At 36.2% G+C, this 144,179-nt stretch overlaps 1 protein-coding gene across 1 annotated transcript; it reads right to left on the reverse strand.

The window, feature by feature from the left end:
• Positions 1 to 18,097: 18,097 nt before the first annotated feature.
• On the reverse strand, positions 18,098 to 96,434 carry FGF10 (fibroblast growth factor 10). Its single transcript, XM_007195558.3, has 3 exons — positions 96,008 to 96,434; positions 22,520 to 22,623; positions 18,098 to 18,295 (listed from the first exon to the last, which is right to left on the reverse strand). The coding sequence occupies exons 1-3, from the start codon at positions 96,336 to 96,338 to the stop codon at positions 18,098 to 18,100; spliced, it is 633 nt and encodes a 210-aa protein (XP_007195620.2). The 5' UTR covers positions 96,339 to 96,434.
• Between the last annotated feature and the right edge of the window lie 47,745 nt (positions 96,435 to 144,179).

Consider the following 144,179-nt stretch of genomic DNA (forward strand, 5'->3'; position numbering starts at 1 on the left):
AAAAGGATTCACAGTGTGTGTGTGTCTATGCACACGGGCACAACTTGTTAGAGTTAAGCACAGAGATTTGAAGTTTTTTTTGTTGTTGTTGTTTTTTTTCACACACACACACTATATTTTATTTTTACAAGAGATAAATAGACTGACACCAGGCATTGTACATAGAAGTTTTATAAGTAATAAATATATATGTTTCAACATAAAATCATGTGACAATAGAAATATCTCCAAGCCTCTATTTTCTAATGATTCTTACCACATAAGAAATATATTTACTTAAAAAGCTTTACTTTTCAAGCTCATTGATAAAACTTTACTTTGAAGAGATTTAAAAAAAATTTTTTTTTCAGAAACTACATGCTAGTTTACCATGTCAGATTGGATTGCACTGTCCTTGTTTTTAACCTTTTGAGGAAGCTAAAGCTTGTTCAAGAGTAGAAGTGCAAGTTCTATTTTCTAGTTTTTTGTGATTCTATTAGTAATGTTATCTTTTTTTAAAATAATTAATTAATTAATTAATTTTTGGCTGTGTTGGGTCTTCGTTTCTGTGCGAGGGCTTTCTCTAGTTGCGGCGAGCGGGGGCCCCTCTTCATCGCGGTGCGCGGGCCTCTCACTATCGCGGCCTCTCCTGTTGCGGAGCACAGGCTCCAGACGCGCAGGCTCAGTAGTTGTGGCTCACAGGCCCAGTTGCTCCACGGCATGTGGGATCTTCCCAGACCAGGGCTCGAACCCGTGTCCCCTGCATTGGCAGGCGGATTCTCAACCACTGCGCCACCAGGGAAGCCCAGTAATGTTATGTTTATTCTGAAAATTTTGTAGAAATCTTTTAAAACCATTTGTCCATCTTGTTAGAGTTAGTTTAATTAAAACTAGATAATATAACCTGTAAATCTAATTAATTGGCCACATGTAAATTCCACAGTATGCTAATATTTTAAAAGCAAATACATCACTGTCCACCTTCCTTCTCTGAGGGCACCTCACCTTGTAAGTGCTCATGGCCATTGGACAAAGGGCCTATGGGAGGTCAACAGTGTCTGTGTATGTTAGGTATTAGGAAAGCTTTGTTTCCGTTTTACTTTTTCATTTAAAAGATATAATATGCAACACACAGATCATTTTGTGGCTTGTATGCCCACTTTCTAGAGCCTATGAATTAATCTAGTGACTGTCAATGGAGGGTAGGGAGATGAAGAATCACCAAAGAAACTTTTTCACAATCAACATGTACATACTATTTCTCCACTACCCCTGGTGAGGATCGTGATACTAGATTCTAATGGCCTTTTACCCATATATAAAGAAAAAGAAAGTTCCATAAATGTAAAGACAACTGGCTGTCCAGAACTGAAGGTTATAAACGACAGTAATTCCCCCAGAAGAGTATTCTTTTTTTGTGTTTCTTCAATTCCGTTTTTTTCTTCTCCCACTTCTTAAATCATAGGCTTTCAAAAAAAACCTTGTAAAATTTTGTGTGGGCTATAATTCCAATACGTGAGAAGAAATATCCATATGAAAAGAGTTGGGAGAAATAATACCAGAAAAATGAAAGTGCTAGGTCATAGAATTATGAATTTCATTTTTTATGAACTTTTTGTTATTACTTTAAAGCCAGGCTGCCAAGGTCTGATCCCCTCCATCACTTAATTTCTCAGGGCCTCTGTTTCACTATCTCTAAAACAAATGTTTTGAACTAGTTGATCTCTAAGGTATTCCTATGTTAACATTATGTAAGTTGTATGTGTCTGAAAAATTTAGGGGGCAAACTAATTTTTCACTTGAAACAAATACTGGTAAAATAAAACCTTTTAGGTGTTCTTCTCAGAGTTCAAATGATTTTGTATTTATTGAGCATTTTCCATAATCCAGAAGCTGTGCTAGGAGCTTTACATGTATTGTTTCCAATCTTTATAGCAATATTCAAGAAAAAAATTACAATCCCTCTTTTATTATAATTCATAGCTGACACTGAATTCAGCTAATAAATGACTGAGCTGGGATTTGAATGTACGTATGGCAGACTCTAATGTTTGTATTCTCTCTACTACATTGAGATTGTTGAGGCTAGTTCTTTAATAGACCTGTGAAATAGATTATGAAAACCTGTGTATTCTCTTGCTTTATCTTGGGTGTGTATGTTGCCGGGGGGGGCAATAATGAGAAAAGGCAAAAAATGATAATGATTTTCATCATTGTATAGTATACTCCTATATTACTGAAAGGAATGGAAGATCGTTCTTTCTCAAACTTGGCCACTAAGTTTGGTTTTAGGCTGACCTGCATAACAAGTAACATGAAAAATATTTTCTACAGGTGTTTTTTATTTTCCTGTATCTTTGTAAACTATTGTGTATGTGTGTGTACACTATCATATATATTTATTCTTGAATGTAATTCCAGATAGGTGGCAACAAGTCTGTTGCATATTTCATGCTCATTTAAAAAGAAATCTTACAAGATTTCCATGTATTATGGAAAGATCGACATCTGTCCCCTATTTAATTAGGTCCATCCTGGTTATGTTAAATGTGTTCTAGCCTCCGTTAAGAAAATTCTCTAAACATACATGAAGAAGAACCTTGTTAAAAATGAATTGTCAGCAAGAAACAGGAGAGATTTAAGCAAAGAAATTCCGAGGAAAGCTTAACAGAGAAATATCTCAAACCTGAATGCTTTGACTGAATAAAATAATAACCCTTCCCCTTCACCTCTCATGACTAATCCACACCAAAATGCAAATGTAACTTGAAACCAATTGTTTTGGAGGCTTCAGAAGTTTGGTTAATTTTTCCTTCCTGTTACTTTTCACTTTGAAACACCTTTTGGCTTCTGGGATCTGACTGGAGCCAGGAGGGGAAATGCCAAAATTCTATGGGGAAGGCTTGTTCTTAGGGTAATTTAGACCTAACTTGAGGAAGTCAACTCTTGCTAAAAATTTTATGTTAAAAAACTCTGAAATTTCCAGTGGGTTGAACAAATGCAAAAATTGCAGATAATAAAACAAAATTTAGATAATAATGCAAAAGTAAGGAATTGTCAGACACTTCATGGGGGTGAAGGGTGGAGTTTAAGCTTTAGATCTTGAAGCTTGGGCTCTCCCCTTTGTTTTACCATTAATTCAGTTATTGTTTTCAAACTTTTCCTCTAAATTTCCCTACCTTAAATATATGCAGCAGTAAGAGCTCTTCATGCCCAATCATTAGGGATATACAAGCCTTATAAGGGTGTGCAAATACTTTTTTTTCATTCACTCAGCAAATATTTGCTTGCCATCTACATGCCAGGACCTAGTCTAAGTTCTGGGTATATAACAGTGGAAAAACAAGAATCTGGCCTATGTACCTTAAATTCCAGTGGGGATTAAACAAATAAATATATGTTAGATTGTATTAAGTGCCATGCAGAAAAATGAATCTATGTACAAAAATATTTTATATAGAGTGGTTGGGAAAGGTCTTTCTGAAAAGTGACCTTTAAGCAGAGACCTGATGGAAATGAGTGAGTGAGCCATGTAGATACCCTAGGGGAAGCGTCCCACAAAGTAGGACTAGAAAGTCTGAAAGTCCTATGTGCTTATGGGTTTGAGAAGCTGTGAGAACAATGTGCTGGGGAGGAGTGAACATGGAGGAGAATGGTAAATGACATGTTCAGGGTATGAGCAGGAAAGAGATACTCAATTTTGAGTCTAGAGTACATGCTTATACAGAAAAGAAGCAGTAACCAGCACAGTCACTGAAATTGTTGCTGTTCTCCTGTGATTTAGGAGCACAATTGAAAGCGCTCTGCTACTTGAGTTTAGAATTTCAGTCTTTCCTTCACCGAATTTGTTAGGACAATTGGCAGGAATGTAATTTAAAAGGAGGAAACCTAAATACACAAGAAGAGGTAGAAAGCTTGTTTGAACAAGAGGAGGAGACAATTGGAAAAAATTAATTCCCCCCTAATTAAGCTATGAATTTTCAACAATTGAATCAAAATCCCAAAATGATGCTTCCAATTCCTCTTTTTCCTCTCTTCCCTTCCCTAACCTCCCTCCCTTGCCCCTCCTCACTTTCTATTTCCTCCCCTTCCAAAAGGTTACATGCTGTATGATTACATTATATAGCATTCTTGAAATGACAGAATTATAGAAATAGAGAACAGATCAGTGGTTGCCAGTTGTTAAGGAAGGGGTGTAGATGAGGAAAAGTGGGCGTGGCTATAAAAGGGCAAGATGAGGGATGTATATGGCAATAAAAATGTTCTCTCATATTGACTCTTTTAATTCCAGTATCCTGGTTGTGATATTTGTCCTATAGTTTTACAAGATACTACTATTTGGGAAAATTAGGTAAAGGGACACAGGATCTGTGTGTATTATTTTTTTACAACAGCATGTGAACCTACAAGTATCTGAAAATAAAAGTTTACAAATTTAAAATAATGAGCATCGTGATGCTGGAGGACAACCGACACTCTTCCCCTAGCATCTTTCTGTTAAGGCTGCTCTGACACCAAATCTTCTACAGCATGTTTATCCCTTGGTGCAGTAAAGCAACATTATCCATAATTTAAATTCACTGGTACTCTCTTAGGCAAGCAAACTGTGATGTACCCAGTTGAGAGTAGGAAAACCACCCGGAAGAGCCAAAATAGTTTTCAGAGGAGCAAGATAATCTGAAAATTCATATAGAAAAGGGCCACAAGGTACCTTGGAACATTTTTGATGAAGAAGTTAAATAGATCTCTCTTTTCCCCCCTGTTTGCCAAGAGACCAGCAGAACATGAGATTTTCCATTTCACCAACTCTTCTTCAATACTTAGTGCTATCAGAATTTCGAATTTTTCCTAATTTGATGGGTGTGAAGTGGTCTCTTTTTGTTTTATTTTCTTAGAAATTTTTAGGAGTTCTTGATATATTCTGTGTACTAGTCCTTCTCAATATTATGTGCTGCACATGTTTCTCAATCTGAAAACTTGAGATTATGTGAAATAGTTTCTATACTATAGATTTTATCTTGTTTAAAATTTTGTTAAAACTTGCCTGAAACTATCTGGCATTATAAACCTTTAATTATTACAACTGTGTGTTGCAGCTGTAGGAATAGACAAAAATTTTAACAGAGAAAACTAATCAAGAAATATACCCACACTTTGAATTTGATTTATGAGTAAAATGGCTGTATGTCCCAGTTTGCATGGGACTATCCCTGGGACTTATGCCTGTTGTCCAAGCATAATTATTAATAATGCACTTTTCAGTTTCAAACACCTTTTGGTTTAGATGAAAAATATATACAGTCATCCTATATATATGAGAGAGGTGGACCTAGAAGTAAATAGAGATATCATTGGCTATCCATATTGAAGAGAATAAAATTTTATCCCTATTCAACACTAACAAAAATACATTCCATATGAATTGAAAATATAAATATGAAAGAAATCTTCATAACTTTTAGAAATAATTATGAGAAAAGCTTTACAACATTAAGATGGGGAAGAATTTCTTTAAAATGACATGAAATCACAAACCACATTAAAATAAAAAAAATTATCTTTTGGAGAAACTTTGGAGAGCAACTTGACAATGTGTGCAGAAATTCAAAGATGCTCAAACCCATCTCTAGATACACAATGAAGAGACCTTTTGACCTTGTACACCAAGGGACGTGTATGAGACATTTACTGCATCAGTGGTCATAAAAATTTAGAAACAACCTGTATGTGCAACAGTTTGAGGATGGATAAATAAATTGTGGTATTTTCATAAAATGGAATGCCATGTAGCAATGAAAACAAATGTACCAAGTAAAAATTTGCACAAAATTGTATAGGAGGAGTATCTTTGCCTTTCCTCTCCTAATTGACTCGGTCACTTGTTTTCTACATCTGCATCCCAAGGTTGCTGAAGACAAATGTGCACATCTCATCAAAGATTATTTTTGTGAAAGTGAGAAAAGAGGGACATTTTATACTTTTATATTTTAAGATTTATTAGCAAACTCAGAATTAAAAAAAAAAAAACCTGTGTATAGCATGTTGTATTTTAGCCACCCAGTTATATCTTAGATATAACAAAGAACAAGATCTTCAAAAAAATTCAAGGGTGCATATTAGAACTTAAAACACTTCCAAAATTTTTAGCCTATCCTATGTTAAACTCATTAAGTAATATAAAAATATAGTAGTTCATGTAATATTTTAGAGCCTCCATAAAAGAAACATTGCACATATAAGGTGATTTAAATATGTACTAAGTTTTCTTGGATCAAACTGTTAGTTGTACCCCGTGACTACGTGTAAGACTTGCTTTAATCTAAGTTTATTTTTACATCAAAAGTCTTGTAATCCCTGTATCTATTTCTGACCTTTGGTTATTGAAATATTTCCTCTAATCCATTAAATGAATAAATCCATTAAAATAATATTTACCCTTGTCTCATGGAGGGTTGGGTATTTCCACTGGGCTTGAGGAGTGTTTCTATTTTTCATCTTTGGTTTCACTACTGGCCACTGTAACTTTACGTCTGTGTTAAAACTGGCTAAAGGAATTTCTGTCCTGAAGCAAATCATTTGCTTCCTGAAATTGGCAATTTGATGTTGAGGAACCAATCCAAGGAACTCCAAGGTCTGGGTCATAAATAGTATCTAAGGTGAAGAGGAATGGTGGTCTTGTTCTTTGTCAGCCCTAATTTTCTTCTTCATCTCTGAGCAGAATATCTGTCTCATATATCCCCTTATTCCTCCTTTTGCCTCTTTTCATGCCTCACAGATGATAGAGTACTTAATGGGAGGGTGTTGGGGCAGGGATGATGGCAATGAGGTTTTTAGTAGAATAATTAAGGACCTATTCCCTTCTACTTCATATTTCAATGAGAATTGGGTTATATTGCTGATACTATGAGTTGTCCTATTTGAGACCTATTTGAATAATTTATTTAAACATGTCTTTCATAGAAATACCATACTTTGCATTTTATTCTGTATTTCTTCAGAGGCATTCAGGGTGTGCTCATCACAATATAAACTGACAAATACCAACATGCTAAATAACAGTGTGGAGTGCCCTTTGACTTGTGAGAAGCGCTGTACCTCATTTCTTTGACTGGCTTTTGCTGTGTGGTAATTGTCAGGGAAACATCTGGTTACTGTCACATATTTTAGTATCCGATCTCATTGCATGACATTTTGTTCTGTGACATTTAGTTCCCACTTGGGACTTGGAACTGGAAACCTAAAATTAAGTTTCATTTCCAACATAATAATAGGGAATTGTCCTGGTTAATGATGTTTGAGGTTCCCAGTGATGGAATTTCAACATAGCACATTGGAAAAAATAATAGTAAATTGTTATCTGTGATTTTCTTTAGAAAACTACAAATACTTAGACAGGTCCCAGAAGCTGTTTGGAGGGGCTACTCTGGAACTTTTCTTAGTCTTGAGAATATTATCCTTTGCTTTTTAGACTCATGATAAATAGAAACAAACTCTCTTACGGTGAAGTTCATATACCTACATATCTCTCATTTACCCTTTACTTGGACATTTTTTATTCCTGTAAGGAAACATTTAGGAATATTCAATTTGAAATGTTTGAGTATACTTTTCTAGCTTAGGTTTTCCACAACAGAATTGTGTCTATCATGCATTCTCTCTGCTGGTTCTTTCATAAAATAAAAAGGAAAGATTTTAGACAAATTTCCATTTTGCCTCTGCTTGATTTTGGCCATTAGCTTAGTGTCCATGTGCCTCTAGTTCATATCCTGGACTAAATGGGAAACCCATTCTTACTTTCCTATGCTGTTGGCTCAAGCGAGTCCTAACAACTGCTGCTTCCCTCATCAATTTGTTCCTAGGAAGTGTTGTGTGTCCTTAGGTTTCTCTATTGGACTTATTAAACTCACATGTTATTTAAGTTAAAACTGATGCAACCATCATTCAGAAGAAGGGGTAGCTGGTTTGTTACAGTTTTGTTGAATAGTCTCCACCTTAAAAACAAACAAACTGCACTTATAGGATGTTTTAGATCTAGTTCCAGAGGAAACAGACTCTGTGATGGAGATTTGCATGTAGGAAGTTTATTGGAGAGTGCTCTTGGGACATCTTTGAGGGGTGAAGGAAGCAGGGTTAGGCAGAGGAAAAAAAGTTGATCTGGGATGAAGTCTCAACAAATGTTTCAGCTGGTCCCACAGGGCTGACCCCCATTGAATTACTGGTAATTGAGCAAGAGGACAAGGGTTTTATACGTGACAGTGAGCTGTCATTGGATGTGGCGGCCATAGAGGAGGGGCGTGCAACTTACTTTCAGCATCCGGGGAATGAGTGCCCAGGTCCTGAGAAGGGTATCTGGGAAGTGCACCACCTGATAACTAGGCAGGATTCTAAAAGCTGAATTGTTGTCTTGGAAACAAAGATGATAGGCATATTTCCCCTCATTTCCCAATTTATTTACAAACATATTAAGAATTTAGCAGGAGGTAGGTGGCTGCACAGTGCAGAATACGCAAGATATTTTTATCTGTTTTGTGTGTGTGTGTGTGTGTGTGTGTATGCGTGCGCTCCCTGTTCCCTGTGTGTTTAACAGCTATCACTTTCACTTTCTATGAAAATGAGGCTTTGTTGGGGGGAAAAAAGCTGAAATATTGCTAAACCATTGCTATATTAAGACATATATAACTTTTCTAGAAACTATCATGCTTATGGTGTGTACCCTTAGTTTCAAGTGAATATTTTAAAACATCAGTCCCTCTTGGTTCTTAAACCAAACTTCCCACAGACAGTGTCATCTCCATAACTGAAGTAAGAAAGCTATGTCCATTTGTAAGTTATCTTGGCCTCCTTCGTTCTGATGCCTCAGAAAGCCCATCTTTCCAGGGGAGAAAATTGAGGTTCAAAACCAAAGTACCTCCTCATGAGCTTGCCTAGGACCCAGTAATCCACAGTGCTGAGAAGCATGATTTTAACATACATTGATGGTGTAGTCAATGGTCAGAAAAATGTTTCCTGGGAAGAAAGAAATAATACACAAACTGAGCCTGAAATCTGTGTAATGAAGTAATCTCTTGAGTGAATGTGGAGATTTTGAAGGTGACTCAGACATTATTTTAACACATTAGGAAAATTTTTATAAATATTTACCATCGACCAGCAAGAGGGCAGAAAATCAACATGTACTGAGTACTTACTGCTTGCCGGTCATTATACAAGACAGTTAACTAATATAGTAACATTCAATCCTTACTACTGTTGCAAGTGTTATGAATTATTATCCAAGCTTTTTGTTCATTCATTTTTTAAAAATTTATTTATTTATTTTTGGCTGTTTTGGGTCTTCGTTTCTGTGCGAGGGCTTTCTCTAGTTGCGGCGAGCGGGGGCCACTCTTCATCGCGGTGCGCGGGCCTCTTACTATCGTGGTCTCTCTTGTTGCGGAGCACAGGCTCCAGATGTGCAGGCTCAGTAGTTGTGGCTCACAGGCCCAGTTGCTCCACGGCATGTGGGATCTTCCCAGACCAGGGCTTGAACCCGTGTCCCCTGCATTGGCAGGCAGATTCTCAACCACTGCGCCACCAGGGAAGCCCTGTTCATTCATTTTTATCTTAAAAGAGGTAACTATTCTATGTTTGCACTGCTAAAAAGTGGCAGAGCCAGGATTGAAAAAATAGTCTCTCTGATTGAAAAGTACATGCCATTCCTCCCAAAAGAGTATCTATAAAGAGAAACGTGTCATTTAAAATAAAACACCTTCATTATCCTTAGAATTACATTTCTGAAAAGAATTGATAAAAAAATTGGGTTGTAAATGGTGTGGATCTGATTTTTAAAATTAATTTTTATTTTTTATTTTGGTAGAGTGCCCATATAATAGAGAGAAGAGTAATTTTGGAATCAGGAGATCTGCATTCATTTCCTGGCAGTGAGCTCTGGGAAAGAAAATGAACTTCAACTTTATCACTTACAAAATTAGGGTGTAAAAGTAGGATGTAAAAGTAGAATTTCAACTAATTTACTGCATTTCATACTGGAGACAAATCTGAACAAATCAGAACTATGTTGTGTCCCAGAACCAATCTGTGATGTTTTGAATGTCAGGTACTCCTGTGGTTACATGAAACATTGGTTTAGCATTGGGTTATCCCAGAGTGATTTTATCTCTGTAGCAGACATCTATTTTTTTGAAGGCCTGTTAGCTTTTTGCTTGTTTATTGTACAAAAGAAGATGGAAGTTCAGATGGTAAAGAAAGGAGGATAAAACACTGAACACTGTAGAAATCCTGGATATTATTGGCTTCGCCAGTAAATGATCAGAGAAGGAGAAATAATTGAGGAAAGAAGGGTTGGCAAATGTGACTATAGTTACAAAATGTCCTTGTAGTTTTTTGGTACATAACACGAGCATTCCATTGTTTTATACATCATTGGTTCTGGATGGATTTACTAAAATTTTTGGAGAGGGCACCCGTTTTACCCACCCATCTTGTAGTTGCACACAGTAGGATGACAGGAACCTATTCAGTCATGTATTTGGATTCAAAAGTTGACTCTGCAGTTCTACTGGGAAGATTAAGATTTAAAAAATGGAAGCTAGGGTTATAAATTAGTGTGTGTCCAGGTAACTACCTCTGGTGTAAACTGCTATATATGGGATGAAACGGAAAGTCACTTGGATCAAAACATGCTTGGAAGGAGGTAAGAGCTGGGTAAGAGAACAGCTGATTTCTAAGGTGAAGAATATTATTAATAAAAATATAGTCTCCTAATGTTCTACTCTGAAGTGAGCGATATTTATTTATATATATAAATTTTGATATATTAGCCAATTCCATTTAACAGTCATGTCTCCTTTATAGTCTAATTCCAAATATTTTTGAAATAAATATAATTATTTAGATGTTAACTCATAAAAATTGTTATAAATTACCAGGAATTAATGGAGGCTACCATAAATACGTTTATATTTGTATGTACTAGTTTGATTTTGTTTTTTGTTGTTTCTCTAGTTAACAGAGAAGGTCAACGTTTAAAATTATAAGAACTCCCAATAGAATATCTATTCATCACTAAATTTTCAGGCCTACATAGAACTCATCTAAATTGCATATTGAGACTTAAGTCAGATGTAGTTATTTGATTTCTGTCATTTTTGGGGTCATTGAGAAAACTATAAAATAAATTTTTGTAGAAAAGTGTGACATGATTCTGGGTATATTACAAAAATCTATGGGTTGATTAAGTAAAGATTTATTAAGCAAAACTGTATATTGGATTTTGTGGTGACATGGCTTAGGAGTTTGTTGAGATTGCTTGATATGAAGGTTACAATACAAACAATTCTGTTGTATTGACAAGAAAGCCTTATGGTTCCAGATGTGCCAGAGCACCTCGTAAACTTGAGTTCTAAGGGTCTTAAGTTACAGACTCTGTATTAGTTTTCTACTAATTAATTCTACTATTAGCTACCGTAACAAAGTACCACCATCTGGTTGTATTAAGCAACAGAATTTCATTGTCTCACTGTGCTGAAGGCTAGAAGTCTGAAATCAAGGTCTTGGCAGAATTGATTCCTTCTGAGCGCTATGAGGGGGAATAGCTTCTAGTGACTTGCTGGCAATCATTGGTGTTTCTTGGCTTGTGGACTCATCACCCCAATCTCTGCTTTCATGTTCATATGGTGTTCTCCCTGTGTGCATGTCTGTGTTCAAGTTTCCTGTTTTTATTAGGACATCGGTCATATTGGGTTAGATGTTCACCCTAGTCTAGTTTGACCTCATCTCAACTAATCACATCTGCAAGGACCCTATTTCCTAATAAGGCCACATTCTAAGATCCTGGGACGTCAAACCTTACTAGGGCCTATGTTTAAATTTTGTTTTAATTTTTTCCCAGTAGTAGGAATGAATAACTTAAATGATTTGGAACCATTAATTTTATCACTAGGGAATATTCATAAGCATGGAGAAAATATAACTTAAAAAAAACCCATAGGAGTGTGCAACAATAATTTCAGGTACTCAATATTGTCTCCAACAATCTCTACTAATATTACTGTGGAGTCTATACTCATTTGATACAGCTGAAGTAGGTATTAGTTTAAATAAAGCCTATATTTTTCTTGTGAGTCTAATAAGGAAATAGATTTGACATAGCTATTTAATGTCACCTGGAGTCAAAAATTAGAAAGAAAGATAAATTCTTGCAGTTGAAATATGGTGATTTGACTATTTCTTAGGAGATCTTGGAGGATGGAATGCAGAACTCTCCTAGGGTAAGATGAGGAGGAAGGATCACAGATACTGACTTTAAAATACTAGTTTTTTTTTTTTAAGAACGTGTTTTTTTTTAAATTTATTTAGTTTATTTATTATTTTTGGCTGCGTTGGGTCTTCGTTGCTTTCTCTGGTTGCGGCAAGCGAGGGCTACTCCTCGCCGCAGTGCGCAGGACTCTCATTGCGGTGGCCTCTCTTGCTGCGGAGCACGGGCTCCAGGCGCGCGGGCTTCAGTAGTTGTGGCTCGCGGGCTCTAGAGCGCAGGCTCAGTAGTTGTGGTGCACGGGCCTGGTTGCTCCGCGGCATGTGGGATCTTCCCGGACCAGGGCTTGAACCCATGTCCCCTGAACTGGCAGGCGGATTCCTAACCACTGCGCCACCAGGGAAGTCCCAAAAATACTAGTATTTTAAAAAAAATACTACTTAGTTTCATTTGTTTCCTACATGAGGGTAAGCTTGCATTGTAAAATGCATTTTACATCCAATTTTCAATTTATCAGGAAAACAAGTAAGATGTTGTTTGTATCTTTACTTATTTGCAATACCATTTGTCAGTGTTTCTCTCTCATTTTTCTCAGTTGGAAAGCTCCCTAATAAACAGATATTTTTAATATCATTTTTATAGATATTGGCTTAAATATTATTGTTTAACATATTGATAGTGTCATGGAAAAAAATGGCAATTGAAAAGTCTTTTAAATACCAGGTGTTTAAATACCAGATGTTAAAATATTTTTAATGTTGAATTGATAACCCTTAACCCAAATGCCTCCTGTAACCATAAGAAGTAGTCTTTTTTTGATTTATAATACCTCACGAAACACTGATTTTAATTTACTGCTCCTTGAAAGACCTCTCTGAGAATATTTGTATTGTCAGCAGCTTAAATTGACCACAGAAATGATCACTAAATAATTTCAAAAATTGTGAGATTATTTAGGCATTTAAGATGTGTATAAAGTAATTAAAACCAAACTTTAGGAGGGTTAGGGCCTTACCATAGTTGGTTATTCTACAACTGGGGTCACTGCCTAAGTTGTACGAAGGCCTATGCTCAATTTACAGTTGTAATGAGGAACATGGGATGTCTTGATTCTTCATTTGCTGTTCTCATCTCTAGAGGATGCAATTGCCTATATTAAAACATGAACATAGGCTCTTTTGTGGAGGATAATAAAAACATGTAAGGTAATACATGCCACATGCATAGATGGTTGGCATATGGCTTTTCTCTTTGAGTATGGAATTGTTGCCCTTAGCTGCTATCATGGGACAGCCACATGGAAATGTTCATTATTAGTCACTTAGGAATGAGACCAGTTCCTTTGATCTCATTAGTCTGATCATGATTATTCCATTTTAACATGGTGTTTTGTAAAGGTGCTTTCAGTAGATTATTCACTTGCAAGGGCATTTTGTGTTTTATTATTTTCTAATCATCCGAAGAAAAGAGATATTGATGTTATAAAGCTTTTTTTCTCTCATACTGAATATATACAAGACATAGTGAGAGGCATAGAGCACATTTTCACTTTTTCTTTTATATTTCACAATTTTAAAAAAAAAATGGCATTTGAGTTTCAGATTTTTCTCTTCACGTTGATATATTTGAAAATACTAGTACATACTCTTATAAAGAAATACTTATAATGTCATGTTGTGATATAGACTGATATTTAGTATGAGAACCACCTTCTGATTCAGTGCAAACTTGCATTCATCTCAATGACCAGTTTGCAGAATTATAGTGAGCGTGCCTATATTCAGGGCCCTGTTTTTGGCTTTAATACAAAACAAAATGAATACAATCTCTCCCTTTTAAAAAATGCCTTTAAAAATCTTGATCTCTCTGATTTGAAGAAAAAGATGACGCCTAATTAGAATTAGCAAAAAATGCAAGATTGTCAGTAGTCTCATTTATATAGATGTAGCTAAGAACTGTTTTTGTTTTTACACCTGCCCCGCACCGCCCTTTCCTTGGTACACTGTTATTCACCAGTTCGAGTGGTATGGGCTGCCAAAATCCCCACGGTGTAGCTCTGGATCATGTAACTGAAGCTTGGCCAACCATAGTGCCCATATGCCTTGTCCTGCTGTTTCCTCTGAAAGTTGGTATCTTATCCAAACTTGGCCAATAAGAGGCATACCTTGGATGTTTCCGTTTTGGAATCTTGAGAAAAGGAGGTATGAGGTTTTGGGCTTTGGAGTTGGAAGAAATGAATTGGAGGCAAGCGGTAGCCAAGCAAATAAAGCCAATCAGAGGTAAGAGTGCCGGAGAGGAAGAGGATTTTAGTTGCTTCATGTCTCAGTTCTGGTGGAACCCAGAATTGCCCTTTTCCTTCCAGTATCTTTCCAAAATGCGCCTCTTTTTTTCTTACAGCTTAATTTAAGTTTAAAAAGTCCTGTCTAGTGAAATAGACAAGAATCCTTAATCAACAGGATACTTGTTTGCATGTGAATGTGTTACTTCTAATGCTCTAGATATCTTCTCTTAAATATTTCATGGCTTCCTACAAATATCTTTATTTAAACAAAGTTTGGATCAGCTAAAACATTCCCTGATAAGGCAAAGGTAATTTTAATTTTTGCTGAATAATCATAAAACCTGAATTAAGAAACATCCAAATTATTAGAACTGTGCATATTAATGATGATCTATTTAAATAGTGTCCACAACCTTGCTTGGACCCTGGACCCAACTTGCATTATTATGTATTTTTTTCTCTCTACTTTTCAAATCAAACTCATTGGCTTGCTCTGTCCCCTTGAAATCAGATTTTGCAGCCTCCTGGCTTTCCTCCAAAAGTCTTTCATTGTTTCACAAGCCATCCTTGTTTTTAATTCATCCTTCTTTATCCACTGTGCAAACTAGGTGGACCTGAATACTTAAGGAAAAATTGAAAGCATTTGTTTGTTATTAGAGTACGGATAGCTGACTCACACATGTAAAACATTAAAGAAACCTTACAAATGTTTGAGTGATTTTTTTTCTGTTGTTGTTTGGGCCTGTGGGGCATTTAACCACATCCTGCCAAGCACACAACACATGAGCTTCTCTCTTTATTACCAGGTATAGTTTTAGGCTAATAAAACAAACAAGGCCAATATTTTCATTTTCTTTTCCCAGCATTTTTATTGATTCATTTAAATGTAACATACTATACACTGTTCAGCCTTTTGGGAGGTAGGAGGAGGGAGGGAATCTATATCTTTATGAGGAGTCTCCTGGAAATCAACACTCAGATGGGCAAACATTTGTGGCTGACGCACCTTGACACTGTAGCCAAGGGTCACACTTCCTACAGAGACAGAAGTCCCAAAATCATGATTTTCTTTTTAAACATATGACATTTAGGACTGGAGCTGCTTTTCCTTCAGTAGCACAATCCAGCTGCAAAGAGGACCAGAATTCTATCCCAATACCAAGCAAAGATGCCATTTTTAAATGTGGAGAATCTCATTACTCCTTACCAAATGGTTTCTGTCTTTCTCTCTGTCAATGTGTGTGTTTTGGGGGTGAGTCAGGGGAGAGGTGAAGGAAATGTTTTCTATTTTTGGCTTCTGCAAGCTTTGATACATTTTGCTAGAAGCTGTTTTACTGTTTTGAGTACTATAATGATGACTGTTTACACATAGTCTCTTGGTAATCTAAATGGCTATGTGAAATACGAATCCAGTTTGTGCCCTATTTGCTGTTACCATGGTCATCTAATACTGTATTTGTCTCACCAAACATTTAATTTTGGTTGTGGGTGGTCCATGTTCATGTGTCAGGTGCAATTATTATTTTAAAATAAAACATTAAAGATAATCTAGTTCTCATAGGAATGCATTACATTATAGCTCTCAGACTCAGTTACCAATTAAATTTTAACATACAGATTCCAACCACAAAATTAAACATTTTTAGAATCCCATTTGTCAAAAAGCAAGTTGGAAGCCAAGTACCATAAAATGCAACTTTAGCCATAAGGCAAAACACTCTGCCTCAAATGCATTTCCTTTGAAATCCCAACTTTTTAAGGAATGAGAAAAATATGACCTTTTATGGGATTACTTTATGGGAAAGTTTCTTAATAAAGCTAATTCTTAAATAACAGATTAACTGGAAGTGCTGGTTAAGCATTGACACAATTAAGTTATTAGAGAGGATCACAAAACACCAGCCTTTCTAGAGGTTAAACTTTAGTAAAAAGACACATTTAGTGAGTCTTTCCTTTGTACCAAAATACTGTGTCCAAACAATAAAAATAAACAGACCTTTTCAAAACAAGAAATATGAAGATAAAACTGCAGCATCAATATAATCTTATAGTTATCACTTAAAGTATTTAGAGCAAATAGTATTTTTCTACACTTTTAAAAATCACTACAGACACTGCAAATAAGGCTTATGTATTTATTTAGTGGAATACTATGTGACGATGACTGGTACTCTCTTATGTACTGTTTTCTATACCTGCTCTAACAAAGTGAATTTCAGTAAGGTTACATTATGGAACCTTCCAAAGCTCTTTAAATTTACAGAAAATAAGTTTTATTGGGTTTTGTAAAGACTAGATCATACAGCTTGAACAGCTTGAACAGGTTTCAGTATATGGTTACACATATACCAGAATATATTTGCTCAGTTTAAGCCCCTTGGAGGGTTGCACTTCATACCAAATTCTTTGATAGTTCCTTTGGGGGAGATTCACTATGTGAGACTTATAAAGTGTTCTTATATATGCAGACAGCCTCTTCATCACTTACCACTGTGACATATGGCCAAAAAATCATTAGTAAATAATGAGGCTAGGCTACTAAAATGTATGTAACAATTAATTTTCCTTCTTTTAATATCTTGGAGACCCACTGATGTATTGAAAGAGAAGAATTTGGCCTTCTGGTCTATTTCTTAGGAAAGGAAGCCTTAGGAGTGATGTATGCTTTTAAATGATGGCAAACATCTCTCACTCAAGCCATGCCATAGCACTGTCATATTTATTGTTGATGGTTCTTATGGCAGAAGTGCAGATTAAGTCAACTGATAGCACATGGGGCACTCACACTTTTTCCCCGATTTTATCTCTTACTCTTGAAGTGTTTGCCAAGTTTTAAAAACACTTTGCCATGAACATGCATGTGGTGTGCTAAAGAAAAAGAAAAGGTAAATCAGAGGGCAGCTGATGAGGATACTCTTTAAAACCCCAAAAGATATTTAACATCCTATTAAATAAATAACTTAGAAAGAAATAGAAAGGGATGAAGGCAGAATGCACAAGCATACCATACTATTTGTTTTGTTAGAACAGTTTTACACTACCATGTTTATATTTTTTAATCCTATCCAATTCTTCCATGATGCCACGCCCAAAGCTCCTTTGGTTGTGCATATGATATGACCCAAGTGCTTTCCAGTAAATGCTTGCGTGTCTTACTGCTCATTGAATCATTAGGCTTGAATGAGCAATGAAAGTCTTTGACATGAGTTCGTATTCCATAAATAACTTTCCCGAAGATCATTCAACAGACTGTTCCTTGTCCTTTAAGTTCTGTCTCAGAGGTTAAAAACAAAAACATAAACAAAAACTTAACCCAAAAACTCAGCCACAATATTATTCACTTAGGAATAACTTCCATCCCATTTGATCTGCTTATATCTCAATTACAAAGCAGGACACAGAACTAATTAAGAGAACATCATATGTCAGCAGAGAGTACAAAAACCTTCCAAAGCCTTCCTTTCTTTCAACCAAGCAGATACTTGCACTGTGTCTTTTCCTTCTGAGCTACTATCTTCACGAAGAATACCAACTATGCCTGGTAAAAGAGCCTTTGGTTATACTGCATCCACAAACATTGCCTTCCTCTATGAGTGTACCACCATTGGAAGAAAATGAGCTGAGGTGTTTTTCCTTCGTGTTTTCTGTCCTCTCCTGGGAGCTCCTTTTCCATTCAATGCCACATACATTTGCCTCCCATTGTGCTGCCAGTTAAAGGATGCATAGGTATTGTATCCGTTTTCCTCAATCCTCTCCTTCAGCTTACAGTCATTGTTAAATTCTTTCTGCAAGGGAAAAACAAAATCTTTTATTCCTATGGTGATGATACTTGATTCTATTCCACACAAACCATCCAGAGAACTCCAGTTCCTGGGCTTTATTTACTGTTGCCATTTGTACATAAGTTGTGCACTTGATACAAAACGTCAACAACAGAAGAGTAAAACTCATAAAGACAAAACAGATTCTACATTAGAAGGCATGTGATTTATTTTAATCTGTCATCATAACCACATATTGGGGCCCTTTTAAAAAGCTGATGGGCTTTGAACATGACATGTTTAAGTGCCTAGAATGATTATTAAGAAGCAAGCATTCCAGTAACAATATTTGTGATGAGCCAATGATAAAGAATGTTGTTATAATCCTTTTTTTCAGACTAATAACTGGGATTCCATGGGAAAAACAGAATTACAGGAAAAAAGTGGGCTTATCAAGTTTGCAAATGTTATCTACCAATAAATCCACAATAAATACACACACGTTGATAAGAAAGCAGATCTTAAAGCAAAACCATAATAGCTCTAGATAACCAAGAGGCCCTGGGAGTGAGGGATGTCCCTCTCTTCCAAATACCAGATTTCTCAATTTTGTAAATTATTTACAATTTTCCGTAACTTGGAATTTTGACCAGTTTTACTCTGAGGTTTAGGAATAGTTGAACAGTAGGACATGAGAGAACCTTGCTTTGTGAATTTCCATGTCAAAGAAACTATAAATCTGGTGACTAGCACTGCTTATATTGTATAAGCCTGAAGACTTGGATCCTGGGAAATTCCACTTTACAGACAGTCCTTTGGCTTTGTTTCAAGTGGCCAAGTTTTTTAAGGGGATCTTTTGTGACAAAGATTGATAACTCATTCATTTTAGAAATCCAGATTCTCACTCTGGAGTTAATAACAAAGAGGAGATACCTCACTAATCTCAAAACTCTGACTTCAGAAATATCCCTTTCCCCTTATACCCAAACTAAAGCAGTTAAAAAGCTAAGGAATTGGGGCTTTTGCCCTTCTGGGTCTATCTTCTCTATGCAAACCAAGGGCATTGTAGGCATCTTTCAGCTGAAACTTCTACTAGGCAGTTCAGTTTTTCTCACCTCAGCACTTTTGGAAATTTTGACTAAATTCCCAATTCCTGAACGTGTGTATATTTAAATATCCAGGTTTCTGCAGGCTAGATCCTAATTTTGAACATTATCACAACTGTAATGAGCAGGTATATTTTATGTTAATGTTACCAGTTTAAGCTTTGTTTTCTGGAATTTATTTATCTTCTGTGCTTCTCTTCTATAAAGAATATTTAAATGTAATGTTCAAGTAACGACTTATTTGGTTGAAAGTAAGAAGAAAAGGTAAATTGTTTAAGGTAATGATTTTAAAATAAAAATTACGCCTTAGAGAAGATTTGAATCCTTAATTTGAGTTTATTTTTTTCTATTTATTCATCCTAGTCTGTCTAAAACTGTATGGTTTTCAAAGCAGAGAGGGTTTTATTTACATGAATAATTGTATTTTTTCAATAAAGAAGGTGTATTTTAGAGACTACAGAAGGATTGAGGTTATTTTAGCTGATTTTATATTTGAAAGGGAGCTATGTATAAAAAAGGTAGGAATGGATGCTAAATTATTTTTCCTCCCGAAAATTAATTTATAGAACAATGTTTCTGAAAGTGAATTACACCTGTATCAGACTCCTCATCTCAGGTGTTTTGAATATTTAGACCATTGGTCAAATTTTTGTATCAGAATCTCTGGAGGAGACCTAGGAATCTATTGTTTACAGCATTTAGGTGAATCATAAATATTAAAGTTAAAAAAAAATCTAGGCTAGAGCAAGATCTCAAAAGTAAGGTTTTGGTAGTTTAGAAAAAGGTTTTGGATTTCCTCAGGATACCAGGGAAATTTCTTCGGTTTTTAAACCATGCCCTACAAGGGCTTGTCCTCTATACTTCAGTTTTATAATCTATTTACTTAATTCCATCTGTCAGAAGAAAACTCAGAACTCAGTATACAATAGTATACAATAGACACATTGCTCAGAGGGTGAATAGTGAAAATATAAGAGAGAGAAGTTTCCCAAAAGGGAATCAAAGAAAATATTCAAGAGAATAGAATATATAGCGTTGGTTTAATCAGTCCCTCTGGGTTTTTGCCTAATTGCTATTTTCAAGAAGGCTATGGAATCAATGGAAATTATCTGAAAAAAAAAATAGGAATTACAAGAGTTGTCAACTGATACACAGAATATATAGGATGTGTACTCATGAATTTTTTTTTTTTTGGTATACCCTTTAAATGCAAAGTTCCTAGTCCTATTCTGCTCTAAATAGGACACTGAATTTGAGTAGATTTTTAATTTAATTTTGAACAAGCCATACTTTTTTACTCTTCCTGGTGGTAATGCAAAATTACAATAACAGTACACTATGGTTAGAGAATGAGCTTCTTTCTGAGACAGGCTGAAAGTGGAGTGCATCGGCTACGATGGGCTGAGCTACTTGGAAAGGTAGTTAGGTTAATGCATTGCGCTATTGCGTGCTGAAGAAATCATGTGGGACAAGGCAAACCCTGTCCTCTTGAAGTCCACAGTGTACTGGGAGAAGACAGTCAACAACCAACACATTATTGAGAGAAATATCTGATAAATGCCATTGTAGATCATTAAAATGGTATGATGTGATAGAAAGAAACTGAGCATCTACATAAGAAATAGAGAGAGAATGAAATAATTCATAGGCCTTAGAGCTCAAGAAGAAGAATAGGCACAGTGTGTGAGCTATGTTGGGATAGAAGAAAAAAGTGGGGGAATGGAAGGAAAAGTATTAAATATTTTTATGACAGTTCATTTGAGAGCTATCCATTTTCCCTTGATGTCACCTTTTTAAAGAAATATACTTTATCAATTAAAAATTATTTCAATATTTTATTGCAATTAAAACTTTTACATTTTCTCTCTCAATCTAAATTTTTATTAGGTTTTAATTTAAAGCATTGGTTTTGACTATGCATCAGTATCTCTTCAAAGAATATGTGCCTGGACCTCTTACTCAGTAATTCTTATATAAGAATTAGGGAGGGAAGGGACCTCAGCATGTTTATTGAAAAGAAAAACAAAAAAATGTCTCTAAAGTGGTTATGCTGTGAACTCCCAAATGGAACCACTTTTTAAAATGGTCCATTACTCTTCTAGGCTCATTAGTAGGGCTACCTATAATGGAAAAATTTAACTAAAAATTTTCTGACCCCTTCACCCAAAAAGCATTTATCCTAGTCAAAGAGGCTCACCCAAGGTATGCCTGACTCCCCAATTATAAGTGGATCTGATATGAATGAAATACAAGGCTATTGTATGTCCAGACCAATGATGGAATCAATTTCCAGTGACTCTCAAATTGTGGGTACCATACCAGGAGCATTAGGGAAACCTGGGACCTTGTTAGAAATGCAAAGTCTTACAGATTTGACTGAATCAGAAAATCTGGGAGTGTGTTTTAACAAATCCACTGAGTGATTCTGACACTTACTTAAGTTTGAAAGCTGCTTGCCCTAGGCAGGCACTGCAATCATCCTTATATAATCAACACAATAAGTTTATTTACACATTTTAAAGTGATATTCCCTGATACTTGCTATGGAACACAGGGATGTATGTACTCAAAGCGCTGGCTGGGTACCAGCTCCGTAACTGAATTAATCATTATTGTTTAGGTAAATAAAATTCTGGAGTTGATTGAACAGCACAGAAGATGTGGAATTTCCTGACGTGCCTCCCCATTTCAGATTTTAACGGAATACAAAACACCCATGCCCTCGTTTTATCTTCAGCTATAACACATACACACAGAGTATGTGGTTTTCTACTCAATCCAAGATCTTTGTTTTCAATGATCCTTCCCCAAGTTGTCTGCAGCAACCATGACAATCTGACCAGGTGCTTCCGTGAGAGTCTGACTGGTTAGCTCAGAGCATTCAGAATATTAGCATTCAGAGCACTGACTGATGAATGCCAGCAGCAGACTGCGTGGTAGACTAATGGGTGAACAACAGAGGAGATTACAGAGTTGGAAGAGCTGCCTTGCCAGCCCTTGAAACGCTGGTGACCAGCCCTCTGTGGTTCTATTTACTAGCAATAGAATGATAACAAAACAATTTAATATCTGGGGGAAACATTGCAAAACTGTGGTAATAATTTACTGAAGTGGATTTTTCAAATAAAAGCAGAATACTTACTGAGCCATAGAGTTTCCCCTTCTTGTTCATGGCTAAATAATAGTTGCTGTTAATGGCTTTGACGGCAACAACTCCAATTTCCACTGAAGTTATCTCCAAGATACCTAAAACATACAATTTAAAAAGGCTAAACTTAAAGAGTCACATAAATTTAGTTGAAAGAAAGAAAAATCAGAAGAAATTATTGTTTATTTTTTGATGCCTCCAAAATCAAAAATTAAAATAATGGGGGGGGGGAAAAACCCAGCCTTTTCCACTGTGCCTAAAAACACAGCAACAATATGGAAAAAAATAGTAAGTCTTTAAATGAATTCCCTTGCATTTTACTCTGTGCATATAGGGGAAAATATTGTCTTAATTAAAATGCTTCCTTTGCTAACTCTGCGTTTTCAACCCCATAAATATTGAAACAGCTCTGCTCATCTTAGCCTAGGTTTCACAAAAACTTATCAGAGCACACATCTGTACTATGGTATTAAATTAAACCTATAGCATATGTCAATAATATGTCAGATTTACTTCAACCTGTAAAAACAGTGGTAAACTGTTTCTTCTTTGTAGGACTCTTAGATAAACTAAATCTCTTGGCTACATTTAAATTTATAAATTTTTTTTTGGCAAATGTGTTGACATTCTGAAATACGGAGAGACTAATCCCAATATACACATTGTCTTTAAAATAGCAGAATCACTACTCTGGGTTGGGAGAAAATCCGTTAGTAATTTTTAAAGTTTTAGTTTCTTGTTTCCTAGAAGGAATGAAAAACTAAGGGAATTGGGAACAGATAGACAAGAGATCTTTTCCCCTAATAGACAAGTTTTGGCTGGTGAATCTAAGGATAATTTTCTCTGAAAAGTTTGTAGGTAAACTATCTACTTAAAATGCCCACCTAGTTTAGGTTAAGGAGACCTCAGATCCTAAACCTACTTCTTATTTTTAAACCCTTGGGAAAGCTTTCTCAGGGCAGAGAAGCAGCACTGTGGTTAGCAAAGGTCTCTGAATCCAAACTGAATTTGAATCCTGGCTTTGCATTTAGTAGTGAATGACCACAGAAGTCACTGAACTGCTTATGTCTCAATTTCATTTGCAAAATGAGCAGCATATTAGTATCTCCCTTATAGTTTTGTGATGATTAAATGAGATAGTACATATAAAATAATTAGAAATTGCCTAGAGCTTACTGCCTCCTTAATTATTATGAGAGGAAAGTTTTCCTCCAACAGTTACAGAGTTTGAAGCTTCTTCAACAAACTGTGTAAATCCTGAACAGAACATACAAATTCCCACTGGCTTAGCCCATAAAATCTGAAAGCCAATATACGTTATCATTTATCCTGTACTTACTATCGTAAAAAACACCATCCTAAATGTGGTCCACAAATTATGTTTATACTCTCCCTAGAGGGAAAGAGTGTCTTGTTCTTAAGACATGGACACCTTCTTTCCTTTCTTCACAGGTTGACAAGCCATGTCATGGCCAATAGAAATGCTTTCATGCCCCCAAAGCAAAGCTGACATCACTAGAGAGACTTGTGCCAGAACTACATGCCATAGAACATTCTGTTCTTATATCCTACAGCAAGCCTGTGACCTAACACAGCATACCTCCTCATTAATAGAGTGAGACAGATCTCATTTGGCAAGCTTAAACAAGGAAAGATTGTGAAGAGTGAGGGAGACAGTATCTGTATTTTTTTTGTTTTGTTTTATTGGAGTATAGTTGATTTACAATGTTGTGTTAGTTTCAGGTATATAGCAAAGTGATTCAATTATATGTATGTCTGTGTGTCTGTGTCTGTGTATATGTTCTTTTTCAGATTCTTTTCAGTTATAGGTTATTACAAGATATTGAATCAGTATCTGTACTTTAAACATCCCTTTTCCTTATACTGGTAGTTGCCCTCAAGGTACAAACACATACACACATTTATTTGCACATTTTAAAAAGTACTTTCTTGTACTTTATTTCTTTAATTCTCGTAACAGTCATCTAAGGAGGTATGATTATTCTCAATTACAGATGAAAAAATGGATGATACTGAGATTTTGTAACTCACAAGGTGATAAAGTGACATAGGTCTGTAATGAGGGACCCAACACCTAAGCCTCTCACTTTCAGACTATTTTGCTCTCCATCTCTGACTATTTTGCCTCTCCATCATATCTCCCGCTTCCTTCCCATTTACACAAAGGAATTCTGCTAGAAAACCAACTGACATAATGACTCATCGAGATAATAGTCTTTAACAAACTAATATGCTTTTCCTCCCAAGGATCTGGCAGGCCACAGAGGATGATGCCTGAGTCTCAGAGAAGGAAATCTAATATACTTTATTTATGTCACAAGCAGAGGATATAGAACAAGGTAGTGATAAGAATCTGGGGCAATATATTTAGGCTGCTATTTGCTTTGCCTGCCAAAAAGGCAAGTAAGTACTATCAGTAAATTATAAGGTGTTCCCTATGTATGCTTTTGTAACTGGAAATTGTTAGAATGAAAAAGGTGGATTTCAGCAAAGAATTAAAGATTTTTGAATGTGAACGAGAAGTAGTGGGATTAAGCTATAGTAACAGACTGAGTTGGCAGAAGCAAAAATGTTCTGGTGTAATAAATATTACCGAATCTTTGATTGATTATTTCTGAGAGTGTGCTGCACATGGTAGATCATATTTATGCTCAGAAACCCTTGGGTTTCTTTCTGCCTTGCACAAAATAGGAACACAATATTCAAAGAATTCATCAGTCAATTAACCATTTTTCTTACTCTGCAATCAGTTAAAGCTAGCTTGTAAAGGTTCAGTATGCTTCAAAATAGAAAGAGGAAGACCTGGATGATTTAAGTCCTTTTGAGTCCTGAAGATGAACTTTTGGATACACCATACGTCAGTAAGTCATAATTTGATAATCTCGTGGGTAATGGACAATGACATGTCTTTACTGTAAATATCTGTGAATGTGTGACTTTCTAAGGAACTCAAGTCTAAAGGACTTGCCTATTTTTTCATGAAGAATCTCTCCCATATTCTCTGTTCTTCAGTGAAGATGATCAAGTTTGCCTATAAAAGTATTTTTGGAAAGTATGTTTGACAGTTGTTGGATTAATAACTTATAGTTCTATGGGTGTATAATTTGATGCAAAATTGAATGCCAACTGAAGCAAAGCCTGCCAAGGGAAAGTGAGGAACAAGGCAGGAAGTTGTCAGAAGTAAGGTTGGGGAGTTGTCAGTCTCAAGTTATCAACCATCTTCTACAGACTCTAAGGATTTTGGCAAATATGAAATATTTTATCTAAAAATATATAACTTTTAAAAGAACATATTAGAAAAAGCCAATTTTCAAAGCAAATTCCTTTAATAATAGCAATATATTAAGTTTATTTTGAATTATATTTGAAATCTTAAATAATAAAGTTTGATAATCAATATAACAAAAGTGATTGTGACAAAAATCAGCTCCTGTTAATTGGCAAATTCTACCTAATGAGGTAGCATCACCATAGTAATGGGGAGGATTTTGCAAACTGATGAACTCCAAATGGAAATAACCTAGACATCACAATTTTCATGTAAATCAGTTTTTCTTTTAACTTTAGGGCAAGAGTTATGTTTTGATGAACCACTGAGTTGTCAGTCTGAGGACGTAGCCATTCAAAAGCATTTTTCTCAGTTTATGCCTCTCATCCTTCTCCAGAAGAGAAGCATCTGACCTGTTTTCTCTCCAGCAATTACATTTGACCAAGACTACTCTTTTTGGGCTATGATAATAAACAAGCTATTGGCCTAGATGGTAACTTTCTCCTTAAATACCTTTTCATGGATATAACAGGAGAAAGAAAGTAAAAGTCATTTAAGAAAATGGATATATACAGGGGGGAAGTTAGATGTAAAAAATAAATGCAAAATCCCATTATCCTCTCCTAGATAAGTAGAATATGAATATATAAATAAATCCTGGAGATTATTTGAGTAAATTAATTCTGCTAGCATGTACCTAGCACCAATGTGCAGGGCTTGTGTTAGCTCTCACGATGGAGGATGAAAAAACAAACGAGACACCATCTTTACCTTCAAGGAGTTTTAAAACTGGGTAGGATAAAGACAGGAATAATTTAAGTAATTACAGCACAAAGAAAATATATTAAGTGCTCTATTAGAAATAAAATATGTTGCCATGGCTTTAAGTAGTAAAGAAGTCGTCCTGAAGAAGGTGGTTGGTATTTGAGGTGAAACTTTCAGGGGGTAGGATTTTAATAGGTGGGAATTGAAAAGTCGAGGGGAACATTTTAGGTAGAGAAAAGTGAAAGAGTAATGAAAGGCATGGAGGAGGGGAAAGAGCTCAGTATGTGCCCGAGCCACCGTTGGCTCTCCCCACCGATTGCACTTTGTGGGGAACACTCAGTAAAAGTAAGAGTTCTGCTTCATTGAGTAGCAGTGATGCTCTCCCAGGTGAGAAATGTACTTTTTTTTTTTTAATTAATTAATTTATTTATTTATTTGGCTGCATTGGGTCTTCGTTGCTGTGCACGGGCTTTCTCTAGTTGTGGCGAGCAGGGGCTACTCTTCATTGCAGTGCGCGGGCTTCTCATTGCAGTGGCTTCTCTTGTTGCGGAGCATGGAGTCCAGGTGCGCAGGCTTCAGTAGTTGTGGCTCGTGGGCTCTAGAGCTCAGGCTCAGTAGTTGTGGCGCACGGGCTTAGTTGCTCCGTGGCATGTGGGATCTTCCCGGACCAGGGCTGGAACCCGTGTCCCCTGCATTGGCAGGCGGATTCTTAACCACTGTGCCACCAGGGAAGTCCTAAGGAATATACTTTTCAAAAAATTTATTGTGAAACTTGGAAGCAGCTCAATAAATGTCAGAGCCTTATGAATTCAGAATCAGTCACATCTTACTTTTATCTAAACATTTTAACTCAAAATAGATATTAATGCTATATATAGTTTGATAGTTTTAGTCAATGTGCTGAAACATATCATGACTAGTATAAGATGATACACAAATCCTGTCCTCTCTAAGTCTCTTTCTTCCCCATGAATTGTTCAGTGGCCTGAATAGTTCTATTATATACTAATATAGAAAGACCTACGGAGTGCCTTGGCTTGTTGTCATATTTACACCGTATACCTCCGAGATTCTGTGACCATACCCAATAGTGAGGGGCTAAATGGCTCCAAATATGGTATTCAGTTTAGAATCACTGTGGGTCTATCTCCTTAACTGTGTATCTTTCTCAAAGAACTGTAGTAATCATAGTGGTCTTTTTAAGAAAATTATTAGAACAGTGCATAGTTCATAATATGTGCTCAATGTTTTTATTCAATGAACAAATGAATCGTAAGTGGTCAGTCCAATGACTGGCTGAGGAAAGAAAAACTGGGTATTCATTAAATAATTTTTTTTTCTTTTGATGGTAATCATCTTTGTAAAATCTTGAGATGAATTAGCAATTCCACATCCAAATAAAATGAAATTAAAGTTAGAGGAAATGCCAAAATGTGTGCTTCAAATGAAAAGTTGGTGAATTATAAAATATAAATGCTTATTATTCCTTTTAGGTAAATTATAACAAAGGCAATGATAAGGATTGTTTTACCTATTTAAATACTTTTCTCCAAAGTACTATTCTATTCTCAAAGTACTAAACTATTCTAGCAAACACTTGATTTTTAGATTTCAAAAGTATTTTAGAGAAGTATACCTTTTAGTCCACACAAAGGGATTCACTTCCATACAGACTAATTTTCTAGGTAGCTAAAGTGTTTCAGCTCTCAGACTTTATTTATTAAAAAAAAAAATAACTTGGCTCCTAAATCTTCAAGTTCACTCATTTCCTTGTTCATATATGGAGATTACTAGTCACAAGTTTGTTTTTCTTGATGACATTAGCACTGATGGCTTTCTCTGCTGTGAAAGTACATTGCTCTCATGAGCTTCTACATTAAATTGCTAAATTAATATGTGATCTTGTTAAAATTGAATGAAAAATATGAGCAAGGTTTGGAGATTTTCTTTTCTGAGTACAGGACATGAGGCTTTATGTAGAAACCTTAGTATTTCTTTTTGATAGGCTCTCAGTTATATTCTGGAGAGTGGATATCTACACAAGTGTAATGTTAAAATTCTGGGGTAAACATAAAATATATAGCTTTAAGTCTAGAACAAACTGCATTTGTTTCATTATAGACATAAGATTAGATATTTTTATGTCTATGATGAAACACATGTAATTTTTCTTATGTAGTGAAAATTATAACAGCTAATTCACAAATAACTTAATGGAGCATAATTTTGCTTTATAAACACTAGTGTTGAAAAAATTATACAGAAATTATTTCAGCGGTAGTTCATTTACACCCTGGAATTTGTTGACAACTTGATTCCACTCATGGTTCTTGAGCATAAAATGCTACTTTAGATCTAGAAAGTCCAACAGATTCTAGGTCTGTATGATCATGTCCAGAAAAAATACACAGAGGTTTTAAATAGCTAAATAATTGTCATCATATTAATTAGAAATATTTCAAATAATGTTTTCACCTCTCTTTAATGTGAAACAGAGCTAAATTAAGTGAAGCCTCAACACATTATGTGAACTGTTGAACTCCCACACAGCACAAAGGACTTTCCTGAACACTGTGCTAAGAGACTCAGTCAAACTTTACCCTGGTTTCCAACCTCACTAGGCTGTGTCCCTAAAGGTGTCGCCAGCCACCATGCTTAAGAAAATGCAATGCTGCCAAACTGAATTGTTCCAGCCCCCCTTGCCAAACTATTTTCAGTAATTCTCCATTCCACTCCCTTCTGTAATGTTCCATTTCCACATAGCCACTAGTCTCTTTTTTTTGTCCCCCCTTTATCACTTCCCCATAATCCCTTTTTGTTCCCTCTCTGTTCTCCCTTAAAAACTTCAGTCATCTTTGTCTTAGTTGGAGTTGAGCTCAGTTAATACTCTAGTCTCTCTCCCTTACTGCAGTAGTCTAAATAAAATCTGTCTTGTAACCTTTAACAAGCGTCTGGTGCTGGATTTTTTTATTTGTTAGTTGGTTGGTTTGACAGTTATGTGAGATTAAAAAAAAATCTCACAAGGATTATGAAGTAGAAAACTGTCACCAAAGTCAGGGATAGCATGTGCAAGCAAAATAGTTCACAACTGGTAAGTGTAAAAGGGAAGAAAAGTATGGTTTTTTGAAAACTGGGAGAGGAAAGCACCTAGCTGAAAGGTAACAGAACTATGTTAGTATCTCTTAGCTTAAGGGTCCACATGCTTTACACTTGTTTGGGATTGCATATTTGCTTGGAGACCCTAGCTTAACTGTATTGAAAGAATGTCAAAATGTACCTGAGTAATTGCTGTATATTGAGAGTAACTGGAACAACAGCAACATTTGTGATATTAATTTTTATCTAGTATCAGCTACTTATTTTCCCATCTCATTTCTCTCCATATACACCCCCTTCTCCCTCTCCATCCTATCCTCTCTCTGTCTCTGCCTCTGTCTCTCTTACACACACACACACACACACACACACAAACACAATAGGCAGCTAATAACCACACACATAAACACACACACATTTTTTAAAGGAAATAGCAAAGTCACGTTTCATGTGATGAAATTAATAGAGGAGACACTTAGGTGTAAATGAGAGGGAAATATTGGAAGCTCTACAAAGCAGAATAACTTGGCTTAATAGCTCTGCTTCTTAACTAGCTGTGTGACCTTGGATAAGTCAAGACTCAGAGTCTTGGTTTCCTCATTTGCAAGTTGGGGCTAACTGCCTACAGCTCATAGGATTGCGTAGAGTCTCAGACAGTGGATATTGAATAGATATTTACTGTCTGCTGAGTCAGAATGGTGTCAAGTTTACCAGTCTTCTACACCAGTGGTTCTAAAACTTGATCATGCACCAGAATCATCTGGAAGGCTTGTTTAAACAGATTGCTTGGATTTTTGATTTGGTAAACCTGGGGTAGGGCCAGAGAATTTAAATTTCTAGCAATTTCCTAGGCAGTGCTGATTCTGCTGGTCCAAGGACCACACAGTGTTCTATACACTACATTCAGAGACAGAGCAGGCCTTTGATATAAAAAAGCATTGACAGAAACATGTGCAAAGAAGCAAAACCACAAACTGGAATAGATGCAAATAATGGTAGCAACTTAACATCAAAGTAAAATTGTTAAAGAATGTGGAAAGAAGTACTGGGTTTTTCTTTTGCTTGTTTTTGATAGGTGTGGGATTCAACATATGCATAACTGAGATAATGTGGATTTGGAATTCGTGTACAAGTATAGTACATTGTTGTCTATAGTCAGTTTTTTGAAGACTTGCAATAAGATTATTATCAGAATCTTTATTTTCTTCTCCTCAATAAGGGTGTGGAAATGCTGGTGGAAATGTAAGTGCCTTCAGCTACCCCTAAAGGAGTATTTTATAGGCATTCTCATAGGGCTAATTGTGTTGACACTCTAAGAATTAAATGACTGTATGGCTCCCTTAAAATTATGCCGATGGCCAAGAAATTGCTACAGATCTGTAGGGATTCACTTGATCTTCCATCCTCTAGAATAATCTCACTACCTTTAAAGGGAAGATTCCAGAGTGGGCTAATCATTGATCTAGATCTGGTCCACCTTGTACTATTATAGACTCTGGCTGCCTTTTCAGCATAATGCAATAGAGCTATTTAGTTTTTCTATCAGCCACAGTTCTTTCAGATATCCTTGACATTCATTTAGAATTGCAGACAGAAACAGGACCTACATTAGCAGAAAATCTTTACCATCCCTATATAAGGAGATATATCTTTGGCAATTTGCTACAGTACAAAATGACCTTTTACATTCTCACCTGGTACTTCAAGTCATAGGATAAGCTCAGTGACTAGCTTGGTCTTATTGATGAGTATGGTGGCAAATTCTAAAACATTTCTCAATTTAAGGCTATATTTTAATTGACCAATATTGTATGTAATTTAACCATTGTCATTGACCTAACATTAAAAGTATCAGAAGCAACACAATCTAGAGACTTTATTCCCTAGTTATAAATAAATTTTAAAGTGTGTTAGAGATTCATCTCATTATTGTATTTTTATTACAAATGAAATGTGACTCTGAGATCTTCCACGGTGATCATTAGTCAATAAATATTTGCAGATGGCCATCTAATGTGGCTCTTCATGACACTGTACTAGATCAATAGATTTAGTAAACTTAGTATTTTCTAAGTTTTTTTCCTCACTAGCAGAGATTTTTTGGTTGTTCATTTAACTTTATTGCGCTGTGTCAGGACATAGACAATTACTAATATTGTAACAGTGCTGTGTTTTCAGACATTACTTCTGTGTTCTCAGGGTAGATTCACAATGAGACATAAATTACATGTTTCTAAGAATAAGAATTTATTTGAAATTCTTGAGAATTTTCCATAGTAAGTACTGATATAAATTAAATTTGAAAAATGAGAAAAAATTGTAAGCCAATTTTGCATGAAATAAAGACCTAGAAAAGCTGTGTGACTCTGGAGATAGGAACCCTCACTCTACTTCCAACTAACAGTAATCCTGGAAAAAGAACACTGGAAATACTTACATGTTTGAGTCGTTTGCTGTGACCCAAGATAATTGACATTGGATCCCATTTTACAATGGAATAAATGGTGGAAAATATCATAAAACAGAAAGAGAGGCTGAAGATACACTCAGAAAAGCCCAGCACGATGCATTTGAATGGTAGGTAATAAGGCCATAATAAGGCAGAGAGTAAATATGGAAAATATTTCTTCTTGAAAGGTAAAGTTATTTCTGTGTCAGAAAATATATTCACATATAAAGTTTTATAAAGCTATTTTTTCCCCCCATTTCCTTTAGTAAACAAGTTCTTCAAAAAATTCTAAAATGTTAGAATTCCTGATTTCTTGCCTGGGCATCCAGCCACACCCCACTTTGGCCCTACTCTTATTATGTCTCCTGTATTTCACATTTGGGGAAGAAGCCTGAGGGAATCCTTATGTGGTTTATGTCTCCTCACTGAGCATTGGAGGGAAGGAAATTTTCTTTCTTTCTTTCTTTCTTTCTGCTATTCTGTGTAGAAAGGTTGGTCTAAATATCAACCATGTGAAAATAAGGGACAATCACTGCAATCTTATTGCTGCTGGAAAAATCTACAGACAATGCAAAATAATACTAGAAATGTGTTATGTACTAGAAAAAGCCAACCAACTCTCTAAATTAGATCTATCAAGATAAGGAGGCTTTGGTAAGCATATCAATTGTGATAGTCCTCTTCCCCACCCCCCAAAATGAGTCATCATAGATTATTTTGAGAAATATTCTTGGTTCAAACAAAACTTCTGATCAGTCTAATTTAAAGCACAGATTTTAAAGCCTCAAAATCAACTAAAATTACAAAATAAGAAAACTTCATGTCATTTATTTTAGTGAGAAAAGTTCAGGTCATTTAAGGCTTAAGAAAAAGCTGGGTCTTAGCAAACTGTAGAGTCAGAGAAGAGCTTGATGAAATCTAGAGATTGTCTGGTTTATCTCTTTCCCTTCTGTAATAGATGACACCAGGGGACCTAGGGATATCCAGGGACTTATCCAAGCACCTCTAAAAGATTACTTAGAGCCTGAAATAAATAGTTAGTACATGTTCTTTCTACTACAACATGAGCCTCCTATAAACATTTAAAAACTGTTGGCAGCCAGGCAAAAGTTTTCTATCTACTTAATGTTTTATAGGCTAATTTATCTTGCTCGTTACACAGAAACAATTCATTCTAGTTGAGCTTGACCACTGTATATTTTATTTATAAAGGAAGAAAAAATTTAAAAGCCAACATAAAGGGTTAGAGGAATTATTTCATGACATATTTTGCTAAATGATCACCAAGTCAATATATTTACTCTAAAGTTATTCTTATAAAATGTCTATAACATTTACTAAAGTTTTAATGAATTTCTTTAATACAACTAAATGTAATATAGAATATCTTTTCTCCTCAGTTTAACGAAAAGGAGAAAATGGGTCAGTAGAGCACATCTTTTTTTTTTTTTGAATTTCTGAATTTTATTTATTTTTTATACAGCAGGTTCTTATTAGTTATCTATTTTATACATATTAGTGTATATATGTCAGTCCCAATCTCCCAATTCATCCCACAGTAGAGCACATCTTGATGTTGGATTTCTAATAAGAAAAAGTCTTACTTGATGCATTGAAGTGTTCACAATGTTAACTAAGCATGAACAGCCCTGAGTAGTTTAAAATACTTAATGTAGAACATATTTTAGAGTTCAAGCTCAAGGCTCACTTTGAACATGTATTTTGTAAATTTATAAAGCTTTTAGCACGATATGGAATGGTATATAATTAGTTTCTTTACTCTTTCAAAGATTCTTCCCATAGTTACTTGGGTAGTGGATAATTATAATACTAAGATATATAAACACAACTATTTAGTAAGTGTATTTTTATTTGATTATGCACAAAGACAGTTTACCTATTTATATATCCTTGTCAAATTGAAACATTTGTTCATTTGCCATACATAGAATTATATATTGCAATAAGGAATTCTGACTTGTGCTGAAAAGGCGAAGTTTAATCAAGATACTCAGGGAAGGTCATAGCTCTCTGGACATTGACCAAAAGGATGTCCTTTTTTGGTCAAACACCAAGGTAGAAGTGATTTTGTCTCCAAAGTTCATGAAAATGCCCTGCCATTTGCCACACAACTGGCAAAGAAAACAGATCTCTTAGGTTGGAAATAGAAGACAGCATCACACATTCATTTCTAGTCACTAGTAAAGCACACAGTCAGTATTTTGCAGAATACACTGGAGGGAATACTTTCATAGAAATTAATATAAGGGATTTTCCTGGTACTTAAAAAGAGTATTTTGAGACAGCATAAAAATTAAAATTAAAACTTAGTGTAAAAGTCAGACACAACATGGGAAAAGCAACATTGGGCTAGGAAGAGATGTTTTAAGAACAGATGTGCCTTAACCACGGGTAGCAGAAGAGTATTACTCCTTTAGTGAGATGCAACTGATGATTGATATTAGAACCCAACGTATATCCTTTATTATTCTTTGTAATTATACATGGGAAATGAAATATTATGTATGGTTTTCTAACTCTCACTGACTACTTTTGTTGTTTCACTGTCTTGAGTTGACAACCTATAAAGAAATTACTAGACAGGATGAATTCTACCTGACACATGATTTATCTTTTCCCATGGTTGACAAAGACCAGGAATTATCATAATATAACATCTTATTTAAAAATCAGTGCTTAAATTGGTTTAAAATAGTATACTTTTGAGAAAGAACACACACCCTTTAAGAAAAAACACAATCTATTTGACCCAAGTTTGAAAGTGAAAACTGATGGATAAGAGAACATTATATGTAGGTGCTGGTTCCAAATAATCAACAGGACCATATAAGAGAGCTTTAAAAACTGCTGAGAGGCAAATAAGTAGAGTAATATATAATGTGTGTGTGTACAATATATATGTATTTCAGACAAGTGTTATTTCATACTCATCTTGATGCAAGTCTTAGTAAACTGTTATGAATAAAACATGCTGAACATTCAGCATTTGAGAGTAGAAAATAGATTATAACTACTATGTACTTGAGTTCTCATGCATATAAGACATGCTTTCTGGTATCCAGATTACAGGGGAAAAAACAGAGAGAGGAAACCAAAAACTAAAAGTTAACAGAGAAGAACCACAGAATTAAAATTATTCTACCGACTTGATTTTATATATCTTGCATTAAAATACATATCCAAACCATGCTAATTGCAAATGGCTCACTGTATTCAATTAAATTTTATTCAAAATTATTGAAATCTTTAAAAATTTGGAAAAAGTATTCAAAGAAAAGTTATGTTAAACTTCTTTGTAGTATACTTCAGTTCAGCTGGATAAAACTCCATATATTATATTTTGAAGAACTGTTTCCACTTACGTTTATTTGTCAAAATCTGAAAGCATTTCCCCTAAAAGAAAAACTCTCAATATTATTTAATTCATATTCATTTAATATTATTTAATTCATATTCATTTAATATTATTTAACTCAATTGCAAGAAAGTATTTGAATTGATTTGCTCAATTCTGACTCGCTTGTTTTGTCAAATAATTATTAAATTCAACTGAAATAAAATAACTAATTTATAAAATTTATGGTGAGTAAAATTTTAGTGCATGGATATAAGGTAGAGAAAAACAGAAGCTGAAAAGGACAATACAAATTTGAAAATAATTTATCAAATTGTCATCAGATTGGCAAAACACATTTAGGTAAAGTGGTTGGTTGGTTTTTTAGCAAGTCAGGTTAATAAATTACTGGAAACATCTATAAAGAAGAATGAGCAACATTCAACAGTTTCATACCATTCAATTTCTATTGTAAATGTTTCTTCTCCCACTAATTCTAGTAGGTCAGAAAAAAATTGTGATTGTAATACAATTGGATTTAGTACAAACGTTGACATATTTCAGTGTATATTATTCTTGGGTAAAATTCAAAGTAAACCTTGTTTATTTGTTTTCATATAAGAATCTTTACAAATAGATGTCAAATATAGTGTCATAGTTTAAGAAGGGTATATATTTGATGCCTCCATATTTTACCAAAACAGACTCAGAAATTCAAGACCCATGAGATGACATACATTTCATAGTTACTGTTATTAAATAGATAGATGAATAGAAACATGTACATCTATCTTACATGAACAAACCAGTGAGAAAAACAATTTTTTAAATTTCAAAAAACTAAAACAAAAATAGACATTCTCTTAAAAAGCTTGAAAAGTTTGATTAAACTATGGCAGAACATGGAAATGGAACTCAGGGTTAGAACTCTCAAGAAATTTTTACTTATGGATAAGTTACAGCTGTCATGTAGCTGAACTTATTTCTTTATGCATTTTGATACAAGGACTAGGCATATTTTTATGTCAAGGAGAAGTTCAGTATGTAGATGAGAACTATGGTGAAGAAAGAGGAGAGTGCCTTTGGCTGGAGGTAGGAAGAGCCTCAAGTTGCCCTTAGTTTATTGAAAGCATGACTCTTCTATTTCTCCAAATGGGCCACATCTGTGCTGTCAGCACCTAGCCCATAGCAGGTACCAAACATATAATCATGGAACAAATTAGTAATTCATCTGAAGGAACTCATGTGCAAAGTACCAGTATTTTCCTCTGGAAAGAGGAAAGGAAAGCTCTTCTCCATTGGCAGGTATTTGAGTGTGCCAACTCTACCCAGATTACTCAGTGGGGTAAAATCAAAAGCCAGTTCATCTTCACCTTCCATGGCAGGAATATAGAGGAACATACCACCCTCTGCACCCCCCATCCTGTCCCAATTTATCTTCTAACCTCAAACATTATTTTATGGATGTACATTCAACTCGAAGTAAAGCACAGGTATCTTGAGGGACTGATTATCAAATGCGACCCTATGAAAATCACATTGACAAATATTTGATGCTTTCTGTGTATGAAAGCCACCTACTGAGCATAAAACGAACCACTGTGACATGTGTGTTATAGGAAGAGAAAGAATAAAATGGAGCCCCAAGCCTAAATTATTCTGCTCAGTCTTTTCCTACTAAATTCTACTCGCTTCAACCACAGCAAAAGCCAAGAACCACTCTGTTCCCTTTCCTTTCATAGGTGTACAAGCATGGGAACCTGTTTTAAAAGGTTTAAAAAAGAAGTCTCCTAACCACAAAGTCCAGTATCTCAGTCCACAACCTGGATGTTTTTTGCCTCAGAAACTTAGTCAAGGATGTTAAGGTAATGAGGTCTGCTGCAAATGTCCAAATATAAACAATTGCTTGCTGACTCTAAAACCCTGAGTGTTTTCATCTTGAGTGCTTAACAGCTTTCTGACGTGGTGGGAGATCCTATCTTTATTCTTCTAGCCAACAAAAAGCCTTCTCATCCCTCTTTGCCTTCTCAGTCAACACTTTAACTCTGGAGGTTTGACAAAGTCTTTATGTGGAAAGTTAAAAGCTACTGAGAAGAGTACAACCATTTCACGCCCTTCCTCTTTCATCATCATCAGCTCCTCTTTTTATTGTTTCTCTAACATGCCAGTTGACAAAAACAGCCGCTAATAATTATGTTTGCAGTACTAGGCTATGTGATCTAATTGCACAGACTTGTGCCACATGTCTTGTCCAGTTACACAAACTTGATTTCCAGAAAGACAGCTCCAGAGACACTTTCTTAGCTGTCTTCCCACTCACAAACTTCAAGGGATGTGCACACTATACTGTTAAATGGCTGTACCTGAAAACTGTTTTCATGTTTTTTTCTTTCACCTTCATTCAACCCCTCCAAGAATACTGACGTTTCTGTAGAGTGAGCAGTGTACTACTCTTTGGAATCTGATAGTTTTCTTTTTTAATTGCCCTTGCTAGCTAACTACTTTGTAAGGTAATCACATGAAAAGTCAGAGATATTTTTGACCTTTAAATTGAAGCAAAATATCAACACACTAACTTTTTTGGTAGACAAGATTTTCTGGCAAATTTAATACAGGCAGAAAAAATATATAATAAGTTACTTGCTTTGCAAGATACTTTTTCAGATTCTTTACATTTCCCTTATTCCTTACTATAACCTGAAAATCTCACTATGTTAATAATTTTAAAAATATAAGGAAAAAGCCATATAAGGAAAATTATCTCAAGTAGATTTCTACCCAGAATAACTTATTTGAAGAACTGATATTATTGATGAAGATTTTGCTCTTACTGTTGGCAAATAAGTGCACCAGATTGATTTCTTATGACTTGGACCAAGTCTAGTTTTCATTGTTTGTTGAAGCAGATCTTTTCCTAATTGGCTGACATATTTTGATCATAGGCTTTTAGCTTGACATCACTGTCTTCTACTTCGACACCACTGATCTAAACCAGCACCCATTCCACAGGATAATCCAAATGAAAAATATCACAAAATGAGCATGTATCCAATATCAGAAACATTTGCTTTGACATTTATGGCTCAGACCTTCTAAGTAGTTCTGGCATGGTCTAAACTAGACCATCTAGTTTCCAACACAAAACAGCTGGTTTAGGTGGCAAAATCTTGTCAAGTTAAAGCACCCAACCCTTAAGAATGAATAATTGGCAAGATCTTGTTCCAATTCATCTTTCGTCTCTACTGAATCTGGACAAATGACTGTAAATTTGTGCCAAATTCCTCTTCCTAAAATGGGCAGCCTGGCTTCCCACGGAGACATAGAGTTTCAGAGCATTAGTGTCCCCAGGGTATCTGTCAGTACAAAGCTGGTCTAGGATAAGCCACGTTAATAGCAGTTTCCTCTTGTCATTCTTAAGCTGTCTTTTTATATTTATGAGCTCATCCATATGAGTTAAATGTTTCACATTTTTTTTTTGCTACTTCAATATTTATCTGATACTTATTCAAAAGCTGTAAGTTTTTTCATCCTTTAGTAAATAGCATTTCAACATTTCCCAAAGTATTGGATTTTCAAAAGAAAGTTGGCTAAAAGAGCATTATAAACAAGGTGCAAGGAGACACTGGTAGTTGATACTTCTCTTTCTCAACATATGGCTTATGTTACAACTGAGCAGGTTCCCAGCTTTTATCTCTGGGAGCTGTGAAGTTGACTGCTTATAGGTCTCATTGTCTAATTAATCCTTACTTAAAATTCACCTAAGTAAGTCTAACATGGATAGGAAGTTGGTTTCTGTTACTTGTTCCACCTTTCACCCTACCACACATCTGGGAAATATTCAGTTTAAGATCAGGTCCAAGCCTTTTGGCATTAACTACCTCAAAACATTAAGATATCACCAGCAATTTGCCTCTGCATCAGAAAATTAAAAGCATATTTGAGATATAAACATGAGTATGCCACTAATATTACTGGCAATAATTGAGAGCTGTTCTTTTATTATAATGTAAAAAAAAGAATATTCTCAGATAAAATAAGTAAATTAAGTCCAAATGGTAATATTAACCTCCTAAAATAACTGCATATATGCTTTTATATGAATGCTAAAAAATAGTTTATTAAATGCTACTGTTTTTCTTTATTGTTGTACTGTTAATGGTAGAGAAAACATATCTTATACAAATAGTATATAATTGGTTTATCCCTTAGGAAAATCAAAATTACAATTTAAGTTGTTTAAATTATAGATTATGGATTACTAGCTCAGTTGATCAGACATCATTCTTTTCCTAAGATTATTTCCTTTTTAGTTTAAAATGGGAAAGTCAAAACCTACTTAGACCTTTTACTTTAGACTCTGCTCCAATCTTAGCAGCTGTGTTTTGTATTTATACTCTTGATAATTAAAGTGAGCTTGTGGGTAACTCATTATAAACAATTATGATGTAAAATTATGACAGTGGATTAGGACATCATTTATACACTGCAGCTAAAGGTAAGAGGAGAGATGGGTAAATCAGGACTCTGAAAAATTTATTCGGGAGCTAGATTTAAATTTCTTTGTGAAGCTAGAAATTGAGCAAGATTAGATATTCCTTCAGGGAGATGAACTCCGTGCTTTGTGACCACCTAGAAGGGTGGGATAGGGAGGGTGGGAGGGAGACGCAAGAGGGAGGAGATATGGAGATATATGTATATGTATAGCTGATTCACTTTGTTATAAAGCAGAAACTAACACACCATTGTGAAGCAATTATACTCCAATAAAGATGTTAAAAAAAAAGTAGATACTCCTTAAAAAATTTATGCTCTTATTTTTGGAGCATTTTTGTTGCTGGGGTCACTCCACCAAAACTTTGCTTCACATTTTTTTATCCTGGACCTTTGCTCAAAAACTGGAGCTCTGTCTAAGAAACTGCTTGTATTATATCCATCAACATTCAAATGCTTATGCCTAACTAATTTTATGTGATTTTAGTTTTTATTAAATAATTGCATTGACAAGTTAGAGAAAGAGAAAAGGAAGAGGAAATTGAAAATGTGGCTCTTTGTGCCTTTAATTGGAGATTCAGAAATTCTTCTCATGCGATTTCCATGTCTGGCTCAATGTTTTCTAAAAAGGCATTGATATTTAAAGCATTCTTTAAAAGGTCATTTTGAAGACATGTGAACAAGTTGTACTGAGGGTGTTATATGTGCAATTAGGGTTCATTTTTCTGTAAAGCCTTTCCAGCTTCTTAGATGAATAAGGATCTGCCAGCTCAGTTTTCATTGCCTTCTGTATCTTTTGGTCTGGCATAATGTTGATCTCATTTTGCATGCAAAAAACATATGGGGGTTGAGAATTAAAAGCAGTTACCAGCCAAGCTATTATAACACACATAACTAAAGACCACCAAGAGCAGAAATCATGCTAGCATCATGCTAAAAGGAATATGAAACAGTACCATGAATATTATGATTACTTAATACTTAGTGATTGGTTGATATTTACATGTGGACACTTATGGGACTGGAGCTAGAGACATCTATGCTGTGCTTTTTGTTTTTGTTTTTGTTTTTTTTTGATGTGGGCCATTTTTAAAGTCTTTATTGAATTTGTTACAGTATTGCTTCTGTTTTACATTTTGGCCCTTTTGGCCCCGAGGCATGTGGGAGCCTAGATCCCCGACCAGGGATCGAACCCATACCCCCTGCATTGGAAGGTGAAATCTTAACCGCTGGACTGCCAGGGACGTCCCTATGCTGTGTTCTGACAGTAATACAACTGAGTATAAGTAAGTGAAGGAAAAAAAAGACAAATGCCTCCGTTGCTATCTCCTCCCTCTCAGGAAAAAACTAACAATATTAAACCCATCATCTGTAAAGCACAAGTATGAACTCCATTTACCATGAATACTACAGAGATTTGTTTAGCATCTTGTTAAAATCTTTTTACTCTTGGTAGGGAGTCTGTTGGTAGTAGTTCCAGCTTTGGCTTGGCAAACTGTGAGCTGTATGAATTTGAAAGGGGCAGTTAACCTCTCAGAGTCTCCTTCCTCATCTGTAAAATAAGGAGGTTGCCCCAGAGGTGATTATCAAAGCCTTTTCCAGCTTTACAATTCTATAATCTATGAACAAGAGCCAACATTACAATTTAGGATTTGGCACCTGATTTTATACTATGCTAGTGCCATGGAACTGCTTATTTCATTAATCTCACATGTTGAATTTCTCTGTGTAACCTGGTTTGACTTTGTTGTTTTTCCTTTAAAGGAACTAAGCATACTATCCCTTTGGCAACTGTGGGTAATTATAAGAATTTTTAATCATACTTGGGAAATACATGCAGTGCCTAGTGGTGCACATGTCCTACTGCCCTCTAGTGGGTGAAACCATATCTTCCCTAGATTACCTACAAGACTGGCTAAGATAGAGCTGCTCAAGCTTTATTCAAATCACCTGAGGTGGGGTCCCAGTTTCTGCAACTCCCAAGTAATTTCACTGCTGCCGGTCTTAGGACTACACTTTGAGTAGCAAGAATTTAAGTGACTAGTGTTCTTTGGCACAAACTTGGTTGAAGTAAGGAAGGAAGCATATTCAGCATGGGCTAAGAAGTATGTTTCTAGCTAGTAGAAGAGGAAGGAGGAGGAGAAAAAGGAGGAGGAAAGAGAAGGGCAGGAGGATAAGAAGAAAAGAGGAGGAGGAGGAGGAAATCAATCCACCAGACTGAAAGGGCTCCTGTGGCAAAGCCACATTCCTCTTGCTCACTAGCCATCTCTAGGAAGTTTCTAAGTCTTAATACGACAGTATATGCGTTTGGACTTACATAGTCTCCTTCTAATATTTTATTATATTTTCGTTAATTAACAGATAGGCCTGCAAAATAATTAGAACTAGTTGAACTTGTCAGGATTTTATGACTCTATAATTATGTAAAAACACACATTAAAGCCAATCTAGATAGAAAATATTCACCATATTTGTGTAACTTATTACATAAGTAGGCTGTATTGATGAAACAATGAGTACATATGGCCAGATGCACTGAACTCTTGCATAGTGGGATTTCTTTCCAGAAAGCAGTGGTCTAAGTTTAGCAGCAAAAAACTATCTATCTATGTTCAAAGCACCGTCCTAGGTACTAAGGGTATAGAGCTGAACAAGGAGGACAACAGTGGTCATGAGTTCATTTCACAGAAGGGAAGAGAGAAAATGAACATATAACTATGATAAAAGTTAAAACTTATAGCTCCAATTTATAGGTATCCCTATGTACTTGACCCTATGCTTAGAACACTGTGGTCATTAACATTGATGGCTGCATTATATGTCCCATTATGTACATAAGGAAGCTAAAATTGAAAGAGCTCAGCGTTAAGGTCCAAACTCTTATATGACATCAAATGTGCAGGCTCTTAAGCACTAAATGATGTTGCATTTCATTGGTTTTCAAAATGTTAACTAACCAACGCCCTCTGTGTGATTTGATTTCCATATTCTCAACAGCTGCCTCTTTAGTCTGTTAGCAATGGAAGGAGATAATGCTGAGGCTGCCAGTTTGAATAATAAAAGACGTGTGTTGGATCCCACTATCTCTGTGTTTGTATTCTATGTGTTGGGCATGTTATTGTAGGAAGAGGGAGGAGCTGGCAGGAGGAGGGAAGGCAGAGCCTGACACTCTCATCTGTATTTTAGATCTGGTTTCCTACTCCATCAGAGCTTTCCTTCTCTTACACCAAGTCTTCTGGCCCTCGCTCTTTTTTTTTTTTTTCAGAAACAAATGGTCACCTGGTGCAAAGGTGATTCTCATCTCTCTTGCTCCTACAACTAGGAAGGACAACACTTCTGTTCAATAATAGTAAATGTTACTTCCAATTTTTCTTACCAGTATTCCGCTTTCAGTAAACCTCAGTTACTTGTAACTTTGTGATGCCCTAAATCATTTTTCTCAATGAGGATATAAATGCCTTATCACTTTAGTCTTTGCATCTTCTCCCGTTTTACCTTATTATCCCTGCATTCTAGAGTGAGAATCTATTTGAAAAATACTGCTTTCACTGGCCCTTTCCTCAAGTGTGTTTGGAATATTTTTAGGCCACCTCTACAAAAATTTCTTGAAACCCAAAAAGAACATAAGTTTTCTCCCAATTCACTAAAAAGAAATGCCTGTCACTGCCTCACCCCAACTACAGAGGGGAATATGGCCACTTCATACAAGAAGAACTGAATTCAGAAATGCTTTAGAAGCTTATCAATACACATGTTATTAGAAGTCATATTAAAGAATGTCAATCATTTGGATTAGGCAGAATGACAGAATGGTTAAATGAATTACTTGGCTTTATACAACTGGTGGTTAGCCCAGCTGAAATTCCAATGCAAGTTTTTTCAATCCCAGCCAAATGTTCTTTCCACTAGCTCTAGAAAAAAGGTGCTCTGCAAGGTAGTTACCATCTGAGGTGGTAATGTCTGGCAAACAGGAGTGCTGATGCCTGGTATTGCTTAGTTGGTTGGAAAATAAAGATACTGGTCATAAACCCAGGGAAAGCTCAGTGGAAATTGATCATAAATGCTGGGGAGTAAATCATAACTGACCATGAGAAAAATCCCCATAAAAAGACCTTTTCTTTCTCTCTCCTAATCATTCTCACTTGCACATTCCCCCTGTTAATGCTGTAAGATTTTTAATAATATAATATTGTATTTGGTTTAATTTAATCCCTTCCACATAGTGCCAGACTCAGAATTTAACTTCAACGTAAAGAATGGTGAATAATAGCACGGGGATAAGTTAAAAATCTAAATACCTTGTATTTTTCTAACCATAAGTTATAAGAACTTATGCCTACAGGTGGGAATATGTAGATCACAACATGACAAGGATATTCATAACAATGGTCACTCACCAGGAGACACTCATGCATCTTAATGATGAGAGAAGATGACCTACTCCACTTTCCCTTAAGCAAGTGCTATTTGATTGGAAAAGTCTCCAGATTTCTTTTTTGTATCAAGAAATGTTGATAATTTTGATAATTGAAAAGCTTCCATTTTGGCTCTGTCTCCAATCCTGTTCATATCTAGTGTTCTACTTAGTACATATCTTAGTATATAATAAAAACTCTCTTTTTATATTAAGGACACTTTATCAAAATAAAAGAATATTTAAACGAAAGTCTTCTTGGGAATTCTACTGGGAAGAAACATTTAGATTTTATGATCCCAAAGCTACAGGCCACATACAACTTTTGGCATGCTAAATTTATTCAGTGATTTACATCTTGAACATCGTTAATGGAGATCAATGAAGTTCTATTTAGGTCACTATTTTAATTCATTTTGTAATACAAGCTAATCATAGAAAACAAGTCCTCTATACAAATTCACATCGTAGTTAAGTTATATGCTTAGACTTTTCTTGTATGTTTAGCTTTAATTTACTGTTTTCTTCCCTATTGACTATACATATCAGAAGAGTACAAGTTGTGAAAATGGAAAAAAAATTCTGTAAACAAACTCTAGAGAATATTCTATATTACATATGCATACCCATTTTAAGAACTCATATAACTATTCATATTCTTGAATATTAAAGGCATCAGAATATAATTAATGAATGTTAATAATGATAATGACTTCAACACCAAAGGTGACCCTCAAACATCCTTAGAACCTATATTCTTCATTACTTGATTCAAACTGAGAAAAAGGTCTACTTTTAATGAGATAAAATACTACCATTACTACCACTACTATTGTAAAACAATTTCTCCAATCCTAAAAATGGCTCTAGGAACCAGTGGTTATACTTGTGAAAGTTATTAAATATTCTAAACAGGTAAACCCATGCTGTATTAATAATTCCAATTTATTTTGCCAAAAAGCATACCTCTGACACTGAAATATGATATAGTACAAAGAAACCTACCATTGAATCCTAAATAAACTACTAATTAGTTGATTTCAATAGCACAGTATAGGAAGATGCCATTATGATCAAGTGAGATTTATCCAGCAATTCAAATATAGTTTGATATTAGGTAAACTACACCCATTGACAGAACTAGTATTTAACATTAACCAAGAAGTTCAGGTCAATGCAATACAGCAAAATTAGACAAAGATTAGAAGAATATGTATTGAAAAGAGTAAGCAACACAGTTATTACCTTTGAGTGATAGGATTAGCTACCTTAAATGGCAAAATAATCTACTGAAAACCTTAATAGTTCCTTACTTTGGACAATTATAGGATATTTAAAATTAATAGCTTTTAAAAAATATGCCAACCACTATTAGAAAAGAAAATGAAAATAATCCCCTTGTAAAATCATGAGAAAAAAAGCAAGAAATAATCATAAGAGAAATATGCAGCACTTATAAGAAGAAACATAAAATTTTGAGAGATATAGAAGAAAGATGAGTATAAAGAGATAAAATATTGTAAACATTTCAGTTTTTCATTTATTATGTGCTTAATACAATTTCAATCACAATTTCAACATTTTAATTTGGCAAAGTGGTCTTATACTTCATTAGGAAAAATAAATAGTTAAAAATAGTCAAATTTTCCTTTAAGATATGTAATTTTGATAACATTTTACTTTCAGATAATAAAATATATTTTATAGATACAATAATTTAATCAATGTGAGAAAAGTACAGTGAGATTGATGGATGGAATAAATGGCTCAGACACTAATTATCCTATGTATAAAAATTTCCTCCAAGCAGAGGATGAGTGGACTTCCATTCAGAAACTTGACATGACCTTTTGACACTCTTCTATTTGCTCAAGAAGATGTCAGTTCTACCCTAACTCTTCAAATTGTTAATACTTGTTCTGCCCTCAGCTGGCTGCATTCATTAGTGGCCCCCCTGAGGTTGAATATTCTTGAATTTATGCCTACTCAATATCTTTCAAAAGCTTGTATAAGAGTAACAGTAATTATGAGGGATATGCAATACATTCTTAGGAATATTTTTAAAACTATACTTGAATTAAACTCATCAGAAAACTAAAGCCATGGGCTTGAAAATAGCAGGTTAATACAATGGAATTTTTAGTGTTGTTCTGTTTGTTATAAAGATATAGTAAAAAATATATTTCACCATAGTACATAGTGTTCTTCTTTATGGTTTCACTGGGCAGAAAATTTGTGATTTTTTAAAAATTTGTGATTTTTAAGAGCATTAGCTTTTTATATCTGTGAATTCTGAATCCCATAACACACTAAACTTGCCTTTTCTCCCTAACTTTTTGAAAACCTAAGGGGCACTATTTATGGCCTATTCTTTGCATAGGTATAACATTTGAAGGCAGAAAATTTGTGTTAACTCATTCTTGACTCTATCTACAATTTCAATTATTATTTTTTCTTTGCTTCATTTTACTTATTTTGCCTTTGTTTTATCCTTTATATGTTTTCTTAAGTAATTTGGAACTAGACATAGTGTAAATAAATGATAAATAATAACAGTATGTCAAATATAGTTTACAATTAAGATAGCATAAAAATTAGAAATAGAGTCACTATAGGGTGCTGGATAATTACCTATTTGGGCAAAAAGGGGAGTTATTGGATCCTTTTCTCAAGTCAATAATAAACTCCAAGTTAATGAAAACATTACCTATGAAAAACAATACCATAATATGATCAGAAGTAAAAATATAAGGAAGTAGTCTAATCTCAGGGTATGAAAAACATAAAACACATTGACAAACTGTCAAAGTGAAAATTATGGATTTGAATATTAAAAAAGTTAATGATTCTGTACATCAAAATACATAATAAAAAGAAAAGGTTTTAAAAAAGAGAATATTCTCTACCACAAATTTGACAAGGGAACTAACCTAAGTCTTTAAGAGCTCACAAAAATTGATAAAAAAATGGTAAACTAAAACTCGAGAAAATTGAGCAAATAATATAAATATATAATTCAAAAGAAGAAAAATACAGGTTTTAAGCATATAAAATATTTAGTCCTCTAGTTAGTAAAATAAATCCAGGTTAAAACAAGGTAAAATATTTTGCTTATCAAATTAGCTAAGATGAAAAAAATATAATAGCCAGTGTTGGTATTGGTTTGGTGAATTGCCGATAGGCCTGTAAACTGGAACATTTTTAAAGCAATTAAGCACTTGCTAGAATAGCCTTCAAACTGTTATGACCTTAACCAAATAATTTCAATTTTAGAAATCTATGCCGAAGAAATGGTTACAATTGCCAAAACCAGATTTATGTATTAAATGTACATTGAAATTATTATGTAATACTGACAAAACAATCTAAAGTCCAACTAAAAGTGTTAGATAAATCATTCTTCTAACTTATGATTACATATTTTATTTCCACTAGCAATCATAGAAAATGCCAGAAACATGTTAGAAATAACATTATTTAATGATCTGAGGAATTGCTAATAATGTAAGCTTTAAACATGGTACTGTATGATCACAATTCCATAAAAATGACAATTCGACATATATAGTTATATATCAGAAAGGAGGAAGATAATCTAAAATAACAGTGATTATTTCTGAGTGTTGGCTTTATTGGTGATTTTTATTTTTCTTTATAATCTTCTGTATTTTCTACAACCAGTATTTAGAACCTTTTTCCCTTTTTCCCAAGCATAGAATTGACTTTTGGAAAAGATGACTTAACAAAGTTGAGTGATACTAAAAGAAACAGAAATTATGAAGTTCCATGTAGACCTTGTAGAGTCCCTGCAGTGACAGGACCTCCTGTCTGTCATTTAGAGGAGATAAATGCTATATCTCCATAGGAAGGTGGGGCACAGATAATTCAGATTGACAAAAGCATCTGTCCAGCATGCTTAGCTTCCTAAGGCTTTGATGTGTTTAAAAGATCAGCAAAGCTTTCCCTTTGCCTTCCCTCACTACAGCACAAGTTCAAAGAAACATTTATTATGAAGAGGCTAAATTGTAACAGAAGCTTCTCTCTAGCTTTGAATTACAATGTAAAGTTTATCTATAACTTTATATCAGAAATGCCCCAACAGCTGAGTTAAAGTACTCTATTAATTTTCATTAGTGGTTTGTGATTTATATGTTCTGTTTCAAGTATCAAAGACAAATAATAGAGACATTTTATTGTTCTTCAGTGAGGAATGCAAGAAGATAACATAGAGAATTAATGTAGAAAAGCAAGCTACATTTAGGTTGAGATTGTCTAACCATCTACTTAATAATAAATTTAAAGCATGTTAAGAATGTCAATTAGAATTTGGATAGCTGTTCATGTAAAGCCAAATCAATGAATCTAATTTCCTGTTCTTTTAGGGCCAAATATATTTAATTTTAAAAAGCCCCTTTCTGTTTACTATTTTCCTTTCTAAAAGTGACCAAAGAAAACAATGAATATGATTTAAATATGGTATTTTTGAAAATTTCCAAAATATCTAAAGTCTCAAAACAGAGATTAAAATCCAAGCACAAAGGACATTTTAAAAATCTGATTATTTTTATTTGAAGCCTGTACATCTAAGGTTCTAAATGTTGTAAAGTGATGGTTGGAATAGATAAATCATTTTAGAATTCAGTAATACAAGTAAATGTAGATTAACCCACCCCTCAAATATGTTACACATAATTTAAGTAGGGTTTAACTTCTAAATGTACAAGTGATTCTGCCCTTAAAATATATTGAAGAAATGTGAGGTTGGGGAAAATAGAAAAACAAAACACAAAATAAAAATTTAGTATAAAGCATTCTATTATGGAAATTATCTTTTTTTTTTTTTATACAAATGGCTTGTGCTCTGCTCTAGCAAGAGAATTTTCCATGTCGTGTATTTGCAAATTATCTAAAATGCAGTGATAACCTCCTATCAACACTCTATATGTGAAACTGTAACCTATTCGGCCCATGCTGATAAATTCCACTTATTTCTTCCTTTTTCACTTTGAAATTCTTTGAAAGGTGTCCTCTTATCTGAAAGGTCTCCTCTGGCCATTTGACCCCTATCTTTAATATCTTGCTTTCTGCTCTTTGTTCTTCAGCGCCTCACTTTTGACTGCATTCTCCCCCTCTTACAGACTCCTTATTATTTTGAACAAAGGATACCACTTCAGGCCATCTGCCCCCATTCTTTTTACACTCCTATCAACACCCACCTTTTGCCTCTGAAGACTCAGGTCTCCACTCTTACACACCTCTTTAAAATAAGGTACAACCTTGCTCATTTCCCTCAACTTTACAGGTCTTTCTCCACTATTTGGTTAAGAGGACAGAAAATGGTAAAAAATAAGAATTCATGGGAGACTGGGAGTGAGAGATTTTAGAATGCAGTCATATCTTTGCCCCACTAACCAATTGCTGGTCTTGCCAAAGTGACCATGAAATTTTCCACTTCACACACATCTACCACTTTGGACAATTAAGGAGGAGTGGCAATAAAGATGAGAAGGATATATTAAAAATGACATTAGCAGTTGAGACCAAAAGAGTAGGTGCAGGGAAAAAGCAGAACTATGCACCAACACAGAACTGGAAGGTGAAATGAGAGTGGCCCAAAGAACAGGAGTGACATGCCTTAGATTTGCTTCTTTTCCAATTTCCTCAAGGATTGCCTGAGAGTTATAAACTTGAGTGAGAGTCATTAACCTTTGAAATCTACCCTCTACCCATACAGTTCTCAGCTCTTAGGTTTTTGGTAATCCCCTTTAACTCTTTAAAAAAACACACCCCACTGACATAATATTAAAATGTTATGAAACAGTAAAATATTGAAAGTTTAAGAGCATGGCATATACAGGCATTAAGACAAGGAGTGTTAACCCCAGGACACAGTTAAATGTTTCTTTATCATGATGGCTATAGGTATTATCTTTTGTCAAAGAGATAGTTTTTCTTTTCATTATTCCAATAATAGTAATATATAGATTGCTAGCCTGTAGTGTTCACTTTATCACTGGAGAGTGTTACCAAACATGAAGTTCATTTGGGCTCCAATGGAATAGCTGTCCTATTTCTAGGATTTTGGATCTACCACCCTGAATAAATTCAGAAATACAGAAAAGAAAATAGAATTAGGATTTTATGTATTCTCCCTTACCCAAAAGGGAAAAAAAAAGACATGGAAGTCAAAGGTAGAATCAGCCCAGGAAGAAGAAAATGCACTTCTCTATATAAATCCTAGAAGTTAACATGAGAACCATCCAAATGGGTTTACACGATGATCTGAAATATATCTTCTATCTAATACGAGAAAAATTTCTTCTAATCAGTTCTTCCTTTGTTCTTATTTTCAGCATCTCTGGGGTCTGTCTGATCTATAAGGTTCCAGAGTAAAAGGTTGCACATGAGTTCTAGGTGAAATAAATGGCAGTAAATGTTTGTTAATATAATAACTATTACAGTATAATGTTTTATAATAGAATTTACTTTTTTCCTATTTATATTATACAGATTCATTGAACATGTGTTCTTGGAAATTTAATATATGTAGTAAATACTGGGCTAGATAAAAATTGGTTGGATTTAGCTTTTAAGGAATTCTTAGAAAGAAGAATTAAAAAAATAGAACTACATCACTCAATTCTACTTCATTAGGTTATGGATCTGATTTACTGAATAAGTGAAAGACCAACAACATAGTCCATTATTTTACATATGCAGGTAGGTATATGAATTATAGATAGATAATCTCAGCTACTCATCATTAGAAAACAATGGCACAACATTTATCAGAGTTTACAAGTAAGTGAGTTATTTTAAGACTCAAGACATTGGACGAAACAATGCAAGTTCTATAATGTCTACATTATAGACCACCCCCACTATAAGGGAGTCATCTTGGAAGGGATTTTACACCATTATTTGAAGACCTAAATCAACTAGGGAACCGTTAGTGTTGCTCAGTACAGTCAGCAGCATGGAGGATCAGTTCCAGGAACTGTTGTAGATACTGGAATCTGTGGATGATCAAGTCACATAGTTGGCCCTGACAGTTGGTTGGAGCTGACTGTCCTGCTATTATAGGACCCAAATGTAAGAACAGAAACATTTGTGAATATGAGCTGTAGTGACTGGGGGGAAATCATGGGACAGTGGATTGAGCACAGAATTTAAAACCAGATAGACCTGTCTGCCTTCTATTATTATTTGGGGGTGATATTAAACAACCCTACTTCATAGGGTTTATATAAGAGAATAAATTATTTAATGCATGGAAAGTGTTCAACAAATAATGGATATTCTTATTTCTATATTCTAACTGATCCAGCAGGCTTTGCAAAAATACCTTTGGTGATGACGAAGGCAGAGCTGGGAAGGCAGCATTGTCTCACATAAGCTTTAAAAACTAGGCACGTATTCCTTAATAACCCCATTATACCTTTAATATTTGTGAATTTAATCCTATTTGGAAGTTAGTGAACTTATACTTTCAGTGGATACCACCTCTTGTTAGTTATTCCTTAGTTAACTGTCTCCTCTATAAAGTTATATTATTTTAGTCTTAAATTTGATATTCATAAGCGTCACAGACAAATCAATGACCACTTGTGAAGTACCACATATGTATTATTTACTACAGGATACAAGGAAGTGGAAGTCACACTCTAGCATCTAGATCTTACTTTTAATTAAGCCACTCAAATTCACTGAACCCTGTATTAGGCACATTCTATCAAGGGGCAAAAGAATGTTTGAAAAGTTAATAAATATTAGATACAGATGTCCATATGTAATATATATGATGCCAAGTAAATTGCATAAAGAAGAACTTCAACAGGATTTCAAGAGAACAAGGATTTTGGATTAGGAAGGTTATAGAAGGTTTTATGGGAAAAACAGAATCCATTATTCAGAGTATTTACTGACTGCCAGCTTTAGGTCAAGCACTCTAGTAAAACACAGGCAGAAGGAGGGAGGCAAGGGACCCTTACGGTAAAGGAAATGAAAATATGATGACATTCTTTATAACCTCGCCCATGTTAAAGTTCATCTACATTTTAAACAAATCAATTACATACTTTGAGATATTTCAAGAATTTTAGGTTGGGGAATGTTTCTCCTTAGAGGAGTTCAGTGATGTCTGCAGACTGAATGACGTCACTCTTTACTCTCCAAGAGTGAAAATGCTGCTGCGTGCAGACAGATCAAGGCAAGGCTATGACCAAGGAATCATAGAGGTGGAAAGATATAAATCCAGACATAGGGCCAAGAGGACAAGCTAAGTTGGATGGTCAGAAATCTGGACAGAGAGCAAAGGGACATCTAAAGAGAACAGTGAGAGAGGTGAGCATGACAGCGCAGAACAGGTATCAGCTGTGAGGCTGAGGGCAGCTGCTTTCTCAGCCTAAGTCCTTCAATGCATTCCACTGTCATAGTCCAGTTTTGAGGCTTAACCCAACTTCATCCCTGCGTGGTGATAAATTCAGGTAGATAATGACACCATGTGTAATTAAAGACTAACCATTAGCAGAATAGCATTTGGAAAAATTGTACTTCACACTAGGTTTGCTATAAAACCAAAGGATATATGATTTGAAATTGTTTTAAATATTAAATGAATGGTTTTTGTTTCCTAAATTTAAAACATTGTAAAAATGACAGATTTAAGCTGAGTGATATCTTGAGTAAAAGTTCATTTTTTTCTTTTTAGCAAAATTAGGGTTTTATAGTTTTGTTTTGTTTTTTAAACAACTCCCTGACTGATTTCTTCCTGGGACAAATATTTTATATTTTCAATACTTAGGATTCAGACATTACAAATTTTCTTTTAAGATGACTTTCTTTGAAACATTTGCTAATAATAACAGTAAGTTTCAGCATTGTTCTAATTTTATGGTATGTGCTGGGTCAGTGGTTTTTAGGGGTCAGTAGAGGAAAGGAAGTGTTTGGACTTTCAAAGGATTTCATTTGAAAAATAACTTTTTGAATTTGGATAAAAGCACTCATATATTCCTAGTAACTTTCCGGATTCAGGCTACAGTAGTATATACAATTATTTGTTGGCTTCTTTTCATATTGTATATGGACCTCCCTCCAATCTGCATGCCTAAAGGATCTCAGTTATTATGATCAATGGTCCCCTTGCTCATTGTCTGTAACCTGAATAAGCATCGTATCTAATGAATATATACTATTTCTCAATAATTGTGGAAATTTTGTAGTGATACAATTGATTTTAAAGCATTTTGTTGTGATGAAATTTATTTTAAAGCATACCTACTAGCCTTCCATCATTAGGTAGTTATAAGATTTCATATGGGAGTCTAAAAATATCTTAACCTTAAACAGAGTCTGCAAATGTTAAAAGGTTGTGAATTACAGTATATTATTTGATTATAGAAAAATAATAAATGATAGAATGAGAAAATTTGATTTGAGAATACTTTTGGGAAAAATAAGCAAAGTTAAACTGAACTAAGATTATAGTGCCTGAGAATATCAGATTTCAACCAGATTTTTTTTAGTCTTCTGTTTATAAGAATATTAATACATTAAAATTTTGCATTATCAAAAAATTTTGCATTATCTTTGAACTTCTGCTCATCTTAGCTCAAGCAAATGACCATTACCATCATCAATGTCTGCCCCAGTACAGGATCATTCTCTACAGTATGTCTGGGTATTGCTAATCTTCAAACATTCCTTTGACCTCAAGCTTTTCTCCTATTTTTCTCCATTTTTTTCTCCCCTTCTCAGCAAAGCATAAGTTGTCTACATATACCCGTTTTTCACTTTTCATTCTCTTCCTCAGCTCAGTGAAACTGGGCTTCATCTTGGCACCCTTTCATCAGGCACCAACAAATTCCATGCTGCTAAGTTCTGGTGGTCTCTTCTAGTCTTACCCCAACTCCCGTGGCATTTGAAATCACTGTTCTTCCACACTTCTAGAAACAATTTTCACACTTGCCTTCTGAGAATTCGCTCTTTGGATTGTTCTCCTATCTCTTTGGTACTCTTTCTAAGTCATTCTTCTATCCTCTCCCCTTGCTCTACTGAATATGGAGATAATTGGGTTGACTTTGGACTCAGACCCAGCCAGGTATTCTACGCTGTCTCCACAAGGATCTCTCAGTTTCATGACTTTAAATTCCATACATATGATGATGATACCCAAACATACATCTCCAGCCCTGACTTCTTTCCTAAACTCATAAACCTCTAACTACTTGCCAGCTGCTCTTAAATTTTAATAGTGATCTTAATATCTCCAAAATTAAACAACTGATTTTTCCTCCCAAAGCTGTTCCTTGCCCCCGCAGATTTCTTCATCTCAGTACAAAGCAATATCCTTCACTCTTTCTCTCATCTCTTCACCTCCCACCCCCATTTACTGTCAAACATAAAGATTTGTTTGTTCTGCCTCCAAATTGTGTCTGGACCCTACTACTTCTCTACAGCTCTGTTGTTAGTGCAATCCAAAGCACTAACATTTTTTTCTACCAGCATAATGCTTTCATTTTCCCTCCAACTATCTCTTGTCCACAAATAAAGTGATTAAAAAAAAAAACAAAACATAAATCCCATGATGTCATTCATATATATTAATTCCTTCATTGGCTTCCTATTAAGTTAGAATAATTGTCAGACTCCCGAGTATGGGCCTCGGGAACCACAATCTGCTTTTTAAACTTCTCCCACCATTCTCTCCTTCACACACCATTCTCCAGCCCCTCTGGCTTTCTCTCTCTTTCTTGAAAATATTGATTTCATTCTTCAGGACTCTTGCACTTGTGTCCTCTGCCTGAGCTTTATTTCCCCTGATGTTGACATGGCTGACTCTATCCCATCATTCAGGTTTCAGTACAAGTATCATTTCCTCATAGATAAATACTTTTATATAAAGAATCTATCTTAAAGTAGCTCCATCCTGAATTTCTGCAGTGACAGAAATGTTTGATAATCTGTGTTGTCCAATATGTAATTACTGAGCACTTAACATGGGGCTGGTGATAATCAGAAACTGAAAAATTTAATTTTCATTAATTAAATTAATCTAAATTAAAATAGCTACTTGTGGTTAGCAGCCACCGTATTGATTAGTGCAGTTCTAGCACAGCACTTCATTCTATTTTTTAAAAATATAATTTAAAATCATAGTATCATTTTAAAATTTGTTGATATACTTTTGAAAAAATATTTTTCTTCTCTACAGTATAAGCTTCATAGAATAGGAACATTTTTGTCTGTTTGCTTCTATGTACTCAGAACCCAGAAGAGAGCCTAGCACATAGTAGGTACTCAATAAATATTTGCAGAAAAAATAGATAAATGAATGAATGGATGTACCCATCCCCTCTGTTTCTGGCTGAAGTCAGGCTGGTGTTGTAGTATCTTTAGTTCAGACTATTGATAATAGTTTCCTCCCTGGATGACCTCATCCTACTTCTGCCTCACTCAAATCTCTCCTTCATGTCACTAAGTGATGATTTTGAGTTACTTCTGTGATCAAGTGACACACTCCTCCTTAAAACACTTTGGTGTAGGTCACTATCATGAGCATCCCTAAATGATATGGTGACTTCTGCATAGATGGCTCTCCCCACCTCTCATCTTACACTCAAGCAATACTGAGGTACTAGCAGTTTTCACACATCTTAGGCTGGTGGGAACAACCCTTCCTCTTCATGTTTGGCAAATCCTCATGTATCCTTCAAAAACCCAAAGAAATGTTTTGTATGATGATTCACCCACAGCAAATCTTCCTTCTCTTGCTGAGGATAGCCCCTTTGTGTGTGTACATTTAATACCTTATTCATACTTTGATGGCCACATGAATATATTGTACTTGGTTTCAGGGACTGTGGTTTACTTTTATAACCTTAGCACAGAGCAAAATTCTAGATGTAGCACTTAGTAAGTGCTCCGTTGATAACTGTTAATTAAATTCAGCTCATGTCCTTATAGCAGGGTTCCATTGTACTGATGGATGGGACCCAGTGGGTCTGGCTCAAGGCTTTTATTTTTCCTACAGAAAAGTAATTATTTTCTTCCATTTTTACTACATAGAACAATTGTTTTTAGTGTCTGAGTAATATGATTTTTATTTATGTTGGGGCCATATTATATTGTTATTGAATTTAGAAGGTAAATATAGGAGTCCTCCATACAACCATTCTGCAATATGTCATTTTTCTTAAGACTGTCAGATTTTGGTGTAAAATGTGTATAGAACCTGTCAAAGTGAAAATATTTTACAACTATGAGGATAGTTAGAAGATCTCAAGGATTCTACTTGCCTTCTAGCTATACCATGGATGAGGTGGTTAGTAAGGCATAGCTAGTCTTGCAACATTTCTTTAAGGAAATGTGTGAACTATTCCAAAGAGTTGTGCATTTAAAGGCGGGCCAGCAGTGAGCTATTAAAAATGTAATTTTCTTATATGAAACCACTGATGATAGTAGGATGAAATATTCTATAAGTATTAAACAAAGCTAATGCTAATAAAACGTACTAATGGAATAATCCTACCACAACAGGAGCAGAACTAGAGACAGAAAAAAGGACACTGTTTTATTCTAGCCGGGCTGCTAACAAAACACTACAGACCAGATGGCATATAAACAGCAGAAATTTGTTGCTCACAGTTCTGGAAGCTGTATATCTGAGATCCGGGTGCTAGTGTGGTCGGATGAGGGCCCTCTTTTCAGGTCACAAACTTCTCATGTCCTAACAGCGCACAAGGAGCTAGGGAGTTTCTTAGGATCTCTTCTATAAGAGCACTAATCACATTTATGAGGGTGCCGCCCTCATGACCCAGTCACCTCCCAAAGACCCCACCTACTAATACCATCACCTTAGGGGCTTAGGATTTCAACATATGAATTTTGAGGAGATACATTCAGATCATAGCAAGCACTTAACATGGGATCTGTACTTCATAATAATTCTGACACTAACTATGCATATTTGTTTTTGCCCTATCCTCTAAATTGTAAAGAAAATTCAGCACAAATTTCTATCACTCCAGTCCCAGATAAGGCGGAACCTGTCATCCTTCCTGTTATCTCTGGAGGTTATTAGGAGTAGGTTGCAGATTTAGTAAATAAAAATACAGAATGCGTAATTAAATTTGAATTTCAGATAAACAATGAATGCTTTTTTTAGTGTACACATATCCCATGCAATATTTAAGACCCATTACCTATGGCTCTAAATTCTTGTTTGCACTAAACTCTCAATCTTATGTGCCCACTAAAAGTTCAACCACACTTTCCATGAATCTTCTCTTCTTTATGCTCACACTGCTTGTGTGAGCTGTTTCACACTGTGAAACAGGGCTTCTTTTCTGTAATGTTCCTCTAAACTCATTCAAGGCCTTTGTGTATATAGTGGGCTTCACTTAACATTTACATTTGAAACTAGGGAGAGGATACAGGTCATAGCGGTTTAAATAATTTAAGATTAAATAAAAGATGTGTTTATTTTCTAGCATACTTTAATCACACTCCCTACCCCCTTCCTACTTTTTACTATGACCAGTTGCTCACTACCCACTTGTCTCCTATTTTGTTTCACCTCCTCTTTTTTTTTTTTTTAATTTTTTAAAATGTTATTTATTTATTTTTGGCTGTGTTGGGTCTTCGTTTCTGTGCGTGGGCTTTCTCTAGTTGCGGCAAGTGGGGGCCACTCTTCATCGCGGTGCGCGGGCCTCTCACTGTCGTGGCCTCTCTTGTTGCGGAGCACAGGCTCCAGACGCGCAGGCTCAGTAATTGTGGCTCACGGGCCCAGTTGCTCCGCGGCATGTGGGATCTTCCCAGACCAGGGCTCGAACCCGTGTTTCCTGCATTAGCAGGCAGATTCTCAACCACTGCGCCCCCAGGGAAGCCCTCACCTCCTCTTTAATTTCTTCAGCTTTCTCTCCTGTCTTGCTACTCAGCCCAGTAGCGGTTTCTAAGTTCACATGCAATGCAATTTCGCCATCTTATCTTCTTCACCATCACTTTATAGGTCACTTCTTCATGGCCTTAATTTTTTAACAAATAGCAGTTCTTCCCTAAGAGCTACCATACACACACACACACACACACACACACACAAACACACACACGCACCTTTGGCAAAAATCACTTTATTTCCCTTGCTGGAATGTAGTCTCTTTATTTTGAAATCAAATTAGACTTGGCCTAGGTGTATATGTCATACCAGTTTGACTCATACTAGGTTTTGAAAATAGTTTAATATTCTAATTTTACTCTGGTTAAATATCTTGAGAAAAAACTGAAAAGCTGTTTGGGAATATGTGTTGGTAACTTTAAAAATTTGAATACTCTTTGACCTAAAAAGTTGGCTTCTACGAAATCATTTGAAGACAGTGAAGCTGAGTGGCTAAGAGCATCGTGTTTTGAATCATACGGACAATCCTTGTTTTGTCATCTACTAGCTATGGAAAATCTAAGTCATGTTTATCTGAGAGATTGGGATAACAAGAATATTAAACTAATAAGATTGTTTTGAATGTTTTAACTATTGACATATATATTTCCTAAATATATATCTAATAAATATATATTATATGTAAATGGGTAAACTATGATATAGATATGTCAGAATCTTATAGGAGTCTTAAACTAATATTTATGAATATTTTTAATAATATGAAAAAGTGTCCAAGAAGAAACAAAGTTATAACCAGGATAAAATATAGTATGTACAGTATGATATCCACTAGGAATATCTGCATAATATAGAATTATATAATCATAGATACAGAGAAAGGAATGAAAGGAAATTGACCAAAATAAAACAGCAGTCACCTCTGGGTAGTGAAATTATGAGGAATTATTATTTTAATAACTCCTTATCTTATATATTTCTAACAATGGACATGCAATAATAATAGCAATAAGAAAATCATATATGTGTATATATAAACATATGCATAACACATACATATGTAACATGAGTATATATAATATATATGCTCTTAAATTATATATAAGAAATATATTCAGTTTAAAATCATCAATAATAATTTTTGAAAGAAGATTATTTTTATTCTATCCATGGTTCATTACTTGAAAAAAAAATCAGTATGTTTAGCAAATAGCTTATTAAATAACTATAGTAATTCTTGGTTTTGATTCATGCTTTAGATGGCAATGCAGTTATATATATATATTTTTTTAGGAGAATGTTTTTAGTAGCTTACATGTTGAGAAAACTTGTTTATATTTGCATCATTAGGTAGCTTAGAAAATAATGCTAAATGAAAACTGTTATATGTATTACATTGCCCCTAAGAATTTTAAAAGTACCTAAGTAAATATTGAAATTAATATTGAAAATTAATCTTCTCAGGTCAGATTGCTTACTCTGGTTGTTAAATTAATAAAAAATAAGCTAATTCAATTTAGCCCATGTTGAAATTTGAATTCTCTTGGATTTTAAGTACTCCTATTCTATCTTGAGAGAAGATAATCCATATATGAGTTTCTTATTTACTGACTCCAAATACACTAATCAGCTGCACAAGGCATGCTTTAAAGACATGACAGTGTCTATGAATATTCTTACATAAAAGACTGGCTTAAATTATCATCCAATGATAGACAGATTAGATAGAGAGATAGAGAGATGGATAACAGATAAAATGAGTTAGGGATTTGTTCTTATATTTGTAATGCTTAGAGTCTATGCTCAATGAAAGATAGTCTCTGATTTATTCCATTTGATACGATCTAACTTGTTTGTAAAGTTAAGTGGTTTTCCAAGTATTTAAAAACAAAAATCTTTTAAGAATTGAGACCTATAGTTAAAATTTGAATTAGAGAATCACAAATACCGTGTGCACTTAATTAAACAGACATACACGCTACAATGTGTGCTTCCCTTCTGAAAACCAGAAGTATGTAATTTCCAGGCCAGCTCATCGTTGGAATCTCATCTTCTCGAGGAAAGATGGCTTCCAGGTTACCACTGGCTAAATTTCTATACCATTTCTATTGATATTTTGCTACTACCAATAGTTTGGTATTTTGCAGATACTAGACTGAATCGTGTAAATTTCCATTTTTTTACATAAGATTTGGAAGAATATAGTCAATAATACGTGATTCAACCTAACAATCTGTGCCAAAAGATGCACAATGGGTGTATTGCTTTCTTCAAATTAAAAGACACACACCATTCACACACATACATAATCTAGAGTTAAATATTTATTGATTTATGTCTTTTTTTTTTTTTTTTTTACTTTAAGGTGTGAATTTTCCAATAACTAGGAAACTGTGTTTTAATATTAATTCAGTGGTAAAAATTTAGAAGCTAGTGGATATTTGTAGAATCAATCAATTATTTTATTATTACTGATGCCATCTCAGGCTAAGGAGGGCCAGAACTTATAGTCCACGTAAGAGGAGCACATTTGGGGTACACTGACATGCGGGAGGGTAACTGTCATTCAGCCCTGGCCACAACATCGGGCTTGATGAACAAAAAGAACACCATGCTACTGACCCACTTAGCAGGTGAAGGCTTTGGCTTTTAGGAGCTTTTCTGAAGTTTCTGATGCACAAGTGCAGGATGTGTTGGAATCTACTGTCGGAACTCAAGGGTTCAGTAAAAGAACTACCTATATACAATGCAAAACCTGCCACAGAGGAAACTCATGCCTGACACTCCATGCCCCTATGCAGCAACAATGCAGAGGTGGCATGGCCCTTACCTGGGCCAGGGTACAAGCCAGGCTCTTTGGTTTTGGAAACAAAGTATCAACTGTAGGAACTCTACCTGACTCCTACCAAGCTCCTATCAGAACTTTGATTGAGATAACTGATTTTTGAAATCGGTAGTCTGAAGTCCAGGAGTATCTATCAAGGTATTCTAAGACCCATCCCTGCATTAATTCAGATCACCAGGAGTATATGATTTGGACATTACCCAGGAAAGTTCTAGGTTCTGTAATTATGGGAACCTAGGCCAGTTGATTCCTCTGTGACTCCTTTTCCTCATCCGTAAAATAGGGATATTAATAGTATCTAACACAAGGATTTTTCTCAGGTTCAAATGAGTTAATGTATAGTATGTGCTCAATAAATGCTTGCATAAGTTGTTACTATTAAAAATAAATTCTCAAACTTCTTACTTAGGCTTGTTACAAGAATGGATAAGAGAAACTTTCTTAGCAAAAATGTTTTGGAGTTAAAAAAATTTACCCTTAATATGACATAGTGCCATGTGTAGGTAGAATGAAACTGCATAACTCAGTGTTTTCATTTTTCTCATGGAGATAATACTAACTCACCTCCTAGAGATCTTGTGATGATTATAAATTAGATTATGTGGATACAGTATCTAGAACAGTGTCTGGTCAATAGTCTTTTCTCGGTTAACATTAGTTTCCATATCTGTAATCCATCCTCCCTCTTCAGTATCCACAAAAGAATCCAATGCCAAGAAATATTTTTATTGTCCAGATGACCTCTCTGTTATTGTTGTTGTGGTAGTGGTTGTTCGTTTTTGCTCTGTTCATTTTACTTTGGCTTTTTGTTGAGAACTATGTGCTTTGTTCTGTGTTTTCTTTTTTCTTTACATTTTAATAAGTTTAGAGCTAAATGTTATGCTCAATAGCAAGCCCAAACATAGTTTCTAATAAAACTATTGCAACTAAGCCCTTTTTATATAATCCCTATATATTCTTATTTCCTTATTTTAATGGTTTTGTTTTGCATTTGTATTTTATTTTAAATTGCTTTGAATCCTTTGGCAATTAGGTAGAAATAATAAAAGAAATCCTGAGGGTACTTTTCAAATATCATAATGAGAGCTTCTCAGATACCTTCTAAATTGGAAGATTCTGTTCGTAAAATTGGATGTATCTGGAAAATTTTTCTTTGGCAGAAGAAGCTGAGGGGTAAGGAATTTGTGGAGGCTCTACAATCTCATCCTATTAGCTTTAGGATTAAGTGAACTGTCTTCTAAGTCATCATTGGGGGAGGAAACTCAGTAATTTATCATGAAGAAAAAGGCTCTTATTTTCCTTGCTAGAATGCAGCTAAGCTTGAAAGGGTACTTTTCAAGTTTATCCAGCTAACTCATATGTTTCCATTTCTAAAATGAAATGAAATTGTAACAAATGCACTTATTCCATAAATAATTTGAGGATTTTTCCCTCTATCTTTGTCTCTCATACTAGAGCAGTACAACTAAGTAATAAAATAAAGAATAAAATAAGATGGTGAATAACAAGCTATAACTCTCTGGGATTCTTTTCTTAGTTTAGGTGGATTAGAGTATGTTGGATCTACCTTACTTATTAAATGTTAGAAAGTTCCCTTTTCTTAGGGGAATACAAAAAAAAAAAAAAGAAAGAAAGAAAGAAAGAAACAGACTGCTTAACAAAGAACATACAAGATTCTTAAATTGCATCTCTAGTAACATTTAAATCTTCAAGTAAAACTCGTAATGGGTGATGTGTTAAATGTCTGTGTTCTCAGTTCTTACATGTTTTTGTCTAGCATGCATGTTACCTTAATATTGTAATGAATGGCATTTCTCAGAATGGCTGAGGAAGGTACACTTTTAATTAGAAGTGCTTATTAAATATAAATTTCATATAATCTGTACTATATTATATTTAATATATCTTCCCTGACTCCAACTACCTCACACTAAAGTGCAATTACATTGACTTTTATAAGTCAAATAATTAATTTGCTCTTAAGTCTAATTGTATCTGAAGACCTTAAGAGCCCTCAAATTCTGTTCATTGTCCTTGCAGAGCTGTAAACATCACCTAATGGATGGATGTATCTAAACTTTTCATTCCTTTCAGAAGGTATCCAAGTAGACCCCGGTCTTCATATAATATTAAAATCTCTAACAGTGGTAGTATGTTTGGTTATAGCACCAGGTTGTGTATGGGGATCTGTTGCATTAGAAAAGTTATATGCAGCTGGTGTTTTAATACTAAATCTGTGATGGATAAAACCCAGGGCTACTGGTTTGGCTACTGCCTGCCCTGAGTCACACTATCTCCTCTCCAAAACACATGTAACACATTAACAATCTGATAATTAGTGCACATTCCTGCCTGCTCCTTAAAACCTCACTCCCAGATGCAGCTTTGGTCGGATCTTGTTTTTATTAGCTTTCATGATTCACTACTGTTGTAATACTAGTTCCCTTTTCCATTCATTAGGCTTTCTATCTGGCTAGGCAGTGTTGATGTAAACTCAGGTCTTAAAAAGGCAATGACTTCATCTTCTTTGCATGTACCCAGTCTCCAAATTATGTGTCCATATAGTGTGGAACTATGGTCTGTCTCAATGGCATGAAAAGGAAAATAGGACTTACAAGAACATTTATTTCACTTGTATTTAGAGTTGGAAAAATGGTGTAGGGAAGGAGACAATTGATTCAAGAAGAACAGCCATTGTCTACTGGACTCTTCAGCATGTGTAAAGCCTCATCCTACCAAAACACTCTCATGTATGTGGCCCCAACCTAATATTACAAATGATCTTCTATGGGGGCATTTATAGAAAAGTCAAAGTATATTCCCTTTCTACATGAGATAATAATGTATTTGTTGTAGACATAATAAAAGATTGAACAGAAAGAGAAAACAACTTACAAGGATCTGACATGAATAGAATCAAGTAAAACAGGAAACTTGCTGAGGACTCAAAAGTGTGGGATATTCTGGTATATATTTACAATCAACATTAAAGTGGTACCATTTACTAAGAAAGAGAGAACTAACAAGCATCTCAGATTCCTGAGCTCAAAACAAAGAATGACTTATTAGGTATTAGTGCACAAAGGTATCAAAAACAAGGAGAGTCCAATGGCCCATATTTTTCTGCAATACTTTAGCAACACTAAAATGATAACAGTAAGTACAACATAGCATAGACGAGAAAACTTCTTATATATGACTCCATGTGGCTATTTTGAGATTAGGGTGTGCTTATATTTAAAGCATCATGATTCTGTTTTCCTAATCTGAATTTTATAAGTAGGATAAATTGAGATAAATTATCTTAAGTGGTACTTTGGGCCAAATATGCAAAGCACATCATTGCTTCTCCCAGGAGGCTTGAACCACTAATGCTTTAACAAGGGATTGCTGATCATACAACTCTCAGCCAGAAAAGAGTGGGAGGTGAAGCTGTTACAATCTCCCTTAGGAAATCAATGATTGGAATCTAAGGATTTAATTTCATCTCCATTCCCTAACTTTTACCAACTCCTTTCTGGCTCAGAGTCCATAGGTCAGCCAACGGGACAATAAAGAATATTTTTTGCCAACTTCATTTTAACAAATTTGAGAATCAAAATCAATTAGATAGATGACCATCAGCAAGTCAGCTGAGATTGGCTAACTTCTGCCACTGCAAAGGAATGTTTCTCATGGGCAACATCTAGGTAAGAGGTCTCACCGTCTATTATCAACAAAAAGTTGAGTATGTTTCAGTTTATTGAAAAATCAACTCTCTTTGTCCCCTTTGGGGGAGAGAATTAGACCCAAATTCAACTCAGATTTAAGTCTAAAGTAATTTTATTAGCTGATCTACCTAACACTTTATTACACTATGCATTCAGTGTTGTAAACATGATTTTTGGCAATCTCTTACTTTAGCTCAAGAACTGAGTTGGAAAACACTGGACAACATTTGGATAATGACAATCTCATCTTGTCTTCTTTGGAGAGTAATAATGTAAACAAAATGAGCTTTTCACTGGCAGCCAAATGCAGTGGAGCTTGTGTCTGTTCCTTTTCTAATATCAATGTCTCAGGGATATTTTCTGAGCATGTTTCTGGAGACAGAAATGTTCCATGTCTTTATTCAGTAAGGGGATCTTGTACGGCATTATCAACTGTTTCTCAGTCAGACTCTTCTAGTGAAAAGAATTTCTCAAGAAAATCATTAATATATCTGCTATTTTAAAAAGCAGTTCTAAAGTTTTCTGATACTTTAATGGAGGGAGTGTCCATGAAAAGGTGTCCAGGATGGTTTTAGTTGTTAGGAAGGGCAAGAGAGCCTTATCAAACTGATGCAATATTACTCAACTGCTACTCTGAAGAAGCAAGAATGAGGTGAGAGAGAAAAGAATTACACACTTCAGACTAACCGGGTGACCTTATAACCCTTTCCCTGCAATATACTTTGCTTTCAGAAATCTAATGTTTCACTTCTTCCTGCTCCAAGTGCCAAAACTTTTAGAAAAAGGATTGTTACAAAGAAAAAAATGTATGTGCGTGTAGGTGAGGGATGCCATTTAGATCACTAACACTTATCTGTAATTTCCTAAGATTTTATGAAAAAACAAACATTCTGATGCAATTTGGAAACATGATGAGTTATTTTGGCTGGACAACAACAAATCTCTTGAGTTGGAGTAATTGGATGTTAGACCTGAAAGGGGCTATAGACGTAATCTACTTCAACCTCCTCATTTTACAGCTGAGGAAACCTGAACCTCAAAAGACCAAGTAATTGCATAGTCACACAGTGCGCCAGTGCTGGGATAGGGCAAAAACTTCTACATCTTGTCATCTGTGTGTGTTTCTTTTCTCACTAGTTTACAGATGTAAAAATTGATCTATATGTGAATTCTAACAGTGAACTTGATATCAGAGAAGTGGATGAAATTAAAAATTTCCAGTTGCAATTCTGTTTAAAGCGTACCAGGTAATACAGATCAAGTCATTTAACCATCTAACAGCCCTATGAGAGAGATACTATTAGTATCCTGTTTTACTGAAAGATAACAGGCACCTGAGGTTCAGTAACGTGCCTGAGGTCACATACCTCATTAAGGTGAAGCCAGGATTCAAACTCAACATCAAATCCAGTGTCCTTGCTCTTAATCTTATGGTATTTCACCTCTCTTTATAAGGTGTTTAAGTAGCTTAATGACAAAGATGCCAATTTGGGACAAAATTCTCCTGCTTTCTCAACATCTTGGTGAATATAGGTTTCTTTTTATAGCTAAATACAGTCTCTTTTTCCTCACAAGCTACCCAATTTTTTTTTTCTGCCATGGAGGTTCTTAGGAAGACCTGTAGGAATTATATATTTCCCTCTATTGCCTTCAGAACTTATCATACCCACCAAATTATAAGATAATGAAACAGGCCATGCAAGGAAAAGTGGAACTGGTGTACCCCAGAGTCTGAGTGACTTCAAAAACAGGAGGCTTGATGGAAGACAATTGTATTTCCAGGTCAAATTAGACTATTGGGTCCCCAGGTTTTCTTTGTTTGTTTGTTTGTTTTTTTACCCTTCCTTTGTTTAAGAACTGAAAGAGTGTTACAGATAAGAGGATTGTGACTCATTGAGAATTAGGAAGCTTCTACATGGCAGAAATTCCAATAGATAAGGCAGAACATACTCAAGGGAGAAGATCTTTAACTTATGCTTGTTGGCTAACTTCTTTATAAAACTCCTGCAGGTAAGGAAGGCTCTCAGCACTACACTATGTACTTTCAAGTTTTGGGTCAACACTGGAATTCTTTCCCTGTGGTGCAGTGGACTGCTGTCCTGGGGCACATAATCTTAAATTAACAACTGTTCCTTGAGATAGAGAGTTTATATTCAAGGTTTTGATCCTCTTGGCTCTTCATTATTTGGCTTAATAAAGCATACATTAAGCAAACAGAAAGGCTATTTGAGTCAGAAGCTCTGAAAAACAAAAGGACATTATAGAACACAGACAGCTAGCTGCTTTCTTGCTCTGTTAATAAAGGACTCCGTCCAGATTGTTTATTTAGTGAGCACAGAGTGTCAACTGATGTGAATTGTCCTGGAAACTTTCAGATGTAATTAACCTCAGTAGCCTCATAATGCAGTTTCACCTATAATCCACAGCCCAGTCTGTACCCCAGAAGAATCTCACAGCTAACTCACCCCAGGATTGCAACATTTCATGAAGAATTTGTGATTAAAGCCAGACATATAGACAGTAAGAAACCATGTGGTGCATATTATCTCCACACATCAATTTTAATGGTACATGCTCTACCCATGACAACACTAAAAGTTAGTACATTGTATCTTAAATTGATGTATCTATTTTTAAAGCCATGAAAAATGGAAATTATATAATTAATAGATTTAGCTCCCCAAAATAGAAAATTTCAGAATGATATTCTCCAAGAGCAACTCTGTTTTTGCATACATTTGTTTTTCGTGTGATGCAATACACACAACCCCAAATGTCCAAACCTCAGTGTGCACAAAGGCTCAAGCCTTTCACCAGTTGATTATATGCAGTCTTATTATACCCCAATGAGAGACTCCTACTAAGATTTGAAATCTTGTAAAGGTCGGGGTGGGGGGCGTGGTACCATCTTACACTGCTTTTGAACCATCCACAGTACCTTGCAGAGTGCTTATATCTAGTTTATGTGCTAGTAGAGTCTTGAGATTTTCTCCCTGCTATTAGGTATGCTCTGAACCTGCACATTTTTACATAAAGGATCTTGCAAGGAAAAATTATATTGAAATACATTGGCAAGATAGTATTAAAAATCAGATGCATATTCAAACACAATGACATATGATATTCTGGATCTCCTAGGGAAAATAATCCTTAATTATTCTACGTGGCATTGTGCAGCTTTCCAAGGAAATCACAAAACCTTCCACATTACCTGGGAGAGGGGAATTCCATATTAGATAAGCCTCTTTTGGGCCAGTCCTGCAGACTGAATCAAAGCGAGGGTGTTGTTCATTGGACTTTTCAGTAGAGACCTATCCAACAGCACATGTAATCATTTGCATATGGCAGATACTCTTTAATCGTTGGTTACTTTGCCCCTTGGTTCCCAAGGTAGCTTGTGCTGGCTAAGTAATGGTGGTCTAATTTGACTAGACTGGAAAACCTAACTCCATCTTGAAAATTTGTGATCTGTGTTTAAACCTGTGATTGTTTAGAAAGTGCCACCTTCCTGGACTGAATCCCCTTCTTGGAATACCTGCACCCTTCTATGAACCCTAAGAATTTCCCCTTTCAAATCATCCCAATCCTCACAGTCCTGAAAACCACAAAAAGGCTTTGCATTGACAAGTGTTCATTTGATGCTTTGGCTCATAGTGACATATAAAACTTCATGGGATGATGTTTGTCAAGACACATTTGGAGAATTTTGAAGTCCAAATGTTACAATTCATTGTTCCACTATAAAATGACATTATCTTAATCACATAAGGATCATCTTTAAAACAGATTCCATATAATTGTTTAAAATTCTCCATCAAGAAGTTTTGAAGGGTAAGACATTTAGTGTGTTGATTGAACTTTCCTACTTAACCTTACATTTGAGTTTCTCTAATGGCTCTTGACATGCCCATTTAGCTTTGCCTGCCAATCTCCCACACTCTCTTCCCTGTGGCAACCATTCATTCTCCTACAAGCGTCTATCCTTGATCCCTGAGCATACTTGGCCACATTTCTCATTTAGGCCATGGCCACCACCTTGAGTTCCTTGCCATCTCAGACACTTGTCTAGATCGCATATTTCCTTCAAAGAGCACCTCTCAAGTGTCTGCCTCTATGGCTTCTTCATGCCTGCCTCTCTATTGATTTTATATACCGTTCCTTTTGTACTCAGTAATTAGGAATTTTTATAGGTACTTATTACATTACCAACTTCAATCTTATAAACTAGATTGAAGACTTAAGCTTGGGGGCTGGAATATTATGCCTGTTTATGTTATGCCTGCAATCATTATTATCACTGCCATTAAAAGTAGCAAGACACCTCTAGCAACCCTATCACCAATTGACTGATTGTCAAAGAATATTAAGGGTATGACTTTCTCTGGAAAATATACTATCTTAATGATATTTCAAGATTTGGGTCTTCTAAGGAGGCCTGGCGCTGATGAAAACATAGGTGAATTCCTAATTCTTTTCTAGTTTAAACTTCCAACTTTTTCTGAATAAATGTCCTCCTAGTTATCTCAGTGGCCCAGTATAGAACACAAACCCAAGTGCCCTGAAATATCTATATTAAAAGGTATTCTATGGACTTACGAGCAATAATAAAAATTTTAAATGGAAAGACTTGCCTTGCAGAGGCAACTCTGTGTCAAGATTATTCTTCAGTGTTGAAATCTTGATTGGAATGATGACAATCAGAGTTTGCTAGTTCAGCTAAAAACAGCTTCTGCTGTCCCACAGAAGCTCTATGGGCCTTCTTAGCTTGTAGTTTATTGCTTTCTGAGTTCAAAATTTTTTTTTAATTTGGAGAAATAACAGCTGAGATTTTTCAGACACTCACAAGAGACTTCTATTTTAATACTGAGGCATTTGAAGGCCACTCAAGGGGTCCACCCAACCCTATCCTCCCCAGAGGCAGTGTCATAGATTTGAGAATCTGACAGTCTCCAAGAACTACTGGGTGCATGGAGATGACCCATAGTGTTAATTAGGAGAGTAAAGCTTGGTGCATCACTCTGAAAACCCAATGAAGAGTAAGAGTTCCACTCCAGATGACTGTTCATCAAATAAGAATTTGGAAGGGGTCAAAGCATCTGGAATTATCTCTCCAGATAATAGCTCTGTTTAGGAGCTGAGCCAGGGAGGAGAGAGAAGTCTGTCTTGCATAGTCTGGCAAGACTTAGAAATGTTGGGCTTCTACAGATTCTTTGTGCCTTACAAACTCATTATTATGTAGCACTTAATAAATCTGCATTTGATATTTTCTGTAAGTTTACTTGAAAATTTTCACTGATTTTGGTTTGTCTGCTCAGCAGTTTTGTAATTTCCATTTCCGAAGCACCTAGATACAATTTCTCATTCCCTTTCATCTGCATTTGCAAAAAGTGTCTCAAATATACCTACACACAAAGCCACCTCCTACCACTCTCTCAGTTGCTCCCTTTACCAGAAAGGTGATCTGTATTTATTTTGTCCAAACAAATCCTATGCTTTTATACCTTCTGCTTCCATTTATTTTAGGTCCCTTGAGAAGGCTATAATCTCTAAAAAATCTTACTAAATCAGGTAACGCACATAGAAGAAGGACAGTATTCCATAGTGGTTGGATTCATGCAGATCCGGCTTGACATCATGGCTCTGCTACTCATTGTCCTCATCAATTTTCACAAGTGATCCTTTAATTCTTCTGAAAAATGGGAAAATATCAACTGTTCCATGTATTTTTTTATAGAATTAACCTAGACATATGTAGAGTTCCTGTAACCCAGCATACAGCATAGCAGCTCTTCTTATATTTCCTCATATTTGATAACACTAATATTATTCACAGTAGCCGATCCTGTAAACTTTTTGTCATATCCTCTGTCCTACGTAGAGATATCAGAGTATCAATGGATGCTATGTGCTAGAGGCTAAATATTGATAATAAGTAAGGCATTTTTAATTTTCCTAAATATGACGAATTGTTTCAATCCTATCTGCCCTTATATGTGCTATTCTCCCTCTATTTACAATGCTCCTAATATCTTGGAGATATTCTATATATGCTTTATCCTCTGCTGAAGAGTTTCTCCCTGGAGAAACTTGAATTGACATTACTCATTTCTGAGTGTTCCCGCCCAAAACGCTCTGAGGCAAAGTTAACTCTTCCCTCTTTTTGTGCCTCCACTGCACTGTTCTTTTGCACTAACTGTATTATATGATTATGTGTTTATGTGTCTATCCCTGGTTCTAGACTGTGAGTTCCATGTGGGAGACAGCAGTGACTAATTTTGTTGTCCCCAAAATATTTCACAGGACTTGGAATGTAATAGGTAGTCAATAAATGTTTGTTGAATAATGAATGTATTCCTGAATAAGTGTGCTCTGTGACTTTTCCAATTGTCCATGACAATATTAATTTTCCTGGACTTCATTTTGGGGAAAAACAACAGATGAATATAATTTACCTAAAAATTACATGTTATAAAAAAACATGTAATTTTGTTTCACTTGCCTCAGATCTCTAAATGCCCATCATTTAATGCACTATTAATACAGTTTTAACTTGCAATACAAAAGATAATGGCTCTTCAAGTGAAAACTTGCATTAAAATAACTGGTGTATCTCAGTTAAACATAATTCTCATTTAATAGCTAATTGTGAATGTCATCAGGACACTTAGATAAGTAGAAGTAATGAAATGGGTATTTAACCTTTCATAAGGATGTAAATTATTACTTACAGTGAACCAGCAAGACTTAGCCGTTAGGCATTCTTGAAATCAATAGCAAGTTAAAAAATATAGATTGGAAGCTTTTTAAGACATCTCAAATAAAGCTTGACCACTCTAAATTTTCTGTGAGAACCTTGGACCAAGCACGTTTCACAGAGCTTGGACTTTCACACCAATGATCTTATACACCCAAGGAACACCAAAAAAAGATGTTTGTTGAAAAGTGAAAAATGAACATAAAGGGTTTGTGACTTTCCAATGAGGTTATTGACAATATCTTTCCAATGAGGTTATTGACAGTATCTTTCTTCATTGATTAATGAGACCCTCTTTACAATATGAAGGAAGTAATTTTTGGCAACCTGGTATTCGTTCTTTATAATTAGAAAATTTATTATTAACTTAGAAGGTACAGTGTCACTGACTACATATTCACTTGAAATCACTCATAATTTATATACACTTGTGGTCTATGGGAAATCTTAATTATTCTTTTTGCTTTCATTAGTTATTTTCTAGGTCACCCCAGATAAATTTTTCCTTTGTAGTTTGTCTCTTCAGCTCTTTCATATGCCCCCACTTACACAAGTAAGATAGCCCTGGATCACATAGTAATGAGGCAACAAATTAGCAACTGGTAATAAACACAACTTCTTTATATTTGAATTGAGTTGTAGAATTCACAATACATGTCAGAAACTGATAGCTTCAGAGAGTACTGCAAAAAGGAAAGAACACTTCAGGGCTCAGATCTTGGCTATAGACTGAGAACTTGGGCTTTGGAGGCTAAGAGACTTCCAAACTCATCTGAGTTACATCTTCTTCTTTTGTAGTTTAAACTTTTAAGAAAAAAAAAAAACTTTTTGAAGAAAAAATAGTTTACTGTGACTCTTTCCAAAATAAAGATGGAAAATTGTGATGGGAAGCTAAAAGCTTTAGAAGTATTAAGGGAAGGTACTAGATTATATCCTCTGTGAGTGGACAGGCACTCATTAACAAAAGATGACAACGCAACAATCCTATGAATATTAATAGAAAGATACACATCTTATATTTGGGGAATTTCATGATATCTAACAGTAATTGAATACAGTTATTCTCCAGATAGGATCAGATTGTCAGTCTCCCAGCCCATGGACTATGGCAATGACAATTTCTGGTTGTCACAAGTGGGAGAGGACTGTTACTAGCGTCCAATGGGAAGAGGTCATGGGTACTGCTAAACATCCTACAACTCATCGGGCAGCCTAGCACAGCAAAGAATTATCCCACCCAAAATGTCAGAAGTGCTGTGGCTAGGAAACCCTATTCCAGGAGAAATATAATAGTACAGTGGAAAGATTATTAATTAGTAACCAAAGGAAGAGAATTCTAGCTTAAGTGCAATATGATTAGTTTTTTCACATATATAATGAAGATATTACCACCTACCCTGCCTAATTCAAAGAGCTATTGTGAAAACCAAATAAGATTATATATATGAAAGAGTCCTGTAAAACAAATAAAGTATCTGAATGAATTCAGCCACAGTATAACTCCTTTTGATTCAAGGAAATCAAGATAGAAATGTGGCAAAATAATCTTTGTGGATGGTCTCCTGTGGATGGTTTTTACAATGAAAATGTAAAGGTGCAGGATACAAAACCAACATACAAAAATCAGTTGCATTTCTATACACTATCAACCAACTATCTGAAAAAGAAATAAAATGATCCCATTAACAATAGTATCAAAAACAATAAAATGCTTAAGAATAAATTTAACCAAGGAGATGATAGACCTGTACACTGACAATGATAAAACATTAATGAAAGAATTGAAGACACAAATAAATGGAAAATGTAAAGATTTTTAGGTAGGTCATTATAAAGATATTAAGTAGGTTGCTCAGTTATCTCTCATGCTCACTGAGAAACCAAGACATAATGAGCTAAAATTAGAGAACCAGAGCTTTAAGATAAATTTTTAATATACATCCAGATATTATATCCAAACACTAGAATTGGCTATTAATGAGTGTCATAGATTCTCCGATTATGATGATTATTGTCAAATACCAGTATGGGCTTGATATGTCTAAAATGACATAGAGTGGGTTTTGTGGAGGGAGAGTGGAGGTGATGTAAATGGCCTCTGAAAGCTTCTTCCATACCTCCAACCTTCACTCAGACTTTATACCCCAAGATTAGCTGTCAGCAGGCTCTAGCAGATTGTCCTGTAGGATTCCAGACATTGCCACATTAAGGAGCTCTTCAATCAATTGCCTCCTTTTCGACTCTTCATGCTCCTTTCCTGGTGGTCAATCCAGTTCTCAAATTATTGGCCAAAAGAAAAAGCTTTCTTCTTGTTATTGTCTTCCTTTCTTCATAAATCATGATTCTGTAATGTTATTTTAAAAATACATTTGGAAGGAAACTCAAAACCTTCTTTTTGCACCTCCCCCTTCTTGCTCCATGAAATTCCCACTCCTCTGAGCCATGACTAACATGTACAGCATGCTTGCAATGAAAATTGTTTTTTCCCCCTAAATGTCCTAACTCCAGATTTTTATTCTTATGACTCTAAGCCTTGATTAAGACATATGTTAAAAGTAAAACTCTGTTTCATCCTAGGAAGTTTTCATCCCATTCCTAGGTTCTTTCCTTTGTCACTAGGTACTTGATAGGAAGGTCTAACCTAACTAAACGTTGCAGATAATTTCAGCATGGAGAACCACAAACAGATAATGCTATTAAAGTGGAAAAATACACAAGGTTAGAAGGGGGAAATTAACTACAGACATAATTAGCCAAAAATGTGTGGGTTGTGTGTATCTGGGCAATAAGAGAGAACATTTGACTGTTCCTCCAAAGTACAGAAATAAATGAGAAATGTTAAAAATAATATAGCTTGGGCATAATTGCCCACAGTTGGACAATTTCTGGATGCAAAGAATCAATATAAAGTCTTTCCCTCCCTCCTCTTACTATTATAGCAATCATCTTTGATTTGATCCTTTTGAAAACTGCTCTTCTATCACTATGGCCATAATATTTCCAGATTTTAGCCAATCTACTGTAAAAGTTCACTCTCACACCTCTGTAACAATTATTTCCTATTTTGTACTACTTTATTTTTTTTATCCCTCCCCCTAATGGAAGCCAATTAGGATAATGAGGGCAAAAGGTTATATATACATCTGGTTCCCCCATTTAACATCTTGGTTTATCTTTTATGCTTTGTTGAGAACAATAGAGAGAAGTGGGCAGAAACACCTCCTTGTATATATTTTCAATGCCCCCCCCCAAAAAAAGGATTCTACATTTTGTACATATGTGACATCTGAAATAACTCAGACATGGCAACATTAAGGAAATCATTGCTTCTTAGTTTCATGTTTAATTGTCAGAGCCAGGAAAGAAGGAGGTGAAGAAAGAAGGCAGGACTTGCATGGGCTGACACTCTTTGAGGGACCGAGCTGGAGCAGGCATGGCTTTCGTTATATTTAAGTGAATTAGTCTGTTTCCTTTAAACAGGAGAGATTAACAAGCCACCAAGGGCCTGCTGTGGGATTTTGACACTTTTAGTGGCTTGTGACATATGATTTGTGAATATCAATTCACCTTCAAAAGCAGAAAGCAAATCTGCCATTAGCATGAGGTATGTCAAAAGGTGATTTTAGGTTAGTTTGGTTGCAGTTCATTAGGATAAGATGAGAAAATAAGTATTTTATTTGATTCACTATTTGGATCATTTTTAAGTTCTCCTTTGAGCTTAAAAAATGGCTACATGTATATGTAGGAGTTTAATATGGATGACTTTCTTTGATAAGGAGAATACTTCAAGTCTTGAACTTGGAAACTATTGAGACATTAAGTAAAAGGGAAAAGATCAGCAATTCCAAGTAAACTTGTCTTAATATTTTGCTTTCTTAGTGAAAGAGTATGTCTTTGGGCAGTTTGGCATCCAGACAACTATTTCCCAAACTGCAAGAAAACAGAATAAATATTTTCTTTTCATATGTGATTAGATTAAAAGTATCATCTTTGATATTAAATGAATGATATAAAGAATTTTAAGCTGAAAGAATTGGTAGAAAAATGAACTCATACTATAAAATTTATTTTTGAAACATTTCCAGTTTGTCATTCTTTAAAAAGGTTACTACTGGAAAGGTTCATATATTTTTTGATCTGTTTCTTATTTTAGTCATTGTGAAGACAAAAGTGATCGGGGCCAGATTTTTTCAGCTGCAGGTACAAATCTGTAGATGGCAAGAAGAGATATTCTTTGGTCTTTATGTAGACAAAGTTGAGTCAAGAAGCATAGAATACTATATAAGGCTCCTCCAGCTATAAAATTTAATTTGCTGTTGTACCACAATGCTGTTTGCCTCTGCTTGACTAAAGGATTTCAAATTGCACTAGTTACAGGTTGTATCTTATTGAAGGGTGCAGTATTATGGTGTTTAAGTATATGTGCACTATAGCCGCTCTACTATGGTTCAAATCCTAGTTCCACCACTTATTAAGTATAATACTTCAGTGAAGTTACTCAGTCTCTTAGTGGCTTCAGATTTTCCCATCTGTAAATTGGGATGACACTAGTATCCACACCCTAGGGTTGCTTGAAGATTAAATGAGTACACGTGTGAAGTATTTAAGACTAGGTATTCAGTATCATTAGCTGTTATTATTATTTTATCTCATTCTAAAAACAGCTGAAACAATATCTAAAACCATGACACTTGATATCAGTAGTTGAGAATAGTCACCCAGTTTGCATCAGTCATTCAATGCTGACTAATAAAATCCCTGTTACCTTAAAAACAAAACAAAACAAAACAAAAACCCCTTTACCTGTTTATTCAATGGATTCTGCTGATGTCCAAAATGATTTTTTTTAAAAAGCACAACAATGTCGCATGAAGAACCCGTATGTTAATTAAAACTGAACTGCCTCACAACATTTTCCATGATCAACATAGAAAAACAAAAAATTTTTATGTAGTCAGTCTAAGAGATTTTAGAATATTACTGAATGCTTCATTTATTTTTAATGTAAAATAAGAATGAAATTAATAATAAATTTATTCCAAGTTCTAATTTTTCTTTCTAGTATCCAGCTCTGCTCCATCAAAAAATTTCACTGTTACTAGTTGAAAACATTGTTAGTTCAATTAAAGTGTTAGTCACTGAATAAGGACATGGGACGGTAAGAAGGTCTAGAACAAGGAGCTTTTATTCTATAATCATTGTCACCAAAAAAGAAAATAATATGGCAATTGATGGTGAATAAAATCAGCAGTGTTCAATTTCAGATTCTTTAATAGTTGAAATAATTTGATGCCTTCTTTGGAGCACAAAACATTAGGGCAAAAACGCCTTGGGCCAGTTGCTTCATATAGCACGACAGGATATAACAAATAATTTCAAACCCCAGGAAGTCTTTTTGGATTGTGAAAAGCCCAACCACACTAGTTTAGGTTGCTCAGTACGATAATCATCTCAGACTAAAAAATTATGGCCAGTGTCAGTGGTTATTCACTGCTAAGTTCAGCTGAACATATTCTGATTAATCTTATTAAATGATTTTGAAGCCTTCAATACAAAGAAAAAAAAATACACGGAGGAAAAAAAAGATGCCTCCAAGGTGTGCTAAGTGTTTTCAATTTTATTAACATTTCCAGATCCATATTCCCTGTGACTTAGCAGTAGACATTCCATTTACATTCCATATGGACTGTAAATCTGGTCCAAGGTGTCTTTTGTAAGTATAAAGAAATGTCACTGACACCTGGAGGAAACCTATAGTTTGCATACTCTGGAACATCCAAGGTGGACATAGTCACAGCTTTTACTGTAGTGCCAGTCTCAGTCATATGAAGAGAGGGTCATACACAGGAACTGAAACAAAGGTACTTTCCACAGATGAAAGAAAAAATTCCTCATGATAAAGAGAAATTCCTCTCAATAACGCATAAGACATTAAGGAGCTGTGTAAGTTTGAAAGATCGTTCCCAAGGAAACTATAGAATCTCACCAATATTCCTTTTTCACTTTTTCAGCTTTGGAAGCTGTACTACAAACTCAAGTGATTACTTTGAAGGCTAGGTTTCTGCCAACACTCTTAGGATTAGAGGCGCTTATGAACGAATTCCTGTGGCTTAAAAAAAAAAAAAAAAAACAAGTGAGAAGGATCCCTGAATCTCTAAAAGTTTTTTTAAGCAATTGTCATTTGGTGTAGCACCCCCAGCTCTTCCTCATATATAGCAGTGGCAGAGTATTCTGACATGGTGAGTACACAGCCAGTTTTAGACGGGTACTGTCTCTTCTTGCCCATCACCCCAGATGTAGCCTACACACAACTCATACACTTACTGTAGTGAGCTGAAAACTGACTAATCTCAGATTTATCAGAAAATCTTCCGCCAACCAAGGGGTGTTTAACTTTAGCATATGTCTTAACTTTAAAAATTACTTTCTCTTTACAGAATATACTATCACTTTCTTCTTTCACAGAATATGTGCAAAAATGGAATATGTCCATGAAATTCATTCTGCCAAATTTTTCAGATTAGCCCAAACTCAAAACACCTTTGGCCTTTCATTCCTCACCCCTACACTTAACTTAGTGCCACCCTTAATTTTATTGTTTCTTAGAGGTTCATTGGCATTAAGAATTGCTTGGGGTGTTTAATAAAGTTCAAATTCCTGTGTGTCCCCTCTTAACCGTCTCCTCTTCCCTTGTGCAATACTTCTGGAATAGGACTCCTAATGTGCATTTTGAGCAAGCACCTGGTTCGTTCTCATCATGTGGTCCATAGGCCCAACTTTGAAAACTACCTAGCATTACCTATTATTATTAGCTGTTTCAAATCTGGCCTCTCCTTTTGCTTCAAATCTCTTTTCTAGTGACTTAATGAAAGGAATCTTATTTTAATTAAGAGAAATGGGTAGGGGACTTCCCTGGTGGTCCAGTGGTAAATAATCCGCCTTACAATGCAGGGGTCGTGGGTTCGATCCCTGGTCAGGGAACTAAGATCCCACATGCAGCGGGGCAACTAAGCCCGAGCGCCACAACTAGGGAGCCCAAGTGCCTCAACAAGAGAGGCTGCGTGCCACAATCTACAGAGCCCATGCGCCCTGGAGCCTGCATGCCACAACTAGAGAGAGAAAACCCACACGCCACAACTAGAGAGAAGCCCATGCGCCACAACAAAAGATCCCACGTGCCGCAATGAAAGATCCCACATGCCTCAGTGAAGATCCCATGTGCCGCAACTAAGACCAGACGCAGCCAAAAAATAAAATAAATAAATAAATAAATAAGCAAATAAATAGATCTTTAAAGAAAAGAAAAAGAGAAATGGGTAGGGGCTGGATCTCAAACCATAACTCGCAACTGTCTCTCTGTCCATTCTACTGCTAAGAAAGTTTCAGAAGCCTGCTGTAGATCTGTATGTACCTATATTATTTGCCTGGTTTCAGAGACTATAAGTACCACCAGGGCTGGTAGGATTGATCCTTCCCGTTAGCATGCTCACTGTGCTTGAGAAAGTCCTGGATCAGATCTTATACCCAGTTTCCATGCACCAGAGCCCTATTCCTAATTGCACTCACCTTCCCCATTTCACCACCATTACTTCTCTTCTCAAAATTACTGTAACCCCAGCACTCAGTTAACAATGAGTGTTAAGGATAAAAAGGAGTACGCTCCATAACACTCTAAATTAGGAGATGCCACTGTCAGCCTCAGCTTGGAAAAAGCCCCATTACCCTAAGACATGACAATAAAACATTTATTTATTGTCTACCACTTCATAGCTTCTATTACTGTGAGAGAAATTAATTTTCTGGAAGAGGAGATGCCAGTTTTAGAATCCTGCTTTTCCAGGCCTTACCTTAAAATTTCAAGATACAGAAACAGTCATGATAATAAACTTTAGGAGAGTTATACTAGTACGGAAACATTTTGAGATGTGAGAGGCTTAAACATGGGATGTTGCATGAATTCTATCCATAGTGAAAGAGGATAGATGATGCAGGGTATAGTTTCAATGAGAGCACAAGTATAGTAACTTCAACATATTTAAACATGAAATATTTCAGAAAGTACCACTTGCTTACATTTTAATTATCCATTTATAAAATAGATCTTTTATCATCCTTAACTGTAAGTTGGAAAGGTTCCCATGGTTTAGCATGCATCTTCAGGACAGTGGCTCTTGGACCAGTGAAGAGGAAGAGAACAAATATTCTTTAATCCACATTGAATTCACAACCCAATGGAAAAACAGACCACCTTTATAGCTAGGTTCTATGTCAGACAATCAGAGCTCCTCCTTTGGTCTTGTAGTGCCCAGCAGTCAAAGTACTAGGTGCAAATAAACTATATTTTTAGAACAATGTTTTACAGATATATAGTCATTTAAACTTGTCATCAATTTAGATTCAACTAAAATATGGGGTTCCATTATGAGCCTAGTACTTTTCTAGATATTTTTAGATAAATTATTTTAATCTTCATTGGTCAGATGAAGAATCAGAAGCTCTGAGACCTATCTCAGTCACACAAGTAGTAAGTGGTGGATCAAGTGTTAGAACTTAAATCTATTTGATTTAAGAAATCAAGAAAGCACTAAGAACGCTTAGTGCTTTCTATTATAAGATACTGTTTTTGTCAAATCGCCATTAATTTGGCCACATAAATCTGTCATAGGTTACCGTATTATTTTCCTAGGGCTTCTGTAACAAATTAACACAAAGTTGGTGGCTTAAAACAACAGAAAGTTATTCTCTCACAGTTCTGGGAGCCAGAAATCCATTACCAGTTTCCTCGGGCTAAAATCAAGATGTTGGTGGAGTCATATTCCCTCTGAAGGCTCTCTCAGAGAGAAACTCTTCCTTGCCTCTTCAAGGAAGGCACATTTCTTGAGGCACATTTCTTGGCTCATGGCCTTTCCTCTATCTTCATAGGCAACGGTACGGTATCTTCAGATCTCTCTCTGCTTCCATCATCAAATCACCCTCTACCTTCTGTGTGTATGTCAAATCTCCCTTTGCTTCTATTTTATGAAGACATTTGTGATGGTATTTAGGGCTCACTTGGATAATCCAGGATAATCTCAATCTCTTCATCTCAAGATTTTTAACCTAATCATATCTGCAAAACTTTACTACATAAGATAACATTCACACATTTCAGTGATTAGGACCTGATATCTTTGTTTTTGTTTGTTTGTTTTTTAAATTTTTATTTTATATTAGAGTATAGTTGATTAACAATGTGTTAGTTTCAGGTGTACAACAAAGTGATTCAGTTATACATTTTCATGTATCTATTCTTTTTCAGATTCTTTTCCCAATTAGGTAGTTACACAATACTGAGCAGAGTTCCCTGTGCTATACAGTAGGTCCTTCTTGGTTATCCATTTTAAATATAGCAGTGTGTACATGTCAATCCCAAACTCCCTAACTATCCCTCCCCCCACCCCCTTCCTCCTGGTATCCATAAGTTTGTTCTCTAAGTCTGTGAGTCTGTTTCTGTTTTATAAATAAGTTCATTTGTATCTTTTTTTTTTTTTTTAGATTCTGCATATAAGTGATATCATACGATATTTCTCTTTCTCTGTCTGACTTACTTCATTCAGTATGACAGTCTCTAGAGGACCAGATATCTTTGAATGGTCATTATTCAGCATACTACAGTCCACCTTCTGGACCGCCAAAATTTATATCCGTTCCATACATAAAGTATATTCACTCCACCCCAACATCCCCCCAAATTTCCACACATCATAGCATGAATTTCAGTCCAAAATCTCATTTAAATATCATGAGCTCAAAAACCCCAAGTCTCATCACCTAACCTAAATTAAGTATGGGTGGAACTCTAGGTATGATCCATATTGGGGCAAAAGTCCTCTATATCTCTGGATCTGTAAAACTTGAAAATAAAGTTATCTATTCCCAAAATACAACAGTGGGAAAGGCATAGTACTAGTGTTACAGATATTCCCATTACAAAAAAGGGAAAGGGAAAAATGAAGGAAGAAAAGGGTCACCAGTCCCAACTAATTTCAAAAGCCAGCAGGACAAATTCCATTAGGTTTCAAGACTTGGGATTAGTCCTTTGTGGCTGGAGGGTCCTGCTTCTGCATCTGTGGTTCTGCCTTCTCTGCCCAAGGCTCTGCCCTCACCGCGACCCCTCCTTTTCTTGAAAGCTAGTATGTATTTGCAGCTGAATGGTTTTGTCAGCCTGTTTCCTGCTTGTAGAATTTGGGGAGTCTGACGGTTTTCCTTCATTTTGTCCTATCTCAGTTTCTTTCAGTCCAAGCAGGCAGTGTTTCTGCTGATATAACGTTCTCAAAAACTTTGTGGGTCTCCTGTGTATATCACAGGCATTCATGTCAGTAGACAAGATGGTGCTCCCCAGATCTTTGATAATTTCTATTTCTGGCTTCTGTTGAGGTGGCTGAGGGAACCCATCAGTCACATGCACTAGCATAAGCTGTTCAGTCACACCGTTGGCCTTTTCTTTAGAGCATACTTTCCGAATAGTGAATCTTTTAATTTAGTATCTTGTGCAGTCTGGATAAGTTGAGAAATTCCCAATCAAATGTTGGTTCCATTTTACTTAACAGTTCTTTCTTCACTTTATCTCTTTCCTCTCATGTTTTACTGTAAGCAGCAAGAAGAAACCAGACTTCACCTTCAACACTTTCCTTAGAAACTTCCTCATTTAAATTTCCAAGTTCACCACTTACTGCTTTCCACACAACTATAAGATACAGTTCACCTAAGTATCTGCCACTGTATAACATGAATTTCCTTTCCTCCAGTTTCTAATAACGTGCTCCCTATTTCCCCTGTCTCTCATCAGCAGCATTTTTAATATTTCTATTTCTACCAACATTCTCTCTATGAAGATATGGGTATTCTCTAAGATGACACAGGCTTTCTCTACTGTGCTCTTCACTTCCTTCTGAGCCTCACCAAAGGGCCTTTAATATCTATATTTCTCCCAAACGTACATTTAAGGCAATCTAGGCTTTTTCTATCATGTGCTCCAAAATACTTCCAGCCCATACTCATTACCTAGTTCCAAAGTCATTTCCACAGTTTTAGGTATATGCTACAGCAGCACCCCACTCTGAGGTATCAAAATCTGTGCTGGTTTCCTGCGTCTGCTGTAACAAATTATCACAAATTTGGTGTCTTAAAACAATAGAAATTTATTCCTTCACAGTTCTGGAGGCTGGAAGCCTAATATTAGTTTCACTGGGCCCAATTCAAGGTATCAGTAGGGCCAAGCTCCCTCCGTGGGCTCTAGGGAGAAAATCTGTTTTTCTCCTCTTCCAGCTTCTACAGCCACATTCCTTGGCTCTTGCCTCCTTCATTTGTCTTCACAGCCAGAGCTTTGTATCTTTATGTCTCTCTTTGTCTGCTTCCATCATCAAAGTGTCTTCTGCTATCTAATCTCCCTGTGTGTCTAATCTCCCTGTCTCTCTTTTATAATAAGAACAAGTGATAGCATTTAGGACTGACCTTGATAATGCAGGATAATTTCCTCATCTCAAGATCCTTAACTTTATTACATCTGCAAAAATTTTATCATATAAATGTAACATTCACATACTCTGGGGATTAGGACCTGATATCTTTGGGTGACTGTTTTTCAGCATACTATAGTTATTATCTCCTAAAATAGGTATGCTCCTAGAATCTAGTCCTTAACCTTGGAAACGATTGAACAAAAATATTTTAATAATTGTATTTGGTTTAATATACTCATTTCATAGATTAAGTTTCTGAGGCCAAGATAAAGTAAATGGTGTGCCTGATTGCACAGCAAATGTTTTGACACAGCCAAGACTATGAACCATATCTCTTTACTCCCACTCTTTTGCAGTATGTTCTTCTCTAAATGAATCACCAAGAATTGCTCATTTCTTAATTGTCACCAAATTACCCCAGAACCCAAATACAACTCTGAAGCTATAAAGAACTATCCCACAGTCAGCATCAATTTTAAAAGAGAGTAAATTCATCATGTATCTCTACTGAACAGTCAGTAGTAACCTGAGGCAAATTGGAGAAATATGGGAAACAACCCATTTCAAGGATTACACAAACTTTCATTCGGAAGTTAGTATGAATGCAAGTATTTAGCATTTAGTTAAGTAATGAGGCCTGATTTATTTTTCTAAGTTCTCAGAATTGTAGAACTTAGAACTCAACGGAATTTTAAAAGATAATTTACTTCAACCGCATTTTTCAGGTGGGTAATATGTTAATCACACTTTCCAGACCAGGTGACGAGACCAAGGAAAGTCTTAAGTGTCTTGGCTCAAGGACACGCGGTTAAAAAGAGAAATTTATCTAATAAACATATAGAGAGGACCCATTATATTCCAGACAGTATATTAAGGGCTGGCAGGCAAAGGTCAGTGTGACGCATACAGTGCTCACCCCCAACAAGCTTTCTGTGTGTGAGGAAACTAGGTGGGTAAAGTAATCACGTGTGAGATTGTGTTAAAATACTAGATACTGAGTGTTGGGTTCTCTGGAGACAATAGAGCGGTCAGGAAGGTTTCCTAGAGATGACATCTAACTGGGACCTGAAAGAAAGGGGACAAGGGGCAGGAACATCACTCCAGCTGGACCTAGGAGTGTGTGCAAAGGCTGCATGTGAAGGAACAAGGTATGTTCGGGAGCTAAAATCAACTCAGTATGTCTATGATGGGGAGTACAGTAAGAAAGGAGGTGGGGGTGAGCGCTTAGGAGGAGCAAATTCTGAGGGCTTTACATGACATGCAAAGAGATGAAGTTATTATTCTGAGGGTACTGGGAAGAAACTGAAGTATTTCATAGAGAACGGGCTTGTGTCGATTTGTGCCTTACACAAATCAGAATGGCTAAGACTAGGGTGATTTTGTAATGCGGTACTTTGAGAGTGAATAGGGTGCTACTGATAACATGCCAGAACAAGAGGCACATCTGAGACTGCTCCGGGCAAACCAGGACGGAAGGTCACCCTAGCCAAGGCTGTCCTAGGTTTGAATCCTGCCTCACTTACGGTAACTATATAACTTCAGTCCGGCACCATAACTTTTAGACTCAATCTTCTCATCTAAAGATAGTATGGGGGTAACAGTGACTCTTTTACCCATTTCACAGAATTTTTCTGAGGTCCAACTGATGAAAACATTAGAATTCTTTATAAACTATAAAATAAAGTAAGGTGGTATATGATATCGCTTTTCTGTTTAATTTTTTATTATCTTATGACTTAGGGGTCTTTTCAGAAAATGGGATAATTAAAAACAACACAGTAGTCACAGCATAAAACAGTAATAAGAGCTAACATTTTTGAGCTCTTAAAATGTGACAGACCCTATATTGAGAAATTTACATTTGTAAATTTACAAACTCATCCTTCTAACAGTGATGAGGTAGGTGATATTATTATCCTCACTTAACAGTTGCACAGATCAAGTCCCTGGGAGTCGTTTGTCCAAGGCCACACAACTATGCAGTTTTAGAACCCAGATTCTACATCAAGAAGTTTGTCTGCAAAGCTCATGGTCTTAATAGTGGGTGCAGTTGCATATATGCTGTCAGCAGCCTACTCCCTTGAAAGACTTAAGTATACTCTTTCGCAAGAAAAAGAGCTGTAGTCGATTTTTTTTTTTCCTAATCACCTAAACCAAGTAAATCTGAGACAATTTAGAACGGCAATGACAAGAAAAAATATACAAGTGGAGCAAGTAATATTGATGCCTCAATAGTTCCCTTTGGGAATCTGCTGTGAAATTGTAAAACCCCTTCCCAGTGATATGTGTAAGTTAAGAACTTCTGCAGGAGGAGCTATTTTAAAATTTTAAGTAGTGATCATTTAGCAAATCAGGAATGCTAAAGATGATGCCATTTGGTATAGATCACAGGAACTACTTTTTCATGTCCCTAGTATGAAAGTAGTCCTGGGTTTTTTTGTCAGATCAAGCTACAGTTTTCATATTTTTAGGTTATGTCAATTATACTATAATTTATACCCTTTTCAAGTATCTCTCTGCCTTCTCTTTTTTCTTTACTTCAAAAAGTAAAACAAATATATAATCGAGAAGGCCGATTTTAAATGCAAACTATATAAGTGTAATATTTTAGCGGGGAACTTAAGTCCTCAAATCTAAGTATATTTACATACTTCCCTCTCACATGATGGTACATTCTAGTGTATTTTGCTTTGTATTTCATAAGATACCCACCAATTTGTAAATTCTGCTCCACCCCAGTGGCCTGCCTGTTGTTTCCTGAAAACTTCATGTAAGGTTCTGTGCCTTCTTTTAGAATATTCTTACTCCTTTCTTCTTATCTATCTGGAGTCCCTTATCCTCAGTGTGATACTCCCCTTGTCATTCATCCCTCCCTCAGTTACAGGTTGCTGTTTACTTAAATTCCATCCTGCTTCTTTGGAATTTAGTATAAACTGCCTTATATTACCTTCCAGCCGCCTGGGAAGATCTGTCTCTACCTCTAGATTGCAAACCCTTTGAGGGTATGGGCCAAAAAGTTCACAGTCATGGGATGAGAAACAAGAAGTTTAACTACAGAATATCCTGAAAGCTGAGCACCTGTGATAATTCTGGTTCAAAACCATATCATAACTTGAAATATAAGATTTATTTTGAAATATTTAAAAATTGAGTCACTTTTATTTTTTCCTTTAATGCAGTAATCTGTCTTCTTCTAATCTTCATGGTTACCTGTTTTGTCCTTATTTTTTTGTTGTTGTTGTTGTTTTTCTTCTTTTGTTCTATTTTATTTTTGTGTCCTTGAACACATTTGTTACCTTCTATTCTTTATTTTTAGTTCTTCACTCTCTCCTCGTCTTCAGTTTTCAAATGTCTGCTACTAGTCTCTTAATGAACCAGACCTCTGTGCTTCCCCCAAACTGCAGAACATTATGGATACTACAATTCCAAATCTTAAATTATTTCAGATATTCTAATATTTCTGTTTTTTAAAAATGTCAAGTGCATTCCTCATTCCTTCTTCTTTTTTCTAATATTTATAGTTTCCACTTCATCAAGTAATCTGCTGGTTGCTTTCTTGATAATTTCCCTTGAAAAAAGAGAAGCATCACATTTACTTTTCCTTTATATAATACCCATTTGATGAGGGCACCATTAAGCTACTACAAACACTAACTTCAACTTCTCCAAACTTCTCACCAAACCCCAGGCTCAGTGTGCCTTTTCTGTACTTCTTGGAGGAGGCACCAAACTCTCCCCATGCTGTTCCCTTCCTCCTACCTCCCATCTTCAGAAGGCTTCTCTAGCCTAGAATAGTTCCCAATTGTTTTCTGTTAGAGTACCCTGCTTGTTTTCCATACAGTTACCCCAATTTTTCATCACATATCTCTTTATTTGTTTGTTTGTTTTGATATTGTCTGTAGAGTGAAGCTCTGAGAGAGCAAAACCAGCATCTTTGTTCAGCATGTATTTAAGTGTCAGACAGTATCTGACACAAAGCAGGCACTTAATATATTTCTGTTGAATGAATAAATGATCTCGTTTAATCTCTACCATGTAGAAAAGAGATAGGTATTGTTAATATCCTTGTTTTACTGATGACAACTTGCCCAAGTGATACACTATTGTCTGGCAGTTTGGAGCCTCAAATGCACCCACTTCTGTGTCTACAAAGCTTACTTTTGATCCAGGCCCATAATTGTAATCACTTTTAATCAAAGCCCACACTTTTAACCCCTCTACCCTTCTGCCTCTTTAGCAGGAACTCAGATTTAGCCTTCCTTACTCTGATACCGTGGCTGCGATTACTTCTGTGGGATTCCTTTTAGATCACAGGTTCTCATTTCAGTTAATTTAACATCCAGTTGAATGCCAGGGATTGGGTTATATTTCCCTCACACCTTTCTTGTCATGTCAGCCCTTTTGCAGCGCTACTCATTAGCTTGATCTCCTTCCTGAGAGTTCAAAACCCTTGTCTTCATCACTCCAGCAAAGCATCTCCTCCTCCTTTCACAGTCTATGTCTAAATGCTCTATGGCCTCTTCTGCTTTTCCTCTGGCTTCTAACATTCTAATTATATGTTCTTTACCATCTCTCTTGCTTCAGCTTTAAAGCATTTATGTAGTTTCATTCTCCAACTTCTTATACCAGAATCTGATTAATATCCCTAGCACTTTTTCTCTTCATCTTTGTGGAATCACATCCTTCTATAGAGACATTCCGAAAAATGCCCTAGAAATCTGGCTTACTACATTGCTAACTACTGTTATTAATAACATTATAAATATATCTCACTTCAGACCATAAATAGTATAAAAATTAGTGTCATGTTTCCTCATGTTGCAGAATATTAATTTTTCTTTTAATAATTCTATCAATAAATCAAAGCTATCCCTATAGATAGATGGAAATCCATCTGTCTATATCTGTATCGATCTATCTATATAATTTGAAACAAACTGTAAAAAGAAGTTGGCTTTTAATTATTATTAGAGTAACAAACCAATCTAACATACGTAAATAGTCAGATTCTGCATATAATAAAAATAAATCTAATTCAGCCATCAGTGCCAAAAGGTTCTTTCTTGAGAGAAGTATGTGAATACACATATGCTATGAATTTAAATTTTAACTCCTGTCAGTGTCTCAATGTTTTCTAATAAAACTATGTGCATTTCTATATTTGGTCAGCCTGAAATACACATGCATGTACGTTTTACATTTTTCCCCTTTGATAACCAGTATTAAAATGAGAACATTCGTTTCATTTTAAAGAGCTACAGTTGGCAGGGGTGTACAGAGAAGCTTTATAATCTAAGTGAGGTTCTGGAAGTTGGAAATATTAAAGACCTCCAAATTAGTGTTCATCTTTTTGAAGTAAATGATGACTTCAAAAAGAAGCAAAATAATTATGTGATTTCCTAAATCATCTTCACTTTCTTCCTCTTATAGGAGTCCAGACAAATGCAAAAAGATCAGAAAATTGACATAGTAATTAGTAAGTGTTGCATATACTGAAACAACTTTTAGAAGAAAGGTGAAATGAATGTGTAGGGAGAGTTACTGGGAACAGAATATTTAACCTGAAGGGAAAATGCAGATTGATGATTTAGTAACTAGACAATCAGCATCCATTCTCAGAAGATGCTTATTCGTGGTTTGCCCACTTCACTAAAGGCAAAGCTTTAAGAAATTGGCCTAAGTGCTGGGATAATGGGACTTCATTGGAGATTCAAAATGAGAAGAGGCACCTGATGGAAGAGGCACCTGATGGAGTATGTTGAATTTGCATTGCTGAAGACTTTTTTGCATAGAAAATAAACTCCATGTTTTGGTTGCTGATGTGCCCAAGTGATACATCCAAAAACAGCTAGGCTACTGGTTCTAAATGTAACGTGGGATGCTAAGGCATGATAATGGATGACTTTCCCTTGCTTCAGAGGTATGTAAGGGGTTTAGACATGAGGGAAAAGGAAAAAAGAAAAAAAAGAAAAGAAAAGGAGGAGAAAATAATGAAGTGGTGAAGGGGTGATAAAATATCAGGGATTCACAGTGCCTCAGATGGCTGATATTTCAGATGTATAACTGCCTCAAGATAGAACTATTAGAAAGCAGTTGATGGGTCTTGAATTGTAGATTCTATGAACATGTCAAGTTATCCTCAAACAGGGGCAGTGCCTCAAAAAAGGTTAAGGATGAACTAACACATATGTTTATCAGTAAAACATGTTAACCTAAGGTCCTTGAAAGAAAATAATAATGATGATAGAAAATAATAATTATTATGGAAAAATGCCTGTTTAAAAGAATTCTTAATTTTGCAGTTAGGATTAATTAATTAGAATTATTAAAGTTAATAATATTTTTAAAGTTCTTAATTTTGCTCTTTAGAATTAAGTTCCAGTTAACCCCCACTATTCATAATTAAGTTATCATTGTAGTGAAATTATTAGGTTATACTTAGTTGACAGTTACGTGAAGTTGGGGATATATTGACTTAATATTTTCCCTCATCTATTATGGTTAATTAAATGATTCATTAATATCTTAATGTCATTGCTCATTGTAGGAAGCATGCCAAACATTTGAAACTTCCTCATTAATGATAACACACATACTGACAGATTAGATATAGGTAAAGGTAGACAGGTTTAGGCTGAAGAATTATTAGGTGAAGTATAAAATGAGGCAATACTTTACTGCCAGCACCATGAATCTATCACATGGTAATTGGATGCACGTGTTAGCAGCAGTAAAACGTCACTGTCCAGTGGTCCACCTTACATGGGAATCTACTCTGAGTGTCATCTTTGATTTATTGTTCCAATTAGGACATAGCGTTCAAAGAAAGAATACAACTGACCTGATTTAAAAGCAAGGAAATCTTTAAGGCCATTATTTTGTGGGTGACCCAGCTCCCTTTTAGATATCTTGAAATTTTCTATTTGTGCAAAATCTGTACTAAATAAATACTTGGTTTTAAACTAATTCTGTAAAACATTGACACATTTTATTCATTAATTCGGTACCAGAGTGTCGCTGGTGGCTTCCCAAGATGCAGGTATATTTTCTTACACTAATTTTAAAGGCATGTTTCTAGGTTATCACTTGTTATACCGACTGACCAGCACAGGTAGAGGTAATAGGCACTGAAAAAACAAGTCCCAATTATGAAAAGTAAATATTTTTAATCTGCAAAACCAAGTAACAAACACCATTTGTCAAATGGCAAAGGTAAATGATCTTAAAACATTGCAATATATCAATACATGAAAAATTAAGATACTTCTGCATAAAAAGCTTGAGACAAAATGAGTTTCATTACTCTGCTAGATTGTAATAAAACTGTATTAAAATTAACATAAATCTTATGCCCAATTTTACTGGAAAATTAAAGGACAACTTTAATTTCTGGGAGGGAAATGCTAATGTTTTACTTACACTAAGCAAACATCAACTATTAATGCTGACAAATGTTGGAACAGTAATACTAAAAATGTCATCTGAATTACTCTTCATTGCAAAGTTCACAGAATTAATGTTAAGATAGATTAAAATCACTTTGAACTAATACGCATGTATTATTCTTCCTTCTGAAGCATAATAAAGACATATCATTTGTACTGCAATTTTGGATAAGTGTACAGACATTTAAGGCTTAGGAAAGATGGAGATGTTCATAGGCAGCCCATAAATGTGAGGAACATTAGCTCCATTTCAAATGAGCCGTCAACTTTTTTCCAACATTTTGGCTTGTGGAAAGTCAGACGTTTGGATAATAAATGGGGTTTGCCTCTGAACATTAAGGTAATTGTGTAGGAATTTAAAGTGCTCATTCAGGTTCTACCATAAGTTCATTAAAAAATGAAGAAATGACTGGAGTAATAAGGCTTTTTGCTCTAAACTGGGTAGTAAAAATGTAGAGGAAAAATGCATGCAGTGGAGTTTCCTTCATTGTATAAGGCACAATTCTTCTTCTTTTAAGTTCTGTGCTTAAACATCATTTTGAAAACACCTGCTTTTAAAGAATAGTACATGCCTTTCGGTAATAGATTACTAAAATACTCAAGACCTAGAGATTGGTGTCTCTGAATTCTCATACTCCGGTATTTGGCATGTGATTTCTGCCAACTGTTTTCTTGAGTTTCTTCTAGTAGATGGTTATAAATCAGGTTTATAAAGAGGAAACTCTCTGTAATTGTGCATTTTTAATGGATTTATGATAAATCCATCAAAGTGGAGGGTCCATATGGTAGGAATGCAGTAAAGGTAACAGGACAGTGTCATGTAAACATTAAATAGTGCCTTCCACCTTCATAAATCCTCGATCCTCATGATTAAATGCTGCCAGTTATAAATTATGCAACCAAACTCTAGAAACAACCACAACTTACATGAGACACCAGTGGAAGCCATAAGTTGTATATAGGTTTTCTTCCCAGAAAACTGTTGTATATTTATTAGGAGATAATATTCAAGTCCTTATTTTCCTCAAAAATGATTTTCTTATTTAACTTCCTAAAATAAGCTCTAGTCCTGATTAAAAAGTAATAATGTAAACCTTATTTACAAGACAATAATCAGTCATTTCTATGTGGTGAAATACCTTTTTGATTTGCGGAGTCATTTTAAAGCTTTAGGTCTCTAAGATTTGCTCCTTTTAGAGTCATACATCAGAAGTTTCTTCAACAGCCCAATTTCACACTTGTACTTACAATCAAATTGTTTTATTACATGTGGGAACAATTAAACATTTGGCCCTCAGCTGTAAACAATTACTATATACAACGATATTCATGGATTTTTCTTAGTCATGTATTCCTACTGCCTTCTGTGAGATGGATGTATGTGTACATTGTGTGTCCATGAGCAGTTATATTCTCAAATATAATATCAAAAGAGAGATTTCACCTAGAGAATGTACTAACATTGTCTGATACCATGTAGACACCTGCAGTGATAACTTTAACATACTCACTCTGTTCCACTGTCATTTTACTGCTCTTCCAATTTCCTTCTGATGAACAGTTGGTGTGCATAGCAAAAAGCAATTAAGGATCTGGATAATTTGTTTTTTAGAGTTTTGTGGTGTCTACTTCTGATATATTGACATCAATGTTGTCAGTAGTAGCGAGGTAGAAGAAATAAGTAATGATAAAACCAAATCGACTTGGGCTTGAATCTGGCTCTGTCAATTTCTAGTTGAATGACCTTGGGTAATTTACTTTTTTTTAGGGTTAGTTTTCATATTTGAAAAATGTGGATAGTCCTATCTAAATCACAGAACTATTATGAGTGTTAAATGAGGTATATATTTAAAGAAATAGGGCACATACTGCATACTCAGTGCACACTGATTTCTCTAATGTCTCACATACTCCTTTCCTGAAAAGACTCATAAGCACTGTGGCTTTCCATTTTGAGAATACCTATCCTTGGCTCTCTCAAGTTTAGGGATACAGTTTCTTTTCACTAGACTCCCCTTTTCTATAAGTGACAATCAGGGGAGTAGCCCACAGCTGTTTTACTCACATGGACAGAAATAAGTCCACCGGTCCCAGTTGCAAGGGTACCTAACAGCTGTATCCAGCCTTTCTAGTAGGCCAGAACTGGAGCCGAGTGGTAACGTTTCAAGGGCAAAGCTCTAGATGTAAAGAATGATATAACAAACCTAAATGAGCCTGAGCATATCTAGTGACAGATACGCCACAGCTATTCTAAATTATTCAAGCTTTCTCAGACTTCTAGCAGGAGAAACATAATTCATCACTGTTCCCTTTATTCTACTCTCATGTAATGGCAAAGGAGCAAACAAAAAATACCCCACCCCTAAAAATTTATAATAATCACTCAAAATGGAGAAGAGTTTCTCTAGCACAGGTAATATTTTTAGAACCGTCCAATTTCTGGGAACCAACTTTGGAGGTAGAAGTTAAAAATGATTTTTTAGTGCTCATGGGTGATTTCCTTACTTCTCTTTTGTTAGCATTTTGCTGGCAAAAAGCCAGTAAAACAGTTGTTTAATTACCCAGGACATCACAAACATGTAACCTCTTAGATAAGCTGTTACTGTATTTTAGCAGCAGTAATACTAGGGTCAAAAGTAACAAAGAAAATTAAGCTTCAAATAAGCAAACCTTAAAGGAACAGCTTTGTGTATTGAGAATAATTAATAACTTTTTAAGGAAAATGTTACTGAAATGTGGTTTTTGGACAAGGAACTGACACTCTTCAGAGGTTAGATACCCTAATATTTAACAGGCTACCATTTGGTGGGCTGGCTGGCTGGTTACCCTGTAGGCATAGCAAAAGTTTGTTCTCATGTAATTATGCAACATTTAGACAATATCTTAATGATACCATGTAGTTCAGCTGAATCAGTCCAGCTGGAAATTGTAGGAGCATTCTGATTACCCAGCCACATGTGAAATTAAAGCTGTTTCAACCTCTACTATTCACTTGCTATGTCTTGATACAGATGTTCTTGGAAAACCTAAATTATTTATGGTTTGACATTATTTAACATAGCAAGCTCCACCCCCTTTCATTTTCAACCATTGATTAGTATTGCATTACTATATAAGATATAATTTTAACAGGGACTATTAGTTATCATTTATCACATGGGAGACGTATTAGTATATTTTAGACAGTTAGGATGAAAATTTTCCACACTTGTTTTTACACGATAAAAATCATATACTTTTCTCTTTGCAGATAATTCTTACTGTAAAAGATATTTGAATGTGTACACTGGAAACCATTTACTAAATGGTTCATCACACAGTGATCATTATTTTAGAAAATAGTAATTTAAGTTGCATAAATAAACTACTATAGATTGCTCCTTACATCACATCATAAAGACACTTAAAATACAGCAATAGCGAAGTCAAGTTAGTGTAAAACAAAATTTGCTCAAGGTTATTTAACACTCTGAAATTTTATTATATTTCTTTGAGTTATTTCCATGAACTAAAAATACAAAGAATTTCAGTCCCTGTGAATTTTTTTTTTTTAACTCCCAGCTCACTCTTCAGTAAGTGTTCGGGCCACTTCTTCCCCATCGTCCTACCTGGATGATATCACAACTATTTTGTTTTAGAAGTGAATAAAAGTATTAAAATTTTAGATTAATAACCATAACATCTATACATCATATCTAATAAATTCAGGTAACAAATTACTTTGGAGCAAAAAAAAAAAAATGACATTATTTCAGCCACTTCTTATGAATAAGAATGGAAAAAATATAGTTAATGGACTATAGGTACATCTCTGGTAGTAAACATCAAATGGAATACTTTAAAACACTTACACAAATCTTTTTTATTACTTGTAAACATATTGTTAATTTTAGTAAATGGAAATAGCAGCTGAGGAGGAACAGAAGTTAATGTTGAAGGTATGTGAGTCCCCAAATAAGCAAAATGTCTTATTTCTTGTAAATCTTTATTTTAAAAAGATAATGCTAGGTTCTGGTTAACTGTCTTTCCCATTAATACCAGATACTTTCTAGGCTAAGGAATCATGAAGTATATGACTCATGTATTTAAGTTAGCTAGCAAATATATGCTTGGAATTCCCAAACAACTGACACAAAAATTCCTTTGAAAAGGTGACTTGGAACTACCATTGAGATAATGCTAAATGGTCATTAAAGATGTTTAAATGTTATTGTCTACTGTCTTCAGTGTGCCATTACATAGCCTCAGGATCCTTTCAAATTGCAATCAATAGAGGATGAATAAGTCTCACCACTTGAAAGTAAGCAGGAAAGGAAGCCAACAGAGTAATCTGGCTTTGCTGGACTGATTCAGGAAGAGACACAATGTTCACTCCTCCTCTTCTAGTTCTCCCTCCCCCTACCCAACCCACATCCCTGCAAGAAAGAAAGAAGAGAAAGAGCTCAAGAAGGAAAGAAAAGAGGGAGGGAGAAAGGAAAAAAGCAAGAAGTCCAAGGATGGGGCATAATTTGCACTGAGGTGAAAACCTCATCCTATGGGATAAACCAACACCATGGAAACAGACTTATGACTTTTACTTTGAAAATAAAAGAATGACAATGAAATTTGTGTGAGGTCTGTGTGACTCCAGTCCCAGATGTTTACAGTGCTGTAGTACTATGGCTCTGCAATATGAGAGGTTTCAGAAGAAACGAGTACAACAGGACACCACAAAGCAGCGCATATGCTATTGACAATGCAGACATGAGCATCATGTTACCAAGAGAGAAGGCAGGCAGAAGACAAATAGCAGCGGTGGTGCCTGAAAAGCTAACTTCATGGACTGCAATCACTCAAACCAACATGAGGGACCAAAAAAAAAAAAAAAAAAAAAAATCAAAACCAGAAAAATGCTTTTGCTCCTATCTAGAGGGGTGGTAGGGTAAAGGGATGGGGGTGGGGGAGAGTGAAATTGACTTTTCTTTCTTAAATAAAGTTCCCATAAAGTCCCTATAATTGACAGCGGATAATTATTTTCAGCTTGAGGAAACTGTCCTGAAACTCTTAATAAGATTGCCAGCCAAAAGAACAAAATGTGTTTACTTGAGCCACTTCCAGAAGGGAGGGAAAGGAGACCTTGGGATGAGGTGGGGAAGGGCGATGGAGACAGAGAGGGGCATCTATGTACTGCAACAACTCTTGGGCGCCCTGCGTGGTCCCGCGAGTGACAAGCCAGAGAGACGGGGCGGGTAGGGTGGCGAAGAGCCTGGGGGTGGGGAGGGAGCGCGCTGCGGGGAGGGGGTGAGGCGGCGCAATGTATACACCCGGGGTGGGGGGGTGATTTAGTGTGAAAGTATTCCACTTAATCATTTTACAGGAGTTGGGGACGTAAATATTTAGCTGGCCACATCTGGAACAGATTTCCCCCCCCCCCCCGCCCCGGGGTGGGGTGGGGTGGATAATTGGAAGGAGGGGAGCGCGCATTTGTTACTTACTGTACGGGCAGTTCTCCTTCTTGGTACCGCTGACCTTCCCGTTCTCAATCTTGAGAAAGTACTTGGTGAAAGAGAAGAGCTTTCTCCAGCGGACATCTCCTTGGAGGTGATTGTAGCTCCGCACATGCCTCCCCGCACTGGAAGGAGAGGAGAAAGACGAGGAGGACGAGGAAGAAGAGGAGTTGGTGGCCTCTGGTGACACCATGCCCTGACCAAGGGCTTGGCAGGTGACAGGGACGGAAGACACTAAGAACAGCAACAAGAAGCAGCAGCAGCAGGCGGGCAGGTGGGGAAAGGCTGAGGCACAATGTGTCAATATCCATTTCCACATTGTACTGAAACTCTCGGCACTGGAAATTGTCTCATCAGAAGGAACATACTGGAACGGTAAGACCCGGTGCGAGGCAAGGAGACAGCTGGAGGTGGCGGCCGCTGGTTAGCTCCCTCTGGGCTCGGATCTGGCCAGAAGTGAAAGCACCAACATCCATAACTCCTCGGAAGGGCCGGCTGCCTCTTCTCGCTCCTTTCTCGGATCCGCTGCCGCGCGCCCCTCGGTCTCCCGGTGAATGTGGACGTGGGTGGCCGCAGTGGCAGGAGCTGGTGGTGGCCGTCGTGGTGCGGGTAACCCTCGATCTTCGCTTCCCCGGGAGTTACTTTGTTCTCCTCTTCACTCCTTTCTTCACCATGTTAGATGCAGAAAAAGGTCTGAAAAACAGATGACAGCACGGTGAACAAAACCCAAAGGGGCTGGGGTGGGAGGCTGGGGGAGGTATCTGCGCCCTTCTGCGGTTGGCACCTTGTGGTCCCTCTCCGCACAGCCCCAGCTTGCTGGCCAGTTCTAAAAGTGAGTCCCTTTGGGTTGTCAGAACTGGAGTCAGGGGCCCGGTCGCCGTTGTTCTCTTCCCCCTCTTGCTTTCTCTTTTTGGTGGTGCCTGTTGATTTGAAGCCTCCAGAAAGTCACTTCTTGTTTGGAGGGGATGGCGGTTGGTGTTTTGTTTGGCCCTATTTCCCTCCCCCCGCCCCCCCACCCCTTCCTTTGGAAAGCCCGCTTGTAAACAGGTTGAAGCCTGGAGTCTAAATGTCAGTGATTCTAAGCCAGAGGTGGGCTCTGCCTCTGCTGGCCAAACCTCATTTGCAGGGGTGGAGAAGCGGGGGGCGGGCGGGGGGAAAGGGGGTCAAACGGCGGTGGGACATCTGAAACCCTCGGCTGCTGGGAACGCCGAGGAGAGGGAGGGGGGAGGGGGCAGGGAGGGGGGAGAGCAGGGGAGCGAGGAGAAGGGAGCGCGATGCCTCTGCCTGGAGCTCGGGGGCTGCGGGTCCCGTCCTCGCCACCCGGGCCGCCGCAGCCTGCAGCCTCCGCCAGCGCCTCCAGCTTGGGCTAATTGCTGCGGAAGCGTCCTTGTGCTGCAGCGCTGGTCACCGGAGCGAGCAGTATCCTCACGCTTTCCCAATTTTGCTGTCTTCCAGTCTGAACCAATCCCCTCTGGGGAGCCCCTTTCTCACTTGTTTTCCAGTATAGGATCTTTTATTTTTTTTTCCTTTTGGCAGTGAAGTACTTGAGAGCCACCTGGAGCCTGGGGCTTGGCTGACTTTTTTTTCCCCCCCTCGCTCGCAGAAGCAGGGGAGGGCTGAGGGAGAAAACAGAAGATGCTGAGGATAAACCCTCCAAGGCAGTGGATTATAAACTGGTGGGAGCGAGCAAAGAAAAGGAAGACATAATTAGCTTCCTTTCCTCCTCTTCTGCCAGCTTCCAAGGAGGTCTCTGCTTTAATGAATCACTGATTTCTCGCTTCCTTTGCTGAAGTAAAAAGTTCACACTTTGGCCCTCTCTGACTTTTAAGCTCAGGGAGATTTATCACCACCCTTAAAAGTCGCCTCTCTCGGCGCAAATGAAATCAGGGACCGAAATGACCGATTTCTGATTGCTAACAAGGGTGGTTTACAGAATAACGCGTGCACTTCAAAGCGAACTCACTTTATTGAGATTGCGAAGATTTAACCATACAATTTTGCCGAATATTCTGCTGTTTTCTAGGAATTTCCTTTGCACTTTGCCATCAAGGGAGATGGCCCTTTCTTCTGTCTTCAAATTTTAATGTTTAAAGGGCTCAATTTTACAATATAACTGTACCACCAGTCTCCTTCTCTTTTTCGCATTCACCACCCTGAAACTCCTTCATTGCTAATAAACTTGCTCATGTCTCAGGTACAGACAGAATCAAGTCCCTGGCTAGGCAGCCTTTGCCAAGGATTAAGAGGCACAAAGAAGGAGATACTGTGATAATCCGTTCCAACCTGAGTAGGAATTCCTAGAGAATCTCTTTAAGAATTACTCTAATCTAGGGACAGCCTGACTGGAAGAAGTGACTGAAGATGTATTGAAATAAAGTATTTATGTTCTGTAAGGCAGTTGGACCTTTGTGTTATGTTGAAGCATGTGAAATTGCCAATATTTTATGGTTTTTGACCTTCAAAAGTGGCAGTTTCATATGGTTCAACCTAATTTTTAGGCAGCTATCCTAAGAGGGTGAATCACTTCAAGGTGAACTTGGGAGTTTGACCTCTGCAACTGTAATTCGGAGGGAACTAATCAGGCGAGCTTGTGTAGATACTACAAGCCAGAGTCCCTGCAATGTGCATTTGGTCTCAATCTTCATTGAACAGGAGAAAAGACAAAGAAATTAAAAAATCTAGCTTTGGAAATGGGCTTTAGGAATATTGCCTAATTATGTTGTTTGGTGACTTGAAAAATGACTTTACACACGTGCTCTTATAGTTTCCTGTGCATTCAGAGCCTTTGAAACAGAACATCTTAATACTAGAATCAGGATTTTAACTGCATTATTTATAAACCATTGCAATGCTTATTCAGAAGACTTTGACAATGTGGTGAACACATTGATTTTTATATTTTATTTTTTATATTTAACGTAATTAGCTCTGATTTCTGTAGCTATTAATTGGAGAGTTAAGCAAATAAAGAGCATATGTCAAACAAGTCTGGCTCTTTCATTATAGCATGGATATTTAAAAATAAACTCACAGTGCTAATTTCAATGTTCTAGTTCACAGTTTTACACCTGAGCTGAAAAATGCCTAAAAAAGAGTGTAGTGTTTCTAAGGAAATAGAGTTTCAGCCCAGTTGTTCAGCAGAATGCAAATGTTTGAATTGAGAAGTAATTAAACCTACATGTTTTTCTGGAAAAAAAAATATGTTTGATGAAACCGTACAATAAAAATCCTGCCATGAAAAGTTACAAAACACAGGAAGTTATTATTTTGAGGTTTCTCTGCACCGGGCATCAACAGTATTGGTGCCAACTTGAGATCCTTTCAATTCTTTTAACTCACAATAGACAACCCCCTACCCCAAACCTCGAAAGTAGTCTCTCTGTCTCTCTCTGCCTCTGTCTCTCTCTCTCTCTCACATTCACTCTCTCTGTCTCTCTTTCACACACACACACACATCTACCAACTTTCTTCTCCAGTAGAAGAAGCTGTTCAGACATTTAAGTTAGAGGTTTTGTGTTTTTATTCTGTCCTAAATGGGAAAAATACATCTTTAAAACTGCCATACTAAAATCTGGTTGCAGCAGGTGCAGTGTTTAAAAGTTCTAGAGCCCTTTCGCCTCTCTTCTGTACAGCGTGATGACAGGAAGGGCATTTACAAAACAGCCCAAAGGAAAAGCTGACATAGCTTTTTAGATTATATCTCATTCTTCTTTCTCTTTTCTGTACAGCCTTTCTTTTATAGCACAGTTGAATCCCTAAATACTCCACTGCTTTGCATTGTTAGGTCACCTCTTAGGTTAGCCCGAGAAAGCCTGAGAAAAGTTCCCCAGGAAAGATGCACTATTTAACGGAATTCAATCTCTCCCAATAGATTTGAATCACTAACATAAATGTATGAATGTAGATTATATCTCTGTAATGAGGCCTGAATCATTCTCAGTTACTTCAAAGGACTGAAATTCTACCTTCCTTTTTTAGCAGCAATAATCAGGTCTTAATGGATTCCTTTATTAATTGTTTCTCTGCAACGATTGAAAAGGACAGTACAAGCTTCAGATTAGAATGGTACCTACTAATGCTAAAAGGCAGTTTTTCTCTTTTTTTCCAACCTCTGCAAGGCATGCTTTATTTCTATGCCCTAAACATATCCAGTAGCGTTAGGCTAAATCTTTACTGGGGGAAATGATGTGGCCTTTTGTTAAACACGATGTCTTGAGAAATTATTGAGGCTTTTAAAAGCAAGACTATGGCAGCAGCCATTGAAGAACCCTAAAAGGTGGTTATTTGACCTTAGAGAAGCAGTTTGTGTATTTGCTTCCAGATCCTTCAGTAGCTATTCTGTTGAAGCAGTTTACGTTTTAAGTGTGTATTTCCTGGATTCTTTATGTTGCCTGGCACTATCTGTGGTTCACTTACAAGATGTGTGTTCTATTATGTGCGATGTTATTGGCAGTGACAGTAAGCTGCTTTAAATAATACTAAGTCAGGTCAAAAGTCAGCCAGGCTGTTCTACGAAGTAGACATGTGCAGGCCTCATTTTTGAAGTTTGCAGTGCAGCCTTTATGAGTATGTACTCCAGCTCATTGTTTCTTTTGGATACGGAAGATGCCAGTTTTAAGGCTTTGTTGGGGCTTGTGATCTTACCAGGATGCAGCTAGAGATGATGCTAATAGTCATACTATCTGGGGGAAAATAAAATAGTGGTATCTTATTTGTTTTTAACTAGGGGTTTCAAATGAAAGGAAAAGAGGTCTTACCTCATGGAGAGTAGTGTAATACTGCAGAGCCAGTGGGACTCTTAGCAATAATTGAATCTAACTCATTCATTTCATAGGTGAATGAACAACTGATGCCCAAGTCACTCAGTGGTAGAACAGAGTTTGGAACTCAGGTACTAGGTTATGGGCTACTGTCCTAATTTTTTTTTTTTAAAATAAATTTATTTATTTATTTTTGGCTGTGTTGGGTCTTCGTTTCTGTGCCAGGGCTTTCTCTATTTGCGGCGAGCGGGGGCCACTCTTCATCGCGCTGCGCGGGCCTCTCACTATCGCGGCCTCTCTTGTTGCGGAGCACGGGCTCCAGACGCGCAGGCTCAGTAATTGTGGCTCACGGGCCCAGTTGCTCCGCGGCATGTAGGATCTTCCCAGACCAGGGCTCGAACCCGTGTCCCCTGCATTGGCAGGCAGATTCTCAACCACTGCGCCACCAGGGAAACCCTATTGTCCGAATTTTGTGGTAACACCTGTCTTGTCTATTTTCTCTTTTCCCCTCTCTGCTCCTCTTCTCCTTATCATTGACCGCTCATCACTCTAATGTCTGAGATGCCAGTGGGGAAATGATAAAAAGGGTTCGGAGGCTTTACTTATGGAAAACCAATATTTCTTTGTTACAGTAGATTAGCCAGAGAAAAGTAATAAAATAGGTTAGTGTTGAATTATTAAGTACCAGTTGACTAGCCAAATAAATATTGATATTTATTTGGCAAAGGGGGCTATTTTATCAAAGCCTGTGAAATGAACACAATTGGAAAGCAATGTATATACATATTTCCAGAATATTCAAGGATTTTTAAAAATATATAATCTGAATTTATAAGTTATCCTCCAGAAAATTTATGGCAACTTCTAGAAAAGCAGACATAATTTGATTCTGCTTTCTGTATTCTACTATTAAGTTTCCATAAAGTGGTATGATATTTCAGAGCATAGGATTGGCTTAAACAATTTTTTTCAAAGTTTGAAACTAATGTAAATTTCCTATTCCCTAGCTTTCAAACAGACTTAATGATCTCTTATTGAGAAGGAAAAATGGCCAAGATGGTGAAAAGGACCTTTTGAAGGAAAAAATATTCTATATAAGGATGTTTAAATCATATAATAAATCGCCAAAAATTCCTGGAAACTGAACTCTGCATCTTGGCACCAAACACAACAAACATATTTCCACAAAGCTGCTGTTTGTCTCCTTCCAGCTGATGGTAAACAGAACCTTCCCTTGACAAAGCTGTGAAGTCTCTGAAGAGTTCTGTTTTGTTTTCTGTGTTCTCAGCTGTCCCTTTGTCAAACTGTGCCTCCTTTCACTTCAAGCTCTCTAGGTTTCTTAGTCCTGTATCCTAGATCAAAATTTTAAACATTTTGATCTCAGTCATTTATGTTTGTGAATTGATTGGCAGGTCGTAGTGTTTTCTTTAAAGTTGCAATGTTTTATAACAACAGACATTTACGGTACCTTCATTTCTCCATCCATACACGAATTGGTTTTTATTCGACTAATGTTTATTGATACCTATTGTGTGCCAGCTGGGCACTGTACATTTTGCAGGATTTTACCAATAAATTAGATCAATTTACCTTCCAAAGAGCATGAATGAATGAATGAATGAACAAATGAATGACTTTAGGCACTTTATTATTGATGGACAAAACAGGGTTATCTTAGGACTCAGACAGCAAATGGAGAGATTGAGAAGAGAAAGAAGAGCCCCTGAAATTTCTTTCTGGTTGTTCTACTCCTTACAGGAAGAGCTGAAGGAAACCCTGAACTCTATTCTCAGCTTCATGAAGCAGCAAGCCTCGATCTCTGGCGGCTTTATGGCCCTGGCACAATCCCTCACAGTTTCTCCTGCACTCTGGGGACTTTGGCTATGTCCTTTCTGCTAACTAAACCTGACTCGGTTTCTTTTCCTTCTGTTCTCAGACTCCTGGATGCACACTTTGTGTTTTCTAGCTCATTATTTTAATTATTTCCCGCTAAGAGTTCCCTAATCTATCTGCTGCCGTGTGCTTCCCATTAAAACATACATATCATCAAATACAATTTGACCTAACATCCGTTCTCCCTATTTGACAAATTTTTCTCTGATAAACAGACTTTGACAAAGATTTATTATCAATGAATTAGTATTCATAGAATACTACAAATTAGTATTAACAGAAATATTATTGTTTTGGAGGAATGCAATATGCACGGTGCTGGTTTTTCTTGGGTTAGTCCGCAGACCGATTTTCTGCCCTTTTCTGCTCAGCTCTATTCTGACATCTGTGCATCACCAGTGTCCCTTGGACGGATGACTTGCAGTTGGTTTTGGCAGTGGGAGAATGGGATCTTCAGAAGATTAGAGAACTTCTGGGTATTTCTTCCTCTCCTCCTCTTTGTTTCAGTGTCACTTTTCTAGTAGTGGCTGTGTCCCTCCAGATCCTCTCCTCCAGGGCTCCAGCTACCACTGGAGTTCCTACAATTATATTTCCTCCCCTCACCCCTTAAGTGCAAGGAGTGGTAACAGTTCCTCTCTCTTGCTGATCTGCATCATCCTTTGTTCTTTCCTTTCACATACATACACCTCTGTAACTAGTAATTTTGTTCAAGTCTCTTCACATGAAGCAATGAGGGTAAATTTTGTGTCCTAGTCAGGACACCAACTACGGTATATATATTCTGATAACCAGCGTATAATAATATACATTTTGTATATATGCAAAACTCCACAGGAGAGTGTAATTTAATACAAAGTACCTTGGGGACCATCTAGTGCTTGCTTGACGTACTATATTCCTTGAGCTGTACGAAAGATAACGACACGTCATTTGCCCTCAAGAAGTGTAGAATCTAGTATTAAGTTTTGATTGATTATCGTGGAAGTTTTTTGATTTGGTGAATGATTCTGAAGTACAAAATTAAAGAGTAGAACATTTTGGTTACCAAATGTGCAATAGAACACTTTTACATACATAAATTTAGAAAAGGAGTTCAGTAAAGTAGAAATTGTGTTCATAAAAAGGATATGTATTTGTGGAAAGCTGTAAAAAGCTCTATATTAAAATTAGCTTTCTTCTTTTTAGTTTGGTATGAAAATTTAACTGTTTCCTAATTTAAATCTTTACTAATCTTTAAAAATCATTAATTTTTTGTGAGTAGATTTGTTGTACTAACTGACCTTTGCTTATAGTTTAGTAAAGAAAGGAAGGAAGGGAATTGATAGTATTATTTTCTATTTTTGTTTTTATATAAAGACAAATCTTTAAGAACAGAGATGTAGGCAGCCTTGAAATATACAGTTGGGCATAAAAGCTGGTTACGGTACCAAAACTCCCCAAATTAAATACATATACAGATAATTTTGTGGGCTGACCACCTTTCAGACAATTCCACAAATTTGACAGAAGTATAATTTCTTATAGAAATCAGTATAGCCTAGAATATATGGCTCTCAGATCAAGGATTTCACTTTTATCCTCTCACTTTATCACCCTGAACGAAGATAAAGCTTTATAGCTGGAAAAGACTTTTAACTTCCTTAGTTCTTTATAGGTGAAAAAAGAAGAAGAAGAAGAGAAAAGGCCTGGGAAGATGAAGCAAACTGTTCAGGATGACAGTGATGGGCCAGTACGTATGCACTAAAACAGCAAATTGCAAGAATTTCAGCTTTCACGTACTTAATGGATGTAATCTCCTTGCAAGAACAACAGTGGCCCCTGCTGAGGCTGTAGGACAGGGAGGGAGAAAAGGAACATTTCAGAATCTCCAGGGCATTTAGCATGCTGTTTGGAGAATTCTCAGGGTTTATTCCAATGCGTACCTTTAGAAGAGCAAGTCCCTGTGGTTAGCATATGAAGTTACCCCTGAATTAGGAGATCATCTACATAAATCCTAGCTAAGGGGTAAAGAGATTGCTCTTGGAATAATAGTTCAAAATATGTCATTTTAAAATTAATCAAGAATCTATAAGGGCTTCTTCTTGTCTCTGCTATTCTGGCTTTTATGTTCCTATTTCAGTTATCAGTGGAGGTTCGGATATTTTGGTTTGATATATTTAAATTTTATGGGCAGAGAGAAAAAGGACTTAGAAATATTTCTTTGGCTAACTTGTGAGAAAGAAATATTATTTTGTCTTTAACCCAAATTATACTCATTTGTGCATGGATTAGGGTATGCTCTTCCTACTTTATAGCATTACATTTTCTGGATTTATGTATTTATCTAGTATTGTTTTTACTGTTTTACCTATATTTGCCATGGGTAAAAAATAGGAAAATATATATGAGAAATATTTTAATCTCATATTTTCTGCAATTAGAAACTTAATTGTGGGAAATCACCTTACCCATTCCCTCATTCCTATCATTACACACACACACACACACACACACACACACACACACACACCTTTAAGCACTTCTTGTTAGCTATCTAGTTTTGTTTTGAATTATTGAAAAATAAAGCCTGTCAGATCATTTAGAATTGATTGAAAAATAATTTTTTTAACTCCAAAGCTTGAATTAGGAAGATGGCCAAAAATTACAGTGGCTCATTTTCATTATTTTCTCTTTTATTCCAGTTTTATTGAGAAATAATTGACACGCATCTCTGTATAAATTTAAGATATACAGCATGATGATTTGGTCTACATATATTGTGAAATGATTACCACAACAGGTTTAGTTAACATCCATCATATCATATAGATAAAACAAAAAGAAAAGAAAAAGAAAAAAAATTTCTTCTTGGGATGAGAACTCTTAGGATATACTCTCTTATCAACTTCCCTGTATATTATACAGTGTTAGCTATAGTCATCATGTTGTGCATTACATCCCTACTACTTATTTATTTTGTAAACCTTTTGACCACCTTCCTCCAAATACATAAACAACTTTTGCACTAGTTCAATATTTACCTATAACAGATTTTTGTTATTTATACAAATTAGTACTGGATGCTCTCTGTTTTAGAAGTCAACTTCTAGATTGACAGAAATAAAACTAGCAAAAGAATTGCTTAGTGGAACAGAGAAAGTAGTCTATTGTAATTGGAAGGCAACTATGAACATTTGGTTTATCAAAGAAAGTTAAATGTTACAGTAATAGAAACTGTAGACAAACTGAGTTCTTTGTCATCAATGAATAAGGTAGCGGAGGAAGTAGAAAGGAGTATTGACCTTAGAAGTACACGTTGAAGTCCAGGGAGGTGGAGTAACCTGCCCAAATGGCAGGATTCCCACACAATCCTGTGAATAGAAAAGCACTGGGTACGCAGATTGAGTACTTTGAACCTCAGAAATACCAGTTAGCAAAGTTTGGGGGTATCTGTTGGGAGGATCTAAGGGGTAACAACAGTGGTACTTTGTAATGATGTCTTTTTGTATTTTTCTTTTTTAGACACCTCGTTTTATTATTTCTTCCAGAAAGTTCAGGGTTCTGAATGTAGGCTCAAATGAAAGCATGTCCTCTGCTTCTTTATTCCTTTTCTAAATGCAGACATTTGTTCTGCACAACTGCTTCTTCTTCTTCATTATTGATATTGCAGCAGTAACAGTAAAGAGAGCCTTTTCCCGTAACTTGGGGGCTGTGCTTTATGTGTTAAGTTGCCCTTCTCCTTTTATCCCTTGGGGACAGAGACCTGACTCCTGAGCTAATTTTGTGCCAAGATAAAAAAATAATTTGGTTATTTTGCTTAGGAATTGAAGGCTGATGGCTGCACATAGATTCTACATAATTAGTGGAGAAAAAAATTTTCAAACTATTTGAGGACATTTCTAGTGAGCAACTGGAACTTCCTTTGGTGAGGATTCTTAACACAAGACCCCAATGTGACCATTAAAACCTGAGGCATGATGCCAAATCATTTTTTCAGAGAACAGAGGGGGCCATGGGGGTAAAAAATTCCTATTTACTCATTGCTTAAGAGTTAGAATTTAGGTAACAAACTGCTGCCATTTTCAACTTTGCTTTTGTACTTTGAGTTTGTCAGTTGAATTTTTGTTAATGTACTTTTTTTTTCTTTTTTTTTAAAAAATAAATTTATTTATTTATTTTTGGCTGTGTTGGGTCTTCGTTTCTGTGCGAGGGCTTTCTCTAGTTGTGGCAAGCGGGGGCCACTCTTCATCGCGGTGCACGGGCCTCTCACTATCGCAGCCTCTCTTGTTGCGGAGCACAGGCTCCAGATGCGCAGGCTCAGTAGTTGTGGCTCACGGGCCCAGTTGCTCCGCGGCATGTGGGATCTTCCCAGACCAGGGCTCGAACCCGTGTCCACTGCATTGGCAGGCAGATTCTCAACCACTGCGCCACCAGGGAAGCCCGTTAATGTACTTTTAAATTAAGTAAAACTTTAAATTAGAACAAACATGGAAAACCTAAGGACAGGATCTCCCATTATCAAAATCCAAAATAAAATTGACTGTGATGTTAAAAAAAATTATAACTAAGCAAAGCCAGTGGGAAAACGTGACTAGTTTATCTTTTGGTAAATAAGCAAGGGAAAAGAAATACAGACAGCAAGGAAGCCACATATTTGGTAAAGAGAGAAACCTCAGATTTTTTAAAAAATAAAGCAGTTTTCAGATTTAGCAATATAAAGTATAATTAGTTTTGGTACGTAAGAACATTTTATTGATAAACACTACCCTTTTAGGCCTACTGAAAATACACAAGGCTATATCCACATGACAGCAGATAGATGTTTTAGGAAGAAATTAATTGCTGTATAAAGTTTTGGGAGCCAGTTTCATTTACATCATTTTTTGTCTTAAGGATATTTGCTTCTGTCATTTGGAAGGAATCCTTTTTTTCCTGTTTGAATTGTCTTTATTACCAAGTAGATTTTCCAAAGCTATTCTGCTGAGTGACTATTAGGGAAAATTGGAAATCTGTGCCTGACATTATGTTGGTAGATGGAGCAAGAAAAAGCTCTGTACCCTCTAACTTCCATCAGGAAAGAGCAGAAGCTGGAAGTAAATTACTATTAAGAAGGGATGAAGGGAAGGTGAAATATTTTGTCACACAGGCTGTTCCCTCCTAGGGCCCAGTGATGGGGGATGGAGAGAGCCCAGCCACTCTGCTGGCATGCACATGGAGGGGGTTCTGATCCAGATCCCTGCCTTTCATCAAAGCAGCTGTAAGACCAAGAGCCTGAGCCTTGGCACTTTCCTCTTTTGGTGGAGAGAAGTAGAGGAGGCACTGTTCTCAATTCTAAAGGTGTGTGAGGTTCAGTGGAGGAGTCTGGAAGGTTAGGTAGGAGCATGACGGGAGGGAATGGTTGCTCATTTGGTGCACATGTTTTAAAAGCAAAACCACTTTAAGAACCCTAACATAAGTCATCACTCTTTTCTTGTAATGTTTTACTTTCAGCACTATTGTATGGATATTATCAAAGTTAGTAATAGTAACATGCTTTTGTTTAAAAGGAAGAGAATCTTTTATAGAATGAGAAAGTAATGTGTTTGAAACTGGGCAATATATGGAAACTCAAATCAGTCTTTGCCTCAGCAGATGTTGTGTATGCTATGTGCTGTTGAACATTATTTCGGGTTTATTTTCTGACAGAGGTGTATTTCCTGGAACTGTCTTTTATAGGAAAATATGCAGTTTCTCAGCCGTCACTTTCTATACTTTCACATTGCTGGAGACTGCCCAAGTCCGTCCAGATGCAAGTTAGATGTAGAATGGCAAATGCTTGTTAATCTGTGTTTTAATTATCTCTTCTAATAGTATCTTCTACAGTTGTTCATATGGGGGGAAAGAATAACTCAGAATATTTGTCAGGCTTTTGTATATTATTATATTTATAAGTGTAATCATTATAATTATTACATTTGCAGGTGAATAGGAAAAGAGGGAAGGGCACTAGCCCTGGAAGTTAGGAAATCTAGATTATATTTCTAGTTCTAATACTAATAATTTTGAGGCCTAGGACTAATATTTAGGTAAAAGAGTAGATACCCTTTGGCTCTAAAATTCTCTAACATGTGAGACCCAGAATAATGAAGGATGTATTTTACCAGTACTGCATATGGCACTAGTAGGAACAAATAGCATTTAACATTGAAAGTCTGATCTTGTCACTTGAATTATTTGTGGAATCATGGAATGATAGAACTGAATGCCCATTTACTATCATACTCTATTTTCATTTTTTTCCCTACAGTTGCACAGGAGGCAACTATGGTCCAGAAAGGAAAAATTACTTGCCCACGATTATCCAGCTAATTAGTGACAGAACCTGTAGAAGCTGTGTGCCCCAACTTTCCAATATTCTTTTCTCTATACCCATCTTTTGAAGCAAATGGAATGTAAAATTTTTGTTTTTAGAAAGATAACAAGTAATAGAGTGAGAAATGTAGTGAGTAAATGCAAATGTAGATAAAGGGGAACTCTGACTAAATGGATTTTTTTAAAAAATCTTATGCAAGTTACTATAAAAAAGACTTTGGCATAAATCTAGCTACTTAGGATGGGAAGGGGTTGGAAGTCAAGTCCATGGTACTTGATTAAAGATAAGAAATCAAGAATAACCATAGGTGACACTGATGGGATAAGACAATTCTGTTTGATTACTTAATAATAATTATATTTTAGAGTCCTCAATGATACTGAAATAATCTGCAGTTGAACGTTCTCAGCCAGTAGAAATTAACTGAAAAGAAATTATCAAAACACTACATGAATGAGCAGAAAAATGATAAACTCTTTCATCAGGTGATTTCTAGGAATTTGCCCCAAGAAAATAATCCTTGGCCTTCCCTGTCATCTGTGGAAAGATGACTTAAGTTTTAGTACCTATCTCACTCTTGCACTAACTGGACTTCAACCTTGCATATTTTGGTCCTGTCTCCTCTAGGATACTTCTTTAAACACAGAAGTTTGCTTTTATCATCACTTTGTAGTTTTTGTTTTTAATATGCTTTTGTTTTGCTTTATTTATTTTGAGAAAACATAGACTTTGTATAAAATCTTAGTCTAATGATTTCTCTTTATCCATATATTTTCTCAGTATGATTCTATACTACTCCGTATACTTTCCCCTTAGAATGCTCTCCTTATTTCTTTTTTTTTTTTTTTAAACTGCAGTCAATGCAATGTTCCCTTTTTTTTTTTTTTTAATTTTTATTTATTTATTTATTTATGGCTGTGTTGGGTCTTCGCTTCTGTGCCAGGGCTTTCTCTAGTTGTGGCAAGCGGGGGCTACTCTTCATCGCCGTGCGCGGGCCTCTCATTATCGCGGCCTCTCTTGTTGCGGAGCACAGGCTCCAGACGCGCAGGCTCAGCAGCCGTAGCTCACGGGCCCAGTTGCTCCGCGGCATGTGGGATCCTCCCAGACCAGGGCTCGAACCCGTGTCCCCTGCATTGGCAGGCAGACTCCCAACCACTGCGCCACCAGGGAAGCCCCTTATTTCTTATATATCCATGCTTAGGGGGTTCATACATTGAATTCTTAATCAACACTAATCTCACTTCCATTTAAGTGGCTCTTCCGTTAGCTGGAAATAAAACTGATTTTCACTTTATGAATTTCCCAATCCCATTTTCATAAAATTATCTAGTAATTAATTTTAACAGCACCACATTGCACAATTCTGGGGTCCATCATTCCTGTGTTAGTCTATGTGAAAAATGTCTCCTGGTATTTTGCAATGCATTCGCAATGCTGAGATTTATGTAGCAGACACTACTGGCTGCCGATCCAAGAACAATTGCCAACCTTTCTCTTTGTGACATAGTTGCTAATTTATTTGGTAAATCCACCCTCCTCTTCAGGGCCATATAACTCACTGAATCAAACATAATATACTATTGTTTTTGTTGGTGATTGGTTATAGGATGGGCATGTGACATAGTTCTGGAATAAGGGAAGACTTCTGGCAACCTTACTGATAAATAAAGAGATACCTTTTTTCATATGCCAGCCATTGTCTTATGTAGATGAGGTCTCTGGAACAATGGCAATTTGTGTCTATGAAGGGAGGTGTAGACTACAGTAAGCAGCCATCTGCGGTGACTGAAACTCTGATGGAAAACCACAGGCTTTCTAGTCTGAAACGCCAAAATACAGAGTGATGACCTTAACCATTGGAAAGTGAAGGGCAGTTCTGGAAAGTGAAGAGTCAGAGAATTGTAGTCCCAAGTTTTCTTTACAAGCTCTGCATAATTATCTGGCTAACCACTGAAACATGCATGTGTGGAACAGACCCTAGCTAAAGATAAAATAACTGAGCTGAGATCTGAGCTACTGAAGAATTTGTACTTTGAATCCAATCAAATTAATTAGCCAGAGAAATATAATAGAATCCACAGCATATCATTTCCAATGTCCAGTATATAACCCCAAATCACTCAACATATGAAAAATCAGGAAAATATGACCCTTTCTCAAGAGAAAGGACAATTAGCAGATACCAATACCAAGATAACCCAAATGTTGAAATTAGCATAAAAGGACTTTAAGAAGTTACTCAATGAGGCAAATTAAGGTAAAGAAAAATATGCTCACAATGACTAGAAAGGTAAGAAATCAAATCATAGAGATAAAAACATTCAAAAGAAAAAAAAAATAGAAATTCTGGAGCCGAAAAAGACAACCACCTCAATAAAAATGTCACTTAATAATATAATGGATATTTCAAGGAAAATAATCAGACTCAACTGGGTGAAGGCAATTATCTAAAGAATATAGAGAAAAAGATTTTAAAAACATAAAAGAGACTCTGGGGCTTATAGAATAATATTATTAGTTCTAATATATGTGTAATTGGTATCCCTGAGGAGAGAAAGGAGAAAATATGGCAGGAAGAAGGAGGAGGCAGAAGAGGAGGAGGGAGAAATAGTGGCTGAAATTGTGAAAGACACAAATTTATAGATTCACAGCAGCTCAGTGACTTATATGAACAATATCCCTAGATCTCTTAAGTAGATTGAATTATTATAGAAAATTTTATCATGGAATAAACTGCAGGCCCAGAGGGTTTCACTGATAAATTCTAAGAAACATTAATGAAGAAATAACCCAATATTACACTAAACATTTCATGAAAAAGAGGGAAAATTTCTCCCAAATTATGATGAGACTAATAGAAAGTCTGACTAAGGCACTGCAAGGGAAAAAAAAGAAGAAAGAGACTAAAGAACAATATCCCTTGTGAATATAGATGAAGTATATATGCTAATAACGAAGTATTAGCATAACAAAACATTAACATAAAAAGCACATTAAATCTTGACTAAGCAGTTTATCTTAGGAATGCCCATTTTAACAATTAAAACCTATTTTATTAACTATATTAACAAATTACTATATTAACAAAATAAAGAAAAATTATTTCAATAAATGCAGAGAAAACATTAGAGAAAATTCATCACCAATTTATGATAAACATTCCCAGCAAACTAGGAATAAAAGGGGATTTCCTTAATCTGATAGAGAACACATGTAAAAATATACAGCTAATATCATACACATTGGCAAAATATTGAACATTTTCTCCCAAATATTGGAAACAAGGCAAAAATACCCACAGTCACCCTTTGTATTCAACATTGGTTGGTAGTCCTAGTCATTGGAATAAGACAAGAAATAAAAATTTTAAGATGTAAAGATCAGATAGGAAGAAATAAAATTGCCTTTAATTCACAGGTGATATGATTATTTGTATAGAATATCCTAAGGAATCTACAAAAATTACCAGATATAATAGTTAAATTTGAGAGTGATGCAGGATACAAGCCTGATAGGGAAAAAAACACAAACAACAATAAAAAACAACCTATTGTACTTTTACATACTAGCAGTAAACAGTTGGAAAATAAAATATTAAAAAACTGCATTTGCAATCATATCACAATACACATAATACTTAAGGATGAATTAAACAGTAAATGTATGAGATCTCTGCACTGAAAACAACAAAACATTCTTGAGAGAAATTAAGAAGACCTATACAAAGAGATACTCCATGTTCATGAATTGGAAGACTCAGTATTTTTAAGATGTTAATTCTCCCAAAATTGATGTATAGATTCAATGCAATCCCAACCATAATCTTAGCAGATTTATTTGTAAAATCTACAGATGATTCTGAAACATATATAGCAATGCAAAACAATTTAAAATACTTCAGGCACTCTTCAAGAAGAACAAAATTGGATGATTTAAAGCCTTACTATAATTCTGCATATCAAGACAGCATGGGACAGAGAAAAAGACTGATAATGGAACAGAATAGAAATCTCAGAAATAGACCCATATTTGTATGGTGATTTGATTTTCAGCAAAGTGACTTAAGCAATCCAGTAGTAAAGGAAAATATTTTCAACAAATGATGTAATAACTGGGTATCCAGATTAAAAATAAAAAGAAACTTAGTTGAGATTGAGGGTTTGGAAACCAGAGTGTAAGCTGTTTGGAAGTTACCACTCCATCCTAACAACAAGTAAAAAGCTGAACAAACTGAAAAATCAACAATTCTTCTTAGATCTGTTAGAGATTCCGAGGTCACAGTCCAAACCATTACCCCAAATATTGAAGAGACAGACAGGTAGATAGAGAGTCACAATTTATGGAAGCAGAAATCCATCAGCAGAAATCTCCACAGGAACAAGTGCCAGGGTAGAAAAATGTAAACTGTAATTGGCAAATTGCTGGATGATCAGTTTGTATGACTTTGAGAGTTAAAAACTCCATGGGAACCCAGTCATAGGTGTGCTCCCACACTTCTGGAAGGAGTTTTACTTCCAGGAGCTCTACCAGATGCTCAGAGTAAATTTTGGAGAAAAACCTTATGCTTCTGCAAGGGGAGGAAAAAGGAACCATTTTGAAATATGCCAGAGCATTCTGGTCTTCTTAATGAGGACTTCTCTCAGGAAAAACTATTTTATCAGAGCCTAACCTTCTGGGTTTTATCAGAACCTAACCTACCCAGGGGAAAGGAAATATCCAACTCTGGCCAGCTCTAGCCTTCCAGGTAGGAGAAGGGAAATACCCAAATCAATTTTCCTCTACGCATTCTGTCCCACCTAAGGGCAGGGGGATGTAGAATTTAGAAGTAATGATGAAGTTCACAGTACAGCAGATAGATTCACCAAAAGACTGAGACATAATCATAGAACTATAGAATGCTTCTTCTCCCCTCCACACACAGAGGGAACTTCCAAATTTTGATAAAGAACAATTACCAAAAACCTATAGCTAACATCATTCTTAATGATGAGAAACTTGAAGTTTTCCCATTAAGATCAGGAACAAGGGAAGAATGTCCCCTATTACCTCCTGCTTTTCAACATTGTACTATCAGTCCTAGCTAGTATAATAAGACAAATAAAATAAAATAAAATACATACAGATTAGGAAGGAAGAAATAAAACTGTCTTTGTTTGCAGATGACAATTGTCTATGTAGAAAATCTGAAGAAAAAAAAAATCAACGACAACAAAAAAACACCTCATGGAGATTATAAACATTTATAGCAAGGTTGCAGGATAAAAGATTAATATACAAAAGTCAATTGCTTTCCTATATATCAGTAATGAACAAGTGAAATTTGAAATTAAAAGCACATTTATATAAGCATCCCCCAAATAAAATACTTAGCTATAAGTCTAACAAAATATGTACAACATCTATATGAGGAAATCTACAAAATGATGGTGAATGAAATCAAAGAAAAACTTAATAAATGGAGAAATATTCCATGTTCATGGATAGAAAGACTCAACATTGACAAGATGGCAGTTTCCCCCACTTGATCTATAGATTCCATGCAATTTCAATCAAAATCTGAGCAAGCTATTTTGTGGATACTAACAAGTAGTTGTAAAGTTTATATTTATATAAAGAGGCAAAAGACCCAGAAGAGCCAACACAATATTGAAGGATAAAACAAAGTTGGAGGACTGACACTACCTGACTTCAAGACTTTTTACAAAGCTACCAGTAATCAAGACAGTGTAGTATTGGTGAAAGAATAGGTAATATATCAATGGAACAGCCCAGAAATAGACCCACATAAAATAAATATAGTCAACTAATCTTTGACAAGTAAGCAAAGACAGTAAAATGGAGTAAAGATAGTCGTTTTAACAAATGGTGCTGGAACAGCTGGACAGCCACATGCAAAAAAGTTAATCTAGATATAAACCTCACACCTTCCCCAAAATTAACTCAAAATGAATCATAGACCTAAATGTGAAATACAAAACTATAAAACTCCTAGAAGATAACATAGGAGAAAACTTAGATGACCTTGGGTATCGCAATGACTTTTTAGAAACAGCACCAAAGGCATGATCCATGAAAATAAACTATAGATAATCTGGACTTCATGAAAATTATAAACTTCTGCTCTGCAAAAGACAATGCCAAAAGAATGAGTAGGTAAGTACAGACTTTGCAAAAATATTTGCAAAAGACATATGATTAAGTACTGTTATACAAAATATACAAAGAACTCTTAAAACTCAACAATAAGAACATGAACAATCTGTTTTAAAAATGGGCAAAAGACTTTAACAGACACCTCACCAAAGAAGATATAACAGAGAGCAAGTAAAATATAAAGAGTTGTTCAATATCATATGTTACTAGTAAATTGCAAATTAAAATCCAGAATGCTAACAAAATCCAGAATGCTAACAACACCAAATGCTGATGAGGATGTGAAGCAACAGGAACTCTCATTCATTGCTGGTAGGCAGCCACTTTGGAAGACAGTTTGGCAGTTTCTAACAAAACTGACCATATTCTTAACATATAATCCAGCAGTCATGCTCCTTAGTATTTATTCAAATCAGTTGAAAACTCATGTCCACACAAAAACCTGCTCATGGATGTTTATGGCAGCTTTGGTCATAACTACCAAAACTTTGGAGCAACCAAGATATACTTCAGTAGTAAGTGGACAGATATACTGTGGTACATCTAGACAATGAAATATTATTCATCACTAAAAAGAAATGATCTAAATCAAGCCATGAAAAAACATGGAAGAACCTTAAATGCATGTTACTAAGTGAAAGAAGCCAATCCAAAATGGCTACATACTGTATGATTCCAACTATATGACACCTTGGAAAAGGCAAAACTATGGAGACAGTAAAAAAGTTAGTGGTAACCAGGCTTTAGGGGGAGGGAGAGATGAATAGGTAGAGCACAGAGGATATTTATGGTAGTACTGTACAATACCGTAATGGTGGGCATATGTCATACATTTGTCAGATGTCATAGAATGTGCAACACCAAGAGGGAACCCTAATGTTAGCTATGAAGTTTGGGTGATAATAATGTGTCAATGTAGATTCATGGATTGTAATAAAAGTACTCTGGTGCAAGATATTGATAGTAGGAGGAGGTTATGCATATGTGGGGATAGGTTGTAAAATGGAATTATTGAGAAATGCAGACTCATGCATTCAGTCTTTTGACCCCTCACTCAGTCACCAAAAATGGGCCTTGGTCCTAGAATTCTTCCTTACCAACCGGTAAAGGGCCCACACAGCCCGTGCAGGGCTTATAGCTTTGTGTGGAACTATCTTTCCCTTTCAGGAGCAATGAGCATTCCTTTATGCTGCCTAAGCATAGGAGTCAGTTGCCCTCAGGTATTCCCCCAGCTTTCAGTATTTCATATTCCACAGGAGAGGGGTCAGGGTTTCTTCCACCAAGGCTAGAGAAGGATGTGAGTAAGCAAATTGTTCTACATTGGCTGCCAGGAGAGACCTGTTGGTTATGGGATACCCACACCAAATATTGAAACTGATCTTGCTCTGTCTCTTCTCTATTTAAATGAAGTATCATTCTATCCAGTGCTCGGCTGTATTGTGTTTCCCCTGGTGACTCTGATACAAAGATGCAATGGGCAGAAGTGTTTGCAGTCTTGCCCTGTGATTGGTAATTGGTGGTACAGAGTACTTTGACCAACAGGAACTCTGTACTTTCTGCTCAATTTTGCTGTGAACCTAAAACTGCTCTAAAAAATAAAATGTATTACTTTAAAAAAGCAGCTTAATCTCTACCTCACCCTACACACAATAATTAATTGAAGATGGGTTATTGATCTAAATGCAAAAGCTTAAATCATCAAACTTTTAGAAACAATATATAAGAATTTTCTCATGATGTGTGTATAAGCAAAAGGCAAAAGTTTCTAAGGTTAAAGAAGGCAGTAACTATAAAATTGATACATTATACTTTATCAAAAGTTAAAAATTATGCTTATCAAAATACACAATTAAGGAAATGAATAGTCAAACCACAGATGGGGAGAAAATATACACAAACGTATGTCTGACAAAGAAGTGGTGTCTAGGATATACAAAGAAAATCTGTAACTCAATAAGCAGAAAAGGAAACAGCACAATTAAAAATCAGCAAAATATTCTAATAGACATTTTACCAAACAAGATATACGAAAGGACAGTAAGCACATGAAAAGGTGTTCAACATCGTCAGGCATCAGTAAGATAAAAATTAAACCTGATTTCTGAAATTTACTGTGAAATGTATCAAAAATAGGATAGCTAATTGGCTGGATGGAATGAGGAAAGAGATGGAGACGTGATAAAGCAAGTAAAGTAAAATATTAATGGTCAAATGTAGGTGATGAGTACTGAATGTTTACTGCAAAATTCTTGCCACTTTGTTGTATGTTAAAATTTTGCATAATGAAACCTTGGAAAATGCAAGGACAAAAAATGCAATGATAAGAATTGAGCATAAAAAATGATTTTCATTCAATTATAAGATATCCAAAGTGATCTGGAATATGTAAATTATACATTTTATTTAAATGTGATAAATGCTATAAAAGAATAAAGCAGGAAAGAATATAGGGATTGGGATGTGAAAGGTGATTAACAATTTTAAATAGGGTTGTTATAGAGTTCATTCTGATCACTTGATCTGTCTTAAGTTAAAAAGAATTACTCTTGCTATGAGTTGAGAATAGATTGTAAAGTAACAAAGGTAAAATAGACCATTTTGGCAGATACGGCCATGATCTGGAAAAATAAATAATAGCTTGGACCAAAAGTTGTAATATGAAAGGTAGTGAGTGAGAAGTGGTTATATCCTGGATACATATTAAACTATAATCAACCTGATTTGCTGATTTATTGTATGTGTAACATGAAAGAAAGAGAATAGTCAAGGATGGTGCTAAGTTTTTTGTCTTGAGCAAATGGAAAAGTTGAGGAGAGGGAGAAAGAGGGGAGCATTGCTAGAGTAAAAATGTCCTTGAGTAGGACATGAGATTCAGTGCATGAACAGAGAGATCAGATTTAGAGAGGAGAATGAATACATCATTTATAATGGGAAGGAGGACATGGTATATGATACAGATCCTGGCCAGTTGTAAATCTTAAATCTCTTTGAAGCAGTTTGTGAAGTTTCACCTCTGATTGCTTCTATTTTCTCAGTAAAATGGGAGGAAAGGTCATCAACTGAATTTCTTTTTAACTTTTTTTTTTTTTTTAATTTATTATTTATTTATTATTTTTATTTTTGGCTGTGTTGGGTCTTCGTTTCTGTGTGAGGGCTTTCTCCAGTTGCGGCGAGTGGGGGCCACTCTTCATTGCGGTGCGCGGGCCTCTCACTATCGCGGCCTCTCTTGTTGCGGAGCACAGGCTCCAGACGCGCAGGCTCAGTAGTTGTGGCTCACGGGCCCAGTCGCTCCGCGGCATGTGGGATCTTCCCAGACCAGGGCTCGAACCCGTGTCCCCTGCATTGGCAGACAGATTCTCAACCACTGCGCCACCAGGGAAGCCCTCTTTTTAACTTTTAATATTAGAAATCAGCATATGGGCTTCGCTGGTGGCGCAGTGGTTAAGAATCTGCCTGCCAATGCAGGGGACACAGGTTCGAGCCCTGGTCCGGGAAGATCCCACATGCCGCTGAGCAACTAAGCCTGTGCACCACAACTACTGAGCCTGTGCTGTAGAGCCCACGAGCCACAACTACTGAAGCCCGCGTGCCTAGAGCCCATGCTCTGCAACAAGAGAAGCCACCGCAATATGACTGCGCACTGCAACGAAGAGTAGCCCCAGCTCACCCCAACTAGAGAAAGCCTGCACGCAGCAACAAAGACCCAACGCAGCCAAAAATAAATAAATTTATAATTAAAAAAAAACCTACCAGTGACACTAAAAGAACTCAAAACCTCCACACTGTTTAAAAAAAAAAAAAAAAAAGAGAAGAAATCAACATACTCTTTGACCCAGAAATCCCACTTTTAGGTATCTATTTACAGAAATAAAACATTGGCATATAACGACACATGTACAAAATATTTTAGTGTAGTATTATTTATAGAAACATCTTTAATGTTAATCATTCATAGAAAAATAATTTAATACATTCTGGGTTATCCATGTTACCGAATATTTTCTCTTGGTCTGGTGCGATGCAAGGGTATGAAAGGCAGCTTTCTCGCCCTGGAGCAGAATAACTGAGGGATAGCCTATAGGGGCAGGGTCTTTGCTGAAACTGCGTTATTGCTTGGTTTTCCTCCTCCCTGTCCTGCTTCTCTCACTCCCTTACTGGTTTTCCTGGGAGTACTTTCTTCATAAATCACTTGCCCATGTATTCTTGTAGCTGTGTCTATTTCAAGGAAATTTGATCTAAGAAAGATATACTCAAAAAATATGCTTTTAAATTCTCACCCTGTCATAATCAAATCTTCACTCTTTAGTCTTCTGTCCTGATAGCCAACAACTAATTAAACTGTTCCAAAAGGGGCTTGATGACTTCGGGTTCTTTTAAGTTTCTCAGATTTTATATAAATTTGCTTTTAATAATTGCTTGTTGTCCAGCAGTGACTTCAGTGTTGAAAATTCAAAGCTCTATTTGAAAATTGAGGCAATAAAGCACATGTTAAGGAAGAACCAAGTCTATCAGCTTTTTTCAAATGAAGTTACATTTGTTACCACTTATTTCACATTCTTAGAAATCTTCTCTGGTAGAATTAATTTCTATACTAGATAGTTTTTAAAGCCAATTTGCTTGCTGTCTGCTATGTCCTAGGTCCTTTAAATATACTGGTTTGTCCACCTTATACCCCACCTAGAACAAGGATAGCCAAAGGCATTAATCCTGGTCATTACCTCCTAGTTCCTAATTCTGTCCTGTTGTTTCTTGGTGTAGCCTCGCCTGGCTTCTTGGCTGTCTTAGCTTTGACTATCAGGCTTTTTTGGTCTGACAGCACAATTGGACACATTTCTGCAAATTGACCCTTGGCATCTCTTCTTGGAACACAAGTGGTATTTGGACTCTGGCGCCATGCACCACAGATGCAAGCAAAGGCACTTCTACCTTCTGAGGCGGCCCCTCAAACTCCAGCCAGCTGGGCCAGACCTGTCTACACTGTCCTTCAGGAGGAGGATTGGAGAGTTGCTGCTTACTGACTTTCCCAAATGTCATTGCTTAACCAGTGTTCTGAAGACTGAGTTTCATGAACCTTGGACTGTTGCCTATGGTTATAATTCTAAAATATATTATCCTTATTTTTAGTTGTTTGTTTCCTGAATCTTGAAAACACCTATAATCTATTTACATTTGTTCTAATCTTACTTCTGATCTTGATTTTAAGAGAAAATCTAATATCTAAGATCTATAAAACCCCCAAGTGTTATTTTTGAGTTCTAAGATGTACTTTTAAATTTTTAGTGAAAAAGGCTTTGTAATCAATTCTCTGGAGATTACTGAGAAGACAATAGTTAGCACCTACCATAACGTAGTTTGCAGTCTATATAAAGAATATTATATCTGGTTTATAAAGTGACAAGTCATTTTCTTTTTCTGAGCCTCAGAGCTATACATATTTGATGAATAAATGATTTCTTCTCAGTCTTTGTTCAAATTTTACCTCTCACCTAGAATTCTTTCTTCAGCCCCTATGCCTACGTAAGTTCCAATTAATATTCAAGTTCATCTCAAATTTCTAGCAAAGATTCCAGAAAAGTTGGAGTTGAGGTATAAGGTAGGATTGGCAGGTATTTTTTTAGCAACACGATTACCAGAACACATGTATTTGCTCCAAGTGATTTTTTTTTTTTTGAGGGTTGAGAAGTTTCCTTGTGGGGTGAAAAACTGTACTTTATCCAAAATGTTAAACATACAGGTGTAATTAATGGTTCAGTAGAAAGCTCCAAAAGCCAAGGTACATGGAGGACCTTGAACCCTTGCAAAAGTTTTTAGATTCAGCAGCATGGACTGAAGAGCAGAATGGAATGGCAGTTCTCAGTTTGGTGTGGTGCTCAGTTCTAAAACCAGTCCCAATCTAACTACCCTAGAAGCATGTGTAGAGCCTGAGGACATGAAGGGCTGCTTGTGTGGATTGGAAGAGCTATTCCACCACCTTCTGAAACACTGTGAGCTGTGGCAGGCATAGTCAATTATCCTTCAAAATTTCATGAGTTGTTACTGGAAAGTGACGTCTAGCATAACATTTCCCAGCTCTCCGTGTCTTTAGGTATTAGCATGTGACCGAGTTCTATCCCACTGCATATGATAGGAAGTGATAGTGCTACCTCCAGGCCTGGATCATAAAACTCCCTATGGTGCTCCTCTGTGCTCTTTTCTCTTTCCTACCACCTATAATGGACTTCCCGGGAAACTTTGGAAACCACGTGCTGAAGATGGCAGAGCCTTCATCAGCCTGGGTCCCTGAATGACTATATGGGAGATGGCTGCCCTGCCAACCTGTTGTCCCACCTAGTACTGTCACGTGATCAGAAAACACACTTCTATTGTTTTGAGCATTTTACAATGTTGAATCTACATGGTATAATTGTGAGTCTACTCTTACTAGTACAAATGCCCAACCCATCCTGCTGTGGAACCCCATCTCTTCCAATTGACCTTAATATAGTGGGATGGAACATTGCAAAGGCTGTTGACATATTGCAGTACTGTTAGGGTTGAGAGCATTAATGTTGGAAATGAAAAGGTAAGGATATGCACCTTTCTGAGATTAGAGGTTTATGTGAGATAATCAGCAGTGAAGGTGAATGTAGAGCTTGGAGTAGCAGAGAATAGTGGGGAGTTACAGTTCAAACTGATGTTGGAGTGTATAGAAGACCCTTCTTATTGCCATAGCAGTGGGGAGGGTCAAAGCATTTGAGTTCCTGAATGAGCAGATGGGATGTTGGAAATAGCAATATCCAAGCACTAATATTAATGTGACCTAAGATCTGTCGTAGATTGGTATCATGCTGTCCTGTAATCAGGCACAAAGCAGGCATTCAACAAGTGCTTGAATCAAAAGATGAATGAGTGCTGTGTTGATGACAACTGAAGACATATATTGAGAGTTTTCTAGTTACATAGACCTGTACTCTGCAATAGAATCTATGCTCTTAGCAAAACCTAGGCATTCAGATCATTCTATTATTTATAGACATAGTAACATGTCAGAACCTAACTACTCATTCATTCACTCAGGTGTTTAAAAATATTCATTGAACATTTGTTCTGTGTACGACATGGTGCTAGGCACTGGTGATACAGGGAGGATTGGCACAGTCAAGATCTCTGTCTCTGCCTGGGGGGAGCTTATTTGCTAGTAGGGAAAATAGACAGCATAAAAATTATTAAGTGAGATGATAAATGTTGACATTGGTATTATGAGGGAAATAAAAATGACTCTTTAATAGAGAATATCAGGAAATGTGAAAATGAGAAGGTATCAGACATGAGAAGAATGTTCTAGACAACAGCAAGCACAAAACCACTGTGACCGGAAAAAGTTTGGAATGTCCAAGGAACTCGGAAAAGGCTGGTGTGGGTGGAAAATGGTATATAAATGCTGGTCAATATAAAATCTCAAATGTTGCTGGGACCAGATCAGTAAAGACCATAAGTCATGGTGAGGATATTGAGTTTTATTCTAAAGAAAATGAAAGTTTTAAGCAGAGCAGTGAAATGATCTGAGAGTAAAGTAAGCAGTTAGGAGTCTATTGCCAAAAATAAAACAAGAAATGATGGTGACCTGAAGTGGTAGTAGTAGAGATGCAGAGAAGTGGATGAACTTGAGGAATGTGTTAGAGGTAGACTCAGTAGGATTTACCATGCTGGTTAAATGAAAGGGGGAAGTCTAGGATTCCTCTGAATTTCCTGCACTGTAGCTGGGTGGATAGATGACTGGGGATGGATCAGGTGTAGGACAGAAAATCAAGTTGTCTTTGACATGTATTTTCCGAAGTGTCTCCCAGCAGAACACAATGATGTTATCATCACACCTGTGCTGTCTTTACAGAGAAGGTTTAGCCTTATGATAGACTGTATCTATTAACTCCATTTAAGTTTGTTCACGCATTTAACTCAAGAGGAAAGATAGATGCAATACACATACACACACACACACACACACACACACACACACTCACTCTATTGATACTGTACCCCTTGAGAAACTTTACTACCATACATAGCTACAGGTAAGGTGGCTGTCTGTATCTCCAACCTCAGCTAACTATCTAACAAATTAATGTGCGACTGAAGACGGTGTAGGGAAAACTCCCACCGGCATTTGAAAAACAGCTCAGTGAATTGGCTCTATCGTAAATACGTAAATTACCAGCCCATTCCTGTAAGAATTAACATCTCAGCAGAAAAACATAAATATTCTCCATGTGATACAATAAAATTTATTTATTCGATCTCAAATCTATCACTGAGACCAGAGTGTTCTCAACTTCGGCAGACATTAGCATCATCTAGGGAACTTGTTAGAAGACAGCATTCTCTGATCCCTACCCCAGACGAATTGATCCAGCTTTCTGGAGGAGGGGCCTAGGCACATGTAGTTCTGTTTTGCTTTCACTCATGCAGTGACTCTAATGTGCAACTAGTCTTTAGAACCACGGATTTAGACTAAAAGTTGTGACATGGTAGTCATTAGGCTTAACCAAGCCTGTTAACCTGTCTTGCTGAGCTAGCTCTGCGTTTTTAAAAAATAATAATTTGAATGCTTTGCAGTATGTATCTATTTTGCAGTTCACCATAGGTCCTGCTCCTCTCTGTACCTTACACCTGCCGGTTTACAAATTAACATTACCTTCCATGTCTCTGATGGCTTTTGAGTTCACGATCCTCGAACTCAAGACCAAAAATTATATCATTCACAAATAAATGTCTCAGTTGAAATTTACTAAAATATAAAGGATTGCAAGATAATTTAAAGTAATTGTTTAGCATGCTTACATTAATACCATAAAGATCTTGGTTTTCTGATGATGATGCAGGAGGAGGGGATGAATGTTCTAAAACAGGATTGTGTTGGCTATTAGTTTACTCCCTGTTTATTATATAAGTTAAATCTGATGGAGTTGTAATAATGTGTCAATTCTACGGTCTAATAAAAAATACATTTTTGTTAGGAATGTGTGGTTAAAAATCTTTCTTAGTGTTTAAAGAGACTCAGAGGTGACATTGATAAGATGGCTTAACAAAAAAGATGTAAAATCTGGGGTAGTTACAAATCTCACAGCTTTGTCATTTGACCATTCTTTGCCATTTTGGCAATAAAATCTATCCAAAAACCTTACAAAATTCAAAACTGAATTAATGACAGCTTTTAGCTGGACTTCCCAGGCGGTCCAGCGGTTAAGACTCCGCCTTCCAGTGCAGGGGGTGTTGGGTTGATCACAGGTCAGGGAACTAAGATCCCACATGCTGCGCGGTGCAGACAAAAAAAAAAGAAAGAAAGAAAAAAAGATAGCTTTTAGCTGAACATTGTTCACAGAAGTTTTAGTTATATAACATTTCCCTAAATCAGGTTGGTACCTGTCATTAACAACATTTACCCATAGCACTGCTTTATATCTATAAAGCAACAAATTATATTATAATGATAGTTAGTAGGGGCTGTAGTTAGTGGTTTGGTCATTAGTTTTGATTGTATGAGAAGAGTTTCTCAAATTTTAGAAACCTATTTTGACACCAAGTTCAAAATTATCTATTGTATAATGAGTTAAATCCTGTTACTTATACTGCATTTTAATTAATGGGGAAGGGCCAAATAAAATGCTCTTTGTTTAGAAAAACTTAAGATTTTGGTGGGCTCAGTGTAGCTGACCCCAGTCAATGGCCAGAGCTTTGGTTTAATTTTCTAATGGTATCAAATAAAAGTCAAGGCTATAGTTCGTGATATCAGTCCTTTTCCTAGATCTAATGTTGGCAAAATTATCTGTTGCATTTCATTTCAAACTAAAAGCATGTGAGGGATTCTTGGACAATTCATTTTATGCAGTTGCTCGTTTATCCATATAGAATGAGTCTTTGAAATTCTGAAGCATTTTGCTTAGTCTGTTCATTCAATTAATAGCTATTTGCTTTGGTAATCAGTGCCTCCCTTCCATGCTTAAATATCTCGTGAGCATTATCATCAAGTTCTGGAGCTTTAATATTGTCTTGGCCCTGACAGCTATAATAATCTTTTCAAAACAAAGGAAATAAATAATTCATAAACTGGAAAATAGGCCCCTGGATAATTGAGTTCATAACATATTTGAATAGGTATTAGGAATCAACAGACCACATTCTGTTTTAAAGTCTCATTATGGTACATAGATATTAATGTACACTGTATGACTCAGAGACCAAGACACAGTTATTTAAACTTAGAAGTATAACCTTTCCAAGAAAGGATATTTCCCCCCTACTAAGATTCTTCTGAGTTTGGCTCTAAAACTAATTGGGAATTTATCTGTTTAATCATGATGCATATTGATTAACAAATTCTCAGAATTTTTATTAAGATTCAAATGGATAATTGAAGCATCATGATATGGTATCTTCTGTCTAGCATTATTTAAAATGTATGCAATATGTTTGGGATTAAGAAAAAGATTCTAAAGTACAGTTATATATTCTATTTTCCTTTAAATTGCAAATTATTTTAAAAGTATATAAATAAAAACTGATCATTAAAATTCAAATGAATACATCTTTTCATCACATTGCAAATTATTACTAATAATTAGCTCAAAGAACTTTATTTACATAATGTGACTGTGCATTGGTTGTCCTTTTTCATCAAGCAGAATACTTACGCCAAAAAAAAAAGGCATTTGAAGAGCAAAGAACTCTAATATCATTCATGTAGAGGATATTTAAAAAGTATGACAAGCGATTTTCCAATGTCACCATCCTTTGCCAGAAACCAAGAGTTTCCAAGAACAAGGTGTTCCCAATTATAAGATGATATGCTAAGATATAAAGGAATAAAGCTGGTAATGACTCTTTCTCATTTCAAGATTTTGGCTTTACTTTTTATTATCTTATTGTTATTATCTTTATTATTTCCATCTGTAAATTATAATAATAATAATACTAATTTGTTTAATTATTTCTCAATTAGGATGAAATGGGAAGAATCTCATGGCTGATGATCGTAATGTCTTATAAAGTTTATATAAAAAATATATTGTCTGTATTCAACTCATAAGAATTTTCATTCACTTTTCTGGGAATCCGACAGAACATCTCTGTTTTTAAAATCTTTCACAGCCAAGGTTGAGAGCCATTGGATTAGATTATCTAGAGTATGGATAATGAAAAAGAGGGAAGAGATACAGTTACATAAAAAATGAAAATTTTATTAGCTGAAAAATACTTTTAAAAGGTGATTACATATGTTTACATATTCAAGAGATAATACTATGAGAAACAAATTAAAGGGTAAGTGAAGTAAGCCAAGGTGGCCAGTTGAGGGTCGCTCACCACCCCTGGATTCCAGGAAGCAGCAAGGAGGAAACTGAACATTGGTTTCTGGCAGATTTGGAACATGATCTCATTAGAAATGTGAAATGTGTGTTTCTATGGCAAGAAAGCCCAACAAAAATCGTCTTATATCTTTAACCATTACACAAGACGATTCAGGAGGGTAATTTTGGCAGTATGTTGGGAGAGAGGTTTTAGAACTGTATACAACAACCTCAGATTAATGCTGCTAAGCAGAGTTTTATGCTAATTACATTTATTAACATAACTCTGTTCTAAGAGAACTTGAGAAATATTGCCTATATAGAAAGAACATTTACTAGCTTAGTATACTAGATATTTTAAGCCATAACATATAGTAAACATTTCTTCTGGGTCTGTTACTCTGGGTCTATTCAAGCAGTTGATGATAGGGAGTTCTAATATAACCGTTAAACAACCGATGTTGTATAATACATGCTATTCTGTGTTAAACAGATCTGGACTGTTTAATAGATCCAGAATGAATGGATCATTCTCCATTTTCAATTGATATAGTCTGATTAAAAGCAGCTGAGACAGTGATATCACAATAGTCTTTTAGAATAAAAGGGAAAAATTGGAGGGATGAGGCAGCACAGTTAAACAGAGTTAAATTATTATAATCAACATTCTGGAGAGGATTCTGAAGAAGCAGGTTGGGCGGGGGAATAAACAATCAAACATAGAGAGGAGATATTGCTTTTCAAGGGAACTTCTTAGGCTAGGCTCTTCCAGAAGGGATGATGTTTCTTTTAAAACCAGAGTAGTCTATCCAGCACAAGACCAGGCTTCTAACAAGAGGAGTAACCAGAAGGACAAAAAGCTCACTGGATAAAGACCCAGCTATGAATAATGCTGCTGCTAATGATGATGATGATGATGATGATGATGATGATGATGATGATGATGATGATAATGATGATGATGGAGGATAACATTTACTTTGTGCTAGGCACTATTCCAAGCTCTTTACCTATATTAACTCATTCAACCTTCATAACAGCACTATGGCATTAGGCACATTATTATCCCCGTTTTACAGAAAAAAAAAACTGAGGCATTATTTCATTATTTTATTCATTAAATGAATATTAAGAATGTATGAGGGAACAGAAAAACATTCCGATGAGAAGTTAACTAAAAAAGATAGAAAAGATGGTAACACTACTATTTACATTTCATTTTGTCCTAAAATTTGATTCATTCAATGAATAATTGAGTACCTAATGTATACCAGAATCCAATCACGCAAGAGGTACACGATTCAGATATGGTTCCTAAAATTCCTGGAATTTATGATATTTTTAGGAAGACATGTCATTTCACAAATAATTAATATTTGTTCACTTTTTTCATTGCTAAACTGAGCCTCAAAAGATCAGGAAGAGTCACCAGCCTAGGAGATCAGGGGTTTGCTTAATATTTAGAAAATTGTCAGGTGTATAGTTCTCAGTGTCAGTGAATTAAAGAATTCTGTTTGATGTTTTGACACTGTGAATTGATATTTATTTATTTTTAATTAAAAAAAATTTTATTTATTATTTATATTTGGTTGCATTGGGTCTTTGTTGCTGTGCGCGGGCTTTCTCTAGTTGCGGCGAGCGGGGGTCACTCTTCATTGCGGTGCATGGGCCTCTCACTGCGGTGGCTTCTCCTGTTGTGGAGCACGGGCTTCAGGCATGTGGGCTTCAGCAGTTGTGGTGCGTGGGCTCAGTAGTTGTAGCTCGTGGACTCTAGAGCGCAGGCTCAGTAGTTGTGGCACACAGGCCTTGTTGCTCCGCAGCATGTGGGATCTTCCTGGACCAGGGCTCAAACCCGTGTCCCCTGCTTTGGCAGGCGGATTCCCAACCACTGCGCCACCAGGGAAGCCCGATATTTATTTTTAATGTAATAATTTGTTAAGACTCCATATGAAACCCAAGTGTAAGGCCATGCTTGCAACCAATAGCAACAACTCATCCCTAATGGGCTCCAAGTAGAGAAGGACAAAGTATAGAAAACACTTAAAATCTGTTTTAGGGTTTATCCCGAAACACACCCACATATACACATGATAGGATCAGTCATAACATTTTTGAGTCTAGCAAGATTTTAAAAAAACAAACTGCGCTTTTTTTTTTAACATCTTTAGAGTATAATTGCATTAGAGTGGTGTGTCATTTTCTGCTTTATAACAAAGTGAATCAGTTATACATATACATATGTCCCCATATCTCTTCCCTCTTGCATCTCCCTCCCTCCCACACTCCCTATCCCACCCCTCTAAGTGGTCACAAAGCACCGAGCTGATCTCCCTGTGCTATGTGGCTGCTTCCCACTAGCTATCTATTTTATATTTGGTAGTGTATATATGTCCATGCCACTCTCTCACTTTGTCCCAGCTTACCCTTGCCCCTCCCCGTATCCACAAATCCATTCTCTAGTAGGTCTGCATCTTTATTCCCATCTTGCCCCTAGGTTCTTCTGACCATTTTCTTTTCCTTTTTTACACTCCATATATATGTGTTAACATACGGTATTTGTTTTTCTCTTTCTGACTTACTTCATTCTGTAGGACAGTTTCTAGGTCCAGCCACCTCACTACAAATAACTCAGTTTCATTCCTTTTTATGGCTGAGTAATATTCCATTGTATATATGTGCCACATCTTCTTTATCCATTCATCTGTTGATGGACACTTAGGTTGCTTCCATGTCCTGGCTATTGTAAATAGAGCTGCAATGAACATTTTGGTACATGACTCTTTTTGAATTATGGTTTTCTCAGGGTATATGCTTAGTAGTGGGATTGCTGGGTCATATGGTAGTTGTATTTTCAGTTTTTTAAGGAACCTCCATACTGTTCTCCATAGTGGCTGTATCAATTTACATTCCCACCAACAGTGCAAGAGGGTTCTCTTTTCTCCACACCCTCTCCACCATTTATTGTCTGTAGATTTTTTGATGATGGCCATTCTGACTGGTGTGAGGTGATACCCCATTGTAGTTTAGATTTGCATTTCTCTAATGATTAATGATGTTGAGCATTATTTCATGTGTTTGTTGTCAATCTGTATATCTTCTTTGGAGAAATGTCTGTTTAGGTCTTCTGCCCATTTTTGGATTGGGTTGTTTGTTTTTTTGATATTGAGCTGCATGAGTTGCTTGTATGTTTTGGAAATTAATCCTTTGTCAGTTGCTTCATTTGCAAATATTTTCTCCCATTCTGAGGGTTGTCTTTTCGTCTTGCTTATGGTTTCCTTTGCTGTGCAAAAGCTTTTAAGTTTCATTAGGTCCCATTTGTTTATTTTTGTTTTTATTTCCATTTTTCTAGGAAGTGGTTTGAAAAGGATCTTGCTGTGATTTATGTCATAGAGTGTTCTGCCTGTGTTTTCCTCTAAGAGGTTGATGGTGTCTGGCCTTACATTTATGCCTTTAATCCATTTTGAGTTTATTTTTGTGTATGGTGTTAGGGAGTGTTCTAATTTCATTCTTTTACATGTCACTGTCCAGTTTTCCCAGCACCACTTATTGAAGAGGCTGTCTTTTCCCCATCGTATATTCTAGCCTCCTTTATCAAAGATAAGGTGACCATATGTGCGTGGGTTTATCTCTGGGCTTTCTATCCTGTTCCATTGATCTATATTTCTGCTTTTGTGCCAGTACCATACTGTCTTGACTACTGTAGCTTTGTAGTATAGTCTGAAGTCAGGGAGCCTGATTCCTCCAGCTCCGTTTTTCTTTCTAAAGATTGCTTTGGCTATTCGGGGTCTTTTGTGTTTCCATACAAATTGTGAAATTTTTTGTTCTAGTTCTGTGAAAAATGCCAGTGGTACTTTGATAGGGATTGCACTGAGTCTGTAGATTGCTTTGGGTAGTATAGTCATTTTCACAATGTTGATTCTTCCAATCCAAGAGCATGGTATATCTCTCCATCTATTTGTATCATCTTTAATTTCTTTCATCAGTGTCTCATAGTTTTCTGTATACAGGTCTTTTGTCTCCTTAGGTAGGTTTATTCCTAGATAATTTATTCTTATTGTTGCAATGGTAAATGGGAGTGTTTTCTTAATTTCACTTTCAGATTTTTCATCATTAGTGTATAGGAATGCAAGAGATTTCTGTGCATTAATTTTGTATCCTGCTACTTTACCAAATTCATTGATTAGCTCTAGTAGCTTTCTGGTAGCGTCTTTAGGATTCTCTATGTATAGTATCATGTCATCTGCAAACAGTGACAGCTTTACTTCTTCTTTTCCAATGTGGATTCCTTTTATTTCTTTTCCTTCTCTGATTGCTGTGACAAAAACTTCCAAAACTATGTTGAATAATAGTGGTGAGAGTGGGCAACCTTGTCTTGTTCCTGATCTTAGTGGAAATGGTTTCAGTTTTTCACCATTGAGGATGATGTTGGCTGTGGGTTTGTCACATATGGCCTTTATTATGTTGAGGAAAGTTCCCTCTATGCCTAATTTCTGGAGGATTTTTATCATAAGTGGGTGTTGAATTTTGTCAAAAACTTCCTCTGCATCTATTGAGATGATCATATGGTTTTTCTCCTTCAGTTTGTTAATATGGTGTATCATGTTAATTGATTTGTGCGTATTGAAGAATCCTTGCATTCCTGGGATAAACCCCACTTGATCATAATGTATGATCCTTTTAATGTGCTGTTGGATTCTGTTTGCTAGTATTTTGTTGAGGATTTTTGCATCTATGTTCATCAGTGATATTGGCCTGTAGTTTTCTTTCTTTGTGACATCTTTGTCTGGTTTTGGTATCAGAGTGATGGTGGCCTCGTAGAATGAGTTTGGGAGTGTTCCTCCCTCTGCTATATTTTGGAAGAGTTTTAGAAGGATAGGTGTTAGCTCTTCTCTAAATGTTTGATAGAATTCGCCTGTGAAGCCATCTGGTCCTGGGCTTTTGTTTGTTGGAAGATTTTTAATCACGGTTTCAATTTCAGTGCTTGTGATTGGTCTGATCATATTTTCCATTTCTTCCTGGTTCAGTCTCGGAAGGTTGTGCATTTCTAAGAATTTGTCCATTTCTTCCAGGTTGTCCATTTTGTTGGCATAGAGTTGCTTGTAGTAATCTCTCATGATCCTTTGTATTTCTGCAGTGTCAGTGGTTACTTCTCCATTTTCATTTCTAACTCTATTGATTTGAGTCTTCTCTCTTTTTTTCTTGATAAGTCTGGCTAATGGTTTATCAATTTTCTTTATCTTCTCAAAGAACCAGCTTTTAGTTTTATTGATCTTTGCTATTGTTTCCTTCATTTCTTTTTCATTTATTTCTGATCTGATCTTTATGATTTCTTTCCTTCTGCTAAAATTGGGGTATTTTTGTTCTTCTTTCTCTAATTGCTTTAGGTTTAAGGTTAGGTTGTTTATTTGAGGTGTTTCTTGTTTCTTAAGGTAGGCTTGAATAGCTATAAACTTCTCTCTTAGAACTGCTTTTGCTGCATCCCGTAGGTCTTGGTTCGTCGTGTTTTCATTGTCATTTTTTTCTTGGTATTTTTTGATTTCCTCTTTCATTTCTTTAGTGATCTCTTGGTTATTAAATAGTGTGTTGTTTAGCCTCCATGTGTTTGTATTTCTTACAGATTTTTTCCTGTAATTGATATCTAGTCTCATAGCATTGTGGTCAGAAAACATACTTGATATGATTTCAATTTTCTTAAATTTACCAAGGCTTGATTTGTGACCCAAGATATGATCTATCCTGGAGAATGTTCCATGAGCACTTGAAAGGAAAGTGTATTCTGTTGTTTTTGGATGGAATGTCCTATAAATATCAATTAAGTCCATCTTGTTTAATGTATCATTTAAAGCTTGTGTTTCCTTATTTATTTTCATTTTGGATGATCTGTCCATTGGTGAAAGTGGGGTGTTAAAGTCCCCTACTATGATTGTGTTACTGTCCATTTCCCATTTTATGGCTGTTAGTATTTGCCTTATGTATTGAGGTGCTCCTATGTTGGGTGCATAAATATTTACAATTGTTATATTTTCTTCTTGGATTGATCCCTTGATCATTATGTAGTGTCCTTCTTTGTCTCTTGTAATAGTCTTTGTTTTAAAGTCTATTTTGTCTGATATGAGCATTGCTACTCCAGCTTTCTTTTGATTTCCATTTGCATGGAATATCTTTTTCCATCCCCTCACTTTCAGTCTGTATGTGTCTCTAGGTCTTAAGTGGGTCTCTTGTAGACAGCATATATATGGGTCTTGTTTTTGTATGCATTCATCCAGTCTACATCTTTTGGTGGGAGCATTTAATCCATTTTCATTTAAGGTAATTATCGATATGTATGTTCCTATTACCATTTTCTTAATTGTTTTGGGTTTATTATTGTAGGTGTTTTCCTTCTCTTGTGTTTCCTGCCTAGAGAAGTTCCTTTAGCATTTGTTGTAAAGCTGGTTTGGTGGTGCTGAATTCTCTTAGCTTTTGCTTGTCTGTAAAGCTTTTAATTTCTCCATCAAATCTGCATGAGATTCTTGCTGGACAGAGTAATCTTGTTTGTAGGTTTTTCTCTTTCATCACTTTAAATGTGTCCAGCCACTCCCTTCTGGCTTGCAGAGTTTCTGCTAAAAGATCAGTTGTTAACCTTATGGGGATTCCCTTATGTGTTACTTGTTGTTTTTCCTTTGCTGCTTTTAATATTTGTTCTTTGTATTTAATTTTTGATAGTTTGATTAATATGTGTCTTGGCGTGTTTCTCCTTGGATTTATCCTGTATGGGACTCTCTGTGCTTCCTGGACTTGATTGACTATTTCCTTTCCCATATTAGGGAAGTTTTCAACTATAATCTCTTCAAATATTTTCTCAATCCCTTTCTTTTTCTCTTCTTCTTCTGGGACCCCTTTAATTCGAATGTTGGTGCGTTTAATGTTGTCCCAGAGGTCTCTGAGACTGTCCTCAATTCTTTTCATTCTTTTTTCTTTAATTTGCTCTGCAATAGTTATTTCCACTATTTTATCTTCCAGGTCACTTATCCATTCTTCTGCCTCAGTTATTCTGCTATTGATCCCTTCTAGAGTATTTTTAATTTCATTTGTGTTGTTCATCTCTGTTTGTTTGCTTTTTTAGTTCTTCTAGGTTCTTGTGAAACATTTCTTGTATTTTCTCCATTCCATTTCCAATATTTTGGATCATCTTTACTATCATTATTCTGAATTCTTTTTCAGGTAGACTGCCTATTTCCTCTTCATTTGTTAGGTCTGGTGGGTTTTTGCCTTGCTCCTTCATCTGCTGTGTGTTTCTCTGTCTTCTCATTTTGTTTAACTTAGTGTGTTTGGGGTCTCCTTTTCCCAGGCTGCAGGTTCGTAGTTTCCGTTGTTTTTGGTGTCTGTCCCCAGTGGGTTTGGTTGGTTCAGTGGGTTGTGTAGGCTTCCTGGTGGAGGGGACTAGTGCCTGTGTTCTGGTGGATGAGGCTGGATCTGTCTTTCTGGTGGGCAGGTCCATGTCTGGTGGTGTGTTTTGGGGTGTCTGTGGCCTTATGATTTTAGTCAGCCTCTGTGCTAATGGATGGGGTTGTGTTCCTGTCTTGCTAGTTGTTTGGCATAGGGTATCCTGCACTGTAGCTTGCTGGTCATTGAGTGGAGCTGGGTCTTGGTGTTGAGATGGAGATCTCTGGGAGATTTTCACCATTTGATATTACGTGGAGCTGGGAGATCTCTTGTGGACCAGTGTCCTGAACTTGGCTCTCCCACCTCAGTGGAATAGCCCTGACGCCTGGCTGGAGCACCAACAGCCTGTCCTCCACACGGCTCAGAATAAGAGGGAGAAAAAAAAGAAAGAAAGAAAGAAGAAGATAAAATAAAATAAAATAAAGTAAAATAAAACAAAATAAAGTTATTAAAATAAAAAAAATTAAGAAAAAAAATTTTTTTAATAAAAAGAAAACAACAAAAAAAACGGACAGACAGTACCCTAGGACAAATGGTAAAAGCAAGGCTCTACAGACAAAATCACACACAGAAGCATACACATACACACTCACAAAAAGAGAAAAAGGGGAAAAAATATATATATCTTTGCTCCCAATGTCCACCTTCTCAATTTGGGATGATTTGTTGTCTATTGCGGTATTCCACAGATGCAGGGTACATCAAGTTGATTGTGGAGATTTAACCCACTGCTCCTGAGGCTGCTGGGCGAAATTTCCCTTTCTCTTCTTTGTTTGCACAGCTCCCGGGTTTCAGCTTTGGATTGGCCCCGCCTCTGCGTGTAGGTCGCCTGAGGGCGTCTGTTCCCGCCCATACAGGACGGGGTTAAAGGAGCAGCTGCTTCAGGGTCTCTGGCTCACTCAGGCCGAGGGGAGGGAGGGGTACGGATGCGGGGCGAGCCTGCAGCGGCAGAGGCCGATGTGACGTTGCAGCAGCCTGAGGTGCGCCATGCGTTCTCCCGAGTAAGTTGTCCCTGGGTCACGGGACCCCGGCAGTGGCGGGCTGCACAGGCTCCCGGGAGAGGAGGTGTGGATAGTGACCTGTGCTTGCACATGGGCTTCTTGGTGGCAGCAGCAGCAGCCTTAGCGCCTCATGCCCGTCTCTGGGGTCCACGCTGATAGCCGCGGCTCGCGCCTGTCTCTGGAGCTCCTTTAAGCGGTGCTCTTAATCCCCTCTCCTCACGCACCAGGAAACAAAGAGGCAAGAAAAAGTCAGTCTCTTGCCTCTTCGGCAGCTCCAGACTTTTTCCCGGACTCCCTCCCGGCCAGCTGTGGCGCACTAGTCCCTTCAGGCTGTGTTCACGCCGCCAGCCCCAGTCCTCTCCCTGGAATCCGACCGAGGCCCGAGCCTCAGCTCCCAGCCCTGCCCGCCCTGGCTGGTGAGCAGACAAGCCTCTCGCACTGGTGAGTGCTGCTCGGTGCCGAGCCTCTGTGCGGGAGTCTCTCCGCTTTGCCCTCCGCACCCCTATGGCTGCGCTGTCCTCCGTGGCTCAGAAGCTTCCCCCCTCTGCCACCCGCAGTCTCCACCCGTGAAGGGGCTCCTAGTGTGTGGAAACCTATCCTCCTTCACAGCTCGCTCCCACTGGTACAGGTCCCGTCCCTATTCTTTTGTCTCTGTTTTTTCTTTTTTCTTTTGCCCTACCCAGGTAATGGGGAGTTTCTTGCCTTTTGGGAAGTCTGAGGCCTTCTGCCAGCGTTCAGTGGGTGTTCTGTAGGAGCAGTTCCACGTGTAGATGTATTTCTGATGTATTTGTAGGGAGGAAGGTAATCTCCGGGTCTTAGTCTTCCGCCATCTTGAAGCTCCTCCCAGACTGTGCTTTTAAAGAGGCTTTGCCTTTATCCCTTTTTGATTAAAGTTTTATTTTATTTTTTAAACATATATATTGTGGTTTCTTTATATCTAGTAACATAGTCTTGGAAAAAGTTTATTTCTTCCTTTATCACAGGTAAATATTGATTTCACATACTCTTGCCATTAGTGTTTTTTCTTTTTTCTTTTCTAAGTGTAGAGTTGCCAAATATAACACAGGTTGGTCGGTTACATTTGAATTTCAGATAAATTATGATTTATTTTTATTATTATAAGAAGATTTTTAATTTGTTAAATCTGGCAAACTTAAACTGGCTTTCATAAGCTATCTTCCCACTATCATTTGTTAATTCATTCTCTTTTTTATTCATGTATTTAATATTTATTGAATATCAATTACATATCAAGTACTCTAAGCACGTGGGGATATATCAGTGAAAAGATAGAGATTTTGCTGTCATGAGGCATATATTCTTATGAAAGGAAAGACAAAGGAGAGGATTCATAATACTGAACATTTTGAGAAATTAGAGGATAAGGATAATTTCTAAAACATTCTTATCTTTCCCACAGTGAGCAGAGTATCTTCTAATTACAAAACTTACTTGGAATATACAGTTTATTGCCCACTTAAGATTTGTTAATTATTTTATCCCTAGTAAACTTGGAATATCTAATGTGTTATCAATCAACCCATTAATCAATATTTTATTTTATTCTTCATATAATCGATGCCTGAAAAAGTAGAATAAACTCTTCTATAAACCAATTAGGTTTCATGTGAAGGAAATTTCTCTTCTTCGCCCAGTGTTGTTATTACTGTTCAATATGGTTTAAGTGGGGTGACAGCTCTTGAGATATTCAAGCACAGGCTTTTTGATGCCCTGGTGGAAGAGTCATAGAAGCAATCATATGGGCAAGTGTCCTGAATGGCCCATGAATCTCTTTTGTAGGAAAAAACCTATTTACACAGCATTCCCCTGAACCCAATGCCAAAAGCCTCATCAGGGTGGTATAAAATTTACGTCTTCATTCTAGGTTAAGTCCACATTTTCTAGTTGCTTGTTCTAATCTTTCAATTAATTCCCACATGAAAATTGAACATAAAAAAAAAAAACCTGAATAAAACAAAACTGAAAATTAAATAGTACTCCAGCATGAATCATTTTAAGTAATGCTCACATTTTTGTGCCATAGGTATTACTGTTATCTCCATTTTACAGAGGTGAAAGCTGAGATTTTAGAAGTTAAGTAGTTTTCCTAAATTCAGAAACTGAATGTAGGAGGTCTGAACCCACAGTTGCTGGCTATCAATCACCAGGACCTATCATCTCTCCTAGTGAGGGTCTTTGTACCACAAGCTTGTACTTTTCCAAATGATTTTCCTGAAAACTTATATATCACATGTATGTAGGCAAATAGATAGAGAGATAAATCAGTTGATTTACTGATATAGGACCATTGAACTGAAGCCTAGCATACATTTATTTCAGATGAAAATTTGGGACATATGGTGCAAAATTGGCAAGTACATTCTCAGATTTATATAGTCTATACTCATTAAACTTTACATTTTAGAATGCTCTGTGCAGACATACATATGCAAATAAACTCATGTCTGGGAATAGCGTACAAAAAGTCACCTAGAAGCCCCAGACATTATATATTCAAGATGATGTGACTTTACTCCACATGGTTTTCGCTACTTCTTTCTCAAGTACTCTACTTTATACTCTTACTTGCGAGCACACCCCTACTCGTTCTGGAAAATCCTTTCTTTTTGTAAGTGAGAGAACTTCTTAAAAAAAAACAGCTCTAGAGGAGGAATTTGGCAAGCTGGGTTCTAGCTCAGGACCTGCGGTTAATTAATTCTGTGTCTACCTAGGGTCAAATTTCTTCATTTTTCTGGGCCTCAGTTCCTCGGCTGTAAAATGAAGGGGATAGAATTCAAGCACCATATGAAACAGCTAGCCTAGCCCTCCCTGCCATTCAATGATTCAATCTCATGTTTATCATCCCTACCAGTATGTTCTCTAAATCCTGCTTAAATACTTCTAGAGACATCATCCCATTCTACTTACTCAGTATGAGAAAGGGTTTTTCTTGTTGTTGTATTTTGTTTTTTAATTTGAACCTAAATCTTTCCCTTTGTCGTTTCCAATTTTGGTTCCATTTTTGTTCTCTTGAGTGTCCTAGATCAAGGGTACTCATTTTCTTATTTTTGAAGACAGGTATACTGTCTCATGTACCCGTCACCCTTCTCAAATATCAGTTCCAGCCTAACAGCTTGAGATATTTTAATTTTCCTTAAGAAATGATTTTGAATCTTTTGCTCTCCTGATCATTTGTCTCTGGACTGGGCTACTTATTGATGGTGCTCTTAAAATGCAGCACCCAAAATGGATCATAATAATAATAATGATAGTAAACAATAGCTAATACCTAGTACTTATGTGCTAGCCACTGTTTTTAAGTGTTTTATATATACATATATATATTATCTCATTTAATTGTGCAGCAGTACTATCATTGTTCACATGGAACCTGAGAACAAGAGAGGTTAAACAACTTGCCTAAATATATGCTGTAGCTGGTAATGTCATGAATCCAGGTAATCTGGGCAGCAGAGTCCATGCTCTTAATTACTGGGATAAACCACATTTTCTAAAACTTATACTTGATATATAGTTTGTGCAACACTCAGTTGACTAGGACTTAACATCTCTCTTATTCTAGACATTATATTTTGATGAGTACAATTTACGATTGCATCAAATGTATATGTTCTATGTGTTCAGACTCCAATTTTGAAACCTCTATTAAATATCTACTATATATCATGTACTATGCAGAACATAAGGATTTTAAGGATAAAAAATAAGCCATTCTCTGTCAGGTTGGAAAATAGATATGCGAATAAGAAACTAAAATATAATGTTAAATACAGCTAAGTTGTTAAGTAAAGTAAGAAATTTATTCCAAGGTTAATGAGAATCCAAAGAGTATAACCAACTCTAAGAAAATGGGAAATTACTTCAAGGAAGTCGCATTTGGATAAGTTCTTTAAGGATGAGTAGGAGTCCATTGAGCAAAGAAGAAAAATATTGGAAAAAATACTTTGTCTTTATTAATTATCTTTTTAAAAATGTCTTAAATCCAGCCAAGGATTAGCATTATGTCTGTTAGACAGTGCTTCATGGAAACTGCTATTAAAACAAGTAGCACAAGGTTTGGTGATTTAGGGTCTTCTAGAACTTTTATGTTCATCGTGGTTTTGCAAAGATTCTGTTCAGCAATCTCTAAGTAATATGAAATATAATCTGTTGAAACGGAAACTCTTGACCTCATTTAGTGAAGTTGTGTGCTATAATGCAGTAGTCCCACCGCTAACTAGTTTCTTGTCCATTGTACCAATTTTAATTCTCTACTTTCTAGAGTGTAGATCGTGGTTAGAAGCAAGCTGAAAACTGAGGAGTTTGGTATTCTTTCTATAATGTGTTGACAAGTTAATCTTTTTATAGAGAGCCTATTTCATTGTGTTCTTCTTATTGTAAAAATATCTCTAAAAATTAATTTTATAGGAGTGATATACTGTGTCTAAAATACGAATTGTGGACAGACACATAGTATGGCTAGGCTACTCTTTTCCTCTTACAATGGATATCTTCAAAATCTTCATTCCATTGGTTATTTAGATTGTGGGTATATTAAAGTGTACTTAGAGATTATTAAAAATCTAGGGTTTGCCGGGGTTAAGGAAGGGGATAGGGTAGAGAGGAATGTGTGTGACTATAAAAGAACAATATGAAGATCTTTATGGTGATTAATGTGGTGATAAAATATTTTCAAATAAGGTCATATTCTGACATTCTAGGTGGATATGAATTTTGGGGGGACATTATTCAGCCCTTTATTCCTAGTCTGCTTCTTTTCTTGCCATGATTCTTCCTGTGGTTGCTCTCCAGTCCTTAAAATAATTGCTTTTATATTGTTTACATATTTTTATTATTGTTTTTGGATGAGTGGTAAGTCTAATACAAGCTACCTTTCTATGAACAGAACTGGACTTTCCACTCCAATTTTTCTTTTTGCAAAGAAAAAAGAAAAGGGACACCTGATAGTTGCTGCTATCTATCAGCTACATTGCCCAGAGTATGTGGCACAGTGCAGTACCTATGATAAAGTCTCAAATAGAGTGGGTGCATCCATGCATGTATCCATTACTAAATTAAAATATTGTATTGCAAAAAAAAATTAATTTTAGGTGGCTTTAGAAGCCTCAATAAATTCTAGGATTCATCAGCTTACCAATATTATTTTTTCAGGCCTAGACATCTCTTCTTATTCCTTAGTTCTTTTTCTTTCTTTGATTTTCTGTGTATGCTATTTTTTGAAATTGAAGCTTGTGGCTATATAGAAATCCCCTTCAGGATTATTTGAGATTACAGAGTCAGAATTTCATTTTTGAAAACTACATTTTATACCATTGGTTTTGAATTTGTGCCATCTTCTTTTTGGGCCTTGATCCAGGAAATCTTACCAATATTTCTGCTGCCTCTGACATTGGCCTTCCTGAAATCCATGTTACATGTCTGACATCCTGCCATGTTTCCTTTACTCATTTGCAGTTATTCTGTGGCCTTTCTATTCAAAGTGAGGTACCTGGACCAGCAACATTAGCATCGTGGTGGGGATTGTTAGAAATGCAGACTCTCAGGCCTCCGTGCTAGGCCAGCTGAGTCACAATGGGCATGTTAAGAAGACCTTCAGGTGCCTCCTAAGTACATGGAATTAGAACAGCACTGCTTTCAGATGACAGGGCAAGATAACTTTTTCCAAAAGTCTTTGCGTTTCCACCCCTCTAACCAAGTCTTCCTTAAGAATGATGGACTTCTGGTAGAAAAAAAATTACTTCGAGGCAAATAAAGAATTTTTCAGATCATTTCCTTTTAGCTGAATATTAATCATAAGAGTAGACTAATATTCATAGAGGGATTGCTATATACATGGTAGAAATCTTTAAAGATTTATTTAATCTTCCTGTTATCACAGTGGTGTATTTACCATTATTATAATTCCCGTTTTACAGATGAGAAATTTGAGGCCAATGTAGAGATTAGTTTCTTACCCAACATCACAGAGCCCTGCAGAGCCAGGTTCCAAGTCAAGCCTATTTGATTCTAAAATTTATGCTTCACATGATGATGTCAAAATGCCTTTTCTCATAATGGAATGAGACTTTTAACAGATTGCAGGGAAGCTGAAAATTCCCCACACAATTTTGTTTGTCTTCTTTTTCAGGCCCATGCTCTCTGAGTCTTTTAAGCTGCTGTCTCTGCCTCCGGTTAATATTCCTGCCCACACCCACCTCTCATGCACCAAACATCCCCTGTGACGGTAATACAAACACTCTCTTGCTCTCTATTGCTTTAATTGTGAATTGCTTATCACAAACTTTTCCATAATATACTAGCTCACCCTTAATCCTTCCAGCTTCTGACTGTTCCTCTTTTCTGCCTTGTCTTGATCTTTAAATCTGCCATTCAATACTGTTTTCCTTTCAACTAAGATCCAGTTTTTCTTCCAGTTACAAGACCTTTAACTTCTTAGGTAAACACTGTTCCCAATATGACTAGCCCTGGACCCCTACCTTGGGGCCATCCCTGGGCACAATTCCAGGGTCCAAGCTCACTCTAGTTCTGAGAGCAGGACCAAAACCTTCTTTCAATAAAGGCTGTAGAACACTCTTTCTAACATTTTACCTTGTTCTCTCTCTTCTTTTACCTTCACTGTTTTCTTTCATGTTTTCAAAGGCAGAATTAAAGAGTTCCACACAAGCTTACATCTTCATATGTGGAGTTCATCTACATCTTCTTCTTCCAAGGCTTTACTAGAACAAAGTACAACTTTGTTACGATCATGTTTTAAATCTTAGTGGTTTACTATCTTGAATTATACTCCAAATATTGTTGATGCTCTGGGCTTTGAATAGCCAGTAGAATTCCTGACCCTCTTTTTAGTCATTTTAATTATGAATTCTTTTTTCTGTACCAATGACATAGCTTGTTTTATTGTCATGGCTGATGTCCTTCATTATATCTAGTTTTATAGTTTTATTGGACAATGTTCTCCATCCCCCTAGACTTTGATTTTAAACTTAGTATAAACCTGGCAGACTTCCAGATGATTCTGTGCAATATATTCCATAGCCAGGTGTTCATCAATCTGGAAGAATAATCCCTGGTGCAGCAACCAGATCCTGTCTGTACCTCTATTTATTTAGCTAACCATTATTTTTCCAGTCTTCTTTCTATCTACAAAATCCCCAGCTCTTCTAAAGTGGGAACATAGATGAGACCTTCCTATCAACAAATCCTTTAGTTTTCTGCTTAAAGCTCTAATTCCTAGAACTGTTTCATAAATTTCTTCTGTTAATTTCATTTATCCCTATTCAACATTGTAAGTAAGTGATGGTGAGTCAGAGGATTTATTCATTTATTTATTCTACTTCAAACTACAGTTATTGAGTGATCATTGTTCCAGGTACAGTGCTAGGCCAGTAAATTGGTATGTCCCAGTGGGCTCTGCATGGAGATGATGGTATTCATTTCAGGAAGCAAGAACAACTACTGATTATCTGTGTAAGTTATACAAATTGCTATCTCCATTCTCCTGTTTCTTCCTTGTAGATCCAGTAACTAAGTTCTTCGAACTCTAGAAGACCCTTTTGTCTTTTCAAAGAAGTAGGGCATATTGCTTTCTTTCCAGAAATTATACATCTCTTCCCAAAGGATCCCTCCAGTGGATCAAATTTCCTTCTCCTTCCCTTCTTCCTTTGTGTAAAATTCTTCCATTGTACTTGATCTAGTTTAATTCCCCTCTGCCTTCTCAAAACCTCTTCCCTTTCCATTTCATGCTTAGGCTGCTTCTTTATGTTATCCAGGAAGTCATTTTTCTTTCAATATAGCAAAGGATAAAAATTCATTAATTTTTAAATTTCATTAATTTAATTACCTTACAGCTACCAACATAATTTTTTACTTCTTCCAGAAAGAAGCCTAGTAGAGTCTTTATATCAATTTCCCCTCTCCCCTACCCCTAGGAAAACTATATGAGCAAACAAATAAGATGTGGGGTTCTTTTAGTTGGTCTTAGTGCCTTCTCATTTTCTGAACTTCCTGTGTGATTTTGATCAGTACCTACCACTAGTATGACAGCTTTTAAACTGTCAAATGTTAAATACAGTCAACAAATAGAGGCAGTTAATTAACTTTTTAAAAAAATACTAATTTTTCCTCCTGTTTTATTTCTCCTAGTTTGCTGGTACCTGTTGCATGATCTCCTTTGACTCCTAAAATTCCTTCCACTCTTAAGTGTTACTTTTTCGTGTATGGTGGCTGTTTATGAACTACTTAGGCCACTATGTGGTTGAAAATTACATATTCTCAATTGAGGACTGACACTTTAAAGAGAATTTTACATGGTATAGAAGGTACCATTGGGGCATGTTAAAATGAACAAATGTGTAATTACTGGGAGACCAGTTTTACTATAATATTTTGTTTCAAAAGAGGAAAATAATTCCCTATAAAACCTGAAATAAGATTGCCAATGCATTAAATAAACTGAAAAATTTTACATGCATTTCTAGTGGGAAGTTGATTCTCCTTTCTTTATATGGCCTTTGTAACATGTAAGCTGCGCATTCCTTTAAATTATATACTATGCCCACAACCTGATGATAGAGACCCAAGGTGTCTGCATCAGATCAGATGTACCTTGTGCTGGTCATAAATGGTAAGCATGATGCACAAACCAACTTTGGCAGGATACATTTAATTCAGGAAGCTTTATGTCCATAATCCCCATCACGCAGCTCTTTTTTACATATGAAAGGAAATGGAAATTACAAAATGCCTACATTTAAATAAAATTAAGAATGTAACACAACTGAAGTTGACAAAAGAATTTTTTATTTTTTTCATCAGTGTGGTTTCAAAAAACTGGACTGAATTTCGAGGTCTCTGAATCTTTTGTGACTTAATTTAAAATCTTTTATTTATTTTAAATGAAGTAGATTTCTTATGATGTGAAAGGAGTAGTTGAGGATGGAAAATTCTGAAGTACATAAGCATTATAGTTTTCATAGAATTGGAAGTGCTTTAAAATCGACCTAACAGGGACTTACGTGTTTGATTGGTACAGTTGGAAGCGTGTTTCATTTAGCCAGAAACTTCCATTCTAAAAAGTGCAATAGTTCAGAAAATGTGTTTACTGCTTTACAAAAGAATTCTACCCTTAGTTACTAGCATGCAAACAAGTCCAGGATCAAAGTGTCTTATCTCCTGTTCAAAGTGTGTCCCCAGCTCTCTTATTGGTTTTGACATGACTTAGAGTGCTGTACAGTTAACAGTACTCTTTCCCACTTG

Source organism: Balaenoptera acutorostrata, chromosome 2, assembly GCF_949987535.1.
Source record: "Balaenoptera acutorostrata chromosome 2, mBalAcu1.1, whole genome shotgun sequence".
In the NCBI taxonomy this organism is placed as follows: Eukaryota; Metazoa; Chordata; class Mammalia; order Artiodactyla; family Balaenopteridae; genus Balaenoptera; species Balaenoptera acutorostrata.

What these genes read in the sequence shown, in the direction of transcription:
- FGF10 (XM_007195558.3), bottom strand. Translation starts at nt 96,338, where the DNA reads ATGTGGAAATGGATATTGACACATTGTGCCTCAGCCTTTCCCCACCTG. An exon ending in GAAGGAGAACTGCCCGTACA is followed by an intron (nt 22,624 to 96,007) that starts GTAAGTAACAAA and finishes TGTATGTTTTAG; the next exon opens with GTATCTTGGAGATAACTTCA. An exon ending in AGGGGAAACTCTATGGCTCA is followed by an intron (nt 18,296 to 22,519) that starts GTAAGTATTCTG and finishes TTTCCCTTGCAG; the next exon opens with AAAGAATTTAACAATGACTG.